Source organism: Falco rusticolus, chromosome 6 (genome assembly GCF_015220075.1).
Source record: "Falco rusticolus isolate bFalRus1 chromosome 6, bFalRus1.pri, whole genome shotgun sequence".
Lineage (NCBI taxonomy): Eukaryota > Metazoa > Chordata > Aves > Falconiformes > Falconidae > Falco > Falco rusticolus.
In genome coordinates this window covers 3100797-3244975 of record NC_051192.1, presented here as the reverse complement: position 1 = coordinate 3244975, position 144179 = coordinate 3100797, and the positions used below count along the sequence as shown (strand labels likewise).

General features: G+C 44.2%; 4 long non-coding RNA genes across 8 annotated transcripts; 3 read left to right on the top strand and 1 right to left on the bottom strand.

Annotated features, from left to right (window-relative positions):
- The first annotated feature begins 34439 nt into the window (after positions 1-34439).
- Positions 34440-43319, top strand: LOC119150513. Its single transcript, XR_005105089.1, has 6 exons — positions 34440-34568; positions 34687-34781; positions 35710-35752; positions 37227-37331; positions 41119-41181; positions 43159-43319. It is a non-coding gene; the product is annotated as an uncharacterized LOC119150513 (long non-coding RNA).
- Positions 43320-50195: 6876 nt separating this feature from the next.
- LOC119150326 lies at positions 50196-77357 on the top strand. Its single transcript, XR_005105020.1, has 6 exons — positions 50196-50397; positions 59755-59911; positions 71158-71305; positions 72650-72798; positions 76811-76949; positions 77124-77357. It is a non-coding gene; the product is annotated as an uncharacterized LOC119150326 (long non-coding RNA).
- A 1280-nt stretch (positions 77358-78637) lies between these two features.
- Positions 78638-124904, top strand: LOC119150325. Of its 4 annotated transcripts, XR_005105019.1 has the most exons (6): positions 78638-78757; positions 100951-101097; positions 101998-102166; positions 119280-119510; positions 121887-121976; positions 122797-124904. It is a non-coding gene; the product is annotated as an uncharacterized LOC119150325 (long non-coding RNA). The 4 variants fall into 4 exon arrangements; XR_005105017.1 differs by having other exon boundaries at positions 119280-121976; XR_005105018.1 differs by having other exon boundaries at positions 102014-102166; positions 119280-124904.
- A 5769-nt stretch (positions 124905-130673) lies between these two features.
- LOC119150539 lies at positions 130674-140284 on the bottom strand. 2 transcript variants are annotated; one of them, XR_005105110.1, is made up of 7 exons: positions 140142-140284; positions 138703-138874; positions 138210-138285; positions 136428-136543; positions 133662-133782; positions 132882-133005; positions 130674-132016 (listed from the first exon to the last, which is right to left on the bottom strand). It is a non-coding gene; the product is annotated as an uncharacterized LOC119150539 (long non-coding RNA). The 2 variants fall into 2 exon arrangements; XR_005105111.1 differs by having other exon boundaries at positions 132882-132946.
- Positions 140285-144179: the final 3895 nt, after the last annotated feature.

Here is a 144179-nt window from a genome sequence, read left to right as displayed (position 1 = left end):
TTCTGTCCTATTAAACTGTCTTTATCTCAATGCATGAGTTTTACCTTTTTCCCCGATTCTCCCTCCCATCACCCTTGGGGGGGGGGGGGGGGGGCGGGGGGGTGAGGAGCAAAAGGGTTCAACCACAGCAGCAGGGAAAGCACGTGCATGTCAGCTCCACAAGCTCACCTCTTAAGTTTCGTCAGAAATGCTTGCAGTTCAAATAAATTTAATGGAAATAAAAGCTACATATACTCAAGAAACTTAAGCATTAAAGAAAAAAATTAATTCAAAACACCACCACCAAAATAGCCAAGGTTCACTATTGCTTTCAAACTTGGTTTTGTAATGACCAAACTATGGTTCTGTGGCAGCTGAGTGAGGGAAAAGCTACTGCACCAGTGTATATGGTGGCGGAAATATACATTTAATTTAAAAACCCACAGCCTTCCATAGCAATAACAACCTCCAGAACAACACACTTGGAGGGGAAAAGGAAGGAAGTCCAACCTTACTATATAAAAAATGAGAATGAATAAATAAAGAGCAAAGAGTGATTTCAGTCAATAAAACTGGCCAAAAATAATCTTGTATTTCAGGAGTGGATTAGAAGAACAAGGAGATTCTTTACCAAGTACCGGTGAATTTCTGTTTCAGATACATCTGTTTATTCTGCCTTTCGGGGCAGTAGGGCATCAGTTCAGTATTTTTAAAAAATAATGGGCTAGTTTTAGGGTCCCCTGTGCAAGGAAGACAGGGTTATACTGGAGCTAGTCCAGAGAAGGGCCACAAAGATGGTTGAGGGGACTCGAGCATCTCTCACCTGAGCAGAGGCTGAGAGGGCTGGGGCTGTTCATCCTAGAGAAGGCTCAGGGAGGGTCTTCGCTGTATCTATATGTGATGGAGGGGGTAAAAAGACCAGAGTCAGGCTCTTCTCAGTGGTGCCCAGTGATGGCGTAAGAGGCAATGCGCACAAACTGCAACACAGAAAGTTCTGTTGAACTGTTGGGAGAAGTTGGTTGGTTGGTTTCTTCCACCTGAGCTGGTAGCATCTCCATCCTTGGAGCTTTTCAAACCCTGAATGTTCGTGGTCCTGAGCAACCTACTACAGCTGCTTTGAGCAGGCGTGGTAGACTAGACCATCTCCAGGCGTGCCTTATGTTAATGTTGGCAGATTCTTTACCCTAGCAATGATGGGCTTCAGTGGAAATTCATTATAAGTATTCGCTTATTCTTTAGGGCAATGCTTTCTTTTTTTATTATTTGGAAAAAAAAAATAGTCTGAGAAGGCAGTTCCCATTGTTAGTCCTGTACTTAGGGCAACTGGACAGTCTTAAGTGGAGCATAAAACTGGTGATGTATTTACTGTGCATCCTTTGGGCTGGATGCCCAGGACCTTGCTTGCACCCCCCTTCATTGTCTCTGAAAATGGAGATATACGGTTACGCAGAGATATATTGGGTCTTCCGTGGATGTTAGCTCCTTACATAAAAAGTAGGCATTAATATATTATCATTAGGTACAAACCCCAGGCCTCCATATATTAAAAGAAGGATTTCTTACCTCATCAAGTTGTTCCGGGACCTTTCTACAAGGTGAGAGAGATCCTTGCCATAGATTACACAGATTACATAGAGAGAGATTTCTTACCATAACCTATGTCAGCTGTAGGCTTGGAGAAGTGTGGGACTACGCTGGGGCCACTGCTGCAGCATGTCCGGTGAGGGAGAGAGGGAAATTACAAATTTTTTTAAATATTTTTTTTTTGCACGCTGTTACACTGAACAGCCCAGCCATCCTGTGGAGAGGTCAGTGAGTAAAGCAGCGGGTGCACCTTCACTCGCAGCGCGGTGCCTTCAGCCATCTCTCCCCGCACATGTGCCCGCAGGAAGCAGGTGCCGCTTCCCCCCCAGCTGCAAGGCAGCACCTAAAGACCCATCTGAGCCCGAAGGAGAGAGGCCAGGGCTGAACACCATTCAAATAATTTCTATGCAAGTTTAACTAACTCTCGAAAGATGACAGCAGGGCTATCTAGATGTGGAAGGCCAGCTTATAGAAGTTGCATGTATTTGTGCTGGCTGCAATGACTCAAAGAAGCAAATTCAGACTGAAACCTGTATTCCAAAGCAGTCAGGATTTCCTCCTGTGTTTTGTGGAGGCTGTGTCTCCCTCCAGAGTTAACAGATAGGAAAGATGATGTTGATATTACATATGTTGAGCAGAACACACGGGCACTTGGAATACCCCATTGCAAATTCATGAACATTTTACTGTCGTCTTCGGGAAGAATCCATAAAAAGCCAGACCAACTTTTCCTGAGAGTTCTGTAAAAGTTATTAAAAAATGAAAATGTATGCTGTATGAATCTGTAAAGTGTCTTTTTGAGCGCACACATTCTATCAAAGGGAACAAATGCATTGAAACATAAGGCTATCACATCTGTGGATGAAAGCTCCACATACCTCTCAACCTTGCTTACCTTCGGTTTCAACCTCTGTCTTAATGGAAATTTTTTAAGGACATAATGGTTTGGCACAGTTGCAGAGCACAAGACAAAGAAACGGGAGATAAAACCTGATTTATTGTGTAATGCTGACCAAGACTTGCAACCCTGCTTTACCCACACAATCTTCTCCTATACTTTATTCACATTGTGTGGATTAATTACTACAATATACAGAGATAATAAACCACTCTTCTGTTTTCATTCATAAATTTAAAAGTTTCATAATTACTTTTGTTCTCTTTTATTCAAGATCCACAAATCTCTGATTTGCAGTCATTGAGGAAACCTGCCTCCTTCTAAATGGGCAGATGATCGTAAGCGGAATGCATTTAGGAGTGTCAGCTCCTTTCTCTTTTTTATTTTTCATCACCACTGTTGAAAGCTAACAAACTAATAAGGAGACTCATCTAGGAAAGCCATCCAAGCTGGAGTGCTCCAGCAGCCCAGTGCGTTTTACTGACTACATGCTGAAAGTCACAGCAAGCTTCATTCAGATCTTCTTGTTGCTAGAAGTTGAGAATAAATTAATTAGATGTGCAGCTTATGCTGATTAACTGTGAGGTGGCAAGAGAGTTGCCCTGATTTCCACTGTGTAATATAGATGTACAGTTCATTTGATGACCACTGAAGAGCATGTGTGTTTGACTCTTCCTTAAGGTCAGCTGAGTGCAGTTTCCAGGTTGGGCTGAGATGGCCTCCAGGTGACTTTTTTGGATCAGCAAGGAGCTCCGGTATGCCAGGAGCAGGGGAAGCAGTGAGGGGTGCATCCCTGGGTTGTAGGTTGTCGCTGCCTTCAATGCCAAGGATGCCCTCACTGTCAGCCTGGAGTGCTCGTTGCGGACCAGGTGACTGACCGCAGAAATATTTTTCCAGGATCCTTGTGTCCAAGTCGTGTGGTTGACAGACAGCTAGTTGTCTTTAACTGAGTTGCTTTCATTGAAAATAAGTTGTCAGACCACTGAATATCAGATTTGTAGCTATCCAGGGGGAAAAAAAAAAAGAAAACCCATAGTCTCGGAGTTAGTAAGGGTGATTGATCGTCTGTAATACCAGGTGTAGTGATGACGGGCACCACTCGCACTGCCCAGTTTCACTTGTTCAAAATATCATGAGACGGGCTTTGAAGGCATTCATTTATTAGTTTACAAGAGTAATTCACGTAACATTTTTTTCCTCAGTTTGTCTTTTCATGTGTGATGATGGCTAGGGGCTATCCTTTTTCAAGATGTACTTTTTTCCCCCAACCATCAGGGCTCTAACATATTTAAAATGAAGAAACAAAAAAGGAGCCTTAGGGGCTTTGGGGGGAGGGTTGCATTGGATTTTCAAGAAATACACATGGAGCCTTGAGTCTGATAATGAAAAATCTGGCAGCACGGCGATGATGCTAGGGACCGACCTGTGGATGCAGTGGGCTGTGTATGACGTCGCTGTGTAATGCCGTGTCCATCTCTTTTTCTAGGGGCTGTGCTGGGAGCCGGGGAGCTTGCTTCTGAAAGCCTGAGCAGATAAGTCCCATTTGAAACCTGACAGCGTTGCCACTCCCCATGGCAGACTGAATCCAGTTGCATTCCTAAGGCCACAGCTGTAAAGCAAGTTTGTGGTTTTATTTTTGTTCTTTTCAAGCCATATTTTTAGTGCTCCCTATAATAAATCTTCATGTTTTGATTATGTGCAAAAAGACAGTGACTAGAGACAGAACACAGCGCTACCAAAATAAACTTGCTTAACGCACGATGGTCCTGCCACAAGCACGGACTCCCCTCTTTGCCTAAACTTAATCTCATTTGAAGTGGTGCAGGGAGAAACATGGGCAGAAGGGAAGCATCCCGTCCCAATGAAAAGAAAATAAAATTAAAAAGAGAGAGCACAAATATGTACGCTGGCAAAACGTGCGCGACGGGTTGCCTAGCAATCCTGCAGGCTGTTTGTGCCCTTTGGGGAGTGCACTCGCAATTAGCACAAAGGAAAAGGCAAGGCCAGTGACACCAGGCCCTGCTCTTTAACGTGGCAACTTGGCCACCGTTTGCTGAGGCTGAAAGTAGCAATTTACTTTCATGGAAAATGAGTCACTGGGAGCAACCAGCACGGAGACGTGGCTGCCCCACGGGGGCCTGCGGTGCAATGGGGCCAGCTGGAGGGCCATCGTGGCTAATGCCACTGCTCAGTGCGGGCTGGCCAGCTCAGATTGTCCCAGCAGCAGTGCTGGGGCACGCAGAGGTGCTGGGTGCAGGCAGCCTGGGGACCCCAACCCATGTCTGTGAAGGGAGGGGGAGTGACATCCCAGCTCCCCCCGGCGCTGGGCAGCGGGGGGCAGGAGCCCCAGGGGTGTCAGTGTCCCCAGAGTGCAGCCAGGCTCCAGCCTGCCACTGCTTGCTCAGACAGGGCTTCATTACGTGCATCTGCGCGCTAAATGCTGGACAATACATATTTTTTCAGTGCATTTGGCGATGTCGGCAAGTGCTTTGGTTAAGGGAAAAGTGTTCTTGAATTCCAAGTATCTTTTAAGGCCGCATTTCTACAAGCACCTGGTAAGAACCTGCAGAAAGCAGCAGCTTTGGAAATCTGCAGTGCCAAAGTCAAGTCAACGTTTTTTGAGAGCGACGATTTAGGTGTTTTCTTTTAGACCTACTTTCTTGTATCAAGTAGATTTCACTTCACCTTTTTCAGTGAATGTAATTGTGTTTGTCAAGGTCAAGTCTTAGCTCAGGCCATATTTAATCCTAAAATTCTAATTTTACTTCTCCTTTCTGCATTAATTTAATTTCACTTCCAGTGTAAAGCTCAGGTTTATGGAATTCAGTTCAGTGATTTTTCATGTTTCACATCAAATGGTGGGGAGGAGGCAAAGGCCAGAGAAGGGTTCTTTCATTTTTGTCTTGGGAGGTGGAAAAGGTGTACTGGGAAGTTTCAGGCTTATTCTTTATTAACTTTGTCCTAATGAGCAAGTGAGCACATTTCTGCTTTGGATCACCAATTTTTTTCTACCCCTTGAAAAGCTGATGATTTTTTCCTCCCATGCCCGTCTGTAGCAAGTTTCTGTTTTTTCACAGGCTTAACTTCCCAGGAACTCCTAGAAATATATATCTAGTTCCTAATCTCTAAATTAACCAGAATTTCTATTAAACTGTAAGTAAGGTACTTACTTTAGAAATATGTGTTCAAAGAAATTGCTATACTTCATGGCTCTATCAATACCTACTTATCTCCTAATGGTATACGTGTTTAATATATATGTAAATAAGAGTTATTAGCAGAGATTGCGTGTTTGGCTGTAACTATGGGTGCCAGAAGATTACCCTGGGGATCTTTTAAACTCTTCTTTGTTTTATTCCACATGAGAATGATAAGATTTTTATTGAATTAAATTTAGTTTTATTTAAATTATCTTGATATGTACCCAGAAAGTGTCTATTTAAAAGAAAATGTGTATCTGATTTCAGACACTCAGAATAGATACTTCCATACTTCTCTTTGGCACAAGGGAATATGACAGGAACATTTTATTTCAATATTACTTTAATTAAGGAAGAGGTGATATGGAAAGTGTGTAGTGCCCTGTAATTTGATATGGACATTTTCTAACCTTTGAAACAGCCTGTGGAAAGCTCTCTTGTGTATATCAGTTCCTGGGATGAGCTAGAGCGGATACTTTTTGAGTTTGTCATCTATTTCTGGTGTCATGGCAGTATTTTTCCTTATCAAATCCATAAGTTATGTCACATCTATTTCTGTTCTTTCTTTGAATCAGTCAAGGTTGTGGGGTTTTTTCATTAACTGTTATACAATGTCACTTATATTCCTGGCATTTGTATTTCTAGAAGAATTTGTGTGTCATTTTTGCATGCTTAGCACCTGCAAAAAATGGAATTTATGAGTTCACTTTGCATACAGCATACCTGCATCCCTGGCTTTGCATTTGTTAATTGAGCTTGGGGCATGTAAGTAATCTCATCTCAGACTTACTCCAAAAGGGGATGTGCAAGTCAGGAAAGTATTGTAGGATTGTGTACAGAGAAGCATTTTATGGTCTGTTTTGGACATGCCGGTGCAAAGGCTGTTTTGGTATGGTGGTAAAGTACAACCAACTGCCTCATTCAGCTTTTGCATTATTCATGGATTCCCTTCAGAAACTGAGTGTGCATGAAAGCCAGTGTTCCAGGGCTAGCAGCTTGAGAGGGATCTTTCACACAAACCTTGTCTGAAGTTCTCTGCCACTCAGGGCAATAGGAGTATTTTCCAAAACCTTAAGAAAATTGAAAACTATGGGATTATATGGGGTAAAATGCCTGTTTTGACAGCACTGGAAGGGGTTTTTTTGGTTTGTTTTAGTTTTTATCATGTTTTCTAGGTCAGGTAGATGAGGCAAAACCACGCTGATGTTGCAGGGAGTGACAGTTCAGATACACCAGAGAAAAATGTGTAAGAAAAGCCTGTCATGGAAAGGATGCAGCGGGAACTGCATGCTGCCCAGATGTGGTGTAGGAACACCACGTCTTTCTTTATTTAAAAGAAAACCAAACCAAACAAGTAAAACACAGGAAATTGGGGCTTCATCTCCACTACCATCTTTATGCTCAGTCTGGAGGAGGCTGTCCTGCAATCCTCAGGCCACATGGGTCAGGCTGCCTGGGTGGAATCCTGCTGTCCCAGAGAACGGACGGGAGGAGATGAGAGCAAAGCAGTCATCTATATACCATGGGTGCTCTGTGCTGGTGCTCCCACCCGTGCACCACGAGCTAGCTGGTGCGTTGGTGTCCCCGGCACAGGTACTGCCTCACCCAGGGCAGGGGAGCTACGCACTGGGATCAGGCACAGAACAAAGGGCCGGGTTTGAGCTCTCGTGGCTTGATAGCTGCGGCGAAGGGTAGGTGAGCGCTGCCGGGATTGGTGTGTGTGGTGAGGGGGCAGGACAGAGCCAGCGGTGCTTCCCTACCTTGGTGTGCTGCTTATCCACGTGGCAAGAGCTTGTTTAAACTCAGCATTCCTTTATCAGCATCTACATTTCTGTTGTGTTAATGAAAAGAAGCTGGAAAATAATCTGTCTATATTGCTGCAGAGGCGCTGGCTCTCCTCCTGTAGAAAAAACTGCCTGGAAAAAACAAAAAACAAAAAACAAAAAACCCACCAAAATAAAAACTGAAAGGAGGAAAAAACCCCAAGTTTTATATACAACATTGTATCCATATCTTGAAACTCTACCAACAACACCACCTTCATGAGAAATTTTAGCTCTTCCCGTTGTCAAGTTCGCTAAATGCAAGCGGGGTGATTAGGTTCCTCTTCTTCATTCAAAGCTTTTGGACAGGAACTCCAAGCTAATGTAAATGTCCCTCAAAGGCCAGATTAGGTCTCAGTATCTAATCTCACTTGAACATTGAAGTGATTTGGATTTTTTCATGTCTTTATTTTCCTTGTAAATATTCTTTCAATTTTCTTTTCTTTCAAATCTGGAGTCTTTGGGAACTCCTCAGATGCAGAAAATGGTTTTATGCATAAAGAGATAATGGAAATTCTAAGAATTCAAAGTTTGTTTTCAGACTGAATTGAAAAGAAGAGTAGCTGTTTCAAAATGTACTCCAGAGTGCAAATCACAAAAGAACTCCTAGCAGTTGATACAGGAACATGGAAAAATTTCATTTTTCTTGGAACATTCTGAAATAAAGCAATATAATTGTTAATACAATTAAAATAAAATTAATATGAATTGAAAGCTGAATCAAATTAAACAAACTGATTATCAAAGTGAAATATTTTTACCTTAATGAAAAGCTTTTGATATTGGAAAAATAAGTATTTTTTATATTATTGGTGTAAGGTAGGAATTAGACCTTCTTTGTGAAGCTTTAAACTTTAGAAAATTTTAAAATACTGTTGAAATTACCATAGTGGATTTTTTTACTTTGTCTTTTTTTTTCCCCCAGAGTGGAACATTCTGATGGGAATCTGTTTTTCTTTCATGCACAAATTCAGCCCAGAAAATGTGTAATGCCAACGCATCGTTTTAGTGCTCGCTTCAGTCGCTTACTGCGTTCTGCTCACCTTATGGCATGCCCCTGCTGAGGTCAAGGCTTGGGTTTTAGCAGTCGAGCAAAGAGATTTTATCTATTTATTTGGTAGCTAAATCAGGAATCCCAAACTATCTGGATGTCAGGGACCCAGTAAGTCACAAGAAATGATGCCTCATTGCAAACGGCAGAGCATGACCCCTCCGGCTCCGTGTGCCTCTTGGTTCAGGTGCTGAGGTGGGACTCGTTCAAGTGAACCATTCGGTCTCTGGCTTATCCTAGCACAGTGAGCCAGTGGTGGTCTAGGATACCTCAATATTCCCTTAAAAATTAGTGCATGAATTTCTGGTTTTGTTGTATAGTGGGTGCAGACCTTAATTATTTCCAGTTGCTGATGTATCAAACCCATTGAGCTGAGAGCAGATTGTGGCTTTCTTTGTGGATGGTACGAAGTACCAACGCCTATGTGGATGTGCCTTTTCTGGTTTGGTATTACCAAACTGAGTGTCAGTTTGTGAAATATTTACTCTATCTGCAGAGCAGATGGAGTGGAAATGCTCATGTGAGTAAATATTTGCCATATATGGACTGCACAATCTGGCTGCATCCTTGCTTATACTCGATAATTTATGCTTTTTAAACAGCAATGAAGAAACCTCAAAAGATTCAGAGGTTCATTTGGATTCTCATAAACGCCAAGAGCTTGGATGCTTTCCTCTGCCTCTTGAGGCTTGACAATTTCTGTAAGAAATTTGGTGAAAGCACTCTGTGTAGCAATGCAGCTCATACTTTCAGTTCTCCTTCCATCTAGGTGCAGAAAAAGTGGGATAACTGCAAGGTAACAGGGAACGTTCACGGCATATGTTTAGACTCTAATACATAGTACCGTTTAGATTTGCATCAAGTGTGATGTTCCAGATAGGCAGTTCCATTTTTACCTAAAAAAAAATCTGTGCTATTTTGGGGGAGGTGGGGTGGTGGTGGTTTAGTTTTGCTTTTTTGAAACACCTAATTCTGTTCAAGACCCTATATAAAAGAAGTCACATTTGGCTACCGTCCATTGAATATGTTATATATAAACTCATTTGCTGCTTCTTCCACTAGATAAGGAAAATTTCAAACCACATTCACCAAGTGAAAGAAGAGGGAAAGTTGGGTTTCTTTAATTATACTTTTAAATTATTTTATTCTGAAGATTTATTAAAAGGAGAAGAAAACCCCCTAAAGTTCTGAAGGAATATTAACATAACATGCCTGTAACTCAAGCTGTGTTTAATGAGAGGTGCCGTTTTTTTCTGCCATGAGGGCTACAGTCCAATGAGTGATAGCTATGAAAGAGGTCACATACATATTCATCAAATTCGACATGCACATGTAAACTGGTTTTAATAGGCCATGACAGCAGAAGTTGTGTCAGGCAAATAGCTGCACATGTGCTCATTCCCTCGACTGGCATATTTAGCCATTATCACTCTGGTATCCATGGATGAAATATTAGCTTGTTAACTTAAGACCATCAGTTGTTGCCGATGCTTAGTGGCAACCAAAAAAGCACAGATTCCCTCTGCAACTTTATTATGTGCAGAGCTAGGATTGAATTATTACAATTTCATTGTAATATTTCCATTTCCTTCCCTTATTTATTACAGAGGATATTTGTAAGTGATAAATTGGAATGCAGCTACAATATAAATAAAGAGACTATTGATTTGAAAATACTCCAAGGATTGAATCCTGTTATTTCCATGAATTTCTTGCAGTGTGTTTCGGATTGTACATTCAGAAGGGACAATGTTGCCACAGCATTAATTTTTCCATGAGTACCTAGCAGCGTGTATATTGACATTACAAAAAAATAAACCAAAGGAAAATACAGTCCTTCAAAATCCTCAGCACAGCAGGGGGTAAACGACCGTGCTCTGCCACGTGTAAAGCTGCTACCTACTGGATCCTGCTGGTTTGTTTTGCCTAAGGTGTGACAGTTGGGTTAATACTTAACCTCTTTTTGTTCTTCTCTTCTAGGGCTAGGGAAAAGGGATGTTAGGCATTCCTTTTCCCTTCTTTTAGGGCAATAGCGTCTTCCTGCGTTAGGAAAAAAGCAAAGAACAGCAACTGTGTACAGAAATCCAGGCTTACTTAGCCAACAGCTTTGCATTTTAAGAAGGAAGCTGTACTGTATTGTGATTTTTTTCCTGAGACAGATTTTTTAAAGGCTACAGATTTTGGCTGGCGTGTGGGACTGGGCTATGATGTTGTGTTTGAGAAAGTGGCTCGGACTGCTGCAGCAGCAGATGTACCTTTGTGTGACAGAAGATGGGTGCAGTGCTTCATAGACCTAACTTACTGTTAGGTTTCTTTACACATGTTAAGAAACTTGAAGTGAAAGCTTGAACAGGGCAAAAAACTTTAAAAAGAGTTAAACCTTTTGCATTCTAATTATTTATGCTGAGGTGTGAACGCTTTGCTTTTCTGAAGTGGTTCCCTTGCATTTCTTGAAGAGCTTTTGCAAATATTGAGAGCTAGTGAAAGCAGATGTCAAGCTTCGCCGAATTATGGTATACTTGATTGTAATTTAAAAGTAATAAAACAAGTCAGCGCTGAGGCAGCTCATCTCTGTAAAGAAGGACATAATTCCCTCTGTAAACAAGTACCTCCCCTTCCATGTCGGATCAGAAGACTTAGCTGCCCAGGTCACAAGGACAAAATCTTTGGGTGCACAAACGAGATGTGGAAGGCAGGTTTTGGACTGTGTCCTCTCCCAGCCTGCTGGCTCTGGACCAGGTGGAGGAAGGCTGCCAGGAAGCTCAAAATAGTTTTTAGGTTTTCTTCTGCACAAGGACGGTAACCGTCTTCCTGGAGATGGTACTTGTGAACTCCTGGTGCGTGCTCTGATTTTGGTCACAGTCCCTCCTGTATGTGGCCCATCCTCTAGAAAGTTCTTTGTGCCAGGTCTGTTATGAAGCTGGCCAAGGTAGCTTTGTCCTGTTGGAGAGTTACTCCCCTCCCTGGAAGGAAAACTCATGTAGTGAACTACAGCTGCAGTGAGTAACACCAAAGAGTCTTCTCCGGAGTTGAAGCTGAGGTTTATTTTAGGAAAGCACACCTTGTCCTTGGGATTTCAGACTCCCACACAGCTAGGAATGCCACGGCCAGTTGAGAAATCTGCAAAAGTGGACTCTGGGGGCAGATAGCTTCATGAGTTACTGCGTGCTGCTTTGCGTGTCTTGTACTGCTGCTGTTCTGTGTAGGAGCAAGGTTGGAGACCAGCACGCCATTCACCACGGCAACTGCCAGGAGAGTCAGCTTCAAAGAGAAATACTTAGTGCAGTGTTTCAGTTTTGAGGCACTCATTTGAACGTTTTCTGTATTCACAAAAGGTAACAAGCTTTGAGAGTGTCTCTGTGCCAGTTTGTCTCTCTGCCTGGTGAACGTGGCAGTCCCTGGTTCAGAGGAAGGCAAGGCAGCAGGAGAATGGCCGCTCTTTGGGGGTTAGTCTTGCTCGAATCAGCTAGAGGTGAGGGTGGCCTTATAGCCTGAAATAGCAGGTGTCATGCCCTGACCAAAATGTTTCTTAGCATCAAGCATCACTACTCCAGGAAATTCTGATATCCAGATAAGCAGACAGTGATTCCCGCCAGTTGGCTTCATCTCTGAGCTGGAAGAGCCTCTTCCCCGCAGGGCTGGGGACGCAGGATCCCACCATACGGGTCACCAGGAGATCAGAGTTTCCGAGTCTGAAGTCTTCCAGGCAGAGTCTTCCTATGCAGCTCTGTCTGCTGCCAGGGGTTGTGTGGAAGGCTCTTAGGTGCTACTGTGCTATAAATGAAGATAATTTAAGAGCAGAGACATCGAGAGTTGACACGAGTTAATCTTTTACTGTTGCTCTATTTCATATTTGTTAATGCAGCAAGTCTGGTTTCAGATATTTTGAAAGAAGACCTGAGATTGCTGCAGTATTAACTGTGCGAGGAGGAGTCTATCCTATAAAAAGACTTTTATCTTTTATTAAAAAATGCACTAAGTCGTGGGAAAATGTTCAAAATGAGGAATGATCTGATAAAAAACATTAGAGGCTTGGCTTTGGCTTGTATGAACTTTTCTGAAAGAGAAGGGACGTGTTTGTATATTTCTTATCAAACAACCCCAGATTTATTTATATCAATCATTCCTGTAACATGACATGTGAAATTAGCATTATTATTTATCTTTACATTACAGCAGCAAGCTACATTGGTTGTGATCTTGCCTGGATGAAGGGGATGGTTTCCAAAAGTGCTTTGCGAGACATTGGAGGACTGGCTGCCCTTTGGTAACGCAGAGCGCAGGTTTGGGTTCATCTTGGGTTTAGGAACACAGTTTTTTATGAAAGCCATCAAAAGGTTTTTTCAAAATGTCCTAGTCATATTGAGAAACCTGTCCTCGGAGCAGGAGAATAATATATTGCAGCCTTTGTCACAGAGCAGCCTTTGAGGTTTTTCTTCACTTTTCTGACCTCAAATCAACTTTCTGTCTTGAACATACGGTAAACGCTTCAACTGCTTTTATTCTGAAAGGCAAATGCATCTGAGCTTGCAAGCAAAGCTATTTATTTGATTTTATTTAATTTTTTTTGCTTGTTTCTTTTCTGGCAAGCTGTTTAGCCTCTTTGATTTAGTGACGTGCTGAGTTAATTCATTATTTGTAAATGCAGGGGGCTAGGGGTGTGCTGGGGTGGATTTTTTGGCTGTGGCTCCAGCATTTGCAGCTGGAAGTCTAATTAGTGGATGAGGCAGCAGGAGCTGCTTGCATGGTCATTTTTGTGTGCGTTTTAATTGAAATCAAGAAATACAGCAAGTCCATGTTTATAAATATGTGTACAGTTAAACTTAGTGTGACTGTTGAACTGTTGTTCCATGAGCTTCCGAGTCCATGACCCGGTGCTCCTGTGGTGATGTCCACACAGCATTGCTGCATAATCCCACAGTATTGGTGGGATGAAGGGTCAGAAATGAAAGAAACGCGAAGTGTTAGAGCCTGCACGTTAAGTGCTGAATATACCAGGAAATCAGAACTTGTAAATTAGTTAGTTTTGAATGAAGTCCTCTGTTAGCCTGCCTGCAGGGAAGTTTTTATGCAGTAGCAGATGTGAAAGTCACGTGAAATAAAACCTGGTTATCTTGTTCTTTCTCCTTTCCTCTGAATCTCTACTCCTTTAATTTAAAAAAAAAAAAAAAAAAGAAAAGAAAAAAACCAAGAAAACCTTCATCCTAAAGTTTTACAAAAAAACTTTAAAGTAAGGCTGCCTTTCTGTAACCAACTGCAATACTCATGGCCACCAAATGCCAGCCCCACTGTCCCTAACAACCGACACAGCGTTCCCTAAGGAATAAGCAGGAACAGGGTTTTTCTCTTGCTACCCTGCCCAACGAGAAGAGCCCTGGACACCAGTTCTGACTACTGCTCCAAGCCAGTAACGTGCCATTTGGCACACAGTTTGCTAAAGTTTATGGGGAGGGTTTTCCGATGACATGGCACGTAAAAGGTGATGTCTTGCATGTGTTTCTCCTTCCTCCCCTTCCTCAATGAATGCTGGGTCACTGTTGTCTGGCTGAACATACGCAGCGTGTGCACTCTGTGAATTCACACTTCCTTGGCCAAGGCACCTCGTACAGAAAGCTCACTCCATAAATAACTTGGGCTGTGCGTTTATTCTGCTCTGAAACGCTGTAAAAAATAAAAGGCTACCTATCAAAGTTGTTTGTCTAATAATGGAGAAAGGGGACGATATTGTAAACACTGTCCAAATGAATTGTAGTAACCAGAATAAATGGTGGTGGCTGTTACTGAGCGCTGAGACTGAATTGAGGCCTTTCCAAATACATCACATGTGACTTTAATCCATTCCAGAGCCCAGGTCTCTTCCAGGCTCGGAAATTTGATGCTCCGAGGTGCTAAGCCCCCTCTATGGCTATAGAAATCAATAGGGCAGCAGCCTGCTCAGCACCCTGCAAAGGTGATCAATGTGTTGCGGGCCTGATCCTGCACAGTGCTTCTGTCCGCACTTAATTTTAGGCAGGGATATACCGCCTTTTGCAAGGACTGCTCACTTGCTTTAAGTCAACCTTTATTTAGGGTTTACAGCGTCAGGGCCGCAGTCTGCGTTTGGTATTTACGTTGCTGCTTCCTAGCGCGCCTTCCTTGTTCTGGGCTGCTGGAATACAGCCCCTTTCCTCTCTTTAAAATCAGCGGTTTATCTCCTTTTGGTGGACAAACCTTCTTGGCACTGAACTTGTTACTAATAAGCCGTGCCTAGGGTTTGAAGGAATGTGTTTACAATGTATCAAAAAGACTGTAGAGGATAAAGTTAAATGATATCCAGCCAAAACTGATTTTATGTGAAAGTTTAATCCAGCAGGTGCAGAAACAGTAGGGTGGGGAAGGGGTGGAGGAAATCATAAAACAAACCAGAAGTGTTCTCAGCCATCGATATTTGCTGCCTGTGAGGGTGATGAGTCCCTCTTTAAACAGCCCTTTAGATGCCACCACTTAAGGGTCAGAAAAGGAGCTCTTCTGAGGCAACATTCAAACCTTTAATAGCGGGCAGTCAGTCCTCTGTAAGCGTTTTCTCTCACGGCAGGGCAGTGACTTTGCTGCTCACATACCTGCCCCGGCTGCCGGGATGGAGCAGTAACCTAATCCGGTGCATTGTTGGGGTGGGGAGCAGAGGCAGTGCCTGCAGGCTTCCCCAGCCCATCCGTAATTATACGGCCGGCAGAGGAGTGCCTCATGTTGCACGTGGTGCCCTCACCGAGATTAGTAATTATAATATCGGTTTTCTCCAAATGGGTCTGACAGAACGGCAGTGGTAGCAGAGGTGACTCAAAGTTTAGTAAGTCTTAGGGAAAGTTTACTGTCTCCTGCTGCTTTCTGTCCCACAAATTTGGCCTCTCTAATAACCAGCACCGGCCACAAACAGTAGGAATCCTTTTCAATCACTATTAGCAACACTTCATTTCTGTCATATTTGACCCCTGGCAAGCTGCAGCCCAGCAAAGAGCATTCCCCACAGAAAGTAACCAGACATCCAGGATTTACTCTGTGACAAATGACATTTTTAAGGGCCCTTAAAAAACACTGAGACAAATTCACAGCAGGACTCTGAAAGCCCTTTACCAACCTCTGAAGGAGATAAGGGATCACATAGCCCTTACTCTGTAGCAACCCATCGAGCTATTTCTTCTGTGTGACTTCGTGTTTGCTGGTACCTCCAGTAGAAACTGCTGCTCCCCTTCAGTGTCTTAAAAGTGTGATGAGGTTGTTTGTGCGATATACTGAGAAGTTTCCTAACACAAAGATTTCTTTCTCCCACTTAGGTTCTTTCAATTGCAACTCTTTGAGTGTTCAGCAACCCTGTTTTTACTGGGGGAAAGGCCAGGCACAAGGAGGTGGCTCCTGCCACCAAGCCAAGTCCCAGCCTATGCCCTCATTTTAAAAGATATTTTTTAGTTCATCAGGAAACCAAGTCTTTATTAAAATTCTGTTGGGCCCAAGAAAAAAGTCGTAGTGGGGTCTTTTTTGCATGTTTAGTTTCTTGTAAAGCCGATGGTGCATTTGAGATGGGGTTGCAGACAGTGGTACAGAGGTAACTTGCTGTTGTAAGGGTCTAAAACGAGCGCAGTGGGAACCTGGAAAAGGTGACCAGAGGGAGAAGAGAGCAGAATAACTTGGTGGAGAGATAGGAGTGAAATAAGTAGGAGATGCACAGACTTGTCTTTAGACACTTCCAGCTTGGTAATTCTTGAGGTAGATCCTGGTTGCTCGGTGAGATCTGGAGGGTGAAGATGAGGCCGTCGTCTGGTCAGTGCAATGAATACATTAAAAGTCAGGAGAGCTGTAGCAAGACAGGAAAGCCGGGGCATTGGGTGCCACAGCTCCTTACCTGCTCTCCTCAGCTCTTCTTCCTTATTTCATTTCCTCACCCTGTGATTTAGAGGGGGGAAAACCAGACAAACATCTTGGCTGGTGTTTTATGGCCACTGGGGCTACACCAGCAGCGCACGGCATGGCGAGCCCCGAGCTGCGGCAGCGCTGCCCCGACCGGCGGAGCTGCATTGTTTGCCCTTTCACCATATTTTTCTGCAGCACTCATGGTTGGCATTTGAACATATTTCAGAGGGTGTGTTGTAGCCCACAGGCCTGTTGTCTCTCTGACCTGGGAGCCTCCCTGGGAGCCAGGCTGAGCTTTCATCCTCTGCTCAGTGAATACCTGCCCAGCGCATCCCTGCTTTAGTGATCTGTGAGGCTCTTTGCTTAGCGTGAGGATTCTCCTGAGCAAGCTGGGAAGCGTGTTGGTGACTGCAGGCAGAAGGGAGGGCTGTGAACCCGCTGCCCAGGTACTTTGCTTTTAGATCAAGAGCAAAACACTTGGCTCCAGAAGTCCTGCATGCCTGCTTTGCACAGTGCCTGCACGCTCTCACTTCTGAGTGCAAAATGAGAGTTTCACCATGGTTTGTAGGCTTCTGTCTTCTGGGCAGTTTACATTTTTCTTAGCAAACCAGTTGTTGGCACATTCGCCTTCTCAGCAGCCCAGCCAGACTCCACAGGTAGAGAGAACAGGCTGGGTACCCTTGCGGTGGTGACTGAGCACGAGCTACCCTCTCAGCTGCGTGCCAGAGCGTGCCAAAGGCTGGGACTGGATGGATGAATATCTGTGAGGTGTGACAGTTGTATTTTTCAGTCATTGATGCAATTCTAAGTTTATGTTAAAATATAGCAAAAATGATTACCACTTGCAATAGGTACCTGTGAGAGGATAGGAAAAAAAACAATCTACCCCACATCAAGAATTGCTGCACATCTGCGTGTATTTTGGGGACTGAAGGTGACTGCTCTCTGGTGTCTTTGATCCACATCTTGGCATTTTGCTGAAGAAGGCTGAGCTAGACTGATCAAAAAAGAGCAGTGTGAAGAAAGACCAATTACTACTTGCATTGTGCCTTGTGAGATTGTCTCCTGGACCTTGATATGCTCTTATATACTGAAAATAGCCCAAGAAGGGGCGGCTTTGTTGCTGGGGTTGTATACATTGAATGTAAAGTATTTCACAACCATCAAAATCTCCTTTAAAAGTACATTCAAGTTTTGGCTCATCTTCTCCTCTGTGCCCCCTGTTGAGTCATCCAGAGTGAGTAAACACAGCACAGAACAGCTGAAATCCTAGCAGATGCTGGTGGGGCCCATGGTTCGTGCTGGGGTGGACCAGTCAAGAGAGCCTGGGTCAAAGAAAGCATGTCAGCCTTGCTGTTCAGCGGGGGCAGAAATCAGGCAGCTGGGTCCTAGGGAAAATGTGTAACCTCCTGCTGCCCCCCCCTTCACACCCCGCTTTTCCCACCTCAGAGGCTGTAGGCTGATACACTTATTCAAACTCCGAAAGTTGTGCTCTTGGGCAAGCATCTCGGCTGAGGCAACCATCGCCCCGGCCCAGGGAGCCTGTTCTTGTGTTTTCTCAGGGTGGTTTTCATCTGGGTCAGGTTCCGCAGCCATGCAGCCGTACGAGCTCTCTGGCTGGGGCCAGGGGGGAGAGACCAGTGAGGTGTGGGGAGGCACCAGTACGCCCAGGTAAAACCACAGAAGCACCCCGCAAGTCCTCAGCGTCGTTGCTGTTGCAAAGCCCGGGATATACGTGCTCTTTTAGTGCTCAGGCAGCTGAAGTCCACCTGCAGGAAAAACAGGTTTCCCTTAATTCTTTCTGATTTTTTTCTCCTCCTTAATTTCATTAATTGATTTTCTTTCACTGCAGCTGAGGGCCTGGATTACCAAGTACCCTCTGAGCCTGAAGGTACAAGATACTTCTGAAGTCTCAAGGCAATGTAATTAGTGAGCTATGAGGGGAGACGGAGCCCAGTTAAAACTGTCAGCCACTACTGGAAGTTTTCCGTGAAGCCGTGCTGAACCTGCAGCATGCAAGGCAGAAAAGCCGTGAAAAGTCCAGTCCTGCTGAGGAGGAGAGGTATGTCTTGCGCTTGATGCCTTGAACAGAGATGGAGGAAACAGAAGCCAAATCCCTGCATTTCCGAATCCCTGCCTCAGCCTCGCTGCCTGCCCTTAGGGTGGCCACTTACTCTCGGAGTAAAGTGGCTGTGTGCCTGTGCAAAGCTGATTTTTCTTAGAAAGACAAGACGCCTGACACAGCCAAGCCCTGCTGCCGATAGCTGCTGTCAATACAAAGCGTCACGGTTAAAGTGGATGTCTGGGTATTTATTCTTGAGTAACAACTTTGTTTCTTGGGCTGACCCAGGGTGTGGAAGTGTTTGAGCTTGCTGACTCGCGGCTATGCTAACGCTCCTTCCCATGGTTCGTTTCTTTTTTGTGTCAACCCGTTTGTTTGAAAATCTGTAACTTTACATTTCCAGTGGTAGTCTGGTCCAGACTGAGTTAATATAAAGCTCCGCAGAGAAACAACGGGGCAGGCTAGTGTTAAAAGGAAGGGAAGAGAGGTGACTCAAAGTTTAGAGAGCGTTAAGAGAAAGTTTGCTGTCTCCTGTCGCTCTCCGTTCGACAGAGTTGGCCTATCTAAAACCAACATTGGCCAGCAGCAGTGGGAATCCTTTTCAATCACCATTAGCAACACTTTTATTTGCATCATACTTGACCACAGCAGGCTGCATCCCAGTGAAGAGCATTCCTTTCAGAAAGCCAGAAGACATTCAAGTGCAGCGGATTTACTGTGTGAAAACGGCATTTTTAGGGGCTTCTGAAAATGTTTAAATGAATGCTCTTTTTTTATTCTTTCTCACAGCTTGATTCTCAGCTTAGAAAGCCCTTCTTACTAAACAATTTTAGAGTTTCCTACAGGAGCTTAGAAGTTAGGTTAATGTTCACAATATAAATGTTCTGTTGCTGCTGTGAAATTACACATTTCTTAAGGCCCGTATATTGTTAAAATGAATGTTTGTAGCTATTTGGTTCAGGGTGAATGAATTGGGGTTAGTGATGCATATTTTTGAGTCAACAAAAGAATTCTGCACACTCTTTCAGTTTTGATGAAACTCCACAGTAACATTTGCAAGGTTTTCTTGCTCTGACTAGCAAGACAGCCTTCCATAATACAGCCCTGTGCAAGCTGAAAAGAGCCAAAAACCAAAATCTCCCCCCAGTTTGGCCCTATTCCGAAAACTTTCCATATCTCGTTAATCAGGAGAGTGGTTTCAGGTCAGGGGGAGGGAGCCAGTGAAGGGACATAAACTGAAAGCTTATTTGTTGGAGAGAACAGATAGGAATAAAGTCAGTCTCCGTTACAAATCATGGCTAAAGCCGAGTTACAAGAAGCCGGATAAATTGGCCCCTCGGTGTGGCGGGGTGGTAGGACGTCCCTTTGCTCCCCAGACCAGATTGAAGTGGCTGGGGTTGGGTTGCTTCCCCGCGCAGAAACCCCTGGGCTTACGCCAGTTCTGACTGGAATCAAAGGGAATCTCTCCTCTGCAGTGAATTATGTGACGGGCAATTATGTGCAAATAACTATAAAAGTATGGGTTTTGTCAAGTTCCCGTAAAGTCCCTGTTTATATTCACAAACTTTTACTGTCTTCTTCCCTGAGGCTGGAGATTTCAGGAGCAGCTCGTGAACTTTGTGCCCCTCATAATATGTTGGGGGTTTTTTTGGATCCTGGTTCTGGGGGTATTGCTGAAGTGATGGCAGCTCCCACAGTGGGATTTCCACACGCTGATTCCACATGCCTCTCCTGACAACTTGTAATTGTGTCCCAGGTTAATCCCACCTCAATAAATTAATAGCCCAGTCAACAAAGACAATATTTTATAGTTACCAGAGAGAAATGAGCATGTTTAGGCAGTTTTTCAGCCCGTCTGTGGGATGACTCATCTCCTAAAGAGGTTGCAGCCCGTTGTTAATTATGGAGCCTGGTGAGTCATCCCCTAACGGAGATGCCACCGGTGAGATCTGGTGCTCCTGCCCGGAGCCCTCCTGGGCGCGCAAAGCAGCGGGGGCAAATTTGGTTTGGGTTAGCGTGAAAACATAATGCAAAATGCAGTCCAAAAACCATGTGCGGTGGAAGTTTGACATACTTCTGTTATTCTCAGGGAAGGAGTGCGGCAACGCTTTGGGAGTCGAGCACATAATTTGAATATTGGGCCTTCTAATTGATCCCAGTCCTGACGAAGACAAACTTGACATTACATACTATATGATCACTGGCACAGCAGGGGCAGTTAGACAGAGGGGATTGAGTGGTGTGTTCATGAAAGACCTAATGGAAATCAAAGATAAAATGTTGCCTCCAGGAAATTATGCTCCCCCACACATGTGGTCTGCTCTTTCTTATACCAAGAATATAGGGAATATTTAATGAACTGGGTCTTAAGTGAGTATAGTGTGTTTCCCACTGCAACTATGTGGTCTCCGTTAAATGTGATGCTGTATTTTTGATGGGCAAGCAAATTGGTTTCTTTTGTTTTGTTTTGTTTTGCTGACATTAGCCAAGAGCTTACATTTTCAATTTCCTACAGTAAATTGTGCTTGTCCACTTTTGAAGAGTACAGAACAAAGGTGTATAAATGCGTGTGTTGGGGGCAGCAGTGTGGAAGATGAAGTTCAACAGTGCAGGTACTGCTGGTTTTAATCTATGTTGAGGTGAATATTTACCTGACTGTCAGATATTTCCTTTCCAGAAATCACTGCCCTGCTAGCACTTCTCATGTCCTTGTGCACTCCTAAATTATAATAATATTCAGTGAACAGGTATTTGGACTGCAATACTGCATTTAAATGGCTGACTCACTGAAGTGTGCTACAGTCTGTAAGTTAGACCTTCACTGTAGGTTCACTGATCCAGACTTAAGGTGAGACGTGCTCAACAGACACAGGGTTATCTTGTTTCTACCAAGTCAAATCATTCCTGTTTTGATTGTATTTTCCAGCATAATCTCTATTATTAGGATGCAGGTGGGAAAGTGTGTGGGTCTCCTCCTTTGGCAACAGAATCAGTAGCTGCTGGGTGCTGAGATGGGTTGAAAATGCAGCCAGTACAATGTTCACAGTGATCAAACTGTAGCTATTGCTGCTGTGTTGGCATGCGAAGATACATACTTAGAGACTTCATTTAGAGAGCATGAGGAGAATTCATAATCCCATGACATTAAATAAAGAGAACAGCCAAAGCCCTTATTATAGAGTTCCTTTTTTCCATTTCTTTGTATATGCATTTTCCTCCTCTTTTACATCTTTCTGTGTAAGAAAGATTCTTCTTTAAAAGTTTTTATAGGTGTTAGGAACAAAAGCAGCTGAACTTGCAGTCTGATCCATCCAACCAGCTCCTCCTGCCATAGACAGCTGTTCTTTCCTTGCAAACCCTCCAAAACCACTCTGAGCTAAATGTCTCATTTGTAAAAAATGAATCATCATCAATCATAACCCTTCTAGTAAGGAGAAGAAGATACTTCTGAACAACAGCTATAAAATTTCCTTGCATTCCTTTCAGGACGATGTCTGTTGCTCTTCCTGTAATAACTGTCCCTTCTCTGCACCTACCCATCCTTTTTACTGCGTGTTTCATCTTCTCCATCCTCTCTCAAAACGTGCTGTCCGCCTTCCCACTTGTATTGCGTTCCCTGACTTTTATCGTTTCCATCTTGTTTCCACGGGCCTAGTCTGGTACCGCTGAAATTAATGGACATTCTGGCAACGTCTCTGTCTATAACAAAGCTGGATGCTGTCGTCAGTGCTGCTGCACTTGGACCAGTAGCAACCGTATCAGGTTGCCTCTGAGACTCCATCGCGCTGGTGCTCCACAGGAAAACCAGCGCTGCTTTTGTCAGCCTGGTCGGGACGTACATCATTCCTAAAGACGCAGTCGGGCTGTATGAAAAATTAAATCGAACTCCCAGGATGAACTGGAGATTGGCTTCCTCCCAGTTCTGTTCCTGAGGCTGAGATCTTTAGCAGACATATGCTGGAGGAGGGATGAGGGAAGAAGGGAAAAGATGGAGCAGGAGAAAGGGAAGTTTTCAATGCCCTGAGGCAAAATCTTAGCACGTCCTTCTCTGCAGTGGTTTCTAGCTCTAGGAAAAGCTCTTGCCCTCAGCTACTGGATGAGTACTCGAGGTTCCAGTTTCTGTTTTTTCTCCTTCATTCCACAGAAGTATAAATATCAGTCTGTACTAGTAGGGTAGTTTGGCTTTTGGAACAGTCAAAGGTTAAAAAGTTGTTTGGAAAACTATACAATAATACATAAGGAGCATGTCACCTGCCTTCTCTCCACGCCTGAGAGCTGTGTTACAAAAAAACTGTTCTTGGACCGGTGGCTCAAGCTTCCTTTTTAGGTAAAATGAGATCATCCGTGTAAACCAGACAAGGCAAAGCAACCTGAAAAAAGAAACAGAGGTTGAGAGGGAAAAATACCACAAACCAGGGACTGGAAAAATGCCTGTACTTTGTCCTGGGTCCATCCCCTGTAAGCACTTTAGTGATGCATTAGAAAGCCAGTAACCCTCAGCTTTCTCTTGTCAGTAGAAACCAGGAGGTATCTCCAAAGAGCAATTCTGCTCAGCTAAAACCCGAGTCCGCCTGTCAACATGCTGTCTCTCTTCATGGATGATAAAGGCAGCAGGAAGCAAAGGGCAACTCATTTTCTATTTCAGGCACCTAAAGCAAATGCTCGAATTTGAAAAGGATGAAATTGGTCCTTTGTACATACTTAAGGGATACGGTGTGTATGGATCTGCAGGGACACCAGGGAGGAAAAAGGACATTCGAACCAGTGACACAGGGGAAGGACCACCAGATGTATGAGCCTGTATGTATAGGGCAAAGGAAAGAGAAACATAAATGATGTCCAGGACTAGATGAGACCAAGTAGACAGAGAGGAGGGAATGTGGAACAAGCGTCCCTGATTTTAGCCACGTTTGGTACACAGTGGTGACAAGACAGTCACAAGAAGGTGTTAGAGGCTGAGAGACAGAAGGAAACAGCCAGGCCATCTCTGGGTGTACTGGAGGTTGCGGTAGATAGACTGCATGCAGACCTCTGTTTCTGATAAGCCAAACATATCTGGGATTTTATGTTTAAATGGCCTCACTGACTGCCATTAATAATTCGCAGCAAAACTAAACAAAAACTAAAATAACTTTTCCATGTTAAAAAACCCACCCCAAATAACTTGGTATTTTCTCACAGATGCATGTGTGGGACCAGCAGGGTCACAGCGATCCTTGAAAGGTTAGAGAATTTGTTTTCTGGGAGCCCATTGCTCTCCCATTTGTTTATTGCTTCATCTGACACCTTAAGCACTTCTCATGTCGCTGAGGGCTGTCTATAAATCTTGTACCTTGTACCAAATTAAGAAGACCATCTGCTGAAGAGGGGCTGTGTAAGGAGGTTTCTTGGAACACAGCATTGATGAAACTGCACCTATGGCATCATTCGAAGCCCTGCTTTCCCTGCAGAGGAGGGGGCAGGACGGGGGTTCTGTTGAGCAACACGCAGCTCCAGCGAATCTGTAATTTCCAAATGTCTGTTGATTGAATTTGTGTATTAATGGTTATAAGGATCTTCCTACTTAAGCTATAAATCACATTTTATGGTATTAATTCATAGGAAATGATTAAAGCATCCTAAATAGGTAAAGATTTACCGGTTTAATATTAGCTGCTTGACTGGCATCTCCCCTTGATGTTGTAGTGCCAGAAGACTGATTGGAGTGAGTTCATTTTTATGGAGTGATTCTTTGTTAATAACCTGTTTCTGACTCCATCAAACATGCGCAAGGGACACAGAGACAGTTATTTGTTCTGAATATGAGGGACCGTAGGTTAAATGTTGTCCTTCATTTCAGATTAGTTACAGTACCGTGTTCCCTGCCTGAAGCAGCGACTCACTGCGGGGAGGTGTGGGAAAGAGGGAAGCAGTCAGGTTACGTTCTTCATGACAAGGGTTTCTGAAAAGTCAAGGAGATCTGTTGTCAAGAGTCCACTGACTTTTGGCCTTTTTTTTTAATTTGAGCATGCAAATGTTTTCCGTTTCAAAGAATGCACAATGTTTTAAAAAAATAATCTCTCTGGGGATTTGAAGATGTGACAGAATAGACACCTGGGAGATCAGAAAATGTTTCTCTAGGTACGGTGCAGCAAAGAAGAAAAAAAAAATTGTGAGCAATAATTTGTGAGTTAGTACTTGTGTAGCGGAAAGGGTAGAGGGCAATGTAGAGAGGATCAGAGACGTAGTGATGGGGTCTGAGAAGGTCCTGGATGGTCAGGAAAATATGATTGCCTTGTGCTGGTATGAAATAGGGAGGTCTTTGTTGAATGGCAGGGTGAATTTCAGCCTCGTGGTGCCTGGGTGTGTGGAACTTGTATAGCTCTAAGTTGCCACACATCTATAGCAAACAAGGCTGTGTTGGTACCAAAACTTTAAAGTTCCTGTTAAAAATAAACATTAATGCAGAAGTATCTCCATGTTTAATCAGACTCTTCAGGCTAGTAACAGACAGAAACTTGAGGATGCTTCCTTTTATTTTGATGTAACTAGTTTTCTTTTCTGGAAGGAACTGTGACTTTTGATCTTCTTAAAATGATGCACTTTTTTGATGTCATCTAAGGCATATGCATCACATTGCTATTCAGTAAACAGTAAGATCTCGATACTACTCACCTCTCACATTGCCCAAACTGAGTTTGTTAGGCCATTTAGGGACGTGGTACGAACAGTTGTTAGCCATCATGATGGGAGGTGGATTAAATCAGTAGTTTCCAAACTGTGATCCACACACCTGAAGGTCTGCTGAGGTTTAGCTGATCTTGAGAATTTTTCGTGCTTTGACTCAGCTATTAAACCATGCTCAAAGTTCACCAGTCAGAAACAAACCATCAGCTGATGATGTGACTGGCAAACTGTGACAGTAGTCAGTGCAGTCACGCAGCCCCACTCTGCCTGAAGAACTGTTCCTTTTCCACAGACTTTGTTGGAAATCCCTTTCTGTGAAAGCCAGCAGCAGTGTTGTTGCCACTGCAACATAGCCAGTGGGAGGGGAAAGAGTCTTTGTGATCGCCTTTATTTAAGAGATGTATACAGTATAAAAAGTGGTGGACACTTCTGGCTTTTCCTTCCAAGAAGTTGATGTGAAAGTGAATTATTACTACCACAGAGAAACAGAAGTATAATATTAGGATGTTTATGTTTTAAAGGTGATCCATGCACAGTGCCTGGAGGATCTTGTGATGAGATGTCACATCAAATAAGAAATCCAATACTCAAATTCAGTTGTCATAAAAAGAAGGTTTTACTTTGACTCTGTTCCAGCACTGTGACTCCATTCCAGAAAAATACTCAGTTTCAGAATTATTTTTATTTTGCTTTGAATGCTGTTCATATACGCTAAATGAAAAAGAACTTTCATATTCTGGTTAGAGAAATTAGCTCAAAGAACATTTTAATGCTACTTGCTCTTATTTTTTATTTCATGTTCCAGAAATGTCTGTGGTGCTTGCATAAAGCACCATCAGCCTCTCCTTTGCCACGTATAATGAAAGCCAGCATTTCAACAGTGCTGGGAAGAAGCTTTATTTACATAGCATAAAGGAAAACAATTTTTTTGAAAGACCAACATTAATCATAGACAAGACAGCAAATCACAATGTTTTCACAGCAAAACACAATCAAATGTTTTGATTCTAGCCAAAGAACAGGTTTCTGATTCTGGGAATAATGCTGTGCTCTGCACCAAAGAGACACAAAAGGGCTTCTCCAGCACTGTGCCATCAAACCTCCTTTGCCTCTACGGGAAGAGCTCGGTTCTGACAACGCTGGCTGTGTGTGATGAACCTTGAAGGCAGTGGGACTCCCTCCGTGATAGCTACTCGTGTCCCCCAGGTCCCTGTCCATGGGCCGCAGGGAAGAACGTTTTCTGTACCCTACTGAGCACTCGGTTCCTGCTGGGGCACATCTGAGGCTGAGCAGGTCGCTGGGGCGCTTACGGAGATGCTGCTGGTGTCTGTGTTCTACCTCATGGACCCAGCAGAGCCCCTGCCCCTTTGGGACAGGGTTCTGGAAGGAAATCACAGAAATCCTCCTCTTCTAGTGAATGTAAACATAGGGTTGGGATTTGGGTGGCTTTTGTGTTTGTTTTGGGGAGGGCAGAGTGTCATCTTTCTCTTGTAGATTAGAAGAGACATGGATTTGCTTCGGGTATTTTTTGTGTTAGCTCACTGAAGGCAGTAGTGAGTGCACTAGATTCCTCAGAAATCCTAATGCTGTTGTGTGGTTTTCCCTTGGGTTTTTCTATGATACTGTTCAATGCCACCTAGATTCTTACTTCTTGTCTTTGCTTCTTTGAGAAATGCATTTTTCTTACAGTTTGAATGCAGTTTGCAAAGGTGTCTGAGATTGCCAAGGAGTTCTCCTGAGACAAGTCAAATACTCGCAGCCTTTTTCTTATCAATTGATTCCAGTTTTTAATCCATCAAAAGCAGTTTGATGCGCAAGTTGCATCTTCATGCCTTGAAACCCTACATTTCCTTCTCAAGCTGCTTCCTTCACTGTGCCAAAGAGAACACCGCTCCCATGGTGCTAACAAGAGTAATATAAATCCTTAAATACATTAGTTCTAACAACAGCTCCTGGGACACCTTCCTGGTGATTCCCTTCTGATGTGATCTGCAGGTATTTACATTAAGAACCTGTGACTGCTTGAAAAAAATGGATCAGTATCGCAGCATTTCTGTATCCTGGCCTGTGGTTTTTCATATTCCTGGGGAAATCCCATCCAGCCTAACACTGATCTTTTTGGCACTGCCCTTTAATAGCTGCCACCCATCCAATCAAAGCAGGACGGGAGCTGCCAAACTCTAGTATTTCCTTTCTTTATTCCTCGAAGAATGTCCTTGCCTCGGATGTTTTCAATACATACGTTTGCGACTCTGTTCCCCAAGATAGTGTTTGCATGCAGTTAGTAAAGCTTTTGAGCAGATATAGGCCACTGGTACACAGCTCAGTAATCACCACTTCTCCACTCTTTTTCAGTCATTCTTTTGTGATAGGCAAATATATTTCACGACATAATAATGTCCCTTGCCAGATTTGATCTCATTCTCGTAATGCAAATGTTTATAGACAATGGGCTAAATATGCCAGTTAAAACAGATTTTGATTTTGCTTGTCTACAGCCAAAGTTCTTGGCCCCTGGTGCACAACCAAACCATGTGTAAAAAGGTATTCAGCTCTGAATGAGATCACTAACATCTGTTGTTGCACATAACATTTAATCTTCAAACACCATCAACAACAACAAAAATCAGGCAGTTGCAAATGCAGAAGTGGAGGAACATGGGCACTGTGAGAGCCAGCTTCAAGCTCCTCGTAACTGCTGCCATGCCTTGTGCGTGCGCTGGTGCTCCCCTCGCAGCTCCAGCAGCCTGCCCACGGGAGTCCCTGCATCCCTGAGGGTTGTACCAGCAGGGTAAAAAAGAACCCCTGCTTTCTGAGCAGAGCAGCCCAAAATTGCAGCCATTCCACACCCATCCCATCCCATCCCATCCCCTGGGCAGTTGGGTTCTCTCTCAAACCAGGTGCTGAAGGGTGATCAATGAGAGACGTGCTGAAGTGGTCAAGAGTGTTTATTAATACAGTCTCTGATATGCAGGGATTAGCCTGACCTATATGGTAAAATTAGCTCATAATTATTCTGGTTGCTCCTGACAGTCTCCAAATGCAATTTTGGATCTCCTCTTCTTTGTGGTATTCCTGAGAGATGAAATATGATCACAGTTTTCCAGCAACCCTGAACAACAGGAAGAATCAGCCACCCCTTCAGGTGTTCTTTGCATTTGTCATCGAGACACCTTCTGATAAATTTGTAGTTCTCCCTCCTGTGTTCCTTAGAACTATGGTTCTTCTGGATCAGGAGCTAAATAAGGTACCTGTGCTTTACACAACCTTTCAAAATGTTAGGATGCCACTGTGGAGCTTTTTCAGAAAGCTTGTAAAGAGCCCTGCTTCTCGATGGATTTATTTTTTCTCTTTGGGGATGGCAGATGGTCTTGGCTTATTCACAGGCACTGTCCAATGCGCCTGGAGTCTGATAACCTCAGCCATCTGAATCACACCCGTGTGTACTCATGAATGTTTGATAACGCTGCTGAAGCCTCACATACTCGCTTTGCTGCTTTTCTTAATCGTAAGGATTCTCCCATCATTCACTGAGTGCTCTCTCAGACATACATTTGTTGTGCTTCGCTGATATGTGTCTTGAAGTTACGCTGGTTTTTAAATACGGGGGGGGAAATACCATGGCAATGATAATGGGAATAATATAAGAGGCTGATCAAATAAAGTAAATTAAAGTTTAATGCTAACAGCGGAAGTTAGTTATGACATTTTAGTTACATTGTTCTGTCGTCTAGAGCTACAGTTTGGAGTCCTTGAGGAAGGAAAAGCTTACTGAATTTGGTTGTGTAACATTGTCGTTGCAAACGTACCTGCTGGTCTGGTGCTAGTGTGTTCCCCATCTCCTTGACTGCTCTGAATTTTCGTTGACTCAGAGATTTTGCAGAAAGTTCATCATAGGCTTGCACGGGCTACAAGTCTGTTCCATTACATGGAAATTTGGGTCTCACGTCCTTTCCAGGAGTTGTGGTTAATGAACCTGCACCAAGATTTCCTACGTGATTTGCGTTCGGTACCTGTGGTTATACCCTAGCATTCCTTGCAGTGAAACAGATGTTTGTCATATGGTCCTAAACATATAAATCAGCCCAGTCTTTCCAAGCGATTTGTGTGCCAAAGAATTCAATTATGGCTCTGAATGGGCCTGGGCCATAACACTGTGAGACGAGCTTATTTAACAGAAATTCTAGAGTGTTTGGCACGTTGTGTTTACCAGGGTGAAGCGAGCAGGAATGAAATGCAGTCCTGGAAAGGGGACTGTCATGCAGATGACTTGCTGCAATCAAACACTTTGAGAAAATATGGTCTCTAAATGTTATGTCTATAACTAATTAACTGTATTTCTTGTAGGACCTATAGAAATACAGAAACTGTGAAGTTTAGGGAAAATTAAATTAGGTTTTCAAACAAATGCCAGGCTGCCCAGCATTCTTTTTTTGGAAAAAAGACAGCACTCTCTTTGCCAAGGAAACTGAAATATGCTAAAATGCAAATGTTGGTATGTTTCAGCAAGGAAATTCAATCGCTGAATGCAAACTTTGTTTTCAAAAATTGAAATGTTGAAATCATCCAGGTTTCCAACTGAAAAGTAGGATCATGTATACACAGTCTTTATTTAATCAGCAGTTTTGACATTTTTACATTAATTCTTTTCTCCAGATATTGTATTTTCCCCCCTTGAAATATGTCGTTTGCGCACAGTATACTCACACTCAAGTAGACACCCTTGCAGTAGAGCTGACATTTACTTCCAGATGTGACTGTGTATGTATGTATATGTGCCATATAGTAAATATTGATTGTTCTTTCCCTTTTCCGTTACCCATGCCTCGACGTTGTTTGAGTATACTTGCCTAAGAATTGGTATCAGTGGAGATGTGGTGGTAAATGCTCTTCGTTTTAAGGGAGGGCAGGGCAAGGTTCAGTAATCACATTCCCAAAGGAAAATATTGTGATCTTCAGTGCAGTGCGCACACGGTCAACAGAGAAAATCAAGTTGTGCCTCACGCTGGTAGAACAGAACGTGTTCTTTGCGTGAGTATTTTTATGGTTTGTTAATGGTATGGAAAGACAAAAGAGAGTAGAGGAGATACTCTGTAAGGGGATTGGGCATCTGAAGGGGCAGATCCTCTCCCGGACAGCAAAAATAATGCCTTTCCAAGCAGGTCTTAGGAAAGCATTTTTCTTTGGAAAAGCTACCATTCCTCGTACGGTGCTGAGGAGAAAATAAAGTATCCAGGAGATCAGTGACCTTAGGCAAATCAACTACATATCGCAGTCCATTCAGACTTCAGGTGTTGGAAAAGCTGTTTGAAGACTGGCTCCATGCGGCAGCAGTGGGCTGGCAATCTTGGTTTTCTCATCGGGATCGGGGTCCCTCCTCCTGGCAAGTGACAGCCATCTCCGTGAGACCCCGCGTCGGTTGGAGAGCAGCCCAGGGAGGCATGGCGCGGCTGGCCAGCCAGCGCGACGGCGTGGATGTATGAAGAGCAAGAACATCTTTCTTCAGCTTGGTCAGGAGGGTGTTAGCACAGCACTGAGTCTAAGTTCACAGGGAGCCCCGCCAAGCACCTTCTGGCTCCGTACTAGAGGAATGGTGAGCAGGAGCCAAGACAGGGAAGCCCTGAGGAAGGGCTGTGGCCAAAACTGTAGAAATCAAATCTAGTCTGAATAGAGCACTTCGCTGACCGAATTTGGATTGTCACCAATTGCTTCTATTTAATGAGACCCTGTGGAAAGCAGGACCTTCCTCTATAAACTTCCGAAAGGGGGAGCAGAGTGTCTAGGTCCGTGAGTAACAACTAGTCTGATTAGACGTGTGTGAGACGCTTTGGGGGATAGCTGTGATGCTGTTCATGGAAAGAACGAGGTGTCATTTCAGTTTTTTAGGGATGTAAGTTTGTAACTAATTTTTGTCTCTCCTTGCCAGCGTAACGGTTTGAATGTTAATTTAATTTTGCAGAATATCATTTATGTAAATGTAATTAGAAGGGAAACATGATCGGGAGATGCACAGCACCAAAGAAAATTTATTACTCCAAGGGGTATTGCTCTAATCATTCAACTGCAATATTGAGTTTCCCCAGATTTAATCTAAAAGCAATAAATTACAAAAGGCTAATGTCCTGCCCAACAAAAAGCTGTCATGAACCCAAGTTTCTGTGGGGAAAAAAATTCAACTTCATTTCAGCAACAGGCTCTCCTCGTTTACACATTCCTTTTATGATTCCAGTCAAGTCAGAGTAAAATGAATACAAATGTGAGAGTTCGAACACTTTCCCTGAATATGTATGTGTGTCTGTTGGTGATTGTAATAATCAGCAATCCAAGGCACCGGGGCTCCGTTATCTCAGGCAGAATTAAGAATGCAGTCCTGCAAAGATACAACTGCACATTCTTCTCCCCACCTTCACATGACCCGGTGATTTAAGGGAAGGCAAACTTGACTCTGATTAATTCCAGTATCCGTATGAAAGTCTGTTGCTAATGTGCCATCGTTTTTGTTCTGCCGACAAAATGAATGAGAAGAAACGAGCTGTCCTTTTGCCTGTGTTAGTCACTGTAACCTGTGTCCTCCATGGGAGACACTGTCTGCATGGGGAAGTTGCCCTGTGGATGCTGCTGGTCTGCATTTACTGAAGGGCCACTTTCGGCAAGTGGCATGAAAAACAAATGGCTAATCAAATAATATTGCGTGGTTACTTTTCAGAGCCCTTGAGCAGCAGTTCTGCCGTTCAAGGAGCATCTCTCCGCTTGATAAAACCTGCCGTGAAAATAAACAGCAGCTCGGCGAAATAGGGAATGGTAAATGCCTGCCTAATGTGTAGGCTAAAGGACTGTCAAGTGTTGGGGTTTTGTGGTGCAATTTAGTATGAAGGCTGATGCCGACATTACACTTTTCTAAGAAGCAGAGTAATTAGTACAGGAAATAGGTTTCTTATGTTTTATTTAGCCAAATTCATCTCTGGTTTAACTCCGCTGTAGCCTGTATTACATTTATTCTTATTTCCCAGTGTTCCTCTGCACAGCTCTTTATACCATGACCTTTAATTCACTGTTATTGTCTTTTATTTTAGGTAGGGACCATAGTTCCTCTCTCAATTTGTTAGTATCAATTATGTTGTAAGCCTAGGTTTCTTGGCTCACAGAATGAAACCCATCAGGTCTGCAACAAGTTTTTACAAAGCGCACGTTGGCAGGTTTACAGATTCCCACAGCTGTACATGGGACACTGGGGGAAGCACAGGGCTGCAGCCTCCAAGGCACAGCGAAACACAACTGTGAGAGGGTGGGGGAAATGCAAGGACCAGGGAGAAAGGGTGTTGTGAGAAGCAGGGGAGGGGGGGCTTCACGTATGAGTTACTTGGTGTCCTTGTGGAGGAAAAACAAGTCTCAGGAGGATGGCTGAAAACGGTAACAGGCAGTCTGGAGAATGAAAGTGACTGGGCTTGTTGGGACATAGAAACAAGCTTCTGAGGCTCAGGACCTGCTGCTGGCCAGAAGAGTAAAGCCAGTTGTGAGAACAATCACTGGATTCAATTCTCTATCTTCCTCCTCATCCCAGCCAAGCTCTGGCAATAAGGTCCAAGGGCTCCATGTGAATGACACTGTCTGAGAGCAGGGGACGTGTGTGTGCAGGTCTGAGCCGGGTTCCCGTGTGGCGATGGCACTGATGAGGCAGGGAGGCAGATGCCGCCTCCTCCTCCTTCTCCTCCTCCTCCTTCCTCTCTGTGTTGCAGAGATGAGTTCCTGCACTGGGACCTTTTCTTATAGGGCCGCTTCCACATGGCACCCCAAATTCTGTTCCATTTCGGCCAACCCAAAGTTCAGCTGCAAGGAGGGAGAGATGTTTGAACAGATTTGGCATCAGCCCTTGGTCTGCAGGGTGCTGGTGCGAAGCTGTTGAGTTGTAACTCTCCACCCACGGGTGTTCAGGGAGGTACAAATGTGTGCAGCAGAACATGGGACAAACTGCTGTGGGTACACTTAATTAACAGCGAACATGCACAGTCCTAATCATCTCGTCCTTGGCTGTATACAAGTACAGACCAGCTCGTGACAACCTCAGCAGTAAGCTGCAGCCCCTGCTCTATGATTGCACAGAAGATCTTCTGCAGACGGGGCTGGTTCCATGGCTTTTTGCAGGCAGGGGAGTAGAGAATGACGTAACGGCAGAGTAAGAGTGGAAAAGGTCTTACCTGAGTGATCCATGCTGCACATAGCTTGCAAGATGTAGTGCTAAGAGAGCTGAGCTGTATTTTTCATTTCAAAAGGTGTAAGTGCTCTAGTTGTGAAATAACATTGAAGATACCTTTTTTTTGTTTGTTTTTGCATAATGCAAGAAGGGGAATCTTGCATCATGGAAAACATTTTCTGCCCCATGTGAAGACTACTGTTCTAAAATTCCATAAGATGCATACATGAAGATTTTATTAGTCAAAGAAGCCTTCCCAGATCATCATCATTTATTACAGTTCCTGTGTTTTTCATTCCAATGAGATTTATAATTATAAACTGGTAATTAAAGATCCTCCACTCTGTAATTCCATAGGAATTCCACTGTGATCTGACATTAATTAACAACCAATTATAAATTACGATATAACTTTTAAAAAAACCCACCAGTGTCTGGATGTCTTCTTTCAGCTACAATGAAATGTTGGAAGGAATTTGGCTTTTGTGAGCTGGCGCCCTGTTGCAGATCGATCGGTACTGCTGCGCGCTACGGGCGTGTTCCCGCGGTGCAGCAGCTATGCTGATGGGCAGGTTGGACCTACTAAGGTTTTGAAAGAATTTTCATCCTCATTTTCTTGTAAGAGGCATCTGTCTCACAGGATTTCAACCTTCTGTCACATCAACAGGTGTGCACACTTGAATGCTTAGATTTTATCTGACTTGTTCTGTAAATTAGAGTGGTCTGATGCATCGCTTGTATGCGTGATGTGAGCTCTCTCTGGCTTGAAAGTGTATTTTAAATAATTATAGCCAATCAGGAAAGAGAGAAAAATAGTTACTGGCTCCAAGGAGAATGTCTTAGGGGTGGAGAAGATGTGATAGCGGGTTAGGGGGATAAACTTACAAAATTCTGACTTTATGTGGCCATCTGCATTAAAGATCTAATATATAATGGAAGTTGTGTGTCCCCAGAATCTGTCAGGTAGCATGCTACCTAGAGATATGTGGGTAATAAAACCTGGTACATGTGGATAATCAATACGTAATATCTCTCTTTCCTTCTTTTCTCCTTTTTTTTATTTCTTTTGTGTGTGTGTATGTGTGAACTCAGGTCAGTAATCATCATTAAGCTTGTCGGAAAGGTGGGGGGAGTGGGATAATACTGAAATCCATTACTTGCAAAACCATGTAGAGAACAAGAGACTTAAAAGGAGGCAACAGATTCTTTTTGCGTGGATGCAATCGTGAGGTAAGTTTTCAAAGCCTTGACCTGCAGATTAATTTCCACCATCTCCATTAAGCCTAATGAAAATCACATGTGTGTTTCTGAGTATTTCTTAGCACGCTTCTCCCTTGCCTCTTTGCAGCTCCTCCCTGGGACTTTGTGTAACTCCCTTGATCAAACCTCCAAGACCTCTCCCATGAAATGTGGCTTCTGACCTGATCATCAAAGCTACCGCAGGTAAAGAGTGGAGTGTGGCCCTTTTAGTCATCTCCACATCCAGCTTTTATTACAAAGCAACACTGGTCCGAGCACTAAGTTGTTCAGGAAAATAATAAGGTGGCTTATTGAGCAGCCAACTTTTGTCGGCTTCGGAATCCTCACTGTTTCTCAGGGTCGGTGTGGTTGTGTGGATGTACATCATTTATGTTTCCATTGTAATTTTTTGACATTTTGCAATAGGGGAAATCTGTGGGAGCAATCCCCTTATTTACAGTCAGGCAAATCCGACAGTCTTGCCCAAAAGATAGTCCTGCCTGTTGCTTTCTCCCTCGTTACTGTGAATGTACCTGTTCTCCTATAAAACAGGTAAGATTTCAGTTGGGAAATTCCCATACAAATCTCATCCTGTTATGTTGCATCTGACTTGTTATCAGGGCATCTCTGAATAGCTTTGCCAGTTAGCCAGAGATGTGTCACTGGCAGCAAGGAACAAAGTGCAGCTTTGACGCAGGGAAATGTTATAAACGTGCTTGATCAGATTGGCATCAGTGGTGAATCAGCCTACCCCTGTTGGGCCCAGAGAGTACACATGAGCTAAACTTGCTGGTTTTACTTGTAACTATCCCTAGAAGGGATTAAGTTTTTAAGATCTGGCTACATGCATTTCAGATATTAATATGTTCTTTTGGTTCTGTGCCTGAATAAGATTTAGAGCAATTTCGAGAGCAGCTGGACGCTAAAGCTTTAGGAGATCCAGCGTCAAAGCAGGGCTCGTAGAAACCAACATCCTGTCAGCAAATCCTAATGTTCTATATTTAACCGACTATTAAAATTATGTTTTGTTATTTTTGTCTACCTTCAACTCAAAAGTTTGGTTTCTGTAAGATCGCAGAACAAGGCAAGCTCAGTTAAGGCTATAAAATGTATCTCACTGCTTTCTTTTCAGCTCACTGTTGGTCTGATGGCAGCTGAAAGGGCAAATGAGAAAGGTAGGTATTATGTTTCAAGGGGAGAGTTATAAAAGTCTAAACTGCATCCAAAGTATATTTTACTCCTAATAATGAGAACTGGATGAACAGCGTTTAAAAAAATATGAACCTGCCCCAACTACATTGGTTCAGAACTAACTGATCTAGTGCAGTTTTCCAAAGAATAATTGATATTATATAATCATAACTGGCAGTTTATGTCATGAAAGGGACACTTGACACTTTCCTGCTAACCAGTTTAACATCATCAATTAAAACATCGCTTGTGTAATGACATTTTAGTAACAAGTTTAATACCATAAATTATGACATCACCTTCTTTTATGGCATCAGGGTTGAATAAAAGGTTTTCTTCAGAAAAGAGAAAAAGGAAAAAAAAGGAGGAAACCTTGACATTGCCTTTCAGTTTGTCCTTATAAAAGGTACATATGTTCTAGCCCTCTGGTCACTGCCCACATTAGGCAGGATCTGAAAACTGAAAAGCTATAAACAAGGGTGAAATAAACAATTGAAAAGGTTGTGCTTCAGGTTAGCACAGACAAGCTCCCAGTAGACAGTCGTGTCCTTTGCATAACACCAATGGAAATCATCCAGAAATGGAGAAGAAAGTATGGGCATGCTCATGGAACCTGGTGAACTCAATTATAGTACAGTAATATTTACCAAGAGGTGGTGTGAAAGTTCAAGATTGTGTCATTACCCTCCCGTTGGTGTTCTTTTTCTTCAGGGCCAGTGGCTTTAAAGTAATCCTTTATACCTTATTCTTCACTGAATGGTCAAATTTGGGTGTTGGAGTCCGGTATTCTACATCTCAGACTCTTGCAGGCACTGTATTTTATGATGATTGCTGGTGATTTGAGTCCTGAGCTGGCAAATGGCTCCTTTTATTTGTATCTATTTAGCCTCATGGAAGCAGACAGGAGCCAGACACGGGTTCAGAGGATTCTCAGTTAAACAAAGGTCTCTGTGGATGTGTGTCTTTGTAGGACTAACTGCAAGGAGTCAGATATTTTAAGTATATTGTGTGTTTTCAGAGCTGGTTTTCTAAAGGTGCATAGCATCGACTTCCCTCTCTTCCTACCCAGGTCAGTAAAAGTGTTATCAGTGGCCACAGCCACAAGTGGAATAAGTCACAATCAAGCATTTTCAAAATTTGTCCTGCAATTTTTTGTCTTGAAGCCGACTCATTACCGTACCAAGTTGTGCTGAACTTCACTGGGGCCCTACCCCGAGATAACACCCAGTGTGTCTTCTAGACCTTATGCAGAAACTTAACCTAGTACATGCAGATGATCCCTGTGAATTCATGTGCTTTTCCCATGGCTTGCCTTCACGTCCTGGGTTTGTAAAGTGGGGAAAGAATCCTAGATAGGAACTCAAATTCACATTCTAAAACTGAACAACTGCTGTATATTGACTGGGGCATAAGCATTTCCCTGAATAATCCAGAATAATTTCCCTTGCTAATTCCCAGGCTGTAAATCAAGGATATGACAAATGGGTGCTGCAACTGTTCTGTCCTTGATCGGGTGTCTGGTGCTCAATAGATGCCCAAATACCGCAAGAAGGTGGTAAGTTGGTAAGTATGGCAACACTTCTTAAATTACAGGCAAAATTTTAAGTAAATCTATGTAAATTGTCAGTGCATATCTTAGTGGTCTCCTGAGGATGCCATGATTTACCTTCTCTCTTTTCTCAACATTTTTCCAAAAGTTTTTTTCCCCCATGAATATTTATGTCGATGCCTCATTTGCTGACTGAATTTCCACTCTGCTGGAATTATGCTTCCCCATAGTGCACCCAGAAAAGGTGAGCCGTTAGAGGTGAGAAAAAGAGATTCCATGACCTTTAGGAAATAGCAAGTGGCACTAGATAAAACCTATTCTTTGAGGGGTTACTTATGGATTGGTTGGACATAATTACCAAAAAATTATTATCTCTCTGAAACAATTAACTTCTGGTAGATCAGAGTCCAAATCTCCAGAAGGTCTGAACTTTTGCAAATTGGCTTTGCCCATTGCCACTCTTAGGCAATGAGTAATTCTTAACACAGGCATGAGTGATAGATACCACATATTTCTAGTTATGAGTATGGACTTATTTACAGCTGGCATTTTTTTTAAAGTGAGTTGTAAATGTTAAGGTGCTAGATTCAATGCTTATGAATGTGTTTCCTTGGTGATAAAGCTTTCACTAAGCATGTTATCTATCTGTGCTATCCTATATGCAGACAAGAGACGATTCACGCTGTATGTTATAGGTCTTGTGCTTTAAAATTGAATCCTCTATTGACTTATGGCTGAGAAACATAGAAATCAAATCCACAGCTGCTTCTTCTTAAAAGTGAAGTTTTGGCAAAAGCAAGAAGGCCTTAATGCATTACGAAACTGTGCATTTTTTAAAGTTGTTTCACTTCCTATTTTCTCTCTACAAAACTCCCTGAAGTTAGGAGTGCTCTTGTGTTTCATCTTGCAGTTTCAGCAGAACATAGCTTTGAGTTTGCATGCCCCACTACTGCCTATTAAATGCAAAGAAGATGTTAGTTCATGGGGGTACACAGATTAAATAAGCAAATACATAGAATGAAATCTTTCTGGCACAAAGCAGAGACCTATATGATGATGAAGCAGTTGTGGTTGGAAATCTCTTCTGTGGAGAAATAGAAATGGCTTTGGAAAAGGTGAGGTGGGGCAGAAAGACTGAGCAAAACCCTCCTTGTACTGACAAACCGTGTCACGTTAGAGTGAGAAGTGCTGGCCCAGCACAGGTCAGTGGGAGCTTTGCCATTATTGCCGCTTAACCTTCCTTTGTAAGTAAAACGAGGGAGAGTTGGCCTATTGGATGGCTGTGAGTAGTCGCCTAGTACATCTCTGCTTTACTCTGCCCTCCTGGAAAAGGATGCTCTTGCTTTTCATCAGCCCCAGCACTCAAGAGCTGACAGGGCTTATAACACACAAGAACAGGTAGGTGCCAAAGATGCGAAGCAAAAGGAGGCCGGCTGCCGGTGGGATGCTGCTGATCACATCATCCCGCCACACGTCACGCGGTAGGGTTTGAGAACTGTAAATGGCATAGGGTTATGTGCATTAATTGCATTGTAAAGTAGAGGGGCCCCAAAGGAGGTCTGGTCTCAGCTGTGCTATGACTGGGACAAACAATTAATGAGAGATCTTACAATCTCATTAGGCAGAACACAAGTAGAGAGTATTAATCTCCCATTCTCTTGTGTTTGAGACTTGAGTTTAAACAGGCCCGTCGTTTACACAGTCTGTGGAGTAGGGGGGAATGGACCCGCCTGTTCCTGAGTCCTACTCCCAGGTTCAGGGACTGGCTTTTCTTTCCTTCCTGTTCACACTAGCATGATCTCTGCAACCCCCTTTATTGTGCAGAAGTCATCAAAGATGTTTAAATTTGCTTTTTGTCTCTAATTTCAACTTTTGTTTCTATGGTTTATGTTTTTGACAACTGCGGTGTCATACAGTAAACTGCAAACTGTTCTATTCCCAATGATCGTCTCATAATTTTTTAAGTAACTCACTGCTGTCTCTGCACGTGAAAAACTGTCCTGCACCTTTTTTTTTGAGAATGTTGTTTTGGGGGCTTCAGATACAGCAAAAGTAAATCAAGAATCAGGTCAAGTGGCACTGCATTTCTGAAGCACAGTGGAGAGAGAGAGACTTTCTGACCCTGCAGGTTTTAAAACCATTTAAGAGAAATGAGCCAGATGTTGACCCCCTTTGCTACCCATTTAGCAAGCTGTAGGCCCAGGCTGTAGCAACTCTGTGGAAAAACAAGTTCCCTGGTATGTGTTAATGCCCCCCCACCATGTCCAAGCTCTGCTGTCAGAACAGGTACAGGCTTTCTGGCATCCCTAGATAAACTTTTTTGTCATTTACAACATCTGTCAAGGGCTGGCATTGGCTCTGGAGAAACCATAGAGATGGAACATAGGGCTACCACACCACAGGCCAGCCCCGTAGGAGCCCACATGGAGACCACCAAGTTTACAGGCTGTAGGAATGGTTTTATGTGCTCCACCTCATAGGCGTGAGTCGTGTAGGACTGACTGTGAGTCTCTGACCCGGAGAAATCTATTCGTTGCTGGGTAGGCATGTCAGCCTTCATGTCAGCCTCCAAGTGGACTAACACCCTGCAGATGGCTCTAATTAGAGGCCAGAAGAAAGGGAGAAGGTGCAGTGCCTCCTAGAGCCCGTATTGCTGCTTTTGGATTTGCTGCCATTATTGACTTGGCTTTGGAACAGCTGGAGCTGTTGCCTAGATCCTAATTTTGGCATTGGTTTATCTTTTCTTATACCATTTTGTCCCAATTTCTCTTTGGAAGGGTCCAGAAATGGAAGAGGCACCACTTTGTCAGTAGTGTGGGGGACAGAGGGTTTGTCTCCTTCACTCCTGGTTGGCCTGAAATTCCCCTTAATTAGTATTATCATTAGATTCTCACTCATATCACCCACTTTGTCTATTCTACTTGAATATACTACCTCCAAACATAATAAATCTGAAAAAAATGTGCCTGTTATTTTTCTTGCTAAATCAAGTCCAAAAAAAAATGAACCAGCAGTATATTTCTGCTATAGTAACTGCTGATCTTGCCGCTTAATTTCCGCCCCCTCCACCACCTTCTTTCCTATTTCCCTTTGGTTTTCTCCGTATCTCCAGGATACATAAACTGCCTGTCACTCTCACAGCTCTGCTCAGCTATGCAGCTGCCTGTCAAGGAATACAGGGTAAAATTCTGACCATTGCCCGTTCCTTACACTCAGGCAAGTGTTAGGCCAAGATCCACAAATGCGATTTGCTTGCCTAGATTTTACTCATTCCATGAAGAAGTTTGCAGTTTAACAGGAAACAACACAAAGCAAACAACCTACCCTCTAACTTAGGAAATTCCTCTAGAACATCTCTCCTGGAAAACTCCTGCATCAGGGCAATCAAATGCAAGGATATTTGGAAAAACTTGTTTTCACCTAAACTTTGGCTGGATAATACATTTCCTAGAGAGCAGTTTCCTTTGTGAAAACTGGAAGTGGAGTGAGAGGAAAATGAGTATTTCTCCTATCCCATCCTTGTCCTAGGTATATTACTGAATAACATGGCTAAAAGAAAAGGAGAAAAGGACTTTGTAGGTTCCTGAAAGCTCTTCGAGATGGACCCTTGTGTGAGCAGGAAAGTTAGCATGAAGAAGGCAGGTTGCATGTCTTTTTCCTTTGCCACATTTGAAGAAATGCAGGAACTAAACCATACATTATTGTATTTACTGTTGATATTATCACATTTATCCCCAATTACAAAACTGGCACATTTTTCAGGTAATATGTATTTTCATTAGTGTTGTTTCCTTCCTCCAGGTTGAAGCATTTTAGGAAAAGTTACGGATCTGACAAACAAAACAATAAACTAAATCAAACCAGGTAATGTTTGCTTTTCTAGCAGTATGCTTTCATAGTCACTGTTGACATTTTTAGTTTTCTGGCAATGGAGCTGTTCAGTAACTCAGTTTAAATTCTTGCCCAGCCAGAGCCAAAGTCATCTCCCAAGCAAATTCCTCCTTGCAATGGCAATGTGATATTTCATACCTGGTATATCGGTTTCTCAGCACCTGATTATGAGCTAGGGATTATGAACTAGTTATATTTAAGACTCTAATTTGTTTTTTAAAAGTTCTTCCAGGTCATTCCCCATTTTTCAGTCTCCCTACAAATATCTTTTAAGAGCACCTGAAGTCCCAACAGAGCCCAGAGGACAGAGGCATTTGCACAGGTGTTGTAAATACCCAGCCATTCCACTAACCCGAAACATTGCAGGGAGCTCCGAGAACATCAGCTTTGATTTTAGAGTATGCTGGTGCTCCAGCACTGCTGGAGGGGGTAAACAAGTGAATGTTGTGTCATTTTTTATGAATATCCATTGGACTTGCATGGATTCTCCTTAGTTGATGTATCAAGCCTTCACTAACTGCAAGATAGATAAGCTAATAGGTACATCAGTTAAACCAAGTTGAGCTTAAGTGTCTTAGATAATAAAGCTTTGCATAAATTCTAATTCAAGCAATTTCAGCAAAAAGCATAACAAGTAGCCAATCTGGGATAAAAATGTTTTTATTTCAGTACCTTGTTCTTAATAACATCCTTCACAGACACTATAACATTATTTTAGTCTTTAGAAAAATATCTAACAACATGATTGTCTCACACCAGGCATAATCCCAGTGGAAATTAAAATTGCATGCATTTTCTCATCACTCTTTATTTAACAACTGGGAGAGTGTTAATATTTGAAACTCAGCAAGAAAATTGTCTTGAAACACAGAGATTCCTTTGGGGTAATTTCATTTTTGTTTTGTGTGAACTTTAGCTGAGCAATTTTTTTTACAGCAGTGTGGTCTGTATGTGCTTCTCACCTAACAGCCAAGGAAAAATAGCAAAGAACATTCTAATAAAATCATTTGAGTCAGCTAGCCTTAGTAATGAAGATGCCCTGTTGCAGATTTTAACAGTTTCTTTTAAACCCAGTGATATGGGTTTGAAAGTGAACCTGAAAGTCACTGTATTCCTGCATGAAAGGCAATACGATTGTGACACTTCTTCAGTTTTCACAACAATAACATCAGACAAAAGAGGGTGAAAGAATAAACAGAACTCTGCTATAAATATTCATTGCCAGGAAAAAAATGACTGCAGGAAAATCACTTTAGAGTCTAATAGCCACTAAAATTACAGCATCTTATCCAGAGCTGCATTTGATGAAAAGAACAAAAGTTGGTTCTAGGAAGAAAGAACATCAGAGAAAAATATACAGAGACCTCTGCTTTGTTTACATGGAGTGTCTTTGAAAAGCTTTAGCACTATTACTTCCCCAGCTCACCCTAGGGTAAGACAGCAGGGTAGGCTGGGCCGGGACAGAAAATTGCATTTTTGCATTGTTAAAATGGGGTGCTATCCCTGCTGTAAAGTCACTAAGAAGGGGATTTTGTTCCAACTCCTAAGTATATGCTTGGCCCCAGTGCAAGTCAGTTAGCATTTTTCTTGGTGCTTTTGAGGACGCTAAATTTTTTTTTTATTTTTATTATTTTTCTGTACATTAGAGGACATCTGGCATGCCCAAGAAATCTAGCATTGATGGGACTTGGTAATGTAGTTTGCTTGACTCAGAGCAGCAGTATCCAGAAACTGATGGCTCATCTACAAAATGAGCTGGTTGTTTCCCTTCAGCAACTAAAGGACAAACGTTTGCAAACGTTCAAACCCAAGTTGCTTGTCAGCTGGGAGGATTGCACACGAAACACATGCTCAGATACGTATTTATTTGGATTTCGCTCTTACTGTAATATTTTAATCCTTTCCTGTGAACCTTAATCACATCTTTTTCTCCCATTAAATGTCTCACAGGAATTCTGTTTACTGATTCTTTGGCTAACAAAGGCATACCTCCAGGCCTCCAAGCTGTTTCAGAACAGGCATCAGATCTACCCCTCCGATGCAGCATCAGCAAGACCAAACAGAAACAGAGAGAGCTTTGAGTGCTCTTCTTCACCTTAGTCCTCTGCAGGATCCAGGTGAGTATTTGCCAGGCCAGAACTGGTAGGTAAGTCTGTAAGAGAAATCACAGAAGATGTTCATTCTCAGACAGTTCTGCCACTCACGCGCAGCGTAAGACCTCAGGAACCTTAGTAGCACGGTCCAAACGGGCTTCAGATGCTTGTGGAGTGGGGGCAGCGAACAGCAATTCAGTGTTGCAGGGAGTCCACTGTAAGTGTTGTGCCAAAGCTTTTCACCAGAATGTCAGATCACTATCAGAACCCCTAAAAAACCAGAAGGTTGTTCCGCTGTTTTTATTTTTCTCTTCACCTAATCTGCATGCTAAGAATTCAGTAGCCTGGTAGTAGATGGAAAGACCATGTTTGTGAAAAAAGAAGGCTACAGGTAGACTCAGGGTAGGTTCTCACTGCCCTTGCGATCTTTATGCCAAGAACAGGGGCACTAAGGTGGTGTCAGTTACCTGTGTGCAAGCCAAGAGCATCAGGAGGGCCACTTCAAGCCAGTTAGCATCCAAGGTGCCTGTCACCTCTCCTACGGTTCAGCCCACACAGTCGCATGTGCAAGATGAGCCTTTGGAGCAAAGTTACTGCTGCGTTCTGCCCAGACAACAGGCTGTCCTAAGCCAGGGGCTGGTTTTGCATTCTGAACCGTGGAAATTGAGTTTAGGTTGGCTGAGGCCAGGGTTATCTTTGTGCTGTTTGCGCAGAGCCTAGCACAGCAAACAGTAGCCTGTGATCTGGTTCTTATGTGCCACAGTGCTGTGGAAGGCCACATATCCATGTCAAAAATTAACTTTATTTCCCACTGAAAAGCCCTGTCATCGCCTTGTCTGTGCTCAGGCAGTGAGAAAATTTTGTTTTGTGTCAGTCATGGGCGACTCTTTCGAGTATACACAACTCTCACCAGATCATTCACTGAGGCTGCCAGTTATTTCTGTTTGCCACCTTACTTACCCTTTTAAATATCGCACCTCTCGATATCACAGCCTTTCAACCCTATCAAAGTCATCGTGCTTTATTTCCTAGTCTGTTTCTCCTGTATTAGCAGGACTGATACAAGTATATTGAAGAATTTCCCTTTCATGTTCCACCCTGAATATCAGTATTTGAGAAACAAATGGGTCAGCTTACTGATGCAAGCTGTTTGTGCGCAGAAGGCATTTTATTTCTTCTTCTCTTTGGTATTTTAACAAGGGCAATCAACTTAATTCCACATTCTCTTGTGAGATTTTGCCTTCTGGGTAAAGAACATCCTTTACCTCCCCTTCTCCCCCTTTTCCTAAACAATCTTCTGCTGTGCTGGGAAGATGGAATGTATAGGTGATATCCCTTTCAGAAAATATATCCATCATATATCACAAGTATTGTCATTGTGATGTATTAATGTAATGCATCATCAGAGAGCTGTCAGGGTGAAGATTTATTACTCTAAAATAAGTTATGGTGAGACACTGGGGAGTGGTGGACAGAATTTTTGTTTATTTTTCTAAATTAAGGACTTTTAAAGTAAGTTTAAAAATCTCTTACCTTCATGAAGTAGTAGGGGTCGGAGGGTCACAGAAAAGAGGACTTGAATCAAAAACACCAGAAGGACTCAGGAGGCCTCATAGAATAAGAATGTAATATTTTTCCCCCAGGTAGTTTCCAGCGAAGTTTAAGTTTCCAGCTTGAATGAGAGCTACAGTGGGCAGTCAAAGTCATTTTAATCAACCTGAACTGGAATTTATTTTTACTTCTTTAAAGGAAAACGGAGTCACCAAAACACAAAGACTCGGGCTAAAAAAGGGAAACAGGGTTAAAAATGGTCTAAAAATAATTGCACTTCCATATGAATGGCTATTCCCTTTTCCAAGTGTGTCCAGTGGCCTTATCACAAATCTGATACAAATGCATTGAAATCAGTGAGAGCTTTTCAGCAGGTTTACACAGACTTTGGATCAAGCCCCTTCCCTGCATCATGTGGTGAAGCCATGAAACTTGGCACATTTATAGCATTGTAACATAAAGCCATCTGTGTACAAGTACAAACTTTTCCTTATTGCCAAAGTGCTTAATGTAATTACAATCAGGCTTGCTTCCCCTCTGCTCAGTTCATCCATATGCTGAGATGGATGAAAACTTGCACTGATAAAGAATCCCACAGCATCTGAGTTTGCGTGCTGCATACAGCAGCGTACATTGCTAACCTTGTAAATCTTAGTCACTTTTGCATTTTAGGGAACACACATAAGGTTACAGACTGTCTTATGGGGAAAGCGGTAACAGAAATATGTCAGAAAGTTCAGCCTGGATTCTTTTCTTGCTAACTACACAAGACACCTGACTTGGGAGCTCAGCTGCCCTCGCTTCCCTGTACAGTCGATGATGAGTCACAGAATTTGGATCCCTAAGATGGGAATTGCCTTCAGGAGGTGACTTTTACTCTTCGCTGGCTAGAAAACGAATGCAGAGCTCCTACTCACCTTGCTCACTGCCTAAAGAAGGTTGTATTAATCCTGAGCGTTGGTTCCCCAGGCTGCCCTGCTCGTAAGCAGCTCCAAAGTAGTTGTTTCATCTTACGATTCACTCTTTATGTTGACTCAACTGCTTCCAAATATGACGTTATCCCATGGCATTTATTGTGTCCTTGCATTTTTTATATCATGGCATTTGCGTGCAGTTTCTCTAATCCTGCATACAACACTGGTCAGTGTAAGTTAAATACCAAGGTTGCTTATAGGTTAATGAATGCACTGTGCTTGCTGCTGACTGACGTAATTACCGATAGGTGGGACACTGAACTTGACCCTAAGGCCCATAGACATGTGCTTGACTTTATCAGTGGGGATGGTATATTCGAAAGGAATATTAACATTAAAAAGAAACATATGCAGTGGATGCATTTGCAGGCACAGGGAATAAGTTTTCAGGAAAAAAAGAAATATTGCTGAAGGCAAAAGGCGGTTATGCCAGGAAAGCCTACAAATTTCTCTTCCTGAAGGAAAATAATGATAAGCTGCTTAATTTTGGCCGATTTTAGGAAGGCAGTTTAATTCCCTAAAATTCAAGTGTGAAATGAATGCCGAAGTTATGCAGATTACCTCTACCCAAAGTCCTTCATAAACACTGCTGCTATCAGTATAGGAAAAGCCTGTCCTCCTCCATAAACTTTGGAGTGGTTTAATCATGTATAGTGACACAGATACATTGGCTCAAGCCGAATTTATTTTGAGATTGCACTTTGCAGGTGCCAGATAACCTATTTCTGCACGTACCGAAAGCCTTAGTGGATCTCCATTAGGTTGTGTAGATACGTGCTTATGGTTAAAAATGTACTACTCTCTCCGGACAGTATATATTCATCCCAAATACAGCAGGGATTGAGTTTTCTAAACTGAGATGTAAGAATGGCATGATTTTTTTAAATTGTTTTAACCAGTAAAAAATTTTCTTAGCGTGTACTGCTCGTGGTCAACTAATCTGCTTAATGGAAGAAGGTGGACCTGGTCCTCTGCAGTGTCAGGGGGGTGAGCTTGTAGGATCACCTGGTGAGGCATGGTAACTGGGGGAAGATTTGTGCTGGGATCTATAGTCTGCTGACAATACTTTTCTTTCCTGATTTTGTGATGCCAAAAGAAAAGACTTCTGACCCATGCTGCAAGTGTTAAGGGGCAAACAAGTCTGTCATTTGAAGCTTTCTATGGGAGGTTGTCACACGTGCTACACATCAGAAGTGTAAGTGTTTGTGTTGCCTAGAGGTTGGAGTTATAAGGGGGTTGCCCAAACTCCTGTCTGGGTTTCACTCAGATTTAGTGTCTGTGGCGCTTGCTGCTCAGATCACACGATCTTGGGTCAGTCAGTTTTAAAGAAGGTAAAACATCTTGGAGAGACCATATGAAATCTATCATGGCAAACCACTGATAACTCCACATCTTATTAGCTTCAATTAAGTATTTCCATGGGGAACTGTGGAACTGTTTAAAGTCATGATGACACATACACACACTTTGTTCCATCCAAAGAAATAATCTGTTTTCCAGATTTCCAAATAGCCAAGCTATTTTGTTATTGTTTTTTTTCTTTTCCTCCTTTTAAAAGAAATAATTTATAAGAATTTATCTTGGGCTTGCTACAGATTTAAAAGGAGAAAAAAGGTTTCTTCTGTCCGACTTTTAAATTATATGCATGACCAAAGATAAATATGTTTTTTATTTATAACTGTGGATAGATGCCAAACAAAGCCTTTCATATGACGCACCGCTGCTGTAGTAGAGAAGTACTTAAAACAGTTCCAGTCAAGTTAGGCCCCAAGACTTTTCATGCAACTTCATGCAAAATGCTTAAGACCTTTTGGGTTTTTTGGTTTGGTTTTTTTTTCCTTTTCTTTTGAACATCTTCAAAGGTTACAAGTGCAACATGCTCAGAGGATGCCAGGCTTCTTCCTGTCAAGCTGAGATGGTCTGAAAACCACATTGAAACATGGGAAACTGCGGCTACCCCAGATTGCAGCTGAGGGGTTTCTTTGCAGGCTGTAGATCTCTCCTGCCCCCCGCCATGTGGTTGGTAACAGTTGGATGAAGGTTATGGATGGAAGCTGGCAAAGCAAAGGATTGGTGTGCTGTTAGGAGACTGGGATGAATGGACTTTGACAATACCGCTGAATAGGAATACTTGTGGAGCTAATGCAAACAATTTGTAATTGTCAGAGCTGAAAAGGAAAAACATGATTATAACCTGTGCCTAGGATCAGCTTATGTCAGCTTTAAATGATTTAAAAGTCTAGTGTCTGGAGCTGTGTCTTACTTGCCTGTAAGGCTCCTTAAAGAAGACTTACATAACCGTGTAAGCATGTCTGTCTCTTCTTCTGTATTTACTGTGAAAAGTAACCCTTTGTCTAGCTGACAGGAGACAGGTTTTTAGGACAGATGTGAAACAAAGCCTTCTAGAGAAATCAGAAAATAAGGAATTTCTTGGTTTAAATAGAATGAGATGACTGCCTGGTAACAGTAGCTTCTTTAGAAACTACTGGTTGTCCTTGGTTTGTGCAATAGGTGAATAGGTGGGTGCTAACGTACCTTGGTCACGTGGTGGCTTTGTGCTGTGCCAGGCTTGGAAACTCTTTCTGCGTGGATGTGAAGAAAGTCTGTACAGGATGCAGACTTCCCTGGGAGAAGGAAGGAGCATAAGAAAGCATCCTCTGTTACCTAGAGCCTACCATCATTACGCCTGACCCTAGCTCATTATCCCTCGGTATCTGCAGCAGACGCTGACCTTTGATGACACTGCACAACAGAATGCAATGGAGATGTCTGCCTTTCCTTTGGCTCCCGAATGCCAGACGTGGTAGCTTCTTTCCCCCACGCTGTGTCCAGCTTTCCTTTACTCATGTACTTGTACAAAAGTCAAAATGCTACTAAATACTATTAAGCAACACTGCTAGGGCACTAGGTTACATTTCTAATTTTGCTAGAAGTACGTCTGTCTTCCCATCACCTAGGAGTCAGGAGTAGGCTGGAAGCAACTAATTTACCACATAATAAGATAGGCTTCTGTTGACATAAATCAAGGGCAAAACTATTAAGTCATTAGGGCTAATGTTGTAACATTCTGATACAAAGGCCTGGCCTGGGCCTTTCAGATGTACATCTGACCTTTGAGGATTAAGTTTCTTCGCAGCTTATTTTTGGTACTCAAGGTCTCTCTTTTTTTTTCCCTTTTGCTTCATGTGCACTGAGCTGTGGCTCTGGGCTGGGCACAGCTTGGACAGCAGCTTCTGCAGTCCTGGTTCGCCCCAGTTTTATTGGTGGAAGTAAGGATAGAAAAGACGTCACATTCTTAATCCCACAATACTACGAGTACATCGTGGATTCCTTTGCTTAGCACTGCCCGTGGTGCGGCTTGGCCCAAGGGCTGGTAGAAGGGATTGGGGAAATAAAAGGTGGCTCTCGGTGTTCTTCCACAAAGTAGAGGAAGTCAGGATTGCTTAAACCAATCTATCTATCTGTCTGTAAATCTACTACCTACCTACCTATCTATAAATGTGTCTTGCTATGGCCCTGTGATATTTTGGGAAAGTACCTTTGCTCCAGTCTAACGGTTTTGCAGATGCCTGGCTGGTTGTTCAGCCGCGGTACCTTCCAGCCCAGCAGCAGGGCTGTGCTTGTTCCACATCCATCGCCTGGCCAAGGGAAGTGCAGTGGGTCTCCAAAACGTGTCTTGCTGTCAGACTTACCGTCTCTTGGGATTGGTTTGCTTGATGACAAATTCATAGACTTGTTTAGCTCTGACATTTTTGGCTTAATGCTTTTCCTTTCACGAGTCACTCTCTGAAAGAAGGAGCCAAGCAGTGTCCTCACTGGGACCTGCGCTGGGTTGTGCCTCCCTTTGCCGTCACTCTGCAGGCCAGCTGTCCTCCAGGTGAAACCAGCCTTACCCACCGGTAAGCCTCGTGGCCTTCATACGTAACGAACCATTTATCCTTTTCAACGTGCTTGAAGAAATCAAATCAAAGGACACCCCAACCTGTTGTGTCAGTCCTGTGGCTGAAACTTTTGACCAAAATGCTTTGGAGCATATAGACCAGCTGAGATGTACATCAAAGCCTGAGTGACGCTGCCAAAGCTACTCGCCCTAAGTCAGTATTTAACAAAGAAGGCTCCTTTTATGTGATGCTTTTGATAGTTATGTAGGAATGTATTCAGTAATGTGGAGCATTCACAAAAAAAAAAATATCTGAGAATGTTTTAAGTTTCATTTGTAAGCGTTTTTTTTAATCTGTCTTGCTTATGCATTTAGCTTGTCCTTTTGATGGGTCCTCTCTCTTGAGGAAGAATTAGCAGACCGTTCTTTGAAAAGGACATTTAAGTAGCCAGGCATCCAGTGAGCTTATGGCAGTAAGTCATGGAATGCTATATTTCGTTACTTTCTGGTTTATTTTATTTTTGCATTCAGTGTTTTTCAAATATGATGGTGGTGTGGAAATACTGTATTTCATGAATTTCTGGGTTTGTTTTTTTTTATTTTTTCATTCAGCGACTTTAAATACAGTGGTGATGGGGAAAGGAAAGTTGCAATAAAAGAAGATTTTGCTCTTAAGACTGCACATGCCAAGGTAAGTCTGGAATGGGTGCTCGTGGCTGAATTAATAAACTCTGACTGTGGAGGTTTCGAACATGAATTCTGACAGACCCTTCACTATGACAATACTAGTGGGAGTCACAATAATATCATCTGCTGCTGAACATCGCTACTATGTGAGCACTGTTGTGCCAAAGGTTAATATGCCAGTTTTATTTCCTTCTCTCTACAGCTATAATTTAAACGAGTTGCACACATAAGTGATGTTATATGCATAGGGTTTTGCATTAAGTTTGCTATGTCAGATTTGTTTATAAAAATCATATTTTGAACCACTTGCCCGGGGGCTCCGTTCTGGGGAGCTGCAAGCTGATTTCTTTTAAAGAGGCGGTTTTCATTTTCCATGAACTTTCAGTAGAGATTTTGGAGCTCTGAACAGGGAGCTCAGTCTTAAAATTAGCACTTGCACAGGTTTACAATTAGGTTTAATTACTTAGCAACAGAGAGTTTAATCTAGTTTTAGATGTGTGCCCCATGACCTTTTCCCTACCTTACCGGGATTGGAAGGGCCCCTTGCCTCTCTTGGGGAAAATTGCTTCCCAACATTTTGGAGACCATTTACAATGTTTTTGTTCCTATGCTGCAACATTAACGTTGCCCATAAACCTAATAGTCACACAGTAGTTAATAAGGGGCAGAAAGTTTTACAGTCTTTTCCGCAGTTCTTAAAAATCCTGCTACTGTAATTTAGTCCCAGCCGCCCAAAACCTATCAGTTGTGAAAAATAAGACGTTCTATATTGGTGTATTCCTGGAAACCAGTGGAAGAGAGGACCTCTCCTGAGCATCTAGCTGGACGTAATGAACTTGGGGATTATTTAAATTGCTTGGCTTGTAATATAAACACTCGAGGGCTTGCCAGCAGTGTACCTTCAGGATTTGTGGCTTTTCTGAAAAAATTCATTTGGGATGTTTTTTCAGAATCCATTGCAATTAGTGGCACTATGGCAAAGGATGATTTATCAAATTGCCTTTCAGTTGCAGGAAATAGAATACATTAATGATGTTGCAAACATATTTTTACTCAGGTTCGGCAAGAATTATTTTCCAGCTGTCTTTCTATTATGTAAACCAAGAACATTTCCAGGGTACCAGCTTAATCATCCTTTGTGCCATTGCAGACCTTCGGAACGGTTCTGGCCTTCTCCTGCTAGAACAGATGCTGATATTCATGATGGCACCAGTGGAAACAAGGCACTTCTTAAGTTCCATAAGGTTTCTAGAATCAAACCTGAACTGAAATGGGCTCAGATGTAATTAAGCATTGACTGCTGGTGCCTATTGGGTACACACTCCAGTTCGTTTACCGCATCAAATAGGGAGCAGGAAAGGCTGGAGCTGGGATGGAGAGTCATTGGGGGGAGTGGCAGACTGGAACAACTCTGAAAAGGAATAGCTCACAAATTTCTCTAAAACAGACTTTTCCATTAATCAGCCACTGCTAATAGCTAAACAGTTACATTAAAAAAAAATAAAACTGCAGCCATCTTTAATTCAGAATATTTTTCTCAGAAGGTACCTGTTCTACTAGCACATGGAAAACTAGTATCCAGATTATTACACAGTAGTGAAGAGTGGGGGGGGAGAGGAATAAGCAAAAGCTTATTTATATCAAAATTGGAATACTGTGGACACCATGAGCTCTTAAGCACAGTGATGCTGTGTGCTGTCCGAAAGGGCAGGGTTCTAATTACTTGGCTGCCATAACCATATTTCAGTGCCTAAGATGTCATCATTTCCTTTAGATTTCATCTTCCGCCTGTGTTGCCTGGGATTGCAATAATATGTTCTGAGCTTTCTGTAGCATTTCTAAAATGCATTTTCCTACAGATTAACAGTTCGTACTTTGCTACTTACTTATGAACATTGTTTTCCTCAGCATCCCTGAGAAGAGGGTTATGGGCTATCTTGGATGAGCTTGGCACTACCGACACGTTGGGTTGTGCATCCTCTGAAAGCTGGTCGCAGTTCATGGAGTAGATTTCTGTGGGCTTGGTGTTGAATTTAGTGGGACTTTGGAATGCAGGGAACAGATAGTTTAACGGTGATAACAATGAAGGCTGTGTCATGTCTGTGGTGGGCAGATGCTTCAACAAGAAGTGTCCGTGAACAGGGACAGAGCTCCACACCGACTCCCCTGTGCACTGTGCTGAAGCATTACCCAAATACAGCACAACTACGCTGCTACCATGCTGTAATAGAAGTCTAAAAAGGAAATGTAACTATTCACTCGGTAATGCCTGACCCATTGCAAAATTACACTACTGGGTTCATTGTGAAGCACATACATGGGAGCACCCTTGTAATTATCTGTCTAAAAACACAGCACTGCCATTTCTGGGTTGATTTTTGAAGAGTGGTTGCATAAACCTTTACCAAGATGCTTAATACACTGTGCCGTGCTCTTAGGCTGGTTGGTTACTGGGAAAATGAACTCAGCACTGCCATGGTTGCAATGCCTTCCAGCTCTGGCATGCTCAGTGCTCTGTGTGTGATTCTGCATGACGTGCCTGAAATCCCCGTAGCCAGCAGGCTTGGTGCTGGTGGAGTGGGAAGGGGGAGGAAGCAGAATCAGGTCCCTGTGCCTGCCCCTTCCCACACAGCCTGGCTTCCTTGCTCCTCAGGGGTCTGCACACCTGGTCTGGTGCACAATATTTTCTGCTTAATCACAAGGGTAAACCACAACATCCTCCTTGTTGTCTTGAACAAGCTATGGGGAGAGCAGAGGGGGATCTCCTTCCCTGAAATGCACCTGGACACCTACAACTATGTACAACCCTACAACCCTTCAGTCTAGGTTTGCCCTAGAGGTCCAGTCTGCTGCTCTTCGACAGGCTGCTCCTGTCAAGAAGTCAAGCACTGCTTTTGGAAAACAGACTTGCCTTCGTGTGGTAAGTTTGTTCTCCTAAACCTTGATCCCCAAACCACTGAGATCAACAGTTTTTAAGTCAATTTCCACTGATTTCCATGGTCTGGAGGTTAGATTTCACTGCCTTTTCAACCCTGGATCTCAGCAATTCCTGACCGCCTCACTCTGGCTCTTTTCTTTGCTACTGTGGGAAAAAAAGATGCTGTTCAACACGATGAGATCTAAATGACTGGGCACTGCGCATGGAAACTACAGCTCTGTTGTTAGCCTGTTTCAAGAGAAGGAAGCTGTATCTGAAATGATACCTCCAAACTGCAGCAAAGCCGAGAACAGGTCTCCTTGTACAAGGGAATATTTCAGCCTCATTTTCATTTGGAAATATTTCCAAACATCTTGCCTTATCCTTGGTCTCGCAAACACAGCTGTGAACTGGAAATGCCTCATGTTCATTTTCCTATTGCATCACTTCTCTTTCATTTTCTTTCTTTTTTTTTTTTTTTTTTTGTTAGTTGCAGTCATTAACAGTGTATGAAGAAATCAATTATAGGTAAAAATAGACCAATAGGTAATTGAGCCTTTTTATTCTCATGCTGATCAAAGTAGAGTACTACAGACAACATGCACTGATATTTTCAAATGGAAATGAAGTATTCTTTTTCCAAAACTGAACCAACTTACAAGCCTCAACACTCTTGACTTTGACTAAGGATTAGGATCCTTAAAAAAGAGACTGAGACCCTTCTCGGATTTTCCATTACTGAGGAGGTGTCCTTGGTTCAGCAGCCGGCTGGGGAAGGCAGCTGGAGAGCTACATTGCGGGTGACACTTCGGAATCATGGCGTTTCAGTATTTATCCAGCAATGTATTTTCAGCTTGAAGGTACCAATGTTTTTGTGTCACACAATAAATTACAGGATGTTTACATGCAATTAGGTATGTGCCTACGGAGGAGAAGACACTGGGAAACAGGATTTTCCAGAGGCAGTAGCTAGTTCAGAGGCCGAGCCAGTGCAGTAGCTGTTGTCAGGGAGGACTGAGTGGCAGTTCTAATTACCAGTGTCTACACAGGTTTCTCATAGGAAGATACAAGCTGTCACGATCCCTTGCCAATCACATGAGAACTGACCTAGGGAGAACATCAGCTGAAGGTGAGCATACACGTCCAATAAATTCAGTCCCCACTGCATTAGCTTATTTTTAGGATTGTCCTGAAAAGACATTCAGCCTGTATCATAAAACCTTCAACCAAGCAGAAAATATACAGAATGATGATGACTTGAAATTTGGGTTCATGCCCTCTGGGGCATGAATTCATAGTGCTTTGGATATGATTTGATAATGTACTGAATGCTGAAGGAACGCAGAATCTCTAGATGAGTTCATAAAGATAGAGCATTTATGCAATGTCAGTGCTCTCCTAATCAAGGGAGGCAAAAGAAATCGTATTCTTAATTTTACTGCAAATTTTATTCTTAATTTGCAACAAAATCAGGCTTTCCGGATAAGATATTTCTCAGAAATAGGGCATTTAAAGTTAGCGCGTGGATTTATGCATGCAACTGATGCGCCGTTCTCAGATTTTTCACCTCCTTCCATTGAATGTATTAGAGACTTGTTCACGAACATAGTTTAGACAATACATGTGTCACAAGCAATGGTGAATCAAAGAAGGAAAGCATCCAGAAAGGGAAGCTAACGAGACAGGTAGGCCCTCATCAGCATCACATTCTGTTCCATAGCTACAATAACAATAATTGAGTCAGACACATGGATTTTAAGTGCCTCTTAAAGAGGAAAGTTAGGGAGAGACACTGCGGAAAGAAAATTATATACTGAAATGTGGCGTCTCAGTTTTACAGCTGCCAGCCTTGTTCTGTCAGTAGCCACAGCTGTTGCCTTTTCTTCTAAACTTAGCAGGGGATGGGTGAAGCAGAAGAGGAGCAGTGCAGGCGCTCCGGCTGATAGGGAGATGTGGGTCCAATCCCGCTGTGTAATCAGAAGCAACCTTTTATTAGTTTTAACTCTTGAGAGAGAGGTGTTTTATTTGTGCAGACAGAAGCTGACACCACGGGGATGGGTGCCTGCCTCATGCCGATGGACGGATGTGCTCTCAGGATGCTCCTCGGCCGCCCTTCTTGCACCACTTGGGTTTTTTCCAGTTTTGCTGCTTTGCCACTTCTGTTTTGTCCATCTTGGGCAGCAGGCTTCCTCAGTGCCAGCTTTCCCAATGAATGAAGGAGAATATTTGTCCAAAAGAGGAGGAAATCAAGTCTCTGGATCTCCTGCCGATTGTATGTGGTCTTTTAGCATGTGGTCCTCAACCCCAGAGTCAGACCTGGTGGATTTCAAATCTGGAGTGGTGAAAAGTGCGGGCTTCTTATGGTAGAACTTGGTGTCACTGGTACCAGTTTTCAGTAACAGTCTTGCAATTCCTTCACTGAATTTGTGTGTGGTTTTTTTCTTTTGAAAGTTTCAGCTTTGGATGGCATGAGACTAAGTATGAATATTAACTTCCTTTTTTTTTTCCTGCCCTTGGGGTTGCAGAAGAAAATGTGAAGACATGACCCGACATTCAAAACAAAACGCAAAGACTGAAACAAATCATCCACCATTTGTGATTTTCAGCATCTTTTTTTTTTAAATGCAGTCTTACGCTTAAAAGCCAGTTCTCTGCTTTTTGATGTGCTGCCTTGGGATTTTTGAGTGCTTTGTCTTTCCGTGTGACAGTCACCTGCCAGTTACCCAAATGATTTGGGGAGGTGAAAAAAACACAGATATAGATAACAGAGAAGACACGCATCCCCCTGAGTCACGTACTGGGAAATCATCTGGGCCTTGGCATAAGGGCATGAAAGGTGTTTATGGTGCAAAGGCCAGCTGAGGTAGTGTTGGAGGACTCTCTAAGATCACCACCTGGTGTGGTTTTCACCTGTAAGAAATAGTCCTGGGGCAGAGATAGGTGCTGGATGTCTCTCAGCTGGGAGGGATGCTGTTGGCTCCTTCCGACACAGAAGCTGGGAGTGATTTAACGTGAGCTGTGGGTGATCAGGAGAGGAGTGGCACTATAACTTAGCTGACAATATAGATACAGCCTGTACTTACCTTATGGGTGAGCTTCACTGGGGGATAAAATATTCTCTGCACCAAGCAGGATAATGCTTATTGATGCTGAACTGTTGTATGAGCCACTGGCTGTGAAGGAAAGAAGGTCCTGAGGAAACAGAGGAAAAGTGGATGTTTGTGTCATACGCAGAAAATTTGGCCTGGCCTGCATGCCAGATGATATCCTTCCATTTGACGAAGCTGAAGATGCTGAGGACAAGGCAAGAAGGAAGGGGACCATACCCCAGTTAGATCTAGGCACAGTATGTAGTTGAATGAAATAAAATATTTCTTGAAAAATGATTGATTAAGACTAGAGCTCGTAACTCCTGGGGTAATTTTGTCACTTTTATCTTCAGGGTGGAGATCACTACATGCCAGGCTGCATTCCTTCATAGCATCTGAATCATTCTTATTGTCTCCACAAGCTGAAAATGAGAAACAGACTGGCAGGAAAGTTGAAATTTTCAAGGTGGAAAGAGCAGGGAATGGCCTGATTTTTTTGTTGTTTTTTTTTTTCTTTTTTTTTTCTAGATTAAAAGTTCCTGTTGCATTTTTGCAGATAATAATACACTGGATTTTATGACTCCTGTATTTAAAACAAGACTAGGGTTTCCTATGTTTTTAAGAGGAGTAAGAGCACCTGAAAAAAGGGCTTGCTCCAGTGCCATTTATATTCAGCATGACTTTCTGTGAGCCGCACGGGGAAGAAATATTTCCAAGGCACCAGTGGTTGCCATATCCTGTATGCAAAAAGATTCCATAAATGTCTGAAAACAGATGGAATGCAACTTTGGAGGAATAAATGGATTTTTAATTTTCTGAACATTTTGGATTCCATCTGGTTGAAGTAACTAAGTGACCTAGTAGAATACTTTTACCTTTCTTGTATAATAGCTAGAAACACAGCTTGCACTGCTATTGACTGACACATTCCCTGTCAACACACGGGTTTGACTTGCTCGTACATTTACTTACTTTTACCTCTTTTGACTGCATGACAAGGGATACTTGATGCACCTTTTCCTGCGTGTCAGATCTCGGTGTTAGCCCTCTCTCAATTCATGGTCTGGCCTTGCAGCAAGGAAGGAGGAGCTCTAAACCACCTGCCTAAGCCCACCTGACAGTAGTGGAAACCTAAAGAGATAACATACCTTAGAATTATCTTGGGGGTTTGTGGTTTTTTTCTGCAAGCATTGGCATGTTTAAAAGAAAAAGAAAAAAAAAAAAAAAACAACCAACCAACCAATTTTCCATTTGCTTAAAGGTAAAGAATAAGAAGGAGCAGAGGCTTTGTGTACAAGTACCAAAAAGGCAGATTATTTCTGTTTACTGCTCTTTTTGTAACTGCCATTTAGAATGTTGTTAAACAAATAAGAGTAAATACGTGTGTGTTTTTAAACAGGAAATGAGCATTTCTCTATGAATAGCAAATAAAATACAGGCAACTTGAACTCACAAGAAAGAAGTCATAAAGTATACTGCTCTATATAAAAAATGGGAGACCTAGGTTTATGGAAAAGACATGATTATTGAAAGCTAAAAACCAAATTTGTTCACCTTCTTTGTCGGAGCAAGTGGGTTTTTTAAATCACTAATATTAAGCCTGTATTTACTAGTTGGACTATTTATGAAGCTGATTATTTATGTTTGCCATTCAGAAAGTTCTACTGAGAATAACTATTTCCGTGCTGATAAGTTCATAAGCAACAGTGAGTAGGATATTGACAATGTGTTTGGTATTAGTTTTCATACTTCTTGGCACTTTGGAACATTTCTCAGGGTTCTTGCTATGAATATGGATGAAACATTCCAAAGAATGGGGAATAGCAGCCTTTTTTTTTTTTTTTTTTTTTTTTTTTATTTAAGGGACAGCAGTGAGAATGTTTTCCAGTTCTGGAAGCAAGTATATTTGCATTTCATTAAAAGCCATTGCATTTTAGGATCACCAGTTTCAGTCTAGCACAAAGCCTGAAATCTTTGAAAGATTTCACTTTTGCCTGACACATTAATGCTACGTAAGAAGTGTATTTGCTCAATCCTTAATAGGACAAAATATAGCATTTCCACTGCAAATAACTTTTATATAAATCTCTGGTCACTGTAACCCCGTAATTCAAAGTAGGCTTCTTTCTTCTCCCTGAAATTTGTGATTATGAACTTCTGACAGCTGGCAGGAACACGCGCTGCTGCTGCCAGCAAAACTCTGGACGCAGTGCAGTCGTGTTTTGAGCGTCTTTTGCTCGGATCCTGTAATAAGCTTGCCTTGTATGGCATTGAGACAATTTAATTCACTTTTGCGTTACACACATATATAATTGCATTACTGTCTCTGAAGCATTTTTTCCCCCATAAATGATTAAAACTTGTTACACAAATTTGGACTTGGGAGATGTATTTAAAGCTCCTTATGCAGGACGTAAGTGGCTGAAAGATTCACTGGCTGCAAGCATGAAGGATTTGCTGTTTTTTAATTTTCTGAGAGTTTAGAATTTTGTAAAAGGTAAGTCTGTACCTACTAATAGTACTGATCACGTGTTGTCTCATTTGTATAACTGAGAAAATTACCAATATAATGAAAAAAGCTCCCTCTAAACAAGTTCTCTACCCACAGTTAATAAAATAGTATCTACCCTGAGAGAGTTGGAATTTCTCTGCAAATGCTTTTAGTTAAACAAAGCATTTTGTGTACCTACAGTAAATGTGATATTTATTTTTTCATTATTCATGAAACAACTTTAATGTCACTGCTGATTTTCTTGGTAGGATGTTCAGCTCCAGCATACCGGAGCTCATGCTGAGTTGTAGCTGAAGATGTCATTCACAATAAACATGAGCTGCTGTGACAATACGATGGCAGAAGGTGAAGAATCTCTTTTCTCGTGCAAGGGCGTGCATGTGTCTCTCTCTCTGTGTGAGAGGGAGAGAAAGGGAGAGATTTGATTGTGTTTACAAGATTCATTCGCAGCACAGCAGGCAGTAGTCACATTGTAATATTCACCTTAACACGGATAATTTGATTTTCAACCTGGTTATCATGCATTTAGACATAACGATACATGAAAATATATGCTTTAGCAGTGCATTTTAAACAAGGCTGCACACTTTAAGTCGGAATATATTAGAGGTGAGCGTTGATTTTTGCAATTGCAGAAGTGCTGGGAAGCACCTTTCAGTGTTTAGCGTATGTTACAAAATCACTAAGAGGAGAGTGAATTCTCATAGGTAAGTCTCAGGGACTGCTGCCATTTCTGGGCTGAACTCAGCAGGATGAGCTTACCCAAATTTGACATCCCTAAAGCTGGATGTTTTCACATTTAGGATCCTCAGGTACTAATGGAGTCTCCTTTCTGAGTTTCAGATTGTCTCCTGACTGGAAAATGAAGAGTTCAAAAGTCCTGTGGCCTTTCTGCCCTTTACACTGAAAGGAAAATGAGCTGCCTGGTCATAGGACGAATGTTGTCTTGGGTCACCATCAAGATCCTGACCTACCTGACTGATGTGACACAGGGAAAGAGGTATGTTGATGCTCATCAAGAGCAGAGCCTCATTACTGCATCCTGGAGCAGCCTGAGAGATAAGGGGGTCTATTGGCAATTTAATTATGGTCGTAACACGCCAGCCTTCTTGCCAGACAAAAAGGAATCCGCTGTTTGCGCTGTGCGATTTCAAGCTCGACTTCAGCCTAAAGAGCGTGGATGTGGTTGGGCGTGATTTTGTGAATCACCTACAGCACATCTGCAACGAACAAAAGCAGGCGCAATTCTCCCCGAGTCAGTGGAGTTGAGCCTGTTTATAGGAACGGGGCGTTTGGCTCCAATCCAGTTAAGTCTCTGCAGTATCCACGCTCTGAATCTGCAGAGCTTTTCTTGGAGTCATTAATATCGAGGCTGTACATTACCCAAGGTAATTAGCCATCACTACTTGAGCCTGGCCCAGGAGTTATTCCACAACATGTTATGTCATTAGTATAATATAACGGAAATAAATGGACACAAACTAGAAACTAGGAAAGTAAGGGTGCTAAAAGGGGAAGAGTGTGAAGAAAACAAAAACAGCCGGGTGGGGTCCCGTGATGGTGTAAATCAGAATCACCTTCTGTGAGGCTCTGCCAGTTTACACCCTGTGATGCTCTGGCCCATGATTATTAGGAAAGTATGTTGTTGATATGCTCTATAATGGCTTCCATTACCAGCCCATGCTAAAAGCAGCAGCTGGTGAAAGTTATGTTTATGTTCCACAGATGGATCGGCAACAGCAGACACATAGCTCTGTGTCTGGTAAACAGGTGTTTGACTTTATATTTGCTAGCTAGCCAGAAGAAGTCAGATTCTTGAAGGAGATCAATTTAGTTGTTGAAAAGGAAGAAATGATTATTTTTGGTTGCACTTTATCTTCTTTTTAAATGGCAAGTAGTGTCCTGAAACACATCCTGCCTTTTATCAGCGTAGTCTAAATGGCTGGGAAGAAAAATCAGCAGAGGGGCAAAAATCCCCAAACTGATGGGGATATTCACATGATACCATCTCACCTCCTTCCTTCCTTGCCCATGTTCAGTGGGAGAAGGAAGCGCTTTGGCTTCAGACAAAGTGAAAGGTGCCCGTAACAGAGTCAAAACTTCCCATGCCAGAGGGGAAACTTCACCCATTGCTGCAGTGCAGAACGGGACTAGTTGAAATTACAGCAGAGTTTAGCTGTGCCTTTGCTGGAGGTGGAAATATAATCCTCCTTTTAATAAGAAATGTTTTGTAAACCAGTTCCGACACCTGTAAATTTAATACATACGAGTGCACAGCCAGTGCAGGTGGAGAACAATTGCTTTTCAGCTTACTCAAAATAAACCATTTATTTTGACTGTTTGTTCATTTCTGATTGCTCAGAAAACCAAAAAGCGGCTGGGATTATTTCTGGTCTCTGGATGACAAATACTTCTAGATGGAAGACTGACAACATGTAAATTCCTGGCTGAATACACTGAGCCTAAAATTCCTTAAACTCTGAGGGTTTGGGAGCATTTTCACAGATACCCAGCAGTAGGCTGAATACTCATTAATAACTAATATTTTGACTCTGTGAATCATAGCAATCCAGGTTCAGCACTTCTAGTTGCAAATCAGATTATTATTTTATTCTTTGACCAGCTCTAGGGAAAGCTCCTTAGTATGTAATGCGAAGAAGTAGCCTAAGGGAAGAGAGCAGGCTGGCATCATTTGCCTAAAACTTTCCCACACTGCTATCAGGTGTTGATCCTCCTGGCAGAAGGTTAGATGTATCCTGCTGATCCCTTGAAACCAGCGGCCAAGGCAGGCACAAGGGGTTCTCCAAGACAAGAGATGGCCCAGGAGCAGGAAGGGTGGCCGGGGCAGCAGAAGAGCCCAGGCTAGGTCTGAAGACATGTTCACCCTCAGTGTTGTTAACTTGTTATCACGCCTGTTTTATTGAAACCAAACCGCTGGAAGGGGCAGCTTGGGAATCATCACGTTATGTCAGGAAGGTAGCTGTTTAAATGAAGTGTGAGCAGCGCGTGTTTTCGAGCTTCTGTTGTAGATGTAATATATGAAGGAATGGCAAGAGCAGCAGGTGGTGTCGAAATTTATGGAGGAGCAGCAAGCCCAGGCGGCAGCCCCACAGGAAGAGCAGTGACAGTTACCACAGCAGATGGTCTGGAGGATGACGAACGTGGGACCTGTCCCCAGCTGCCCCCATCACCCAGCCCTTCTTGAGCCGGAACCAACAACACGTTGACTCCAAGCTGACACAGCCAACCAGAGCAGCAATGCTGGTGGTGGTGGTCAGGGCATGGAGATCCAGACTGAACAAGCCTGACCCAAGCTGTGCGTATTGATCCCCGAGCAGTGGTGCTGCTGCCGACGAGGAGAGGTACATCTTGAACCAGTTGGGAATCCCAGAATAGAAGTACTGATAAAGGCTCATGGAGGAATTTAACTACCCAGACATCTGTTGAGTAACAAATACAGCTGAACATGCATCATCGCAGAGGTTCCTAAATTATAGTGAAGACAACTTTATGATCCAGAAAGTAGAGACTCCTGAGGAGAAGCCATCCTGGATCTACAGGAGTATATTAATGAAATTTGCAGATGAAACTTTGCAAATGCATTAAAAATACAGCAGCACTGTGCTTCAGGATTGACTTTAGCAGAGTATCGTATGTCTTTCGAATGGACTGTCTTCCTCATTCACTTCTTCGTTTTTACTGTTTCACAAGTAAACGAAAGCGCAAGCCTGTGTTCTCCTGTTTCTAAACCGGTTTGCATCATTCGTGCCTGCCAGACATTTGAGATCTGCAGACTCTTAACTAATATACTTCGCAAACATGTCTCTTGGACAACATACAGCTCATGACAGAGACCAAGAGAATCAGAAAAATGGGTAGATCGCAGCGCCGTGCCAGTTCCCTTCAAAAAGGCAAGTGCATACCTTTGCAGAACAAAATCATTTGAAACAAATGTTGAAGAGGAGGAGGAATCTTAAGAAGCAGAAATATTGAAAAGACAATAATGGTAAATAAGGCATGAGTTTTCAATAAGGCACAATAGCAAAGCAGGCCTATAAAATTTTGGAATACAAACAAAGAGATATTACATCACAGGGTAAAGTTCAAATAGGGCTTTTTCCTCCCCTTGATGGTTTCAGGAGATATCAAATAGGCACTGAAACAAGCAGCAAAAAGGTTACGCTGATTGTAGTGAGGAACCAACAGTAAAACAACGCATTTTTGGAAAATATTTTAGAAGTTTGATTTACAGTGACACTTCCTGGAAAAAAAAAAAGAGAACCAAACAGAAAGCCCACAAAACTTTATTTTTATCCTGAAACAAGGGAATCCATGAAATCTTAGGGGAAAAAAATTCTCTTAAAATTTCTCACATAAATCGTCTAATGTTTGCCATCCTCAAAGAAAAAGCAGCCCTGAGTGAGCTTCATTCCTCAGATTCAGTACAGGGATAATGCCAGGTTTACTCTCTAATGATTCATTTCCTTACATCTGGAGAATGTGTCTTCTAAAAATTTAGGGGGAAAAAACCCCAAGGTTTTTTATTTTGCCTCTCTTGCCAAGTTTTAATTTGATGCATTCATTTCTCCATTACCGTTCTGTCCCAGAGTTTATTGTCTCAACCACTACGTACCCAAATCTTTCTCATCTCTTCAGGAAGGTAACGTTTCAAGTTACGTTTGTAATAGCGAGGTATGATCATCTCGGCGGCATGGCAACCTTAGTAATCTTCCTGCTAAAAACCTTTTCATTAGCTTTATGATAAAATATGCCTGTGTTATAAATATTTGCAGAAAATAACAAAACTTTTCACTTGTCTACATTAATCCTGACATCTGCTATAGGTCACAGAGAAAGAAATCTACCTCCAAAAGTGATTCCAATTCAGCATTGTACTAAGACTATTATCAAATAATTCCACTCCACCCGATCAAAGGCTTTCTCAGCATCTAATGCTAATAACATTCATGGGTTTGAGCCTTTGCTTTTTCGAAGTTTTTAGACTCCCCAAAGTATCACCTAAAGGTCGGTGAGGGGTCAAGGGGTGCTCAGTTCTTTGATGAGAAAGAACCAAGAGCTCCTTTTAATCTTAATATTCAACTTCAGTACAGACACACACACAAAAGAGTAACTAATCTCAGGAAGACTGATCTCAGTCCAGGCATAAGCAATAGTGCAAGACTTTTTTTGTAGAAGGTGCAATCTAAGAACTAACTTTGCCAGCAGGGAATTTGGAAGGAGATGAAAAAATGAATGAGAATCCCTCTCTGGTTATTACTTCTGTCTGAATTCCAGTTCGCGTTAGACTGGGACAAAGAAGGCTGGAGACAAGGATGCTATCAACAAGATAGCAGCGGTGATATACAGGCCACTGCTAACGAACTGCCTTTCTGTGTCCAGGGAGCCCTTCTAAGGGCAGTCTACAAACACCCTCCTGAAGGCTCTTCTTGCTTCAGGCTGGGTGGCTGTGCTTGCTGGTCTTGCTCAAAGTTAATTTGTAATCTACAAAAACAGTCTTCTATTAAGGGACAGAAACAAACCTAAAGGTTAAAAAAAAAAAAAAGGTGACGGAATCTCTTATCAACCTGAAGCTTCACTTTGCCTGTCTGCTGCACCTGAACTGGCGTACCCAGTCACTGAACTGAGTCTCATGAAGGTTTCAGCACTGCAGTGGAAGCAAGGGACAGTAAGAAAAATCACTTGTGGATCCCAGTTTCTGTGAGGGAAAGTATAAAAGGCTCTGAACTGTCCCTGAGCAAGGTTATTAACTTGAAAAGTACTTAGCTAAAACTCTTTCCTGGTGCATTGACTCATGCCCTCCACTTCAGCAAAGCCAGATTACAGAGATTTGCCAATGATTTTGTGGCTGCAAAATGCAGGAAGGTATTTTAATTGCATTTTCCCCTGTGATCAGTTCTCTTGCCATACTCCGTGGTTGAAGTCTTATTGGAATGCTTTAAATAGAACAAAGACTTGGTCGGCTATTCTGCCCCGTCGCCCTTCCCCACCTAAGCTGGTCCAGGTTGTTTGGATGGAAACGCTACTTTATCTAAAAGGTTTTTTGCCTGGAAAGTGACTGCAGATTAACAATGCCAACAGGAACACTTCATAATCACTGGCTGGGCTTTTCTCACTCAGTGTCCATTTCCCAAAGGACGTACACTGAAAAAATGGCATCAAGTTTTGAAATGGAGTGGTGTGAGCTGACTCGGAGCCATCAATATGCTGATTTACCCCAGCTGAAGTTCCTGAGCTGCACAAAATAACCCCTTACATTATATGTGAATCAGCTGTTTAGTAATCAGCGGAATCCAGATTCCGGTGGTTTTACTTCCACAGAAGGCAGGAAAAAGGTTTTTATCACATTTTGCCTCGTGATCAGTTCTGAAGCCTTACCGGCGGATGAAATTCCAGCTCGGTCTTACTTACATTAATACAAAGATGGTTAAACTATTCGCTCTCTTCTTTCTCTTCACCCATACATACTCACCCTGAGTAGTAAGAGTGTCTGTAATTTGCCCCGTTCACCTGAATGGCCCCTCTGGTGGGGATGCAGAGATGATGGTCCTCAGGTCTCTGAACAGCCTCTGGAGAGACGTGGCCTCTTCACTTACATCTCCTGAGTTGCCTGGTGGAGCAGCTTACCTCTTTCTGTCGAGTAAGACCAGCACTTCTGTTACCTGCCCGAGGTCGACACCCTCCTGCAAAGTCACAAACAGGTATTTAATATCAGGTACCAGTTCTCATGAAATGTTTGGATGGAAGCTGAGGAGGAGGAGCAGGGGTGGAAGCACGGGTTGATTAGGTCCCCTTTGGATCTAGTTCCTATCTTGTGCTAATCCACCCCAGACTCCTGGCGGTAAGATCCAAAGCAGCATAAAGCAGATAACAGGAGGAGGTGGAGGGGGCTGGTCAGGGCTGTTTGTAAATAAATCTGGAACCTGGGATCTGCAGCCTGCTTGGTTATGGTTTTGTGAAAATACAATTACAGCATAAAATGAAAGCAGGCTGTGCAATGAAAACAAGAGGAATGCCATCACCCAGGTTGGTTTGTACTGCAAACCACCCTGGTCAATCATCCGAGATGAATGGAGGTATCCGCTGAATAACCTCACTTTGCAACTTTTATGTGAAGGCTTGATAAATGAAGTCAGGGAGAGGTACAAGAAAGTGATTAAAACCAGCCTGCGCAAAAGGCAATGATAACCTCCCTGAGCTTGAAACTTTTTTCCCCTTCTGCCTGAGTTTGTTAGATAATTAACCCTTTCGTCTTTCCATCTCTGTACACAAACATTTGTATATTCAGACAAAGCACTGCCTCTTGACAGGCAATTTGTCACTGGTAATAAATTGGACCCAGTGGCAAGGCCAGCAACTTCCAACAGGGATGCTTACGGCTGGGTGCCGTGATCTGGAGGTTCGTGGTGGCCTCGTTGTAGCCCAAGACCTTTTCCAGAGTTTGGCTCACTCATTCCTTGTCTCTGGGCTCTCTCCATTGCCCAGTAGCTCACTTAGGCACCTCCTTTTAGGCACCCTCCTGGAAAAACATTGCCCCACGCTGCACTGGGCTAATAGTTCTAGGGGATGCCAGTCTGTTGTAGTGAGCTTGAATGGGATATTCTTGTCACTAAAGCAAGAGGCAATTCCGGCATTATTGCCAGGCAGGGGCCAGGATTTCTCTTTCTGGACCTGGAACTCATCTCTCATCTCTTGCGGTTAAATAGTTGCTGACTTGGAGGATGACTTGAGCATGCAGAAAAGCATGTTACCCGCATACGGCATAGCCGGAGATCAGTGGATTTCCCATTCCTTGGTGTAGCCCGTTGTGCTCCTAGATGCTTGCTGGGGTTAAAAGGGGCGAGCAAAAGGGTCTCACGAGCAGACCCTTGCCCAAATGTGGTGAGAGGCAGCTGCTAATAGTTGGGTTGCTTCAGTTTTGGTCTGCCCAACTGCATTAGGGTACCCAATAATGCACTTACGGTAAAACAGCTGTTGAGAATCCGAGGTGGGCTCTCAGGTGAAGATCTAGAAGTCAGCATTAACAAAATATACCAAAGATTTCTTGCGATCTTATTTCAGAGAAATAAGCTTTTCTCGGGGGACCCACCCCCTAGACTTAGCCCCAAAAACAGCAGCAGCAGCACTGCCTGTATTGAACAAAGCTCTTTAAACTCTTACTGAGAAGCAAAATCTCAGCTGAGAAATGTCAACAGAGCTTTTACGACAGCCTGAAAATTAATTGTCCTCTGAAATGGCAGTCCTCAATTTAGGCTTAATCTCTCTTGCATTACTCAGGTAGCTATTGTGAAGTATCACCCCGCTTGCTGCTGTCGCTGACAGTTTCTATATCCCTCCACCACGCCCACTGGAAGGAAAACAATCACATAAATCCCTCTTGCAGGGCATGCTCAAACTCGTTTCTTATTGTGGGGCAAATTTATGGTTGCATTTACTATGTAATCTTTAAAGGGGACTGGCTGGTTGAAGGTCTAAAATTACAGATGACCTGGGTGTAAGCAAAAGTGGATTTGTTAAAAAATTCTGGGTTTAAGGGAGGAGGAAAGGGGGTGAGAGAAGAGAGGTAGATGTTCCCTGGGTAGTTTATGACCTTTCCTAAAAAAAAAAAAAAAAAAAAAAAAAAAAAGGCAAACAAACAAAAAAACCAATTTAAAAAAACCCAAAAACAAAGAACCAACAAACCTTCAAGAAAGGTAGAAACGCAGTTTTCATCCTGTGGCTCTAAATATCTGTTTATTCCACTGCCATGATACGAGCATGCCCGGTTGGGATGATTTAGCACTCTGCTGATGACTACCAACGGAAGGACTTCATGTGAAAAGGTAGTCTGCCACAGCTAATGGGCTCTTGTTTCAAAGGGATGCTGTGTGTACATTACTAGTGTATGGAGAAGGTGCAGAAAGGCCTCAGCAGACATTAGGAATGGAGTGTTGTTGATGATGAAAAGGCACTTTGCTGTTGAGGGAATGGTGGGAGAGAAAAGGCGTATCTGTCTTTTTGATTAGAAATGCATGCTTCCTTTCATCATCTGAGCTGAAAAATTGGCTTCTGCTCTTGGTTTATGAAACCATTTTTCTTTTCCCTTCCTTCCCAGGTTTGCAAACTCTTTAATAAATTAGTTACTGTGAGGTGCATAGGTGCAACAATCACCTTAGAGGCTTTTCCCAAATGCATCTTTAATATTTTATAAGTATTTAAATAGATTTATTCAATGTGAACAGCCTGATTTATTAACACTGGCACTCTGGCATGGAAAGAGGGTTCAATACAAATTATGTTGTGTCAGAAATTTTTAGCAGCTAGATCTCAATTTACCAGTGGATTCTTGGAAGTCAGGAAATAATAAGACCCACCCCATATTAATATTTAATCGGGCTTTGGTGCCAGATAGGAGAAGCTGTCGAATGAATGAGATGCAACGAGGGGAGCCCTGTATTACATTAAAACATACATCATGTGTGTTCGCTTCTTAGATGGGGGGCTGGGGGGAGAGAGGTGGGTCCATTATTGTGGCAGGTGAGGGGCTCAGACCTGCTGCTGAATAAAGATGCTCTGCCGGGCTCTGAGAGCTGACCAGATGAAGTTAAAGACTCACCGCAGACATTTGTGGGAAACCTGAGCGACCAGGTGTGAAACTTGTTTCCATTTTGATGTCCCAGGTCCAAGAGATGCCTTTTCTTGTGCGTATTCATAGAATCATAGAATCATTTAGGTTGGAAAAGACCTGTGAGATCATCAGGTCCAACCGTTAACCCAGGACTGCCAAGCCCACCACTAAACCATGTCCTAAGTACCACGTCTAGGTGTTTTTAGACACCTCCAGGGATGGTGACTCCACCACCTCCCTGGGCAGCCTGTTCCAACGCTTGACCACCCTTTCAGTGAAGAATTTTTTCCTAATATCCAACCTAAACCTCCCCTGGTGCAACTTGAGGCCAATTCCTTGTGTCCTGGCGCTTGTTACCTATTCAGAAAATAATGCATGACAACAGAAGCACTGAACTCGTCGTGATAGCAGAGCTGCTTTGTAAAGCCCTTTGTAATGATGCAATGAGAAGGGTGCTTCCAGACCTAATACTGTCCTGCATAAGTGTACCAAGGAGCAGTGCAAGGACGGGTTTACTTGTCCTCTGTAGGTCAGTACTCAGTAGGTTACTGTTTGGAATTACCCCAAATTCATTTTCACTCTGAAGTGCTGTGGAAGATTATTTTTATTTAGCCTGGTACATTACCCTCATAAAAACAAATTGCGTTTATTTCTGTATGGAAACACCAAACCATTTTCTCATGCAGATTTTGGGTATAAATTTCAAACATGAGGAAGCTCGGAAGCAGAGTTTTTTGCTCACTTGAACATAAAGGCATGATTGCAAAATAGCTCTGCACATTGGCACGGCTTTCCTAAATCACTGCACCCGGTGTGGAGCAATTCAGATGAGTTCAGAGTCTGTTCAAAAACTGGCAACATCTCATTTATGCTGAGCACCGCTGACACAGCCTCCCCAATCCACCCTACAAGGCAGGGGCTAGGTGGGTGAACGAAGAGCAAAGAAAGCTTCAGCCAGCCACAGCGGGACTGGGACTGGATGAAGAGGAGAAAAGGGGACAACTCAGATGCCACAGATCTTTTCCTGGCATATTTCAGGATGACCCAGCAATGAAGAAACCCTCCAGTGGTCAAGGCTGCCTAGCCATAATTGCATGCTCATGGGCAAGGGCTGAGCTCTTCTGAGGGTGTGAACTAGAGAAGTGTGGTTGAAGTGCCTGGAATAACACTGCTGGGCACTGGCTGAAAATCTGGCCTGTAGCTGAAGTCCTGGTGAAGCTAGTCTTCTGGTAGGAACTTTATTAATTTCCTTTTCTCACTTAATTATGTTTATTTCTATCCTTTAAAACCCGTAGTGTGTTTGCTTTACTTAAAGAAAGAAGAGTTGAACTGCTGGTCCTTTGTAATGTTAATAAACTAGGTGATGCTACAGTAAGATGCTAAGAGTCAAGATAAGAGCCTACTCCACACATCTGATTCTGCCAAATTTTGGTCAGAATAGTTTGTTGTAAGGTTAGATTTCCAGGGCAGAACCCTTCAGTTTGTGCTGTGGTAGTTGCCTGTTCCTACTGGTATTGGGATCTCAGTTCTTTAAACTGAATATTTGGAGGGGGAAGACAAATGGAGGAGCGGAGCAGAGCGCTCTGTGTGATTTCTTTATGCTGCTTATGGTTAAGTTAAATTTGGGGTTGTGGAGTGTGTACCTGACAATGTTTTGAGGAAATGGTGGTAGGTCCGGAGCAAGGTCAGCTCTCTCTGTGTCACTGCTTACAGGTCTCCACCTAATCCGCCACAAGGCAGGCTGGCTGCCCGGGGTGGGACCGTTAGTCTCTTCCATGGGGCAGCAGTTCTAGCTGTTATAAATATGCAGATATACAGTTCCTTAAGAGCAAACGGAGATATTATGACCTACTTCACATAAAAGAGTAACATACAGTTGCACCTATATCAACGGTGGGAACAATGGTAGTTCAGAAGGGAATGAGCTTGTTCCCATTCCAGGGAGAGTGTGTGTCCCTTGTCGTGCAGGGTTGGATGGTTACAGGTTTGGGGAACAACAGGGCCAGATTTCTGCTGAAGCCGTGCTTTCCTGCCTCTACAGGGCAGCAACTGTAGGAGTTACCTGTGCTTCGGTGGGTAAGGATGGGCATGTCTTTCTGCTTTATCCTGTTAAGCCAATCCACAGTTGAGATTATTGTTTGCTTCTTACGTGGTGCAAAAAAAATGCAGGCCACAAAGTTAACTTCAAAATTCACTGATCTGCTGTTTTAAACCACTGCAATTCTTAGCATCTAATCTCAGTGTTCGTAGTCGTGGCATATTAAGTCTTCATGTGGCACGTGATGTCCGAGCAAGGTGAACTCTTTGGCAGGCATTTTGAGAGTCATAAGCAAGGAAGATTCTATTACTTTTATCTCAGGAAAAGAATACCATTGTCTACTCTGAACTCAAATATGTATAAATCGATTTTCCCTCAAGATTTTTCAAGTTTGAGCTAGACGGGAAAGAAGTAGAGGAGAGACTATCAGAGGGCAAGTTTCACAGTTCAAATATACGAAGCTCAACTATATTGGTATTAGGAAAAATGTTATATTTTGTTAGGAAAACATTGTAGAAAGTTAAAGTGCTATAAGTTTTTTGGCTAAGTCTGACTGTTCAAAAGGTCATCTGGACTTCTACAGGATATGACCAGCTAGTAATATGCCTGAAAACACCAAAATTTCAGCCCCCTCCTTCCCAAAGGAGAAGAGGACCAGCTTCTGCAGTCTTCCACGGATGGGGGCGTTCTTGGAGCAATGGTCTCGCTCTGGTCTTCAGGACAGTTCCAAGGTACTGCTTTCTGTGCGAGTGAGGCCAGAGTGGTTATCTCAGAAAGCCGAATGTGATTTTAATTATAGCTTTTGTTATTGGAACAGCTGTAACCGAGATTGTAACAGTCAATTATATATGGAGCTTTATTGGCAAAGGGTGTTTAATATTAAACAATCATTGCTAACTGTGAACATACCTGATATAATAATGAACTTTATTTGAAAGATCAGCATGAGATAAAGGAGTTAAATTTAGCTGTACAGTCTGTAACAATAACACGAGGGGATATCGTGAATTCATTTTATTTGGAAACAGAAAACTCTGGATGTTGTTAGATTATCTTTTTGAAAGCATAAAGTAAATGTTTGGTAACCAGAGATTTGTATTGCTAGAGAGAATCACTTTCACTAAAGCTACAGTAACCGAATGTTTAAATGTGCAGGGCTGAACTGTCAAAGCACGTAACAACATCTTTAAATAAAATGGAAGCGGCTAGAGCTGCCTTTATCAGTGTCCTCCTTGACAACTGCTTAAGGTTCAGTTCTGTTCCCATTGAAGTCAGCGGAGGATCTCCTGGTAACCTGAAATGATTCATGACACGCACCTTACCAGGGAAAAAAGAAGTCTCAAAGCAGCGGGAGCATGCGCGGCTGCCCCATAGCACATGAGTTATTCATTCCCACGCAGCGATCGTGCCGGCCCACAGCATGCGTAGCTGGAGCTCAAGCCCCTTGCAAGAGCCACATCGAAGACAACGGCCCTGCCCCCCCTGCCCACGGAGGGGTTTTTTCAGTCTTCCAGGTCTAAGTCACTCGACATCGTTGGCAGTTGCAACACCTAGGTTTTCAGCTTAATGAAAGGCTCAGAAAACCTCTTGCAGTATTTTTAGTTTATTTTCATTAAAGCTGACGGTCCCTGATAACCAATGGTAGGCTCAAATCCGAAAGGCTCACATGGCAAAATCCGCCCCAGCCCCGAGCTGGGAAGTGCTGAGGGAGTAAGCGCTGGCTGGGCCAGATGCCTGGTACAGCAGGGTTGGTTTGTGAGGGCTGGGGTTGGATTTTAACTTGGTATTTGTGTCGCTGGCTACGTGGGCTGTTTGGCCAAAGGCGTGAGTCCCAGTGCAAGCGAGGAGGCAGGATGTGAAGCGGCTGTGGGATGCAGGGACAAGGCGGGCTGCCCTGGGCATGCCCAGCGCCCCTGTGGTTGCTTCTCCCTGCACCCATCCTGCAGGCTGCTCTTCTGCACTGGCAGGAGGACAAGCCACATCGCCTCTTTTCAGTCTCATTTTTCCAGTTCTCAGAGGCTGACCTAGGAGCCAGCATTTTGGCTTTATATTTGGGCTTGGAGTTTTCTCTTCAGTCCCTCTCTCCTGATTGCCGCTGTTTGGACCCGGTGGATCAACACTCTGTAGACAGACGGTGTCTTTATCAGCGTGCAAAGTGAAATACTCCATCCAGAGCTCCCTCCTGCTTCTTGGTTTCCAACATGCAGCTCAAATTCTTAATTGGGTAACCTGAACTTCTCTGTAATCTACGTATCAGTGTGTGTGGATGTAATGGACATGTCAGGGCTGTGTACACTAGCACTTTTAAGTCATATAATGGGCCTGTTCACTAGAAGAATAAACACACCATGCAATTCAACTGCAAACTGGGGGGGTGCAGAGCAGAATGTTGGCCGGAGGGTTATCCCGTTATCCCCAGTGGAGAAGCAGTTGTTTTTCATTTGCAGATTTTGGGAGTGATCTGCAGCAGTGATGTTCTCCCTAATTTGGAGGATCGTCTAATCGTGTCATTGGAATGGTGGGGGGAGAGGAAAGGGAATGGAGAGGATTTCTTCTTGCAAGCATTTTTCAGCTCTTGAGAGGCTTTTGTGTTGCCTGTGCAAGCCTACAATTGGATATTGCAGGATACTGTACTTTCATGTGGAGAAAAGGATTAGGAAAAAACCCCAAAGGTGGGAAGTATAGCAAAAGGCAATATTTGGAATTGCACTGTTAGGAGACACAGCTGAAGTCAATGGGAGTTTGATCCATGAAAGCACAGCAGGACCACGCCATATATAGGAAAGCACAATCTGTCAAAATTAAGTGCGTAGTTTATGGTATGCTTTTTGTTTGAAATAACATATTACCTCCTATTTATAGTAAAGCAGACTAAACAGTTCTTATATGTCTGCATTTAAGATTTTCAGACAGAGAGTAAGGACACCTTTTACCTGGAAATTGTGGAGTCAGAGCTCAAAATTGTTAGCAGTGATATAAATGAATACCTGTGATTTTACAGGCGTATAAATCTCAAGCTTCTGCTTACATAGCCCTGCTCCGTCTGCAGTGCTGGCTGGGTCCGAAGATCACTGCTGGAGGACTACTAGGAAACAAATGAACTTGCAATGCATAGTATCTTAAAGGAAACTATAAATGGGATAGGTCAAGGACTAGGCATGTAAGCGACAGGAAAAAAATCTTCCTTTTAGTTTATACAACTCCTGCTTCCATGTCTGTGCAGATTCCTAATAAGGAATAGTAACTTTTCGAGGCACTAGGCCTGTACATATTTCCTGACTTTATAATTCTCACAGTTCTAGACATTCCAAGGTAGGGGGTCATTCAGACGGAGTTGTAATTTCTTGTGCATATTTATTTCCAAAGTATCTTTTGCATAGTTTCCCAGTGAAATCATGTGCTGGGGCTGGGGAATGCTAAATAGGTTATTTTTCAAGCTTGCATATAAAGGGGCTGTCAAAGCGGGCTGTTTTGGACTTATCAAGTACAAGTGCCGGAGCCAAACCATGATGTTTGCGGCGTGTCCTTCCCAACCCTGTTACGAGCTGGGCTCCCGACCTTCCAGCGGGAGGTGACGTAAGAAGGTTAAGGAGCTCTGGTTTTGTTATCAGTGAGGATTTTAATGATGATAAAAGTCTTGAAAGCGTACCTTGGCTCAAGAGTGGCGTGACCTGAGCCTTCCCCCAAAAAAGTACATTTGGTTAACCCTTTGGTGTTTAGATCTGTGCTCCTTTCCCTTCCCTTCTGTAAATAAACACACGACAGATTTTACGGGGAAAAAGGTTGTAGAAGCCCAGCCTCTCTGTAAATAACCTTAACTGATTCTGAAAGCACATTTTGAATTCATTTTCCCAGTCCTTCAAGACACTTTTTTTTTTTTTTGAAGCAATTACATTTATCTGATCAAAGAATTAAAATACATCAGGGATCAGCCAAGATGCCATGAATTTCGAATATTCATTTCTCAAAATCCATCAGCCGAGCAGCAGCTATAAGTTATCTGCTGTCTGAAAGAGGTTTACACAAAGTATTTGTCCGGCCATTTTCAACCCCCCCCAAAAAAAAATCTCTGCTAAAAATCCTGCAGATAATGTATTCATCAAGGAGAAGCTAAACTGGAGAGGAAGGAGTTTGCCCTTAATGCTGCGTATGCCCTGCTCAAAGCGGCACTGAGGAAGGTTAGTCAGACCTCAGCTTTTATCAAGATGTGTCTAACTAATCTAAATTGAAATGTGGGCGCTTTCTTTCTGAACTCCAAAAGCATGTAATGCATTTGGGACTGAGGTTTTCCAGCTCTTGCTGAAAAGTAAGCGTAGACTTTCTGCTTGCAGAAATTCCTGTGAAAAGAATCTAACTTATTTCTAAGGTTTTGAAAAGAGTAGCAAGGGGAAGATCCCGTGGAAATCAGGAGTGTTTTCACAGATTGCTGGTGACAGTAAGTATCATTTTATAAAACACCAGTTAGGCTGCGTGTGACATATGGAGACAATTTCTCCCTCAGCTATATTTACCTTTCCCTTTGATCTAATGGGAGCAGTGCATGTATACGGAGGCAGCCCTTGGTCCGCAGCATCCCATCCCGTTGGGCTGGCGTACTGGGAGAGGTTTGGAATAGCCAAGCTGACACGTGCCGTTGTAACTAAGAGGGCAAGATGGTGCAAGGAGTCTGATTTAGCCGTGTGGAGGGACAGTTATGAGGTGGTACGAGTGAAATGCATTAAGTGCGGCCTTTTTCCTTTATCATTAGAGAATCATTGAAATGTAAGACTGGAAGGAAATCCATAGGCCATGTATTCTGTTCTCCTGCTCAAAGGCAGGATCAATTATACAGCCATCCCTGGCAGCCATTTAAGTAAAATATTACTGGAATGAAAAGATATTCTTTATATTTAGAAGAGGGAATACTGCCAGCACAGTTAGTTACTTACCTTCCGAAAAAAAACAGAAGGAAAAAAAAAAAAAAAAGAAGAAAAACATAAAAGAGGTTATTCCAGCTCTCTAAGAGTTATCATTCAAATTAGTTTGAAGATTTGCTTGGGATCATTGGAGAAGCCTGACTAGAAGATGTAAGTGGAACATAAGACAGGGTATGTGGAAGTGAAAAATGAGGAGATACGATCATAGAAAGGCCAGGGAACAGGTTGAACAGGCTTCCAGTTGGGGTGGCGAGTTCCAAAGGCAATTGTCTCATTTAGGCAACAACTGAATGAGCACGTGGAATTCAAAAAGACAAAGAGCTGCGGGTTTTATTTTTGAGCTTTGAGTTACCTGGTGACTCTGTCAAAGGTTAAAAGTGATACTTTGCATGGCTTGCCCCCCCTTAATTAGTATCAGATATTTGCATGTGTACGTGTGCTTGCTTACATGGCACTGGTTTTATTCCTCTTGAACAAAAAGGCACCATAATTTTAAGAGAGTTTTTTTTAAAAAAAAAAAAGTTTAGAAGTTTCTTAAAGTAAGGCAGGGGAGAGAGAACAGCAAACAGCATTGCACTTCAGATCCATGTGGATCCTGCTGCTGTGATATCACTGTAAGGCTCACTGCCTGGTGGTTGCAAGTTGTTTTTCTAAAGCCAGACCATTTCATCTGACTTTCGTCAGAGCTGCGGTTTGCTCTGCTCTACTTTTAAGTGCAAACACTGCAATTATTTGCAGAGCGTTATTGGTCATTTATTTTATCAGTCTAATATTCTTATATTGCGCATCTTAATACCGCTATTAACTGTTTTGGGTCATTTCTTATTTGTATACCAGAAAACTGCTTCCAGTGTTATTACTTATTGGTCATAATCAATTAGGGAAGTTTTTAGACTATGGCAGCCTTATATAAATACACTGGCAAAGTTCACCTCCTATGATTTCTGACAATTAAATTGTTCTGTCACTTTGGGACCTTCATTAATCTCAACTTGTCATCCTTGTTTATGCAGGTTATAATGGCCTGTGTGTGTAAGTGAAATGAGATGCTAAAAGCCCTTGGCTGTTTAACTCTTTGATGAAAGTCAAGCAGGAGTATGTTGTTGAAGGGAAAAGTTGATTATTTTTTTTCATCCCCCAAAACAGCACCATGGAAATTATTGCACTGTTTAACGACTAGCTATGAAATAAGGCAAGGAAAAGTTTTACAGAGGGGTGAAGAAAACAGAGTTGACGGTACTGTTATCACAGTCCTTTGTGTGTCTGCATGAGTGCACATAGAAATGAAGATGTGGCAACATATATTACTTTCTCTTCCAGGAAAGTGGTATGAAGACATCATGTTCCGGCAGAGGAATCTTAACGGCCAGAGATTTTCAGATAACATTGCGGGATTGGTGTAACATCAGTGAAGGACATGGCTAAAGTCTCTTGGAACTCTGAGATGCACGTGTTATTAGTAAGCCCTTAGTATTATTGGTAGTTTGGGTAATTGGGACAGACTGATTGCTTGGCACCACCACAGGTGCGCTTCCAAGGACTTTGGGCAGTGAAAGTCCATTTATGGAATGTATTTAATATTTCAGTTCCTGGGGGAGTTTATCATTTTCTTCTTTCTTGAATTATCTCCTAGAATTTGAAGACCTGCTTTCTGATGTCTCCGAAGAAGGTGGTTTATTACTGAAGAAGGTGGTTTATTACCGCCTGCCATTTTAGAAGGCTTTTTAGAGCGGCGACTCTGTGGCACCAGCCCCGTTCCTGTGCCAGCCTCCGGCAGAGCTTCTCACTGATCCTTCCTCCTCGAGTGGCCTCGCACAGCCCTCAGAAGGACCATCGGGTCCCACCCGGCACTGCGCACAGACGATGCAGGTACCTTTTATTCCATGCCATTCATCAAACCTGGTGTTTCCTCTGGGGCAGATGCCTGCTGAAGTTGAAACCCAGTCCAAGAGATCTTTGCTCTCCTTTGCAGCTGGAAGCGAGGGGCCGGGTCAGCGCAAGCAGCCCGCTGTCCCCCACGGTGGAGGTGGGGCGCAGGTCCCCGACCTGCTCAAAGCCTCTGTCCAGGCGCAGCTGGCCAAGGTTAAAAAATAGGAACAGCCCTAGAGCGATCCATCTCAAATCTAAAAGGAGTGTAATGATATGCTATTCTCTGCACCCTGAGAAACATACGAGTGACATCCTCTCTCTGAGCACTAATTACCATAATTCTTAGACCAGAGAGAGATCCAGAACACTGCACAAATTATCACCCAATATCTTTAATAAATGTGGATGGTAAGTTACTTGCAAAGGTGCTGGTTAATAATCTGGAACGCATATTCCCAGACCTAATTCATTTCAGTCAGGTGGGATTTATTAGGAATTGGGCTGTCATGCGGTAGTACAAGGCAACTCTTCAGTACGGTAAGTTCACACAGAAGCAAAGGAGAAGCTGGTGCATCTCATGATAATATAAATGACTTAGACCATACAGAGACAGACAGTTATGGACTTTTCTGAATGTTCGGCTGCAGACAGCTCTTTGACACTGTACAGTAAAAGGTAGTGGCGCCCGTCGATCTGTTGTAGAAGCGCTTATGCCAGTGGGTTAATGGCTATGCTTCCCAAGGTACAACAAGGAGAAGTGGCAGAGCTGCTCTCCCATTTCTATTCAGTCCAGCGTTCACATCGTAACTGCGTTTCTTCTTTCTTTTATGGGATTAATTTAGAAAGAAAACTAAGTCACGTGTGCCTCGGGGGTGCCCGTTTTGGATGTGTCTGCCTTTCTTTCTTGCCTAGAGAGGAAACAAAGTGATGGGCTCCCACCAAAGATGCCTCAGTGTGTGTGCCTCAAGTTTGGTAGGATAAATTCAAGTCTTGGAGGCAAACTGCCAGATGTTATTTTTCGAAGCTGCCTCTAGGCTGCTCTGAAGCATACCAACACATGTGTCAGGGCACAATGAGAGTCAGGGCAACTTTCCAATTTTTCTTGCTCCCAGAGGCTCTCCAGGGGAGGCTGACTTGAGGAGTAGGGAAACAAAGACCATGAAAATGAGAGATCTGTGGATTTTAGGTTCTAATGCTGTGGCAACTGTAAAGTATCATATATGTAATTTCACCTTAAATTTTGAACACAAAACAATATCCATGTCTTTCTAGGTACTTCAGCATGTGGTGAGGTGCATAAATCAGATGCAAATGCTGGTGCTAGCTCCCGAAGCTGTGGGGACAGCATTACTACCTCTGCTTTGACAGTGCCAGCAGATCATATACTTCGGGAATGAGGTAAAGCTTTAATGGGCCTTTTGAAATAGACTTTGAAAAAGCCACTCTGGATTTTACTCAAGATCATGCTAAGAAAATCTTGACTTTAGCCAGTTCATTTCCACCCACTGCCTTCGTACGTACATATAAAATAAACAGACCAAAACGTTTGTAGTATTGGTTGCAAAATAAGTGATTCATCCTACAAAAGAGAAAAATGCTTGCCCAAATAAACATAACATAGTGCTGAAGCACTATTCTTGAAGTAACAATGCCACAAAGATGCAGTTGCTTATATTCTTCTTACATTATCATCTTTCCATGAACAGGCAGTTTACTTAGACTGATATCTATGGGGAAAGTCTATTTTTAGCCTGCATTTGTACATTGGCCAGGGTAGCCAGATGCTGATGTCTCATACTTGCCTATTGAAAGTGAAAAGACAGAACTGAATGTCGTTTAAGAAGGGAGCTCTCAAAAAAAGTTTACTGTTCAATGCAAAGGGTGGATATTTAGTTCTTAACCTCCGTTTCTTTGCAATAAGTTACAGCATTAAAGAGATGACATTAATGTATTTGTTATCCTACCTGATAGATAGTTCTCCTTATTTTTTTACCCCCTCTTGCGGCTTTACCTTAGCGCCATTCTCCATCTTAATGTTTGCACCAGACACTTTTGGTACGATGTAAATTACATTTAGCACATAATTATGCACAGCCGCTAGGTTGCATAAATAAATTCTCATCAGTTTTGCACATGAACCCTGAAATGAGTACACCTGTACTAGCTCAGGACCTGTAAACTGATTAATTTCACCAGGACCATGTAGCTCGGGTGGGATTCTGCACTGAGCTCTTCCGCTTCCAGGATCTGGTCTCTCGTGTCTGCACGAAGCTGTGTCGTCTTATAGACATATATAGGGATATATCAGAAAACAATTGCCACCCCTCCACAAGTGGTTGCAGAGCATGGAGCACAGCGGTGGTGCTCTCAGGGGGTGAGGTGGGGTCAGCCAAAGATGGATAGTTGAGACTTTCACTTAATTCACGGTTCCTTATGAGACTTGGAAATTCACTTCACAAGGTTATTTTTAAAATCTTGTTCGGTGCAGTGCTCAAAATTGTAGTTGTATGAACAACGGCTTTGATGAAAAATGGAAATTTTCATCTTTAGTTTTCTGAGAAGCAGTTTTTCAATTTTCATTCAGCACTTTGAGTGAAAATTCCCATGTTTTTAATGAATTTCTGGGACGTTTTGAAGATTAACTTGGAGAAAAGAAGGGTAAAATGTAGCTCACAAGTCATTTATTTCTCGATTAGAGCCATCTAATATCCTCAGTGTGTATAAATCGGTTCAGTTTAGCAACACCAATTAAACAAAACGTGGCTTTAAAATCTCACAGTATATTTAAATGAAATGAAATATTTAAATTTTTTAAAATGAGCAGGCTCACATAATTAATTCATTTTGCGTTTTCTGTAATCACTGAATTACAGGGACATACAGAGACTAGCTAATATGGACATAAAAATGTGTTTGTGTGTGTATGGGCACTCACACGTCTATGTATACACAACACGCACTTTTGTACCCCCACATCCGAAAACACACGTGCACACATATATATGTATACAGACATGCGTAAAATCACTGATGAAACTACTGGTGGCTACCTCTCCAGGCAAATAAGGCTCATAAATTGACACATTTTGCTTAATCTGTATGTAAAGCATGTTACACATCACTGTTATAATGCAGACATCTTAACTTTAAATGAGACGAAAACAAACATAAAATTAGCACTTTAGGGAACCCCCTGCCACTCAATTTGTGTTGGGTTTAACACCTTCTTATTTTATATATCCTTCTACATAAACAGTTTTATATCAGCCCTTGATATGGTGCCTTCAAAGAATTAAATGTTGAGCTGTTTAAAAGCACTAATTAGCAGCTTTAATACAAAGGGGAGCATAGTTATTAGTAAAATCTTGTAAACCTAGAATACCCTTCGGGCCCAGTCATTTGTGTGTGAAATAACTCAATAAAAATATTATATTGTTAATCACAAAAACCTTCAAGGGAAATGCTAAATCTGGGAAGAAATAGAAACTGTACCTTTCCAAACAAAGGAGGGAAAGTGACCGTCCACATTAAAGCAGAACCATAAAATCCCAAGAAGAATATATGCATTGATAAAATGCAGCTTGTTTCCTAGTAAGGGGGTTTGCAATCTGTAAACTTATGCACATACAACAACAAACATACATTAAGGGTGTTTAGTTTGAACACAGCTAGCGACATATTTATTAAATTAGCACTTCATTCCTTGCAGTAATGTGCAACAATGGCAAGGCCTTTTCAGAAGGTAGCTTTTGGTAGTGGAATGATAATATTTGAATCTAAACAGTTACTTTTGTACAATGTAAATTTTATATATATATATTTATATATTTATATACATGTGTATGTAACATTACAGATGTTTATAAAGGCATCGGGATCAATCTCACCTAGATTTTCTTTCTAGACAACTATATATGTATGCTTAATTTTGTTTGCTAAATTTAAATTTAAGCTTGACAGCACCCATTTCTACTTCCTTACATCACACACGTTTTTTGTTAATAGTTAATAATTATATTCTTAAATGTTTCAAAATTGCACTAATTCCCACATTATTAAGGAGGTAGTGTTTCTAATTTATTAAATGTGGTATGGCTGAGTGGCACTAGATAACAGAAGAAACATGCCTAAGTACGCAGGAGATCTTTTGACTGGCAACTAATGCTTAAAATACAAAATACTGAAAATCTCAGAATTTATAGATGCTAAAAAAAGACATTATACATTGCTTTTGTAGTTCGTGAATGAGAGAGATGAGATAGCCGTGAAGACTTCCACCTTAAATAACCAACTTCCTGCTAGTGTTTCAGCAGAAGGTGTTTGAACAGTACTTTTAATTTTAGATTGCAGGGGGAAAATTCCGAGGTATGTTACCCTTCCAAAACGACGATGATGTAGGTTTTATATGCTATCATGCAGAATCAGTATTTCCATCTGGTATCACCCTTCTCCTCATCCTTCCTGGGAAAAAGATTGAGGGGAAAAAAGCTGGGCATACATATTTTAACCAGTGTCATCGTAATGATCATTTGCTGGTCTTAGCGATAGCAGATTTATTTATTTTTTTTTTAAGGAAAAGTAAATAAGGGTAGTTTCTAATATCTGAGGACAACGTTAAGTAGAAACTTCTCGGTAATGAGCAATATCTGTACTTTCCAGCTATGGGCTACTCTAAGGAACAGATTTATTCAAAGCCCCAGTATATTTGCTGTGAATATATTTTTAATGTATTTCTCTAACATGAAAGAGCTGGCCAGAGCTTAAACATTTTTTTTTCTATGTCATGCTTTGCTTTTTACGGTGTTTTATGTTACAACCTAATTAGTATCTTACAGTGCCCTTACATGTACTTAGGGTGTAGAGTTTCACTAAATACACTGAACGTTTTATTTTGGGGGACCTCCGTGACACACGTTAAGCAGTTTTAAGCAGGCTAAGAATATGTTTCCAGTCAATCAAGCCTCTAGAGATAGGTTATCCACCTCTGGCTAATGCACTGCTATAAAACCTTCGCCGTTTCTGACTGCGCGATACAGTCTGTTATTAAACCCCTAACCGTGCACGGCCACGGGATTCAGAAGGGGGGAGGGAGACAATTATTTCCAGTACTTCATAAAGCCTACTTTAACAAATTATATGAAGATTAACTAATAGCAGCCTCAGCGTTGGATGGCTGGCCAAATTAGGTATGACTTATCAGACTGTTGCCTCGTCGGCTGCTCTTTCAAGCCTGCCCTCGCCAAGGAGGTCTTTGCCAGCAGCTGGCTCAGTAGGTGACGGACCAGGCTTGATGTCTGGTCTGCACCCCAACAATAGAGAGATGAAGCAAGCGGTGCTTTGAGTGCCTCTGAAAACCGGTTGGGAAAGCCAGTGAAGTCTCTGAGCATCAGCGGTTTTCCTGCTGAGGATTAAATGCTCCTGCACAAAGCCAGCGTATCCCACAAATCAAAAGCAGCGTGCATGGAGAAGGGGCAAGTGATGGGGAGCGCTTGCTGGAGCACCGTGATGGATTAGGGAGAAGGCCTTGTGAATGCCTCCTTTTCTGAAGGGGAGATAATCCGTCAATCTCACCGGGGCGATCCTGTCAGGGTACACCACCTCGGGGTCCCCGCGTCCTCCTCAGGTTTTTATCTGCCCTGTGGAGGGCACCAGCATTTAATGGCTGTGGCTACCCTGGGCGTTCGGTGAGACGCTGAGGAGAGGTATTTCAGCACATTTGGGAACGGGGCTGTCTTTTGCCCTCTCTGCAAAATGGCTGTGTTATCTTCCAGCTTTGGAGAGCTGGGGAGAGGATGGCCTGGGATGTTTTGGAAAGGCTAAGACCACCCTAGCCTTCCAGTAATGAAATGCAAGATAAATTGTTCGGGTTTAAAACAAGATAATTCAGATAAGGTTCAAACGGGGCAAGCTTGCTCCAGTACCATGCAGGTAGAGCGCTTGCTGGGGTAGGAGGGCTTCCCAGGAGGAAAGCCAAGGAGAAACCTGGGCTTAAACAGAGTTTATGTTTAACCATGAACGGATCGCCCTGCTCTCCCTACAAAGACCTTTCATTTCCATCTGGAATGAGTATACGATAACCTAGTCAGACCAGCCTCTCAGTCACCAATCAAAACACTGACTCTTGACATTTGCCTAATTATCTTTTCTCATCATCAGTCATCTCTTGAAGTCTTTGCTTCATTCAGATGCCAGGTATTTCCGAAATTAATCATGTCATTGAAAGCGGCATCTTTTCATGTAAATGGACTTTATTATCTGGATCGAAAAGCTCCCCCCCACCACCTCCTTTGAGCTGCAAAAGCCCATTTGTAGGGAAAGTGTCTGAAATCTGACATGCTGCCTTCTCAAGAAAGATTCCTAGTGGTGACCTCCCAGCAAGAGCTAAGCATCCGTCACCGGGAGTGCGTGTGTGCGCCGCTTGCACCCTTGGGCTGGATGCATGCTAATTTGCCCCATTGTTTCGGGGTGAGTGGCTTTCCAGCACTTCCGAACAAAGCCTTTTTGCATAAGCTTCTGTGTGTACAATTATTTTATGTTCACATCATTCCATCATCCCATTTCTATTCCTGATATAAGAGGGGATGGAAACGTCTTTGTTTTCTTGTTATACTGGGGATTACAGGCTGGATTTAGCATGTTAGCGAGGACACTCCTCTTTCATTAAATCCCATTTGACAAATGTTTGGGACCAAAGGATTGATCAGCCCCTTGCACTGCTCATCCTAGCTTTAACTTTCAAAGGGGCACTATCTTCGAACCGTGTGGATTCGACAAGAAACCAGTCCGCAGTAATTGTGCGTGCGAAGCATTGCAGGGATGGATGGAGAGGTAAAAATGAAAGGCATACTCTCAGGAATGTTATCAAAGCCTTGGTAGAAGAATGCATTCATTTTGCTCGTTAGACTCGTATTTTAATGAATTTATGGAGAGCAGGTTTGAGAGTAGGTCAGCACTGATCACACAGTTATGCATGTTGGAGAGTTCGCTTTTTAAGTTTGCAATGGCACATTTGCAAACTCTGTTCAAAAACACCCTGTTTCTTTATACCCACTGGGCTTTCCTGCAGGACCCTCTGAGGACAGCAGGATTAATTGCTGACAAGCTCTATGCTCAGATTAAAAAAGTGAAATTTGGGCATCATCATCCTTCTAAAAGGGAGAGGTGGAACGAGTTGCTGGACTTCTGTGCTTGCACTGTAAAGTTCTAAAAAATTCAGGTCATTGTGTTTGGCATTGTCAAACCAGGCTTGATCTGAAAGAAACAAGTGTATTAAAAAGTTTTGAGCATCACGTGTATCGTCTGAGTGCCGTGTTCCGTATTCCCTGCTAACAGTTTAAGAGTATGAACAGACCAAAAGTGGGGGGGGGTGGGGGTGGGGGTGGTTCAATAGCAGGCACACCGTTACACATCAGTGAAGACAGCTATGAATGTTTAGACATAACGCATAGATTATAAATTGTTGGATGCTAAAGGCAGAAAGAAGCAGTGCCATTATCTAATTTGCCTTTCTGCCTAGGAAAGACCACAGGACTCCTTGAAGGTTGTCGCTATGTCTTTCAGCAGACCTTCCAAAGCTGCTGTTAAAATACCATGACAGCAAAGCCATCCCAGTCTTCAGCAAACTGCTCCCATTGCTGAGTGCTCTCACCGTTAAAAAATTCCCCTTAATTTCTGGTGTGAATTTGTCTAGCTTCGACCTCCAGGCGTTAGATCTTGTTTTACGTATGTCTTTGTTCAACTGAAGAGCTCTCCATCAAATTTCTGTTTCCTGTGAAGGTTCTTGTATACTGTGGTCAAGTCACTCCTTAACCTTTTCTTTATTAAGCTAAACAGTCTGAGCTTCTTGAGCCTCTCACAATTGTTTTCTAATCCTCCCAGTGTTTTCTAGTCCTTTAGCCATTCCCTTGGCTCTTCTCTCTAATTTATCAACAGCCTCTTGAAACATAGGCATCAGGACCGCATTCGCTCTTCCATTAGTGGTCACACCAGTGCCACGGACAAAGATAATATTACCTCAGGCTTCTAGGCTATATCCCCCTGTTTACATATCCCAAGGACTGAAGTTACCCTTACCAGCTACAGAGCTAATGTGTAGCTGAGCAGCCACCATCCTGCCATGTTCCTTCTGGAGCCATTTCTTTCCGGGAGGGAGTCCTCCCCCTCTGTCACTCTTCCCTACTTCTGTTTACCCAAATTTATCCTTTTGGGCTTCCCCTGGCTTCCTGTTTCCTTTGTGCATCCCTGCCTTGCCGCTATTGACCGCCTTCCCAACCTGTGTCAGCAGCGACTTGGTGCTTTCTAACAAGCGTTGCAGACACTGAACGGCACCCGTCCATCCATCCAGCAAATAGTGCCGTGCTCCCAAACCCTTGGTAAGCGCTCCCCGAGGGGAGTGAAAGATTCCCGGCTGCCCTCCTCGCTCCCTTGCTAGGCAAATGGTGCACCATAAAGCACGGAGGGGAGGCGATACCCCTGCCACCTCACATCCGTCGTGCCCACCGCAGTGGGGCATTTTTCATCCGTGTTTTTCTTCCTACCCTGGCCTAAGAAATAGCTGGGTGGAGAGGAGAGGTACTGGGAAACCATCACCTCCTCCAGGGAAGAGTTAAACCTCTGGTCTCCCTGTGCTAACCCTGAGATGTATTTTACCAGGTGAAGGCTGTTGGTAGGAAGAGCCACGCTTGTTTCTTCACACTGGGCTTTGTTGGGTGCCGTGGGGTTGCTGCAGCCTTCTGAGATTGACAGGTTGCGTGGTGCTTATTATATATCGTTAATTGTTATTGTCATTAGTGCTGTGGTACTACTTTGCTACTACAGTGATGGGCAGAACCCATTTGTACGAGTCGCGGTATAGGCTTCTCCTAAGGAACCGTAGGAGGGGTTTTTCCAAAAAGTAAAAAATAATCAAAAACCCTCATCAGTTTTACATTATTTATCTCTCGGAATGCATCTAAATGGATTTCCCTGTAGTACCCATTACATTTATTTTTCTCAATAGTTTTTATTAGTTCTGGGAACTGTTTTTCACAGAAATGTCTAATTATTATCACTAGCAATTAAATTTATTTATTATGTTTTGCTGTTGCTGAAGGAGCTTCTCATGCCACTGACGTGCTCTCTCGTACACACTCACCAAAGACAAATGGAGGTATAATTAAATTGCAAAATAAAATTGTCAATGTTGACATTGTTTCTCTTTCATAGGGCAATTTCTAACCATGTATACTTTTTTCCCAGTTTGAAATTGTTTGGTTTCTATTTTGTAGTTTTTGAACATACACTTTTTTAGCCTTGATCTCTTGTAAACACCTCCCCCCCCCCCCCCCCCTTTTTTTTTTTTTCATTCCTTTCCATCCACAAAATGTCGTTTGTATTCTGGTAACTTTTCCAGAAAGCTTGCAGAGCATCAGCTACAGGCTTGGTCTTAGCCTCTTTAGCCAAAATTTGTCCTTTCCACGTGGCAATCTGGAAAAATTGGTGCAGTGGAAAAAGAAAGAAAAGTGAACAAGTGGAAAAGAATTCTCCACCCCAGAGAAAACATTAAACTTCATCCCTTTTGGTAGCAAAATATAAAGAATTTGGTTTTTTTAAGAAAAATAAAAATAAAAAAGAAGAGACAGAGGGAAAGGGAATTTTACAATTTTCAGTCCTGATGGAAAAAAAGAAGTTTTGAACAATCAGAAGCATCTTGACAGAAAAATGGGATTCTGAGATGGGTAGAAAAAGCAAAAGCACGGGGGGGTTGGAGGAAAAAGAAAGGCTTTAAATAGCAATTCTTTTTTTCTGGCGCTTGCTTTCTGCCCTTCTTTCATAGAGCATTAGGACACACAAGGGGTTAAAGGTCCAGGAAGAGAGCTAGGGGAAGAAAAATCCCTCTGTTAATTGATCTGCCTGTCCGGTGACGAGGGCCAGCTGAAGCTTGTCAGAAACTGTATGAGCTGAATCAAGCTTGGGGCCCTAAGTAAAATACAGACACCTGGAGCGAGGAGGGGCTGGCTCGCTCTGTGTGCAGCGATTTAGTTGTTCTTTTAATGTAGGCAGGGAAGGGAAAGGGTCAAGCAGCGCTGAGCCTGGGCTTGAGGGATGTCAAATAGTTTTCCCACTGAAAAGAAACAAGGCTAAAGCCTGTTAATGGCATCTAATGCTATTATGGTGCAAGTCTGTGTGTACGTGGGGGCTCGCTGGTGTACGCTGGAGGCACGTTTTGCTGATTGGGGAGGCATTGTTGTTTGATGCTCTTACCCATCGGTGTGTCGTTGGGCGAGAAGTGGTGGGAATCTCGGTGAAATCAGCACAACTCCGTTTCAGTGCATGCCAGGTAGGGCAACGTGCTCAGGGGGGATCCTTTACCTCCTGCCCTTTTCCCCTTGCTGAAGTGATCCAGGGTGCATCCTAAAAAACGTTTTTCTTTCTCCTTACTCTTTGGCTTTTCGTTCAGACCCCTCCACTGATGCGATCTGGCTATGATTCTGCATGCCACTTTGTTTGACCCTGATGACATAAGTTGACGCATGTACTTTTGAACCTTCCCAAGAATGAATGATATCCCCGCAATAAAATGAAATCCTAGCATTTTTCATCCGCCAAGCCCCTGTGATTGTTGGGGCCAGGCATGTCAAATGGTGGCTCAGCCGATGGACGCCTGAAATGGCAGTGGATAGATTTCAGCCCCAAAACAAACAGGCCATTGATAGCAGGCGCTGGTCCGCTTTTCTCATGATACCTGTGATGAGTATGTCTGAAACACTGAAAGCTTTTTTCATGGGTCGCGGGAGAGAGGACCAAAGAAGGTGCAAAAGAAGGAGACTTGCAGCTTCTGATTTTCAAGGTAGCAAGTAGGCTCGGCAAGCTGAGGGGCTGGGGGGCTCGCTGGCGCTCGAGCTGCCAGCTGTTGGGGTTGCTTGATCCTCATGGCTTAGGTATAACCTGAAATAGGTCTTCCCCTCCCCTTCTCCCTGCGTTCCCAAAATACTGCACTTCAATTAAAGATGGGCCTCAAGGTTACACCAAGTTCAAACTTCCCTCAAATTGAGAGAGGTCAAAGCCAGAACTTTATTTGGGGGTTTCTATGCTTTTTGAAGACTTCCATACACCTGGCTGAGCCCAGACCCTATAAACGAGGACCGAGACACAAAGGAACCGCATTGGCATGAATTATGTTAGACCTTAAGCCTTGGCGATGCCATCCCGGCAGCTCTCCCGTTTGGTGCCCAGACATGCCAGGAGCAGACCAGAAGCGTGACACGAGCAGAGCCATCTTCTCCAAGAGAAGCTGCCAAGCTTCTCCCTAAAGTCTTTAAATCCTGACCAGGCACTGTGAAATACTGAAATGGGCTGTGCTTAAATCAGGTTGCAGGAGTTGGTGTTTGGCTGAATTAGTGTGGTAACTGCATGACTGAAATAGAAACTGCCAGTGTTTATTTGTGCGTATTATTTGTCGGATGCCATGAATCCTTTTTCCACTGGACTTCTGGTGTTATGTCACATCTATCAGTGGAGCAGAGGGTTTGCCTGACCACAATGAATTTACATATATATGTATATAATTGTTGGGTTGAAAACGGCAGAAACATATAAACACATGCATTGGAAGGAAATTAGGTCTCTGTTTGATTAGGTCATTGTCTTAATATCTTAATATAAAAAACCTTTTTCGTTCGCTTAAAACAGTAGGACTCATTTGAATCTGTCCTTCACTCTTCAATTTTGTTTTGTTTCTTCAAGAGAGGCGCTGAGAAGAACTGATTGCAGTTATTCTTGACATTTTAAATGGCCATCCTTTTCCTCTTGGATATGGTACCCAGATGTATAGTTAGAAAGTTAAAGTGGCTCAGCTAAAGATAAGGATGCTGTGAACTTCGGTTTTACAACTCCTGCCTTGGCCTTCCAGCCCAGCTGATTTAGTAGGAATGAGCTTACCCCGCTCACAGAACTTCAGCCAGGGGAAAGGGGGAGAAAAATAACAGTACTCTGCAGACCTCTACTCCAAAGGCACATAGAAAGCTGCTGGACCAGGATGTCGGGAGCAATCCTGGCTCGGCAGCCTGCCCTGAGGTGGGGGCCCGGGGGAGCTGCCATGGCGGGGAAGCTGGGCTCAGCCCGGGCAGTGGCGCGGGCAGGAGCTGGGGTTGCCTGGTTTGAGAAATGCAGGGGATGGAAAGGTAATAAAAGGCAAGTGTGGTGAACAGATTGCTTGAGCAGAATATTTTAGCTTAATAAAAAAAAAAATAAATCCACGGACAACCCCCTCCCCTAAGCCTACAGTATGAGGCTGATGAAATTTATACGAGAGAGAGAGACATAACGAAAGAAATTGTTTATTTGTTTGTTTGCCTTTATAAAACCCATTTGGGAGGAACATCAACAAATATACCATACATCAGTTATCTGCCTTATACCAGTTACACTGATGCTGGAGACGTCCTTTGTTAGAAATTAATGTATGCAATAAAGTTTTACATTTTTCATATGTTTTGAAGTATGCAGGCCATAATTCTTTTGACTGCATAATTACTTTTTGTACACAAGAAAAATGAGGTGCTTAGTCCTAAGTAAATAACCTCAAAACAAACCAAGAAAAACAGTTGCATCCTTTTTATCTTCTGGGTCTTGCACAATAAATATTTTGTTAGAAACTAAAAAAAAAAAAAAAAAAAGTTATATATCCTCATTATAATTTCACTTAAAAAAACCCCAACAACAAACAAGCCCCTCTAGGATCATATTGAAAAACACACTGAAGTTAGTGTGGGAAAGAAATGTATTATTTCATGACATTTTTAGGTGCAGATGAAACTAATAGTTTGTGGAAGGGTTTGCCTGGTTAATCCTTTTAGCTGAGTTTTTCCCTCTTCACTTCTGGACCATCAAAAAGCTCTAGTAAATGGATTTCATTAGATCCAAGATCATTTAGGCATGGCGGCAGAGCTGGCACGAAGTGCGGCCACGCGAGAAGGGCAGGGTGGCTGAGCCAGCCGGTCATGGAGATGCTGTTGCTACAAGTTGAGCTGGCTTCGTTCTGATGGCCGAGGGCAGGTGTTGGAAAATGGTGAGATAACCTCCCCAGAGCCAGGAGGCTGGCTTATCTACCATGTCACTGTGAGAGAAGGGGTTGTGTTGTGGGTTTTTCCATAACTCCGGACTCGCTGTTTGCTGGTGTGGTTGGCTGAGCTTTCTGGATGATGTTGGTTTGGGTTCATGAGGTGTGCTCTTTGGGGTTTTTTTGTTCCAGAGGAGCAGAAGCTTTGTAGAAGACTTTTAAAGAAAAGAAAATAGGATTTTCAGGGCTGGCAGCAGCAGCTTAAGTTCCCCAACCTGTAGGCAGTTGTGTTTCGGGGGTGCCAGTGGTTGCTCCAGCCATGTACCACTGGCAGCGGTTCAGTCCCTCAAGGAGAGGAGCCCTGGAAAAGGTCACAGCCGGTTTACCTCTTTTAATCCTTAAGCACTGAACTAATGTCAAGTCAGGGTCACGTAAATACAGAGATAGGAAAAGGGGAGGAAGGAATGTTTGGGGGGGGGGGGGGCAGGGGGAGTCAAGATACACTTTTTAAAACTAAACTGAAATAAACTACTCTTCGGCAGAAATCAGGGAGTCACACCGGGTTTGGCACTGGCTTAAATAAATCAATTAAAGTACTGATTTAAGTTAAACCAATATGCTAGCAAGGCCTTAGGTTTTCATCTTCCAAAGACTTATGTGCATGCTTGGCTGAACAGTGGGAGTGATTATCTGTATAATTCATGTTAGGAATACGGCCTTATTATTTAAGGATTCAGCTTTATAATACATACGGTATTTGCAGACCGTTGCCTCTGTACAGGGTTTCTGTGGATTCGGAGCCACTTGCTGTGGGTAAAACATATCTCCAGCTCCTCCGCCCACCCCGTACCCGCTGGCAGTCCCTCCTTGTCCCCACGAGTTGTGCTGGTGGTGCTGGTGAGGGACACGCTGCTTCTGCGGAGCCGGAACATTTTTTATAAATATGTAAATAAAATTTACCTCCTTTTGCTGACCCCTCGAAGGGCCATTTTTGGCCTGCAGCAAATATTTATGTGTGAGCTGTAAACCCCTGAAACTGAGGGGTTATAGTGGAAATGCTGACAGAGTATTAAGAGACCTTTAACCCCTGGTTTAGCTGGCCCTGCTATAATTACAGGTCTGTCTGTTATTTTCAATAGCACTCGTCATGACCTTGCCTCTATTTTTTAATTATAGTAGAACTTGTGAAGGGAATTATTACTAAGTTGGGGGTTCCCTGTCTCTCTAAATTCAATCTTTATTAAATATGTAAACCGCTGAAGAGGCAGGATTGGTCTAATAGCCTTTTCCCTCCCTTCCCCTCCCTCCTCTCTGGACCGTGGTTCAAGTTGTGCCGAAGCCCTGAGTGAAATGGATGCTGTGATCTGAGCCTCCCGTGTCCCCCGTGAGCACTGAAACTGGCTGTACAATAAGCATCAAAGGTTAATGAACACAGGGAAAAAAAGTTGACATTTTATTTGGTAATGGTCCTAATGGTTGAAATCTGGATGGAAAAGATGAGATCCAGGAGGAGGTCGCCCTTCCTTTTCTCCTTCCCTCCCTTATTTTTCTGAAACGTCCACGTCTGGAGGAGGCAGGTCCTATCGGACCCCAGAAATGCCTCTTCAAAAACGTTTGTGATTTCAAACAACTGGGCCGTGGCTTGCAGCTTAAGGAGAGCAGCTGGGATACATTTTTCAAGCCGCACACTCAATCCCCACGCTGGCTTCTCTGTGCTCCCCCCACTTCAGGGAGCTCGCCCGCTCGCCGGGGCGATGATGTCCAGCCGCGTTTGCTGCTGACCCGTAGCAGTTCGGCAAGCTGCCGGTGCTCCAAGTGGAGAAATGCCCCATTCTCACTGGCTGTGCAATGTCCTGCAGGGCTTTCCCGGCTGGCCGCAGTGGAGGCTCCTTCGGCCCCGGCTGTCCAAGCTCAGTGGAGCTGGAGTCACCCACTGAGCCTGCAGCACGCAGGGAATCCTCCAGGTATAGGGGTGTTTCACAGCTTGGTGTACCATTGCTAAAGGGGTGGTAGAGGGATGTACGCTTGCCCAGCTGGGGAGCATCTCCCTGCAGCCCAGCGGTGACCTGGATGTCTCCATCTGCCGATGGAGGAGGCAGCAGCACCCACCTCCAGTACCACCCTGGGGCTTTGCTGTGGCGGGCGGGTCAGCAGGGTCAGGGCAGCGAAGGGGCCATGCGTGGCCTGGAGAAAGGGGGGATCATCCATCCTTGAGTTACCGGGTGGGGGAGAGTCTTTTGGGATGAGCATTGGCTTTTCCTATCGTGGGACACAGGCAAACTCCAGATTTTGCATAGATGAGCCCCCCCAGTGCTGAGGGGAGGCAGAGAGCCAAGCCCCGGTGTGGAAGAGCGCGGCGGCTCCTTACGCTGTTGCACTGGCCTGTTAAAAAGAGGAGGCTTACAAAAGATGTGCTTCGAGGCAGGAATTTTCCTGGGACCCTCTGGCTTCCCACTGGGATCCTCGAGACGAGCCCCAGGAAGGGTCTGGGCTTTGTGTTGGTCCCCCTGGGGAAGGGGACCTTGGCTGTTCTTTCAGTATCTCCCCACCAGATCCACAAATTGAACCTTTGGAGCAGTTTAGGTATTTTCTTTTTTAAGGGGAGTGATGGATTGGCCTTCAGTGGCTGAATGACCTTTCTGTTCCAGTCTAGACAGCTGCGGAGGGTTTGAGAAGCATGACTGGATCAGGCCCTTAGGAAATGCTTTCACTAAAGCACTTTATGTACATTCAGAGAGCTCATGAATCACTGGGCTTTGCAGATAACTTTACCCTGAAAATATAGTAGATGATATTCATTTTAATATTTACCCAGGTAGGATGCAAAGCACGCGGCCGTGAGGCGTAGTGCGGTGCTGAGCGATGACTTGTCGGCATTGCTTATAGATGGGTAATTAGAGCTGCCGCACGGAGGCTGGGGTTGGGGACCAAACCGGCTGGATGTTTGTTTACATGACTCAGTGAATGACACTGAGTTGGAAGCGTAACTTACAGGTGTTACTCTTTCTCCCCCCTCTCCTCCCCCTGCCCCCAAAATGCAGTTTTGGAGTATCCGTAGCTTCTTTACTCTCTATCTTGATGCCGCTTGTTTAGAATACCATCTTCCTTTACTGAGGTGTAAGGAAAATGAATTAGCACAAGCTGGCACAGGTAATTAATATCGTGTGGGCGAGAGAGGGAGAAGACTTTTTAAATGGCTTGCAGTACATTTAGAAATCTGTCCTGTGGTGTTCACCGCTTGTAGTTACGGCTAAGGATGCTCACCTGCCCCTCATCTGCCACCTGCTACCACTGCCTGCGCTCTCCCGTTTGCTGATGCCATCACTGTGGAGTGTTTTACTGGCTTTAAATAATTTTAGAAGTTAAATTATGTATTTACACTTAAATATTGCTGATATGCAATTATTAATAAAAGCAACAGCTGCATGTTGATCAAATATGTGAGTTTTTGTCTGGGCAAGTTTGACAGATTTTTGTCTGGGTGTTTTGATAGACCGAATTTTACAGCGGAGTCATCTCTGTAGGTTGAACCAATCTTACCAGTGTTTTCCCCAGAATATTGCCTCCTGTTTTAAAGTATACATTGTTATGGACATTATTATCGAAAGCAGGACTGAAAGTAAGGCATTATTCTAAGAAAAAGAAAATAACACTTTTTTTCCATAGACCTTTAGGTTTTGAATACTGAAAAATGTATAAAGCATATGAAAAAGTAAACCCTTTGCTCCAAAATGAAAATAAAATTTCTATTCCCAAATTGATTACGAGAGTGGGTTTCTGCTTTTCCACCTGCTTCAGTTGTATCAATAACTAGACTGGACCTAATCATTGCTGTTTATAAGCTTGGGTAGCATTCTGAGGGAAGCGTGGCACAGAAAGGTTAAGCCACATACACAAGGTGGCACAAAATGAAAAAGCTAAACTGGGGCCAGAGTCTTGCCAAGCATCAGTTTGTTTTTGTTTATGTTCCTCTACATACCTAGCTCTTCTTCTGAAGAACTAAAATGCTGACTAGCATTTTCATATGCTATTTTCATATACCTGTCCAAAACTCATGGACTTACGTCTGCAAGTTAATTACAGGTATGGCTACGCGATAAGTCAACGTCTATTTCCTTGTTTTCTGGGCATCTTGATAGTTGTGTGGGTAGACTCCATTGCTGTACACTATGAATATTATTTTTTAAAGGTGTATTGGCTTTATTTTAAGGATTATCACAAAGCTGGAGAACTAAGGTGGGGGAAAGAATGAGATGGCCAGGAGAAGTCTTTCCTGTGCATCCCTTAGGTAGCTGCCCTGTGCCAGGGTGACCACGGGATGACTTAGCCAGGTCACTTACCCTCTGTGTCCTACTGTTTTTTTCATCTAAGCAATTCTTCTGCCCTTTCCACTTTCCATAACGTACCAGGACTGGCATGGATAGATTTTGATTGTCATGTGTATGTGCACAGAAGCAGTACTGGGCTGGATTGTCCAACCTACTCCTCCTTTGTAAATCTACCAATACCCAAACCAAGACCAGTTGTACTGGCACGTGGGGTCTGCCCTTCCTTCTTTCCTTCCTGTGGTATCTGTAGTTGCTAAACATGGCAGTTATTGTTGTTGAAGGCAGCTTTTTTTTTTTTTTTTTTAGTATGCTCAGAAGCAGTTATTTCCTTTCTGGAGGCAGTTATTTGCTCTTCTGTAATAATTTGTATATTCCCTAAATGCTGAAGGGATATTCTCCTTGCTAACTCTGGCTAAAATAAAATAGAACAGAGGAAACCACTGGCTGTATGTTCGGGCAGGTCAGGAAAGGGGCAAGTTGATTTATGCTTCCAAATGACCCAATGCCATGAAGCGTTTAAAGGCACGCTCGCTAGCAAGGCTGTGAGGAGTCCCCGGTTGCCACCGCCACGCACGGCAGAGCAGCAGCCCCCGTGCCGGCCCCAGGAGGAGGGTACCAGCCGCTGCCCACACCACGCTGCTCGGAGGGATGCTGCTGCTCCCGCCTCTGCCCAGGGCAAAAGCCAAGGTTTGGGGAATCTACGCTCTCCGGTAATTTAGGTGCTTCCCCTGAATCCTACATGATCTACCAAAATGCCAAAGTAAATGAACAAATCACATTTTTAATGTTTTGCTCGTTTTGTTTGATAGATTGCCAAGTGAGAAATTTCAAGGGGTCTACAAGTCACTCAGGTAAAAGAGCGACTTTCTGCTGTATTTTTCATGTGAGTAAAACGCCAATCTATAAAGGATTAGGAGCCTTTATTCAGAGTTTGAACTTTAACATTCCTCAAGCCTCGAATTTTTAATCTTCAAAAGAAAGTAGTCATTTCATGGTGAGTTATGAAACGTGAATTATTTATTCCGCCAGTAAATATGTAATTAGGCATATTTTGAAAATCTGTAATTAATCCCTCACCCCTTAAACCCATAAGAAATGCTAATATGCCTCTGAGGTAAGGCAGGTTTCTATAAAGGGCATTATGTAAGCTGTTCTGATCTGTTGTATAATTATGTTTGCTGCCTGTAGTGGAAAAAAAAATCCTAGTGAGAATTTGTTGTGGAGGAGAGGGAAGAAAGGGAAGAAAAAGCTTCACTCCTCACCGAGCAGGAGGCAGTTATTGGATGGCAATATATCCAAAGCTTTTCACTTGTTGGGGTGGGTTTCAAGGGGTGCAGTACGGCCATGAAAAGCAAAGCTGGTTATTTTATTCCTACCTCACGCAGCAAACTACCAGCCCTGCCCGAGTACCCCCATAGCCAAGGGGCTGTGTGGACCTGGCTCGGACACTCCCAGCTCAGCACAACTGTTGTTCCCCCTTAGCCTCTCGCTTCAGCAGGTCCCCCGGTGGATTTTTCTTGATAAAACAGGGAAATCTTGAATCCAAGCGGTACCTTTTGAACCATTTCGTGTTCACTTTGGCATCCTGCATCCTGACAACACAGCATAAAGAAATACAACCAAAAAAAAAAAAAAAAAGCATTGCCCAAGAAGACTTTCCAGCTTGGTTTTGGAGCAAGGAAATCTGTTGAGGCAAAAAAATCTGATTGATCTGACTAATACTAACATTGTGGAAAGCCCAGGAGCAGATTGCTAAGCTCGAACGTGGCTTCACTTTGGAATGACTGGACATATTTTAAGAGGCTTTCACTAACAATAACTGCCAGAGTTCTGTCACTTTGCTGTAAGAGTCTCTTGTTGTCATTTTAACTTCATTAAGAGGACAAGTGCACCCTACTACTTGAGCTGGTGAAAGCAAGGAGAGATTTAGAGGTCATTGAATGCACTCTTGGTCAAAATAGGGCACTTTGGATGGGACTTACGGAGCTCCATAAGGGGCCAGCAATGTTGTACGCATTGGAAGAGATGATACAAATTGGCTTAGAAAGCAAGCGGACAAGGTCATGCAGATATGTTCACTGGTGATTAGTAAGTACGGCCACCTGACTATAACCTCAGAAGCAGTAGGTTGCTGTTTTTCAAAATAGAATACCAGGGGAAAGATTTTTCTGTATGAGTATGATGTGCCCTGTTTCCTATACTCAGCCACTGTCAGCGTCATAATTATTGAGCTTAGTTCATTGTTTCCTTGGTTCCCCCCGATGGAGGTAGGTGGGAACCATATCCACTTTTTCTCCGTGCAGCTTTTTACCTTTGTCCCAAGGCAAGGACCTTGGGTCAGACCTGTGGCCTCAAAATTATCTGGCCTCAAAAGCCCGCTGAAAGAGATACCTTTAAATGTCTGCCAAGCTTGCCCACCGCACTCGGGAGCAGGCGGCGTACACTAACTCAGTGCTTCATGGAAAAAGGCTCGGTCCCAGAAGTCACCCGAAAGGTTGGGCATCAATCAAGCAGATGTACAGCCTGTTCTCTTCTGAAACGTAGGCAGCTACAGGTTAGAAAAGTTGCAGCTTCTAAAACTCCGCAGCAAGCAGAAGGTGCCTGCAGAAGCCGAAAAATACCTGTCAGGCTGCTCCTCAGCAGGAGCATTGCCCTGAGTTGATGACATCTGTGAGGTGCTTACAGCACCATTGCAGTGAACGTGGCGGGTTTGGGGTTTTTTTTGCCCGAATTACTCTAAAGCAATCAGACATACAGCTTCCTGTAGAAGTTGTTAACCTGCCGGTGAATTCATCGTGGGTGTTTTGATGTTTGTCGCCTTTATTAAAGGCCTTGGAGATGTGAGATGATGTGAGAATCTCAGCTTTTGTCTGAGCTGAGCAAGCATACCGACGGAGAGGAGGCTGCTTCGCTGGGGAGAAAGTCTATGAAAATATAAGCTGCTCCAGTATGATTTATTGTTCTGAAAGCCTTTAATGCCTAGGCACCCTCTTAGGAGAAAGACAGACATTTCCAGGGAGTCATTTATGCCACCTTAAATAGATGTGTCGGCTTTTCTGTAGCCATTAGCCCACAGCAGATGGACAAGACATCTAATTTTCTGGTGCATGAATAGTTGACTGAGGTGAGTAGAAGCCCAGCTCAAGCTCTTGGAGAACCTAGCCCAGATGGCAGTTATGAAGAGCTTCACATGCATCGCTGAAATGTTATTATTTTTAAGCCCAGATGATAATTTCAGGGGTCCTGAATGATGAGTATTCAGCACTGGCACTTGGCAAAGCTATGTCTTCTTATTTTCATTTCAATTACACCTAAGTCAAAAACAGTCTTGTTTGTATTTTAAGGGACAGTAAAAAGGGAATATAAATTCCCATAATGTGAGCTTTTCAGTGAGGTTTCATTTCAGTTTTCCGTTCATTTTGCAAAGTGAATTTACAATAGAAACACCGCTGGTGGACATTATAGCTGCCAGTATGCTGGTTTCAGTGATGGGGAGATAAACCTCTTCTCAGACAGTGCTTTTGGTGCAGAGAAGTGTCTCAGCAAACAAAACAATCCTCAGAAACGTGAAGGACTGCTGCAAAAAAGGAAAGGAATAATCGGTTCTCCACGCCTCTTGCAGATAGGGCAAGAAGTAATGGGCCTAAATTGCAGTAAGGAAGATTCAGGTTAAAACCTTGTGATAAGGACGGTGATGTACTGCGAGACTGCCTGGGGAGGTGGCATCTCTCCAGCACTGAAGGACTTAAAACCCCACAGATAAGCATCTGTCAGGAATGACACAGGTGCCGTGGGCCAGGGAAGGGACTGGTGACCCCTGGAAATCCCCTCCAGCCCTTTGAGGTGATGACTCTGAGGGCGGGGGGGGGCTGCGCTTTGGGGAGGTCTGCGATGTGAAGCAGCTGGAGAGGTATGCCTGTTGCTGGTTGTCATCAGCGGTGGGGACTCCATGTTGTTAGGTCTGGGAGCAGCAGCAGCAGGACTGGAGCTCTGCAGGCTGATAAATGTGTTTGGAAGAAATGGGAAGGAGCACAAATATGAGCTGGAGCATCTCATTTCAGAAAAAAATAATGTAGGCCGATCGGGCGGGCGGAAGTCCAAGTCTTTCCATGGAGACCCTCTTGTTGTTTTGCTGATGAACGCTCAGGCACCTCGCTGCCCAGCTTTCTGGGTGGCCGCAGACATCACTGAGGGAAAAAGTGGGAGAGGTTGGAGTGTTTCGTTGCACTGCTCAGCAGACCAGGAGATTGCCAAAACCCAGAGGGGTAAAAAGGGATGAGCACGGGAGGGGGGGGGGGGGGGGGCGGGGGGCGGGGAGGGAGACGCAGTGGAGAGAGAAAGGACACTGGAGTATGAGGAGCCTTTAGAGGGCAGTAAGTACCCTCGGAGGGGAAAAAAAAGAATAAAAAGAAGGCTGTGGTAGATGAGAGATGGGACAGGGTGTTCAAGGGGGAGCCAGAAGCAAATGCTCCAGGATTTTGGTTGACAAACCTGCAGACCATACCGAACTTGTCAGGCTTGTTTATACCTGAACAGTTTCTAATAATGCCCACGTTACAGAGCTTTTGCTAATCCACATAGGTGAATAGTAGGGGTGTAATAAATCTGCTTCTGCTTGGCCCTGCCCAGATAGTAGTGGAAATCGGGTGCTACCTGGCTTTTACACTCAGGATGGCATGATCCACAGTTTGGTATAAAAGTCAGGAATCACTAAAACAAAACCCAAAAGCCTTGAAATGCTACCATGTGCTTTACGTGCTTTCATGCGCCATTAAACGGCCCCTCCCCGGGAAAGAAACAGATTCTTGGTCCCAATGTAGGTACGTCTGTGTGTGCATGTGCTGTTCGTGTGTCGTGCAGGCAGTGTGCCTGGGGTGCAGCTGCCCCCAAGGGAGAGGTGGAAGCGATGGGATGTGCACGCTTATGTCACTGCAGCCCCGCTCTCAGGTATAGCCCTCGTCAGAAAACCTTGGCTCCTGGGCAAGCCAGCCAGGCATTTACTCCAGATGAGCAAATTGCATCTGAATTTTGGCTCTCAGCACCACAAAGAAAATTCTGCATTTGATCTACCAGGTGTTTCTCAAGGAAATAGGTGTCTGTGCACCTTGTGTGTTACCTGTAACGCACAGCAGGTCAACGACCCTTACTGCCCTCTGCTTCATGCATGCAGAGTTATGATTTCATCAGTGACATTAGGTATTTTGCGTGATACTGGATATTTAATTAAAATGTTCCCTATCCTATCAGAAGATGCTCTTATACTGTTGTTCCCTAAACATTTGCGATATGGTAACTACAATATGCTGTGCATCCCAGGCTTCTGGCTTTAGTTGCTCATAGTAAAATTGCTCTTACACTACAATGTAGTGTATTCTGCCCAGCGCAGAGTGATGTGCTGCTGCACATAAATGCTTGCCTTGCCAACTGGTCCTTGTTAGCTGGTTTGAGCAGAAAACCGTGGGAGAAATGTGAAGTGAGAAGGCATACAAATCTAAAACCAGGATCTAACGCACCGTAGCTGCTTTGCTAGCTTATCCGTGGGTCTCCGCTTCCCAAGTATGTTTCATATAATTACTACATTACATTTTTAATTATGTTTGTTTTCCTCCTTGCAGTGCCCATTTCTTACGTTTCCTCTTCAATGTATATAGTACCCCAGCAACATCCACATTTATAATTACGGAAGATAAAGTTATAATATTCCTGAGGCAAAACTGCATTTTAACAACTGTGCTAATGTGGAAAACAACTTGTGCAGAATAAATATGCCCTACAATTAGTGGTACGCCGACATTTTTCATGGTTACCTTACATATAAATAAACTCAAGCCACTGACATTTTTCCCGAGGGCTTTTATCTCTGCAGCCCCGAAACTGCAGACAGATTTGTTGTAAGTAACACTATCACCATAATAAGTTTGAAAACCATTTTATTTAAAATAAAATAAAATAAAATAAAATAAAAAAAATCATCTGCTTTTGCATCTGCATAGCTCGGGGCTGGGCCCGTGGGTCTGATATTGTCTGTCTGCTGACCCGTCGCTGCGTCCTGGGCTTCCCGAAGCCTATCATTTGGCTGAGGCTAACAGGAGGCGACTGGGCAAAGCCGTTTCACCTGAGGGTGGGCCAGGTCACAGGTCACTTGTAATAGCTTCTCCCTGCATCTCCAGACCTGTAAATGAGACCAGAGCCTGACTCACTCCACTACACTTTCTTTGTCTCAGACGGATGCTCTAATCAAACAAATTACCTAGCCCGTGATCACAGGCGCTGAGCCAGAGACAGTTCTGCAGATGCTTGTCTGGAGCCCTCCAAGACCCTTCGACCGTGCAGCGCTGCTTAAAAGAAAGGGCTCGTGTTTTCCACCAAAGGTAATAAAAAGATGTGCCGTCACTTGGCTAAGCTGGCCTCAGGGAAAAAATCCCCAAGGGCACCATGGGACACATTTTGGCACGCGTGGCATAGCTCCCTTGGGCGAAGAGCGTGCGTAGGGAATAACGAGGCAGCTGGCTGCCCTCGGCGCAGGGTTGCACGGGCTTTGGCTCTACCGACCAGCACGTCTTGGTAAAGCCCAGGTGCCACGTCAGCAAGAGAGTAGGTGTACCTTACCTCTGGGCAGCGTTACACTCTGCTTGCGTTTTGATTGTGGGGTTGGTTTTTTTTTAAAAAAGGGGGGAGAAATCTGAGATGGGCAAAAAGTGCGTGTGTGGGGAAGAAGGTGAGCCCAACCGTAAATAAATGGGCTCACCCAGCGTAGATAGAGAAAAGCATCAAGGCGTGGTTTGTTTATTGTAAAAGTCAGCCTTAGGCAGAGGATTTAAGACTGATCAGCCCTCTACAAACATGTTATATTAGCCTCGTATTTATTTATTGCACAGTCCTTTAGTTTTATTTGTTGACTGTCATTCCCCACTGTACTGCAGGCAATGCTGTCACTGTATTTTCTTAAAAAATTCACAATAAATTTGTAAACAGAAAAAAAATTCTAGCCATTCCATATTTTTCTCCTGCATTTTCTGGACACTTTGGGTTTTGTAGATGTAATGTTGGTTGTTTACTTGATTCTGACTCTGAAAAAAAAACCCAAAAAACTAGGTACTTTCTAGTTTCAGATGTTTTGTGTGATTGTAAAAGAGAAAGAAACCAGTTTTGACTTAGAGAATGAGCTACTGCAAACAATCTGTTGCTAATATAGTCTAATTGCTAGTGATATTTTGAGAAAACAATTAAATTGGAAGTGGGGTTACTTTGGTGTTTATTGTCTGTGACAGCTTCTTTTGGAAACAGGCTCGAAGAGCTGCCGAACTGAGGCTGCGATGATGTGCGAATAATACTTATCATCAATATGGAGCCAGCCAGCGAAGGAGGGGATTGCAAAACTGGGGCAGACTCACCTGTTGGATGTGCCAGGATGGGCAGCCAGGAGTTTCGCAGTCAGAGGTGGGTCCTTGGTGTACCTGTGGTTACACCCTGCAGCGCCGCTGTCTGGTTCTTGCACTGGGACCGGGAAGATGCTTAGGTGCCTGCTGGGTGTGAGCTAAAAAACGGGCATGAATTTTGTTGTTGGAGGGAAAGGTACCACGTACTGGAAGAAACGCCAGTTCAGTGTTCAAACCACAAGTGTAACAGCTCAAGGGAAAAGTCTGGGCAAAATTCCCATGTATTTCCCCGCATCCAGGTTTTCGCTGCTGGTTGTCACTGTGATTAGTTCAAGGTGTAAACAGACATGCCCTCTGCAAGCAGCTGTGCTGAAAGAAGAGGTTGCCACCTACCACCAGACCTCCCACTAGTTCTTTCACACCCTCTGGTGGAAAGCACAGCCTCCTCCCAGCCCCCAGCACGGGCGCTCACCTGGGTCCAGCCAGCCCCCTTCCGAGCCCCTCCGACCTGACAGTGCTCCAGAAACTTCCCACTGAGATGGGGCCGTGGCTGTGCAAACCTCCGCCTGGTGCCGCGGCCATCAGGTGGGGAGCAGGGATGTGAGGGTCAGCCTGAGGCTACCAAAAAGGCTGTGAGGGCTTTGTGTAAACCTGAGGGCTTTGTGTAAACCAGCCATATGGCTGAGTGAGGAGTAGTGCGTTGGGTGGGGAGTATTTCGTTGAGTTCTGGTCAAGCTATGGCAGAAATGGCACCGAAGAGGCAGCAGTAGTTAGAGAAACAAGAATTTTCTGTACAAAAAGGCCAGATTTTTGGAAATATATAACGTGCCAGACCTGAACTAGCCCCAGGGGCTACTGTAAGGGAGTAGATGCAGACCTAATGCCAGTTAGTGAACTTGGTACCACTGGGAGGGGTCGGCGCTGGCCCCAGCCCAAACCCTTCTGTCCTTCAGCGAGAGCTGAGCGCCCCTTTCTCATCCTCAGTGTGGAGAATTCCAAGTGTGGCAGAGAAAACTATTTAACCCCATCTGTAGGTTGGTCATTGAGTTGCAGAGTTTGCATTTGGAAGCTCTTCTATTGTGGGAGAAAGTTTAGAAAATACTCCTTTATATCTCCTGTGAGGACACTGATGCTCACAATATCTTCTGGCTCCAGAAGCTGGAGATTTAGGAAAAGCATCAACTGCTGTCTAAGTAGGAACAAAATGGGGTGGAGAGTTTTGACAGTGAGAGACAGTGTCTCAGGAGCTCTCTCGGTTTTGCCCTCTATGCAGAACTGCTTGCATCAAGACCTTAAACCCCCTCTGTAAAAGCTGTTTGCGTGCGAGCAGATGGTATTTCATTGTCTTTTGCTACTGATCTTGAATTATCAGCCTTCATAATGAAAATGCCAATTCAGCCTTGACTGTTCTGCTATAACTCTACCAGGACCACTATAATGCACACACCATATATACTGAATATTTATTATGGTACTGTGCATATTATTTATTGTATATGCAACATATTTTGTAGGTGAAAAATGATACCTTATCTAAGTCAATGAGCATAACCAGGAAAAATATGGCAGAGTAATCATGTGATTCATAATTGACATCTGCTCTCCAAAGACTTGGACAGAATCTGAATTTTCAGCGTACGCTGGAAACGCTCTTCTGTTTGCTGGCCTGGGCATAACCGTGCCACCGCTCTCCCCTGCAGCTCCATCAGTCTTCGGCATTTCCATAATTCCCAAGGTGCACGGGAAAGCTGGGCCAGCAAAGCTGGCCCAACACATGCTGAAAATATTTCAAGAAGCTGCAAAAAAACGCTATTGTTTTTCAGTGTCCAGAAACAAGAGAAGGAAGTGGGGGGGGTCTGTGCAAATGCTAATGAAGATCAGCCCGTGGGCATCCTTGGGGTTTTGTGGATTCACAGTGGGGTTTTATATGTGCGTGTGTGTCCATGTATATATGAATAGATGAGTGACTTTTGGGGGGAAGCATCTGCTGCTCCTGTCTCACCACTCTGTTGATCACCACCATGCAGCCCAACACGGCCAGACCAGCAAGATCAGCAGCCCCACCCCCCCTCCAGCACTGACACTTCGCTTCAATCCTGTCCTAAACCCCCACTTCATAAATGTGCCTTTTTCTGACACGGGTTCCTTGCTTCTATTTGGAGCAACATATGCTCAGATTGCCATGAAAAGAGGATTTGGGGGCTGGGGGTCATTGACTTTTATCACTTCATCTGGTCAGAAGTTCGTGGTGGAGTGGGTGACCTGGCTGCACTTAGGTCCTTTTAATAGGTTATCTCATCAGCCTAATTATTGACCAGATTTCCAGCAGAATTAATGTACTAAGAGGGTACACAGGCACCAGTGAGCAGCTCGCTAGAAAGGAGGAGGGCTGCAGAAAAATTCACAGAAATTTCCTCGTAAGGTAGAGTTGTAGCTGGTCTACAGAGCCTTGTCTGTAGAGGTGAAGGTGGAACTGGGAGTTGAGTGCAGCTGCTCAGTTCAACAAGCAACATGGGCTGGGAAGATTTTCCTTTCGCCAACTTCATTTTTCTTGCTTTTGTAGATTCTTTAGTATCTGCTACTGTGGCTGGGAGAAATACGGAGCCATCTCAGCCCCTCGCACCCTGGCAGTGATATGGCGTCCTTGCACGCGTAGGAGGGGGCGCGAGGGTGGAGAGGAGGGGATGATGAAGGGTTTATTACTGTAAACAACAACAGGGACGTAGCGAGAGTTTTCGAACAACCGTCCAAATTGCATTATCGACAGCATCTAGAGACCAGCCCACATCTTTATTGGCGTTGCTTTCACTGCAGGAACGTGGCCAAGTTTGTCTCAGCATCTGAGCTGGTCTTCCTTGTCAAAGCCTTTTCGTTTTTTCTGGAGAGATAAGGCTCTCTGTATAGCACATTTTAAAGCAATAGCTGAAGAGAGCAGAGGCTTCACCACTTTGATATGCAAAAGACAACAAATTTTATGTATATATGGGGGGAGTTAGTCCTGCTCTCACTGAAGGCTTTTGGAAGATTCCCAGTGACTTTGCAGAGACTTTGAATTACAGCCAGCTTTTGCTTTTTTTTTTTTTTTTTTACCTTCCCCTCTCGCAAAATGTCAGGAATAAATATTTTAATTCAAAATGGCACTGCAGTGCCTTGCAGCGCCGCAGCCCGGGCCCCTTTCCCCACCAGCTGCCGGCACTTTCCCCAGCAGTGAGGCAGGCAGCCGGAGCACAGCCCGCGCCGGGAAGGTGCCAAAGCGCTGCAGAGCAAGGCCCTCAGCAGCTAGCAGACAAGCTGGTTTAGACATGGAAAACTCACAAAAAATACAGAGTTTAGCCGGCCGGGTGGAACTGGGGGAGCCTGCGTGCTGTCTGCAATGTGCCTGCTAGAGAATAAGGCATAAAAAGTCGTTTTAGAGATAATTTTAAAAACATTTCAGGTCTTCTGGGGATGCCAGCTCAATGCAATAAAGCCAGCCATCAGTGCTGGGTACCAATAACCAAACCCAGTCTGGTTACGCTGCCCTTGCCCCAGGTAGAGTGTTGCTTTCTTGAAAGCAGGAGGGAAACCGGGCTTGTGAGTAGTGTCTGCAAGAAAAGCTTCTTAAAATAAGTGTTGAATTTTAATGAAAGCAGCTCATAATGTGTAGGAGGGGGAATGCTGTTGTGCCTAAGTGGACTTGCTTACAGGTCCAGCCTGGGAGCTGTTGGGAAGCCTTATAGTCTGTATCGTGGGACTCGGCGTGCTGTGGAAAAGTGTTCTGGTAGTCAGTCGTCTTTATAAACCCAGCATGTGCCCATGCATATAGATAGATACACATACATACATACATATACATGTGTATGCGTGTGTGTAAATCTGTGTGTATATATATGCCTGTATGTGTACATGTGTACATATTTATAGGCACACTGCATATTGTTGAATATACATGTTATACCTCTGTATGCATGCATACATATGCATATATGCTTAGGCTTCTGACCATTTTTATGAGATAAACATAAAAAACATAAAAAAGAAAAATCTATATAATGTAGGTACATAACAAAATATAATAAATATACATATTTAAGTACATTCTGAGGTTCTGCATGTATACACATGTATATATGAAACTGCTTTATAGGTATTGTATCTTTGCAGGTAATATAGAATGAGCCAGATTAGATATCGTTTGTAGTGGATAATTGCTACAAAGCAAATCAGAGCAACCACGTTATCCATACATACATGTATGGTGAATTCAAAGAGACTGCCTCAGTGATGTCGTGACCAGAGGATTTCTGCAAGTAGTGCTTGGAAAAGCCCTTGGAGTAATGATCTTTGGCTTTAAAAAGTGGCCAGGCTGCCTCGGTGGGGTGGATGGGGTTGTCGGGAGCAGCCCCGGGGATGCAGCCAGCACCCCACACCCATGGCATCGCTCACCCTCCAGCTCTCTGACAGCGAGGGGGCTTTCAGCATGTGAACATCAGCTTTAGGTACATCTGAAAGTTTAAAAATGAATCATTGAATCATCATTTGCTAATACTCCTATCTCCTAAATGCTTCTATCACATCATTTAAGCATTCAGATAGATCCTAAGAAACCTTCTTAGGTTCTAAGTCTTCTGAATCAGTCTCCTGCCAAAAAAACCCTGAAGTGTGTTTTCTGGCTGTAGTTAGTGTTAAGTTGCTTCCCGGGGCTGCTAAGCCTTGATGACTGTCTTCCAGGTAAAGCAGAAAGAGATTGCCTTCTCCTGCCAAAAGGGGTAGAACATGTTTGTCCTGATTTCTGCTGGTGATTGTTAGTGTGCTGCCTGGAGCAGCTGGTACCTTGCTCTGGAGAATTTGCTTCAAGAAAAGAAGCAGGACAATGGGGGTGGGAGGGGGGGGAAATAATGAGAAAAATGAAAAATGAGATGAATGAAAACCAGTACTTCTGAAAACTGGATGGGCATCTCTGGCTTCACTGTGTCACCTACCTAACACTGAGCTTGGTTTTCGCAGGGATAAATCCAAACCACCAAACAAGGCTGATACAAGCAAGTTGCAGCGACAGCAAGCAAGTTGCAGCGACAGCGGGGGTGAGCCCTCCAAGGCACCAGCTTTTGCCAAAGCCCAGCTCAGGCAGATGCTCCATGCTCTCTCTGCCCCAAAAAACAAAAAGAAGAGGTCACTTAAAATGTCTTTAAAAAAGAAAATGGAGAGGGGAAGCTTGTTAATTAGGGACCAAAGTTATCTGGGCGTCTCAGGGAACAGTGCGATGCTCTGTCCCTGGCTCCTCTGGTGCATGCCCACGGGTGCGGTGAGCTGCGGCATCTCCGCTGCGATTCTTCCTTCACCAGGGCAGCTCTCCTGGGCTCCTGCGGTGCAGGAAACTTTCCTTTTCCCCTCGATTCCTGGTATTTGAGGGCTTAATTTGTCAAGCCCTTGCTTTGGGGCAGGAGGAGAGTGCAGCCCTGTGAGAGTGATGTGGGATGCCTGCCCCTGCGGACAGGACCAGGGACGGAGCAGCGGGCAGTGTCCCAATGCTTTTCAGATGCCCTCATTGAATGAGAGAGGGGGGGGGAAAAACCCAAAACGGGAGATGTCAGAAATGCCAACACTGAAGGAAAGAAAGAATGAAGGAAAAAGCACACACACATCTGCAGCTGATTTAACTGTATAAATAAATGGTAGGTTCCTTTGGCACTCCCAGCACAAATAACTGAAGTGTTGCATTTGGGTCCTAGGACACCAGTGAGCAAAAAATAAGAGATATGAGAGAGAGAAAGAGTGCGTGTGTATATACATATATATTCATGACATGCATATATTTGTCCCAAATCATGTGTTTATCTTTCCCTCCCCCCATGCAATTACAAATTTGTTAATGACCCTGTGACTGAAAGGAAAGCAGGGCAGGGAGGCCGGCCGGGGCCGTGCCTCAGACCGCGTGCGCGGGGAGCTGGGGGCTGCTGGGCTTGGAGTGGGGCCGGGGGTCTGGTTTTATTTAGGGCCACGCCTCGGCAGTTTTAAGACAACACAATGCAATTACCCCGACCACAAAATGTTCTGCGAGAGCCTGATGGTCCCCGATGCCACCAGGAAGCGGGGAGCTGCGCGTGGGCCAGCCCTGGCTGAAGCCCTCCCCGGTGGGGCTGTCAGCAGCCATCCCCTTCCCCACAGCCCCTAGGTGCTAAGGTGAGCTTAACCCTGTGTATATCTGCCAGACCCGGGGATCCATCTCCCGTAACTACCTGTTTCTTGCCACTGGAGGTGTACAGCTGCGGATGGGCAAGATGGATACTGGCATCCGGAGCTTGAAAAATGTCCTTTCCTCCTCCTAAAAAAACCCTTGCCGACGCTGGGAACCTGCTGCCCGTATTCAGGCGAAGCTCCCTTGGCACTTTTTCGAAGGAGCAATGAAGACATCAAGCCTTATATGGATTCCATTATTACTTTGTTTTATTATGTTGTGTTTTATGAGGGACTCGAGGCCCCCAGGGAGCAGGAAGGCGCTACCATCTAAACCGGGGTGGGGAGCGGAGGAGGCACGTCGAGGCTGCCTGGTATCGGGGAATGATTTCATCCCGAGCCTTATTGTGGCAGGGAAACAATTCCTGTTTACCAACAGGCCTGCTATTGTGCTGCTGGTGCCAGAGGAAATCTGCGGCCGAGCAGGCTTGCACAATTGCCGGTGTGGTCCCCGCCAGAGTCCTTGGCTCGGCGAAGCTGGGACAGCAGGCAGGACTCAGCACGGCGCGCAGGGCTCAGCGAGGCAGCCCGAACCCGGCCACGCAGCCCCAGGCTGTTATTATTTTGTTGTTAGCATCGGGGAACTGGTCCAGGCTGAAATACCCCCTCCCCTAGTTGCTTCCCAACCCTGCTGCCTCATTTTGAGGGTCCCTGGGCATGGACGTGTGGCCAGCCCAGCCGTGGCACGGGCACTTGTGGGGCACAAGCAAGAGGAGCGTGAGCCATCATGTACCACCCTTCTCGTAACATTTTAAGCTGGACGCCATGTAGGTAACGTTAATACCAAACCAGAGAGGGATTTCTGGTTTAAGGTGGTAAGTGGTGGTAAAGGGTTTCAGTCTCCTCACCTCTTTTCACAGATTGTTTCATCCAGAATTTAGATCATCTGAATGCAAACCCCAGCATCTCGGGCTTCCTCTTCTTCCCTCTTCTTCTCATTTCACCCCATTCACTTTTAAAGTGGACATTCGATTCTAACCTGGGCACTAGGGATGGAGCCGCCTTGCGGGGATGTAAAGCAAGATGATGCTAATCCTGCCGGTGCTAATCCAGGCGAGGTGGCTCAGCAGTACCTGATCTGCCATTTGCACACCCAAGCTCTGCTGCCAGCATCGCTGAACTGCACCCCCAAACCCTCCAAGCCAGGTACGCCGTGTGTCCGCACAAGAAGCCTGCAGCTGGAGCCTCTCCACACAAGGGCACAGGGCCCAGGTCATCAGAGAAGGTCGGAGAGTCAATAAACTCCTGGGTGGCTTCACAGACCCCTTGCAGCCTAGCTACACGTTGGCTGTGGGGCCGTGGCAGCTCCTGAGCACTCCAGGCTGGGTTTTAAGAGGGCTGTAGGCCTAACGTTTAATATTGCAGATGTGTCCATGCTCAGGTGGCTGGAGCTCATGCAGCTACACGTGAGCTAACTTTAACTGAAGTGCTTTGGGTGCTGCCAGCAATGCAGATCCTGCCTAGAGCAAACTGTGGCAGTGATCTAGGACTGACCTGCATCTCAAGAGGGTTGCATTGCCCACCCTGAGCTCCCACAGCTGTATCTACCCATGCTAGAAGTTAGTGCAGATATGTCCCCGTTGTCCAGCAACATCCTCCAGCTCCTCCAGCACACAGAGCTGTTTGTTTTGCATCCGTCACCTTCCTCAGCCATCCCATCTCCCTCCCGTGGGGTGCAGCCCTTAGCGTTATCGTTACTGGTCCTGCCCCAGACATCAGCGCTGGAAGATGTCAAATGACCTGCTCTTCCACCTCTCCTTTGGAAACTTGGAAACAGGGCTACAGACAAGTTCATCTGGGCTGTGGCAATACTAACCAACGCATCTCTCCCCAACCCCTGAGGGCTTCTCTGCATGCAAAGAGAATGGGACAACGCTGAGAGGATGAAACAGGCAAGAAGGCTTTTTGTTTACTTGCCGGTATGGTGTACGGTCACCAAGCAGGGACCGGGAGGAACCTCCAAGCCTTGTCACTGTCTCTCCCTAAGGGCATTGAGCAGGGCAACACATGCTCCTGCAGCGTCCTGCCAGAACTTCTGCAAATGCTATGCCATGTGTGCACATGTGCAAGCTTGTGCTTTGTTTTGGGGTTGGGTTTTTGTCGGGGTTTTTTTCTGTCATAGGCTGCTGGCAGCTCTGGTACTATTCCCTCAGCCTGTTACGAGTGTACACTGAGCCATTCCCAGCCAGTTGGAGCTTTTCCACAAGATGGTACTCAGCCCAGTCTGTAATTGAAACAGGGCACGGATGCTCCTGGGGAAGGCAGACATCAGCCAAAAACCCAGGCCGTGATAGTCAGAGATATTTAATATACAAATAAGAAGTTGTTTCATAAATATCTTATAAAAACTGTAATTTACTTCCCAATATTTTAGCAGATTATCTTAATGCAAACAGCAGATGTATTTCAGAACAACGAGACAAATGTTTAGCAAAATTAAAGTTATTCATGTGCAGTCACACAGGGAATATTTGCATGATATTTTACTAATTGCTCCGAAATCTGACTTGTAGCAAATAAACAAACAGGGGGAAAAAATAAACCAGCAGGAAGATTAGCCCCAGGCCTCTCTTTTTAAGTTCTCCGAGTCTTTCTTCAACCACTCAACTTTTTTCTCTGGCAGCCTGGGGTTCTTCCCCAGTCCCCTCATTGCACTTCTCAGGCCCCTTACCCTTTCGCGGACTCTGGGATTTCCCCTGGTAAGCGGATTGCATCTGAAAGGGGTTTGATCTTCTTCTTCCCTTGGAGCCCAGGTGCCCTTCCTCAGTCTGCGATTCTGCCTGCTCCCCTTCCCTGTTGCCTGGCTGTGGCCAATGAGGCCAGTTGCCAATTGTCACATTTTCTGGAGCATTTGGGGGCCATATTTTGCTCTTTTACCTAGCTTAGAGGTTGCCCCAGGTAGGATGTAGCCATACAGAAAAGCCCAGCAGAAATGGAGTGGATGGCTTTTTAGTGGCCGGGCATTCAGACGTGGGTTCCTTTAACCTTCTCTTACGAGTTTCAAGTTACAGCAGTGAGAATCGAGTTGTAGTTGCTGATTGTTATGACATTATTTTATGTCAGGTCTATTTATTTGCCCTCCTGGAAAAGAGAATGTATTCTGAGACGTCAAAATATTTTGTTCGCCTTCATTTGATTGCAAGAGGAGCCTTAGGTGAGGTAAGAAAAATGTATGTTTATCAAAATTTTGGTGCGCAGTAGGTGGTTACATGTTTGTATATATTTCATTCTCCTAAATTGAAGGAACACAGAGGGTGCAAAAAAAATCAAGCAGTGGGAAGTTAGCAAAGGTCAGAATTAAAATTGGTATACTTGTATGGAAATCCCATTGACTGCAGGAGCAAGTGAGCTGCCGCACTGGGAAGAGAAGTCCCTGGCTTCCCACGACAGCTGCTTTTTGCCCAAGGTACTGGAGTATCTGGCAGCAGTGAGTGTCTCCTGTCATCATTCTGTCGGTCGCTGTAGGTGGGTAGGAAATGCATTTTTTTTACCTGCCTTCTACAAGCAAAGGGGAAATTTTTAAGCATCTGAGCCTTTAAGATCCCAAATCCCATTGTAAGTCACGTCCCTAGCACTGGAAATAGTCCCCGTTCCATGGTGGGTTCTGGAGTAGAGCCTGGGAGGTTTGGAGGGAATGTGTGCAGCCGCTCTTTGGGCATTCATAGCTTAGGCAGGTCAGTGGGGGCCACCAGAACTCAGGTGCTTGCTCGCTGGCGGTGCAGGTGCTGCGTTCTTCCAGTGCACACCAGGGCAGAGGGTTTCAGCCTGCAAAGTACATTGCTGGGCTTTGCTCAAGAGTCGCTGTCCCTAGGGGTGGGGGGAGCTATGGCTGCCATTCCCTGCAGTTTGTGCTGGGACAGCATCCCAGTTTGGTTGGGGCACCCATGGAGTCCTGGTTTTCAGCCTGACGTGGGCTGCACACCTCCTCTTAGCTCACACAACGTGCATTTGCAGGGTCCTGCTCTTCAGGCTGGCCAGCGTTTGCCTTTTGACTGGCATTTTCCTGGTGGTTGTAAAGTGCAGGGGGATGGGGATGCTGAACTAAATGCACAGGTAGGTGCTGAGAAGTCCCTAAACAGTAAGATCAGCCATAAATCCCGAATGGTCCTCTGAACTTTTGCTACAGTACTTCTGTCAGGCCAATTCTCCTCTAACCTGGTATGTTGGGGCTTTTTCACTTGGAACAACCAAGGTAATGCAACAGGCGATGGGTACTGTTATCTGACTACATAGGAAAAGCGGAGGGAAGAACAGGGCATCATTGTTATTCTTTTCTCTTTAAAAGAGGGGTTTCCATTTCTTAAGTTTACATTTTGAACTCACTGAAGTCTTTCCTTGGCCTCTCCCATCCGCAGGTCACCGCAGGAATATGTAAAAAGGAAATGTTTTATTTTAACAGTGTCGAACAAAGTACATGAAACACACCCTTGCCACTGCATAACATTCCTTAAGTTAAATCGCAGAACCAAGCATAACCTTTTTTTTTCCCCCCTTCGGTCTTTTATTTCATTGAAAAGAGCCTGAAGTATAATATTCTTTCAGGAAGCATAAATTGTATTGCTGGAAGTAATAGCGATCTCCTAAGCAAAATCCCGTAGGACTCATGCCACTCTGCTTTCTGAAAAGCTGCATTCAAGTACATCCAGCGTTGCCTCTTTCCCGGCGGGAATCCTGACCCCTGTGCTTGTGGTCCTGCCTGGGGAACCGTGGACGATGCCAGAGCAACTGGGTATTTTTTTGATTTAGGGTTTGCCTGGTGTTTTGCCCTTTACAGGCAGTCCTGGGTCTCGGGAGAAGCTGTCAGACCCCTCCCCAACTGTCCTCATTTGGGTCCCTCTTCTTGCCTTTCCATTCGCATGTGTAACTCCCGCAAATGTAAATAAAAGTTATGTACACGCACAGAGAGGTAAATAGATGCGTTTATCTTGGCTCAAGACAAGCAGCATCTCCCCAAGGAGCTACTTAGGAGGTTATGGAGAAGCCCACAGCAAAGTGCGGTGGGCTGTACCTTCCTGCATGTGTGTTGCAGAAATTATTGGCGTGTTGCTGATGTTTATGGTGAACAAATAGTTTATTTCTGGGCTCAGAAAGATTCCAGTGTAAATACTCAACTGGCAGCTAGCTGGATGTTTGCCACGTGAAGTTAAAAGGCCCGTGACCAATGGTGTCAGATTAACATTTCCAAGTTGGACAATGTACAAATGGTGTTCTTGGACTGGAATAGAAATAGATGAAAGTGGTCTACTGCAGTGCAAATAACAAACTGGCAACCAGCTGGTCATTGGAAAGAGAACATGCTATGGGAATATGTTTTGTGCAGAAATACTTTATTTTGGAGATAAGCATTAACAATAGGAAGATGAGGCTCGTTTAACAAGAACCATATGGTCTCATCCTGCTTTTATTTCACTCAATGGCAAAGACCTGATTGCCTTTTGTGGGTGCGGGATGGGGATTACCGATAGTAAATAAGGAGTACAATGAGTTGCCTGATCCACTGTTGCCTTTCCAAAGGTGTAAACACATTATTTTTAACTGATGTGTTGATATTTCAGGAGACAATAACTGAAAGGAAACAGAATTAGAGGTGCTTGTTGAAAAACAACTGCTTCCGACAAAATAAGCCAAGACAAAGATCTATTCAAGACAAAGTTATCAAACTGTGTGAAACCAAACCAGAAACATTTCCAAGCTGATAAGCAGAGAAGTAGTGGATGGGTTCATTTTAAAAAAAAAAACAAAAAAAAACAAAACAAAACTTCAGATTTTTGTGAGGAGGAAACAATAGCCTGTAAAAAGTATCTTACATGCAGATGGGGCAATAAGGCAGGGACTTTGCTGAGGTTTAAGTTGCTACACAATTTATTCTGTTAGCAATATAGTTAAAGATAATAGAATTTAGCATCATGGTTTCGGTATAGTCACAAAATTGATTTGTGCTACACTCACAAAAAAAAAAAAAAAAAAGCGCAAGCCAAGGGAGTTGCAGCCTCAGTGGAAAATCCAGTTTTGGGAACTTTTCAAGGATGTAAAACATCGTCTTGAATTGTTTACTTTTATGGGTAGGAAGTAAAAAAGTGAAGTAAGGGTGGAATTGGCATACTTACCACAGTTGGAAGGTCGCAGTAAAACCAGTACAACTCAGCACTTCAAACTCATTTTTAAAAATTATTTTGGTTGTCTTTCTTTTTTTTACAAGTGGCTAAGGTTTGTTATTTTGGTCACAAAAAGGCAGCAAGATGGAAACTCTGTTCCTTATCAAGGAAAATCAAGGTCTGAACATGAAAAAATATGCCGTATGCCGAGGCTTGCGGCTGCCTTTGGGTGTAAGTACTGGGTCCCATTGATTTCCCATGGCTGAAGACAGTTTACAACAGCCAAGGTTATCAGAATTACGTTACGTTACATATGTAGGTACATCCTTTTACTGACTGCTGGGTTTTCTCCAGAGTTTATTTTTCCTCTCTTTTTGCTTTAAAATGTAACTAATAGGGGAAGCGGTGCAGGTTGGGGTGCATGGAGACTCAGGCGGTCAGGTTGCGTGTCTTGGTTCATCGCTGCTGCCAACTCAGAACAGCCCTTCCCCAGGACTCGCTTCTCCCTTGCCTCTGCACAGATGGAAAAACAGACTTACACCACTTTTGTGGATTTTGGGGGGCCTCCAGTGCCCACCTCAACCTCTCCATCTGAGAAATGCTGAGTGCCCAACCCAGGCGTCTGTAATTTGGGGAACTGAGAGCGACCCCACGCTAGCTGGTTGTGCTTGTGATGGAAATACATGCCAAGTGTGGTCCTCGTCCAAAGCTCCTGGAAATGTCTGGAGGTTTCTGCCACATGACTCAGGTCAGGTTGTACACAGGTGAGCCCTGGTGGAACAGCACTTTGGATGCCAACACTTTCAGGAATCCGTTTTTCCAGGTTTCCAGCAATTCTCTAATAAAAAGGAATGAGAGGGGACTTAGGCTTGGCATCCGTTTATAGGAGCAGGATTAATTTGGCAATATTACCAATAAAGAAACAGCCATGCTCCCCTAAAGAGCGGGACTGTGCTGCCCCACCGTCCAGCTCCCCCAAAGCTGGGGAGAACCCTCTGGTTTCATCCTGCTTACTCCCTCACTTTGCTTCTCCCCAAGCAGCGGGGATAGCTGAAGGAGCCTGTCATCATTTTATTGCTGTTTCTAATAAACACATATGGTGATGCATATACCAAGAACAACAGCGAGTCGCTATTGTTCAGTGCACGGCCATATGTGGGCTGTCCAGCGGCTCGGCAGCTGCGTCGTGAGCGCTCAGGAATGTCGATAGCCCAGAGAGAAAGGAATGATTTTTAAGGGCTCTGAGCCTCACAAATAGTGCGTCTGCTTTACATACCACTGTTGCTAAAACAACTTCTGACCGTGGTGTGCCAAAAGCATAGATCAGGCGTTAGTCACCGCAGAAGTTTATAAGGTGATTAAATTTTTAGCAATTGCAATGCAGAAGCTGAGAAATTAGCCGAAACATGTTGAAGGGAGCTTTGCAAAACGAAAAAAAAAACCCCAAATATATATATATATAAATGTTTTGTATGTGTGTACATACAGATGCATCTGTATGTGTGTATTTATACAGCTAGTATTTCTCTTTTTTTTTTAACACCAGAAACTCAGGCACTTGTACATCTAGTACTTCACATCATAAAAACTTTGACCCCAGCACTAATCCATATTTATTTTATCCCATTGTACAAGGGTGAAAGGCATGCGATTTACCAATAGTTTGTTCCCCATTAGCTACATTTCCCTCTGGTCTCATACGGCTCAGCTTGGGTTGGATGATGCATGCTTGAGCGATGCAGAGGCAGCCCAAACGCGGTGGTTGGGTTGCCTTGCGTACATATGTGTTCCTAGCACTCGTCTTTTCCTGATGCCGTATTTACACAGCAACCTGACTGAAAATGAACAGCCCATCTGCACATATTCCTTTTTCCATCAGCGTGTTTGGGGGGGAGAGAGAGAGACTGTGCTTGAGGGAAAAGAGAAATTAAACTTAAAAGCAGGCAATGTTTTTTCAATTTTGGACAAACACAAGCAGGCAACTGTATCTTTATTTAAGCACTTGAATAATTTGACTGACTTGTGTGTGTGTGAGATGCTGAGTACCTACTGTAAATAAGGGGAGAGAGAGAAAATTGTAAGGGATCAAAAAATCAACTACTTGCATATGTCTCCAAGCGTGGATATTAGAAGCCTGATTTAAATATCAAAGTGCAAATGGTTTTGGTCAGTGTTTCTAACACATGGCGGGAAGTCCTTGGGCTTGTACTCCTTTTGTACACAGACCCCTCGCACGCACCATCTTCACGGCACACAAATTACCTGTATAATGGGATGTGATGTGCGTAACCCGTAAAGCCCCAGGACGAACCGCATTCAGGCATTCTCAGAAACCATAGCCCAGCTCAGACTGCCAAAATCCACAACCATTTTTGCCTGGTAAACGAAACCACAAACATTTGCACTCTCAGATATCCCAGCAAAAAGTAAATATTCTATATGACGTACTTTTCAATATCGTAGCGCGCGCACACACACACAAAAAAAAGAGGGGAGGGAAAAGTTATTTTACTTCTATTTACTCCATCTTGGGCAGTTCTTTCCAATGAGTAAAGCCGAAATGCCCACGCCATCTTTCCTTGGAGTAACGAAGGGCCATATTTTCATGGATGTACATGGCACTCGGTTCCTCCAGGGAGCTGTGGCAGGACCTCAAAAAACCCTGGGCTGAGGCCTGATTTTCAGAGGTCCCCAGCATCCCCCGGATCCTCTTAACTTGTATGCAACATGCAGCTTGAGATTGCGCTCATCCCTCAGCTGAATCTTTGAAAACCTCATGATTTCTCAGCATGAGTCAGTGTTTTATGTAAGCCCAGCTCTCATTCCTCCGGAACGCTCCTGAGCTCGTAGCGCTTCGACACCCAAGCTCAGCTTCTTCATCCTTGCAGCTGACCACTCGGGTCTTCAACGGCAGCACAGCAGGCTCCCCGCGCTGCTCCAGGGGGCCGGCACCCTGGCACTGTGGGAACCGAGGCTGGAACAAAGTTGGGCTGGAGAAGGGACCTCCACTCCCAACGGGTGAGACCTTGGGCTTTCCTGTGACAGAAATGCCCATTGCCCATTCTGTCCGGCTGTTTCTTTGGGTTTTTTCCTGTTCCCTCCAGCAGCATCAGTGTTATCCATGCCCCTGCCAGAAAAAAAAAACATTTTTCCATTAAGAATGGTAATAAAGGAGGACGCTAATGTGATGGGTCCCACTTGCTGTTGGTCCTCTGCAGGCACCTGGGGTGGCAGCTTCAGTTCACACCCCTGGCGCCCTGCTGCACCCTGAAGTTGGGTGCCAAAACAGATTTGAGAGGTGGATTATTACACCATAATTATTTTTTTAACCATTCATAATTATTTTTTAACCATTACTTGCGAATGAACTGATGTATATAAAAGCAGATAAAGACAGTGAGAGAAAGTGAGAAGCTAAACCTCATTTTTAATTCCATTTCAGATGATTTTCCCTTGAGAGGTGGAAAATCTCAACCCATGATGCTTACTCTGACTGTTTCCCATGCCCATTTTTGGGAGGGAACTCCTTGCTGGAGGGATAAGCCCTTCACAACCTCTCGGCATCAGCACAGTTCTCCCATTCCCCCTGGAGCAGCCAGGAACCCTCCAGCCCCTCGCCAGCGGGATACCCATGTCGCTCACCCAGTCCCCACCACAGCCAGATAGGAGTCAGCAAGGTGCACTTACGTTCCTGATGCACAGATCCTTTATCGAAAATGCTTGATGATGTAGGAGAGTAAAGCGTGAGGAAACATTGTGGTGCTCGTTGCTGTGCAGTGGGAAGCGGGTGGGAGGGATGGAGAAGCTATGGAGAGGGCTGAGGCATCCCCAGTATTTTGTATGCAGCTAGTCGTACCCCAGCCCGGCTCTGCCTGCGGCTTGGAACATAGCCAAGGCATCCAAGACAATGAAACGGGTGGCCCAGAAGCACATTTTGGAGTATTTTTCAGGTACTGCTGGGTTTTCTTGTACAATTGGCTAGCCATTGGTCATGTGAGATCTGTAACTTAAATTTAGGCCCTAGGAAGAAAGATAGAAAAAAAAGATTTTTTAAAAAATATTGAACAATTTTCTAGAATGAATGTGATTTTTTTGTCCTACTGTCTTTAATCCCGTGGTTGTAAGTGTGTACAAATATATTTGCACTCCCCGTGTATCTAAGTGTGTACAAATACACTTGCACTCAAAGGCAGAAATGCCTCCTGGTGAGGTGATGAAGTAGTCTCTCACAAGAAATGTTTACAATATTTAGAAAAACCATGCAGGAACGTGAAGATCAAGCAAGGGGGAACACGTGCCAGTCCGTTCCACTACCCGACTTAGGTGCAGCTTGGTAACAGCAAAACAGCCTGCCATCTGATGCTGCGGGTGCTACGACCATGTGCTGGCACCGTGCAGACCTCAGGTATGGAAACTTTCTGACAGCAAAATGATGGGGTGTTTCTTATCCTCATTAGTGCATAAATTTTAAATATGTGTATGTAGGGTCACAGCCAAGTTTCATAATGGTCATGACTGTAGAATGCAAGGAACGTGCGCAACAGCATCGGGATTAATCTCTTCTTCCTTGGCCACCCAAGGAACAACCAGCACCTTTCCCAGGCTGAGGATGCTGGCACCTTCATTCCTCCAGGAAAGGGCTCTGTTTAAACGTTTCTTTTCCCCCAGCTGTATCAGTCGGCCTCATAAAAGATGTAAACTCTCCATCCATGTGTGGCTGGCCCGTGCTGGTAGGTAACACTGAAGTGCTGACAGCCTACCTTTTGCTTGCACGTTGGCCATGGTCTTTCCTGATGAATTTGGGTAAAATCCTTTGGCAGCTTGCTTTGCCTATGACCTTCTTTTGCTCTTCTTTCACTGCAGACCTCAAAAGCAATCCTCTCAGACGTCACTCTATATATTTCACTGGAAGTGAAAGAGAACAAAACAAATAAAGACACAACTAGGCTCTTCCTCCATGTTGGTACTTTCTTCAACCTTTCTACTGAGGATTTCCAACTGCATTTGTTGTCGTACAGTAAGGGCCCTGAATGAATTTATTGATGGTAGCTGGAAAAAAGGGGAAGAAAGGAATGAAATCCCTTGAGACAGAAGGTATGTCATGAACTTCCCCAAGTTATTTGCAAATGTTTCTGCCAGTATCAATAAATCCCTCAAATTTCAGGATAGGCTCCATTAATTACAGGATGGCATTATGTATTTAAAGGTTGTTGAAAGTTATATCTGCGATCAGTTATGTTTGAACTGCACGTTCACGTAAAATATTTGTTGTTTTAATACGTAGGCATGCACATGAGCAGCAATAGCATCCGTGGTGTTTTAATAGGCTTTTATTAGTTCGTACTCTCCTTGTAATCTTGTTTTACAGTATGTGCATTCAATGTGTTTGTGTCTATGCTCTTCATGCACACATCGCAGGATGCCAAAACATCCTTCTGCTTCCTTTTTTCCAACCACTTAGTCAGGCACTTGAACGCTTTCCAAATCTTGTTAAAAAACAGAAATAGTGCTATCACTTCTTTTTGTTGGAGTGCATGGAAAGGGATGGATGGAGAGGGCGATGGAAGGGTAGAGGAGGAAGCTGGATGGCTGGGAGGTGGGGGATCTTCATGGGTGAGCTCGGAAGAGCCTCGGTGCTGTGATGCCCTGACCTGATCTGGGCTTACTGCTCGCTGTGAAATGCAGGGCTTTTGGGTCACTTGCTGGATGGAAAAGCACTGCAAAGATGCTCCTTGTACATTATCTCCAATTTAAAATGGTTATGAAGCAAAAATTCCCTGCCTCAAAATCACAAGCCATTTGTCTGAGCTGACATGGATTAGTTGTGTTTATATTTTAAACTATCCCCTGCTCTTTTTTTTTTCCCCCAGGAAAATGTCATGTAACGTTTAAATGGGGTTCTTTTCCCAAGTAAAATAGATTTAAAAAATCAACTTTATTTTATTCCCTATTTTTTCCGGAAGCTAAACTAACTAGACAGGCTCAACCTAGATTCAAGAAATGCTTCGAATGTGTGTTTCTGGTGAGTTAAAAATTGCTCCAGAGACTGTTCGAAGTGTTTCAGTCAGGTGCAGACCTGCTGGGTACCACTGGCATCATGTCGTGCTGGTGGTCCTGGGACACCCTGGTAGACGCAGTGGTTTACCTCTGTTTTCTGATTCAAATAAATGTTTACTGGTGTGCATCTCTTAGACAAGGAAGCATCAATTTTGGCTGGAGCCTGGAAGCTGTGCTGTAAAGGGGGAAAAAAAAAAAAGAGCAGTATTAATGAGTATTAATTAACTAGATGCTATGACCACAGGGAGTGGGAAAGGGTGTTTTCCCTTTGATTGCTCTTGTAGATGTGGCTTCTCTAATGTCTACAGGCAGTTGAGTTCATCCCATTGCCGTGGCAGGAGGTGGCCGTGGCTGCCTTGGTTCCCTGCCTCCATGAGGAGGTGACGTCCGTCCGGTCTGACCGCAGTCACCCAGTGGGTTTCAAAGCGTGCATTGATGCAGGCATGCGCCCACGTGCCCATACATACACGCAGAGCCTGGTGAGAAGCCAGCCCCTATAGCCTTCAGAAACACAGATACAAATAGTGTCGCCTCACTGCTGCGTGTGAGGAAGATGAGTGCAAGGCTCCCGCTGCCTCCCAAGGGGGGCTGGGATTTCAGATTCAGTCGAGGAGCTCACTAAGGTGTCATGACGCAGCCGTCGCTGGCTGTCTATGCTGCATCCCACACTGGTTCATGGTCAGCAGAAAAGCTGGTCAGATAGCATTTATCAGATTTTTTTCTTGGCGAGTGCCCCACAATCTGAGTAATGTATTTTACAGGGTTTTTTGCCCAGATGACAGGCTTAATAGTGTAATTATCAAAAGCAGTCCTTTGATGGGTCTCAGGAGAAAGTTTGAAGGCAAATGCCAGGTTTCTCAGCGGAGCAGCAGCACCAGCCACGTCCTGAGGAGCAGCCAGCCACGTGCCGAGACTTCTGCTCATAGCATCTCCTCGCAGCCATGGCCTCCATGAAACATCACAGCAGGGAAGAGCTGTCCAAACCCAGATAGGTAGCAGGAGTGTGTCTCCTCGGGGGGGGGGGGGGGGGGAAGTTGGTGGTGTGTCAGCCCACGAAGCCTTCTGCCCTGTTACTGGAGCGGGGTAAAAGAGCCACTCCACAGGAAGAAAGAAGCAGGTGAGGAGCTCCTATGGGATGCTCTGCCCTCCTGGGGACGGCAAGCCTCAGCTCTAGCCCTCGGGATGCAGAGGTGGTAAGAAACGGTGGCGTATTTTTCACTTTGTTGAGGGTATGGCTGGTTTGAGGTCATGGGTTGGGTCTTCTTGCTCCTCCGAAAGCAAAGGACATGGGTGAGCCTCCTGCTATCGGTCTGTGCTTGGTCAGCAAGGATGGAGGACAGGTTGTGCAGGCTCACATTAAACTACATTTTTCAAATAAGTGGTGTCTTTGTTTGTTTGTGGGTTTTATTTCAGGAGAATGACCCTGTTTACTTCAAGGCTGATGCACTCTTGGAAGTAATAACGATGGTGGTGGGGAAAATACCTCTTTCATAAGAAAACATGGTATGTAAACACACAGCACAGCTCAGGCCACGTCTTCATTTCACCCATGAGAAGTTTGTGCAAGTGCAGAAAAGTCTGGGTTTTTCTCCTGCCCCCCAAAGAAACATAATCCAGAGTTTATATCGGATGGTTTATGGGAGTTTATTGGAATATCCAACAGGGTTCATGTAGTGTGTCATAAGGTAAAGCCTGTTCATTGGTGATTTACAAGCAGTGTGTGCCGGTGTTACTGTAATTTATAGACCACAGATGGTCAGGGGGTGCCCCTGCTGACTTGTAGCTGAATAAGAAGCTGAGCCCTGCATGTCATCTGCTGCGGGTACCTCCGGCTCACTTCCCCAAATTAGTGCTGATCAAGACCTACCTTCCCACCCGGAGGGTCCCGAGACCTCTGCCTTACAAGCGGGGGCTGTTTCAGTAGGGGAGAGGCTACAGATGATTAAGGCTGGGGGGGGAGGAAAAGCCAAGCCTATCGGAATGGCACCCAAGGAAAATTGCTTTTTACGATAATAACTTCCCTTCTCAAGGCTGGTACTTCACTTGATGGGTTTTTGTCACCTGTTAAATGGAGAAGGAAGAATGTCAATCCCTCCTTTCATACACGGGTCTAAGACAAACATCTCCTCTACAAAAATTTATATATATTCATAAATCTCCCTTGTAAAGACCTCTAGCATAGATCCTGTCTTTGTTCTCATCATTTTACCCTTTTAGGTAATTACTCTTTAACTGTATTTTACTACGACTTCCTTTCCGGCATCAAGTTTACCAATGTCTTTGCTTCTTTAAACCTTATTAAATAATTGTCTCTTTATTCCAGCAGCTCTTTCTGATCCCCCAGGAATGTGCTCCTGGTGGATGCACAAGGCAGAGGGAGGACAGGGATAGCAGCACGTCTCACCCAAATTTTGGGGAGATTTTTTTAAATTTTTTTTTGGCCAGGGGATCGGGCCCCTTTTGGCTTTGAATTTCTCTGGTTGACAAGGTTCGTCACACCGCCTCATCTTTCTCCCGGGCGTGTTTTTGTCTTGCTGCGTGTGGCCTTGTCCTGCCCACGGAAATCTCACGGTGGCCCCTGGCAGGATCTGCAGCCTTTGCAGGGACATGCTGGATCCAGGGACGCCTGGCGCTCTGCTCGCCCACTGCAGCAAGGTCATGCATTTTAACAAGGCACTGCCGATCCCCTTTTTAAAGGGCATTGGTTATGTTCTGTTAAAATGGGCTTTGAACTCAGCTGACCCTTCACCAGTAGGACATTTCAGGACTTTTTTCTGCCTGGACCACACTTGACACCTGTTGGCAAACACAGCTGTAAATGCTGCTGCGAGAAACCTGCGTCCAAGCTCAGAACTTGACTTTTCCCCCCCGCCCCCCCGCCCCCCAAGAGTAAAGATGTAAGAGAATTTGGTGGCTTCTTTAGTTAATAAAAAGAAAAAAAAAAACAACTTTGTTTTTCCTTATCAAGATGGGTGGAAAAAAAAACACCCTATAGACAAAAGAAGCAGAAGGAGAGCTGTAATGGAAATAAAATTGACAGCCTCTCAAAACTCAGGTGGCACTTTCCTTTTCCAGTTAATTACAGTTTTAATTACATGGCTTCTTGTGACTCCTTGATACCTAATAAACTAGACTCTGTGGGGCGGCAAAGTTGAGTTTTGCTTGAACTGCAGGTGTAAGGCTCAGCATGAAACATAAATCAACTTCTTAAACATGTTCCCAGGGTGTGTTCAGGCTTTTTCTTCCTATTCGCTTGTAAAAATCACATCTTTTCACCATTGTTGGGTAGGGGAGAAAAAAAAAAGGTCTGAAGCTACAATGCAGTGAGTATTACATTTGTGTCTTTGGATATAAAAACCCCCTTTTAGAAGGGGGGGGGGGCGGGAAAGGCACTTTTTAAACCTCAGATTGGATGAATTTTAAAGCAGTGTTGCATTATCCATATAGACCCTCTGTCATTATCATTTTTTTGGTGGGGGTCACATAACGTAGAAGAGGAAAGTACATTGGCAGCGTGAAAACAAGGGGAGATGGGTATGTGGAAAATAAAGGGACATTCAGCCCACAGGAGCTGCCTCTTTCGAACGTTTTCAAAACAGAGCATGCCTGTTCGTTCTTTGTGTGTTGTGCGATGGAGATGTGGGCTCCAGTCAGGTTCAAGCATAGTGCTATGTGTTACCGATGAGTGGGGAAACACGCTGATGAGCTGTTGCAGGGAAAAGCTGGAGGAAAATATGGTCGAGAAGTTCCCGTTGGTTTCAAGCCCAGGACATGTGATGGGGCCACGAGCCAGCAGCAGGGAGCTCTGTCACGACCAAACATTGTGACGGTCAGAGGGGATTTCACTGGAAGATCCCCCTTCTTCCCTCTTCCTGAAACCAAAAAAAATTGGAGGGGGAAAAAAAAAAAAAAAAGGAAGGAGAAAAGAGGAGACCTTCACACATGGCATTTGGATGTTGGTGCAAAACATGAGTAACAAGGTCCATGTGTGGGACATGAGTGTATCAACAAGTTCTTCTCAACCTGTGAGACACAACCTTGGAAGGACTTTTTTTTTATTGTCTTCTTATTAGTTTTATCTTCAGCTTGTGATTTGTAAGCTGAAGTACTGGTTTTATACAAGTGCAAAAAAAGGGTATTCATCATGAGTGGAAGGGACATAGCTGCCTGGTGAGCAGCTTTCCATGCCCAGTAGGGGCAAAGTGGAAGAAATTGCAGTGTCCTGCTTGCCTTTCAACATGAAAGGCCTTTCAACATGCAGAAGGTGCAGAGAGAAGGCTCCGCTTGGGCTGGACCACACGGCTAGATGGTCTTTCCTTCAAGCACTTCTGCAGCCCTTGAGCAAAACCCATCGCTGCTGCCCTCCTGCAAAGAGCCGGCTGGATCCATGAAACTATTGCTCTTCTCCTCCTTAACCCCCCCCCCCCAAAAAAAAAACCAACTTCCCCCTGCTTTGACACCTGTAGCAGATGGAATACAGCAATTGAGGGCAGGTGGCAAGATCTAACACGCAGTTTGTCGACGTGTACCTGTGCTATATACCATATACTGGCACTTCCACACTGCCTGGTCCACACAGGTGGCATTGTGACAGGGGCTTTGTGCCCTGGTCCTGGAGGACATCAGTGCCGTGGAGCCCTGGTGTAGCCTACATCACGAAAGCAGAGCAGGCACACCTTGGACAGACAGCTCAGTGTCCTGAAACACCAGCATTAACTCTGAGAATTAACTGGGGATGCAAAACCAAACCCAACCCTGCAGCCAAGTGAGAAACTGCAAGAAGAGAAAAGAGTTCCTCCTGCCTTCGTCCTGAATAAAGTGTTTCATCAGCTTTTTCAATTAGTCTTGATTTTTGAAACCCTGCAGAAAGGCAACTAAAGAGTTTTATATAGTTTCGTATATGGTTTTTCCAGAGTGGGAAAGGCAAGGTAAAATCAAGGAAGATAGGGAAAGGAAGGAGAGGAACAGGAGTTTAAAAGATCAAAGGCATTTCAAAAAGCCCAAAAATTAATGTCTCTTGTTCTAGCACTCCAATTGGTGTTGAGAGCAAGAAGAAAGGAGGAAAAAAAAATCCAATATCCAAAACGTTTTGGTTCACAGCAAAGAAACGAAGCAAAACTTCCCAGCTGAAACAGAGTACGCCTTTTGTTTGCTTCAAAATGCTTCCTGGGGAGCTTTTTGGACAAGATGAAAAAACCAAACGTGCGTGTTAGGGTGGGGGCAGGACACGTGTTTCTGTGTGTATGGAACTGTCTGTACCTGTAGAGGAATGAAGGCAGTGGGTTGATTAACGCTGATAACATGCAGCTGTGGCCTTGCTACGAAGGCAGCGGGTTGATTGACATGGATGATGCGCAGCTGCAGCTCGTTCCCACCAAGGGTTAAATAGCACCGAGGATGGTGGGAGAGGGGGCTGGATGGAGGAGGAGTGGTGTGGTCTGGTCTTGCCTCTGGAGGAAGGAGAAACAGCAGGGACAGTAGAATCTGACTGATGGTAAAAGCCTTGTTGCAGCCTTGCTAGTGACAATTGGTGCCCCATGTGAGACGAACTGGTTTGGTCTCCAACTACAACATGTACCCAGAGGTGTGGGCAGCGTTCACCAGCTTGTTGGGAGCATAACCATGGCCAATGACTGGAGTAAGCTGCAGCATTGAGCTGCACAAAGTGTGAGATGTTAAGGAGCACCCTATATCGCATACATCCCTGCAGCGCTGCTGGTCTCGTTGTGGAAGTGGAGGGTTGCAGCGGTGTGGCGTGCGTTAAACCATATGCCTCCGACCCATATGGCAACGTGGTCTGAAGACTTTCAAGGCAGTTCCAACTTGGAAAAGGCTTGAAAAGTTTTCAAATGGGGTTTTTATGGTCTGCTGAAACACAAATGACCATTTTTCATTCTACGGGGGGAAAGTTTATCTGGAGGAAGGCGGGTGAGAGGCAGCCACCCTCCACCCCAGCCGCCTGGTTCCTGCTCCTGAGCCGGAGGGAGGAAGCATCGCAGTGTGGGGAGCGTATTTCTTCCCCAGTTGTCGGCAAGCTGTGCTTTAATAACGGCATAACAGATAGTGCATGAAGGAACATTAGCCGCAGGAATGATCCCATTGGGAAGGAAGCTTGGAAGAGGTTTTTCTTTCTACACTTGACACCAGGGCTGGGAACCTGGCACACATCTGTGCAAACCTGCCCGAGGACAGAAGGGACCAGGCATTGGAGATCTCACCCTTGCTCAAGGCAACCTCACCAAGGTGGGGTGGACTTAGCTGGACCTTGGTTTTTTTCAGAGCCAGGCACTGTACATCATGCGGGGGTAGGGTGCGTGGGGCATCTGAGCAGCAGCGAGTGGTGGGGGTCTTATGGCAGAGAGAAATCGTGCATGGCTGTGGCTCTGCCAGGGGTGGGGTGGGTGAAGGAACGGTGGTGGAGGAAGTAGTGGCACCATCCTCCTGGCTGCAGGAGCTGCTGGCAGTGCCTTGGCAAGAGCAGTGTCACCAGCACCCCCAACACATGGCTGCTGCCCTGGGCTCCCAGGCGTATTCCTTGTGTCCTTCCAGCAGACACGGGGGTGGTGGGGTATGGTGTGGGGTGGCCTTCATCCCCACAGTCCTGCTTGGGACACTGGTTGTTCAGTGTATAACATGAAGAAGTGACTGTGGCTTGCAACAAAAGCTGGTAAGAACCAAAAGGCATTGAATAAAATGGCTGGGGGAAGGGGGGGGGGAGGGGGCGGGAAATAAATCTGCTTGTTCAATGTGTTTTACTTACCTGTAAAATTTTATGGCTAACTGCAAGGTGAAATGTCCAGCTACACGGCAGGCATCAGTGGCTTTCTCATGAACCACATGTTTGTTGGGTTTTTTTCTTCTAACCTCAGCTCCTGGCATCTTGTAACTAAAGGAAAAAAGCAGTTTCCAGGAAAATGTAAAATAATCCCTCATTTGTTGGTTAAAAAAAATAATTCTACAAATTGAAAAAACGAAGAGGAATAGCATATCCCCAAGCTGCCCCAAATCTTGCTGCCCTTTAATCTCGTGGATTTGGAGAGGGCTTTGTGAATCTCGATGATCCCACCTCATGGCCTGTTTAAAGCTGGGCTGGAAGAGGCATCACAGCAATGGAAAAATGCTCTAAACGATGGTCACGTACCCACCTCGGGGTGAGCGCAGAGCGTGGGGAGAACTGCAGACCAGCCCCCAGCCTCCCTACCCCTGGTGAGCGCTGCAGACCTCGTCCCTCAGAGGATCTGTCGTTTTCTGGGTGAAGAAGTCTTATCATTTTAACCAGCTTAGGGGGTTTTTTGAGCTGGTCCCTCACAAACTCTGTCCAAGCTCACCCGAATGATGTTGGGTTTTAACTTTTAGGAGGAAAGTGACTTATGATTTTCTGAATAGCTACGGCGAGCCTAATGTAATAAAAGCCTGACCTATGTGATGTTTAGGGGCTACTGTACTATAAAGATTTAATAAGTTATATGGCAAAAAAGAAAGTATGGGGGTTACAGAAATCATATTAAAGCAACTAAGTAAATACAAAGAAGGTTAAAGTGTCTAACTCTATATGTTCTAAAGGCTAAAGCAAACCAGATCTCTTTTCTAGATACTTTTTCCATGTACAGTGGTAACTGGGCTGCATAAAAATAAGGCAAGTATTTAAAGACAGGCAAAAAAAAAAAAAAGATCTAAAGCATTTGGTTGGCATTGATAGCAATCATTTCAAAAAGCCCTGGAACATTTAAAGAGAATTAGAAAGGATTTTGCTGGAATCAAAGGGAGAGCACTTTCCATGGCTGGACATGTATTTAGGTATCTGCAAACTGATTACATCAGAGTGAGCAGAACAGCCTTGATCATTGAGGACTTTAAAACCAGAAGAAAGGGGTTTTCCTGTTTGGACTCTTTTTTTCTCACTCACACATCTTACAGCTTTCATTCTTCTGCCTGCTTGATGGTAACGTAACATTTATTTTGGCACGGAGGCTGGTGGAGTGCTTTGAAAGGCCCTGTGGCTCGAGCAGCTACAGCGTGCACCGAACCCATGGGGGTGAGCAAACCTGGAAATATTTAGGTTTAGGGAGTCTCTTTTTTATTTTTTCTTTTTTCTCTCCCCCCTTTCATCCTAACCTAAGGTTTTATTTTTACAAAGAAGTGGATACCTTCATGCTTCACCACAATATCCACTGCGGTGCAGACGGGCTCACCACCTGCCAGCCCGCCGCCCCTTCGGCAATGCCAGTTCCATCACCAGCTCCCCTGCCAGCGTGCCAGAACGTGCCAGAAAGGGGTTTGCTGGGATTTGCCCTTGCAAGGTGATTTACCCTTGGTGTCACCTGGCAGAGAGAGGGTCATCATGGGCCCCTGCACCCTGGTTTGCCCTTGCCTCCTTCACACTGGTGGGTTTGGTGGTCTTTGCTCCGGTCTCCTAGGGCTGGCTGGGAAGGAGCAGGGATGGTGCTCAATCATCCCCTGCCGAGGGTGTAGTTCTGTTTTTGAAAAAAAAAAAAAAACCTACAGAGGGGAGTGAGGCAAAATGTTGGAGTAACCTTAAGCCTCACCGATGCCAAGAGGGGCATCTCCTCCTTCCGTGGGAGGGCACCCACCAGACCCCCAGGAGCCAGTGTGGCTTGTGAAGCCTGCTGAGAACAATTCCCATTTCACTTTTTTTTTTTTTGCTTTTTTTTTAATTTTTATTTTAATTTTAGCTTTCTTCTGGCCTAAGCAAGGGATTTGGCCAGCGGGAGGTGTGGGAGCAGGGGAGAGGGGACTGTGGCAGAGGGGAGCAGGCAGGAGACCCTCCCCTCGTACAAGGGCTCGCATTGGCGGGGCTCTCCCCGGCCACCCTGCTCCTCGCTCCTCCCAGCCGGCAATGGACAGAGGACGGCAACGCCAGGAATGGGATGAGATCAACCGAATGGGGAAAACTGGGGGTGGGGAGAGTTGGGGCGGATGGGGAGTTCTTTTTTCCCTTAAGTCCCAACATATGTTCAATAGAAATTGTAAAGCTGGCAGTCTGGGGTGAGGACGGGACTGACGTACAGCAAATCCAGTGCACACAGGCGAAAATGAAAATGAAATTACATTCATCCCCCTCCCTTTCTACCATCTTTATGTTGTCAAATTCAGTAAAGAAGCGTTCAAAGTAACCCAGCTCCCAGCTTTCCTTTCCATTTGATGGAAAGCCTAAGCTGGTTTTAGGTCAGGGAATGTATTTTCCCGTGATTTCCCCTAATGATGTTTGTAAGTCACATGCGGGATCTCCAGCACGCAGGAACTGTCATATTTTTAAACTCTTCCATGGATTCCCACTGAGATCCGTGGAAGAGGTGGCATCCCTGCGTGGGCTGCAGCGGGATGCTGTGTTCCTGGGGTGGCACTGTGCCCAGGGCACCGCGGGCACATGGCAGCTCCAGCCTGCAGCCCAGGAGCCTGATTTTATGGAAAAGAAGTGGGGGAGAACTCACTTCCCACTGCCCATGGACAGGAACTGCTGCGAAGAGGGCTGAGTCACGTATTACAATACTTTTTTTTTTTTTTTTTTGAGGTGACCTTTTTTCCTTTTTGCAGTATTTTCCCTGCCACAGTTGTAATCCTAAATGCTAACGCACCGCACGGCTACCAACAGAGAGGCTTTACAGCACTGCGGAGAACTGGTGTGAAGGTAGAAATCACTTGACCTAAAGACTCTCCCCGGAGTGTCAGTGCTGCACGCTACATTTTCGCTCTGCCAAACCCTTTACTTAGCACATGCTAAAGAACATTTAACATTTAAAGATCTCCTCTGTACATCCTCTAAATGTCTCCACCCTCTGCTTTTAGATTAATACGTCTTCTGTGAAAATTAGATAATTGATTACAGAGCTGTATTATTTACAAATGAAGTGTTGTTCATGTATTGACCTTTCATTTCTATAGCTCGATACTGGTCCTTGTACAGCATTTTTAATTAGGGAAATGGTAACAGAATCAGAAGAAAAGAGGGAATAAAAGAGCTTCTGTGGATGCTTTTAATAAAAGGAAACTTTCAGATGACTTGCACATTTAAAACTGCAAAAAAAATAATGTTTGGTCAGATTCTACAATCCAAGTCGCTGTTTGGTATGAGAAAGACATCTTCTGCTTCCAAAGGCACCACAAGTGGAGATGCAGGGGGAAGGGGCTGATCAATAGACACGAGTGAGCATGTGCCCTTCACCCTGCTCTGGTAGCTCTTCTGCACCACGGGGTTCATTTCAGCCCAAGCTCCCTGATGAGCAACCAGCAAAGGCCACCTTCACATTTCAAGAGGAATGGCACTGATAAAACTGGAGGACTTGGGCATGTACAGAAAAGCAAAGCTCCCAGACCTGGTGGCTATGGGGCACTGAATGCTGCTGCCAAAGATGCCAGGAATGCCAAAGGGGCAAAACATAGTGAATTCACCCTCCTGAAGCAGGTCAGGCTCCTGTGGAGCCTGGCTGGATTAACAGTGCATCCCAGAAGCGGGGTGGGCTGGGCAGTGGCCGGTCCAGGCAGCCTGAGCCCCCGCCGCAGCCACGCTGCCACGCTCGGCAGCCAGGAGCTCAGGAAGACTCAAAGCCAGCTGAAAGAGGGATAAAGTGGGGGGAAACAGGAAGAAAAGATGAAATATGGCATAAACATAGTCCACAGGAGTTTGAGGTTTAAAAAGAAATATGTTCTGCTTGGGAAGGGGAAGGATACCTCATGAGAGCCACTAACAGGCTTGGGAAAGCTTTGGATTTCAAGAACAACCAGGAAAAACCTCTCCTGCCGTGAGTCTGACATAGTCCTCGTGTAAATGCTTCCGTCTGTTGGCGTCTGGTTTAGTTTGACCTCTTAAATGAGTAACTGTTTCTGATGAACCCGGGGATTTGGTGGGGAGAAGGCGTGCTGGCAGCAGGCAGCTATCTGTGGCGTGCAAGCCCAGCCGCGCGCGATGCTTGCCGAAGGTGGCTGCTCAAAAGCAGAGATGCTCGCCAACACACGGGAAGTATAAACCCTTCCAATCCCTTAATTTCCACTAATACAAGCAGACAAACAACAAAGAAATCACAAAAGTCATCTGAATTTAGCTGGACGATGTGCTTCTAATAAAACTCCAAACAGACAGAGCTGACCTCGGGTTGATTCCGCTCTCCTTCCCCAGGAGGGTGAAGGAGGATTTTCCACTTGGACTTCAATGGATTCAGACCCATGAATTTAAATATGTGAAATATAAAGCAAATAATTTTGTTTCTGGGTAACAAAGATGTTATTTAATATCCTTGCAGCTATAAAGGAACTCTTGTAACTGCAGAAGGAGGGGGGGGATAATCTTTTTATTAATGCAACAGAAGCATATTAAAAATGTCTGTCATTGGAAGTCTGGAGAAAAATATTAGGTTCGAATAAGGTCATCGAGGAAGGATAGAGGAAAGTAACGGAGGGAAGGCGTTAAGTACGTTTTCAGCATCCTATGGACGCAGACCAATAATAGCACGTCACTCTTCAGAGGGTCTGTTTGGAGGCACTTTTTGTCCCAGTACACATGGTCTCATGTGCAGCATCCACTGAACCTATGAAAAAGTAAAAAACCAACACATCAGCGTCCTTCAGTGCTCTTTGGGGAGCGGGAACGTGCTGCTTTGCAGGCTGAATTGCTTGCAGTGTGTACTTTGTCTGAGGCATCTCAGTTACCATTTTCTTGCTAAGGGGCTGGTCCTGTCCTCCTCCAAGTACCACCCAGCAGTGATGCCCTGTTCTTACCGAACAGTCACTCCTATTCAGTGAGGGTGCAAGGAACAAAATCAAATGTATCGCCAAGGCAGCTGAACCAGTTCTGCTGTTTATGGTCAGGGCTGCCACGCAAGCTAAATCGTACATCCAGGACACGACCCACAGTGTAGTTTTGCACGGGGCAGCAGCAGGCTCCTGGCATCCCCAGCTTGTGCCTGTCACCCCATGTCTGCACAGAGGAGTCCCTAAACAGGACCCAGCCACCCCAAATGACCAGATTTTAGCCCTCACCACAGCTGAAAATAGGAGATGGGGGGAGCTGCTGCCTGAGCACAATATATCCCATACATCCAGCTCGCGGGGCTAAGCAGGACGCGGGGACGCCTCAGATGTGGAGCCAATAGGGAGCACTCCGGCTACCTGGGATTTTATAAATCTTTCAGCTATCAGTCTTTCTGAGCTCCAAATGCAAAATCCAGCAGCCCAGGATATCATGTGGATTTATGACTTGGAATTTATGAACTGGTCTGGATAAAATAAGAACTGCCTTGACTTTTTTTTTTCTTTTTTTTTTTTTTTGTGTGTGTGTGAGGAAAAGAAATAATGAAAAATGAAGACTGATTTTTTTCCCCCTTTTCAAAGCTTGCTGTTTATACAAACATAGATGTTTTGTATATATTAAATTATTTTGATTTTTCTTCTTACCTGTGTGCTTCCTGGGGCTGGAAGCGGAACAGCACAAGCAGCGCGGCTCTCGCAGGGTTTCCTGCCTGGCAGGAATCACACAAGAAAACATGGTCTTGAGGCATTCCCAGCCCTGCTCCTGGAGCTGGGAAAGGTGCCGGGAAGAGTTCAGGGAGGTTTTGGATGTTTCCGAGCAGTAGGATAGCTCCCCACTATGCCACTGCCCCTCACCTTTTTTCAACACTTTTTTCCTGAAATAATTTTTCAGCCCTTGTTATGTTTCATTTGTGGCAAGCTGGGGTTTCAGGTGTGCATACAACGTGTACAAGTATGTGTGGGTGTACATCTGTGTATGTGTGTGTACATGTGTGCATATTAATGTGTGTACCTTTGTACAGCTATAAGTAGGCAACAACTATAGATACACAACTACATATACATAAGTACGCATGTACTTATGTACACACATACATATGTATGTCTGTATGCACACAGACATGTACATATAATGACATATATTACATATATTATTATGTATTATACATATAATTATATATAATTACATATATTACAGCTGTGTAAATATACACATGGATATATACATTTATGAGAGGGTTTTATGGAACATTTGTATATTTCTTGATAAGAAACCAACACAAACTATCACTTTTTCTATAATACTATTGAACTGCATATATTTTGCAGGAAAACCCACCCCAAAGGACTTTCTATCCTTATCTGGAACTTACGGCCTTCCTTTCAGTTTTTCTCATCTTCTAAAAAAGAAAAGATGGTATTTACCTTGGTCAGGAGGAAAAACTGGCAGATGTATTTTTGCCATCTCTTCTGATCGACCCTTCCATACCGTTGCCCACAGTTTCTGGGTGGTTCTCTTTCTGCGATCCTGGAGTTCTGTTCTTTCCTTTATGGATCAAGGTATTAGGAAAAAAACAACCAAATATACAGCCCCAGCCTTTCAGCCTACCACTGTCCCCATCCCCTTGGGCACAGGCACTGCCAGGCTGTGCCAGCCCCTCCCCCCCCAGGCTGCTGAACCCTTCACACACAGCTTTCACCTCCTCCCATCTCAAGCTGGCACCACGTAGATGCTGATAACGCTGGTTTTAACCTCCACGTGAGACCTGCACACACCAGGGAGTCTCTCCTAGGGCTTCTGCCAGCCCCCTACGAAGTACAGGGGCAGTACAGGGAGAAAATGCCAGGAGGAGTGGCGTGATGCAGGATGCTGGCACCCCTTTCTCCTGGTGGTACCCCAGCCACACAGATGATGCTGCACCAGCACTGGGGGATGGGGACGATGCTCCTGGAGCAGCTCAGTTGTGCCCTGTGCAGGCAGAGCAAACCTTTACATCACCTGCGGTGCCTGGATAACCTGAGGTGGAGGTGCTAGTCCCAGCCAAGGAATTCCAACCGACCAACCAAACCCTCCCAGCCCCTCTCCCGTTGGCCATGGACTGGAAACACAACAGACTTGGCCTACGAAACATCAGCAGGTTGCTCTTTGTGGGCCCGAAGCAAAATGTTTTGCTTTGTTTTTAATTACCACACATTCAGAGCGGTTTTCAGCATGACTCATGTCCCAGGAATAATTTGATTTGGGGGTTTTGTTTTAAATAAAATTAAGAAGCCCAAACCATGTCTTAGAGCTAGATAAAACTGCTAATTAAAAAAGAAATCCACAATTTCATTGTTTTTTAATTATTCAAGTGTGAATTTCCTGATTGCCACCTCTTTTGAAGCTCAGAAATGATGCAGTGAGCCACCAGGTTTGGGGTGAGAAGGCCAGCAGACTTCTCCCGGCCTCAGCACCTCCCCAACCTCAGCTTTGGTTAAGAAAGTTTGCTGGGAATTTCATGAGAATTAATGAGATTTAATGAACAGCAAGGGCAGTGGTGGCAGGGAATACGTCCTTCCAGGTTTCGCCACACCAGGCATCTGTACCCCTGCCACCGCAGGTATTCACTGTGGTTCCATTCAGGCAGCGGGGATTTTTGGGAACAGAGTGGGGGCAATATGAAAACAAATTTTTCTCCTCCACAAGCCTTTCTCTGCCCACTTTGCTCGTCGCCTGCAGCCGGAGGAGGGTAGGTGATCTCGCTGTGACACAGGGGACGTGGTACCCTGTGGCAGAGTGGTTGTGCCAGCGCTGGCCAGGGCTGGGGAGGGCAGGGGGCAGCTGCAGTGCCGCAAGGGCACCCCAACCCTCTCACCCCTCTGCCTGCAGCACCCAGCACCAACACCACCCACCAAACCAGAATGCCAAAAGCATCCTCACTGGGCTGCTGGGTGCCGGTATGCGGCTCCTGCTTTCCCCCGTCCTGTGGTCCTGCCATTGAAAATTCTCTCTCCATCCAAGGGCAAGGGAGGGGGCTGGGGGCAGGCTCTGGTGCGAGGCACAAAGTGTCTGGACCCCGCTAAGTTCAAAGGCACCCTCCCTCTGCCCCAAGGAGGGATGTAGCCGGCCGGAGGATGGCTGGAGGCCACACAGACGGGAAGGTATGTAACAATCCATTTATCACTTTGCAAATATTAGTGCTGCTCGCATTTGCTGCAGCAATATTTCTTCTTGGAAATTGGTGAAGTGAGTAATAACAATGTTATTTATTCTAAGACCTTGGAACTGAGAAGCAATAACAGGGGGGACTGTTCCCTTGAAAGCTTCGGAGGTGCTGGAAATAAAAGGCGGGGGGGGGGGGGGGGAGAAAATAGACCAACAAAGGTCTGGAGGAGAGAAAGCCATTGAAATCTCTTGTTTAATTTCGTTGCCCCAAAGGTAATAAAATGCATTTTGCAATGATTTATATATAAACAAGGCGGGGTGTGAGAAGGGCAAACATTTTTCAGATTCATCTCTGGCTGGCACATCCTGCGTGGCAGCAGGCGCTTTTCCCCCTCTGCCCTGCCGGCACCGTAGGGTTTGTCCCCAGCAAAGCGCCTCCTCTGCCACCGAGCCCGCCTGTCCCCTTCTCCCATTTTTGTTGCTCCCCCCAGCATCCCTTATCTGAATATATAAGGCTGCCCTTTGCTCAGATTTATGGGCCAGGGCAGCGCGGTGTGTATTTACAGTCTCCTGACCTGCAGACCTCCAGCTGAAGGCGAGCAGGAGGAAACCAGGGCCCGTTCCATAAACAGAGACAGATACGAGGGGGAGGCGGCAGGAACCACGAGCAGCACTTCACATTTTTAACTATTTGGCCGAGCCAAGGAATTAGCGATTAGATTAGGGGCAAAGAAAAATGAGAAGCGGGGTTAAAGATTTGGGGAGGGGAGGGGCGGGGGAGAGAGCGGCAACCGGGTTTGGCGGGGGCGAGAAATCCAAAGTTAGAGGGATTTTAGACAAGGTTTTCTGGGGCAAAAGGGAATAGGGATGAATCTCCAAAGCTTTTTGATCAGAGATGTGCTTTGCTTGGGTACAGCCAAGCAGCGCTTTTCAAGTCTAATTACCTTTCGAGGAGGTAGATGACTTGGCCTGTGTTTATTCAGGTACTAATTGCCTCAGATTAAGTAAAAAGAAAACCTTACTCGACAATAATAAATACTCCTTACGTCTGAATCTACTGGTTGGTTGGTCAGCAGAAATTCGGGGCATAAGAGATGTATTTCTGAGGGGCTGCAACATTACTCGCCTCCTCCGAGGCGAAGGCAGCAAAAGTGGCAACAACCTGGAAAATAAATAAATGAAATGCAACGTATGTAGGGGTCACGATATAGCATAAGTATATCAACATGATGAACAGCTTTGATGAAAATGGTAAACAAAACCACCCTCTCTTCCTGTGGCTTGTTTTACATTGCAATAAACCACTGACTCTATAACCTATCAGAACATGCTGAGATTTTATGCATCATTTCCAACTACTATTTGAACATTTGGTTTAGAGTAGTCATGAACTATAATTAATGGGAATTTTTTTTTCCTGATAAAAAGCACACTTTATTGTATTATATTACCTGTTGGTCCAAAGCTCCATATAGATGACGTAAATTCATTGTAGATTTTAGGATGGGGCTAAAGGAGGGGGGGGCGTTGCGTGTGATTATGATGAATTAACGTTTACCATCTGTAATCAAACCCAAAAGTTTAGCTTGCCATGTCCCATCCAAATTTTTTTTTTCTTTTTTTTGCTCCTACGAGCAAGGTGGTAGCGCCAGGACGCCGAGAATTCGGCCCAGCTCAGCCTGCCAGGAGGAGAAGGGGGAAAAAAAAAAAGGAAAAAAAAAAAAAAAAACCACAACACAACCCAGGCACCACAAAGACCATTGAGATGAATGGCTCTATTTTATGAGCCATAAAAGTTTTATTCATCTTGACACCGAAACAGGTTTAGGCAGCGAGTTGACACGCCTTAAATAAATAAGTGGAATTAATTCCCTGGCTCTTGAAACAATAGCGGCGTGCCCGTAACGCCGAGAGCTGCCCCGTTGTTTCCCGTTACTGCTCGATATTGATATTATTTGTGGTGGGGGATTTCTTTTTTTTTTTTTTTTTTTTTTCCTCTGGGGCCTGGTTACTCCACTTCAGATTCTTCCCCTGTTTTATTAGAGGTTGAAAAAGGTTCAAGACCTGGTTGTACCGCTGCTCCCACCGACAGCTAAGGAACCAGTTTGGCGTCTGGTTTGTCTGTTGTTTTACTGCTGACCTTCAAATCAACTTTCCCCCCTGACCCCAGGAGGCATCTATCATGACAAGAGGCTGTTTAACACAAATGGTGCCCATTTATAGGGGAAGAGAGTCAGAAGATTTCCTTGGTTGTTGGTTTTTTTTTTGTTGGGTGTTTTTTTGTTGGTTGTTGGTGGTTTTTTTTTTATGAAGAATTTGGTTTTTTCACCCCTCTTTTCTCAGTCACCACAGGTGAAATCCCTCCTAGCAGCTGGCTTATGAAATAATGCGAGGGGAGGCCTTAATGAGCTGAAAGCACCCTCAGCTGGAGATAAATATATGCAAATGAGATGCACAAACAAAGGAGCCCGGACAGAGAAATATCTGCAATTCCAGCAAAATGCTGCCTGCAGCTAGAAGATGAACAGCTTTGATAAAATGGTAACAAAAAGCACCTTTTTCTCCTCCAGCTTGTTTTACATTGCAATAGAGCATTGTTATTGTAACCCATTGGAGCATGCAGAGGTTTTCTGCCGCAGCTTCAAAAAAAAAAAAAAAAAACAACTGTTTAAACATTTGTTTTTAAGGCATTCATGGGCTATGAGCAATGTGATGGCTTGGGGTTTTTTTGGGTGGCTTGGGGTGGGGTTTTTGGGGGGGTTGGTTTGGTCAGCGGGGTGTCTTTTGGTATATTTTTTTTAGCGATTTTTTAATTATTTTTTTTTTACCTGTTGGTCTCTCTCCGGCTCGGGTTGCTGACGGTTTTTGTTGTGATGCTTTGCAAGGGGGGTGGCTGTTGCTTCTCTAAAAAAAAAAAAAATAATTGGAGTTTTGCTTTCAAATTTGGAGGGAAAATCCAAGTTGACAAGTAGCAAGGAGCAGCTCGGGGCGGGGGGGAGAAGGGGGGAGAAAAACAGACTTGAACATTCACCAAGCAACACCCAAACAGGCAGCTTTAATGAAAGCAATCAAGCCTCTGAGCTAATTCAAAGACAGACATCTAACATGCTGATTTTAATAAGCTTTTAAAAGGCAATCTCTAACTTTTAAAAGTCGCTCTTTTTAATTTAATTGAGGTTTTTTGGTTCATATATTGCCAAAACAAACACAGCCACTAAAATATGTTTTCAATATGTATAAGTAGCATATCTAGGCGATGTTTTAAATTAGCCCCCTAATATTTTTTAATTTTTTTTTTGGGGGGGGGGGGGAGAGGCTTACTTCAGATGAGTTAAAGACATTTTCCAAGCAGAGCTCGTCACGTCAAAATAATACCTTTATATTCTCGTCTCTGCCTTATGCATCCTCCTGTGCGAATACCGGGATGTCTCTTACCTACAGGCTTCTTCAGAACACAACCCCGACCCTCTCTCGGAAAGACACAGGTTACTTTCTAAGAGGCAGAGGAGAAAAAGGGAGAGAAAATACAGTACTGTTTAACTTCTAACCTTATGATATCATTAAATAGATCGTTATGGATTTATAAACGGAGGATAAACACCATAAAGTTTAGAGGGCCCTTTACTCAAGGCAGTAATTGCAATTTTTGCATCTGGCAAGAAGAAAAATAGACTTACCTTTTTAAAAAAGAAAAATCCCCCTCTTACTAGGTTATACGGCTTTGGCACTTACAGATGTTAGAGCAGACAAGTGTCGGATTTCCCGATGTCAAGAAGATTTCCTAATTTTTCATAGGCTTCTCCTGTTGCTTTTTTGGCCCGATGTGAGAGCCATCAATTTAATTTGTGGGGCTACGTGCTGGAAACCGGGCTGTAGGCATATGTGTGCTTTAATGAACCCTAAAACCTGCCAGCCAGCTCTCTGCCTGCAGTTGCCCCAAGCTCAGGATTTCAAGAGTTAATAAAAACTTGGTTATATTAGGAAGGCTTGCTTTTTGCAGCCCAGGTTTGTAGCAGCATAATTATGTTCAACTGCTGTTGTTTGAAAAGGGCAAACAGCATCTTAGGCACAGAACAATGAAATTACAGCTGAGATTTAGGTTAGCAAAAGCCGTCTTCTGCAGGCTTTTATGATTCATTATTTCCCATTAAATACAGTATTAGAAGTGTACACCAGATAGCTCATGGTTGCTGCGCTCAGAGCACATTATCTATATTACACAGGTCTGGGGAGCAGAATTAGAAAACTTTGGGGGAATGAGCAATATGTGTTTGCTGATAGAAGTACCATATGGCTCATCTTCCTCAATTGCTTTCATTGCGACTCTGATGCTGGAGAAATTAAAGTTTTATTTGATGTGGCACAGCTTAATGAACTGTCTTCTGTTAGGAAAATTGAATATGTTTCCTGTTATTTGAGCACAGAGCCCTCATGGTTTTGGCTGATGAGGGATGCATTATGTATTGTTTATTTAGCATTTTGAAAACAAAAGCAGATATTGGAGGTAAAATTGATTACTGCAGGATGTGTTATATAATCACATTTTTCTTTCTTTCTGTCTTTAAATTACAGCCTTGCCTATTATTTTTATGACGGCATTTTTCTGATGTCCCCTCCCCCACACACCAAAAAAAACCCCAAAACCCAAAACCGAGGGGGGTATTGAGGCAAAGTATATAATCTCTGCTTTGTTTAAAAGCAGCACTATGATTTTTAAAGCTTAGGGAAGGACATGGGAAAAAAAAAAAAAGCGCACTTACATGTGTATTGACCTGCAGGCCCAGCGGCCGCCGTGCAGTCGGTCTGGGGATGCTCGAGGACCGCGTGTCTCGTTAGAGGGAGGCTCGTTTCTCCATTCCAGCTGGAGGACACAAAGAGGGGAACATCCAGACTTCAGTCACCAAATACCCCAAACCTCACATTTCTAAATATGCCAGAGAGAGTTAATTGCGAAATGTTAATGCCCGGAGGGGAGGGGGTGGATGTGAAGGGGGAGGATGTAGGGCAGGATCGGGTGGAGCAGGGCCCGCGTTACCTGGCGCTGCAACACCAGGCATCTATCTGTGGCGAGAAAGAAGTTATTGATGGAAAGATGGCTCAGATCAAAGGCAACGTGTGTTTTTTGGCTTTGTTTTATAGCACATGCAGCCGCGCACCCGAGCTGTAAGTGCCCTGCGCGTATCACCGGTGTGGTTAGCGGCGGTGAGCCCTGCGACAGGGCTGCGTGCACTAGCCCCCCTTCTCCCCAAGCCTCTGTGCAGGCAACTGTATGTAAACTCTGAAACTTAAGGCAAAATATATATGCGTGTATATATACATATATATATGTATCTTTGAAGTATGTTATCCTTATTAATTCCACTTCTACTTGTTGGAAATCCTGCCCCACAACACCCTCTGGCTTTTGCTGTTATTGATCTCCCAGAAAAAGGGGTGGAGGGGGATGGCGGGGGGGGAGCAGGGAGGTAAAACCGAGCTGGGATAGCTCAGTGCTTTTTTCCTGCCCTCCACGCTGCTCTGACAAAAAGGCAATTTGTCTTGTGTGCCCCGTGATGTTTGAGGACTCTGGCAAACGTGCATGTTAAACAAGCCCCGTGCAGAATCTAAATACCATCCATTAAAAGAGAAAGTCCCAACGTGTTTATAGCAGCGGGCCAAGGCGCGCAGCCCTCGCTCCGGCAAAACTCCCATTGACGTCAGTGGGGCTTGTGCTTATGCAAAGAGTGCGGGATGCTGCCCTGTACCTTAAGGAAAAAGAAAAAAAGAAAGAAGGAAAAAAAAAAAAAGAAATGAGTGGTATTGGAAGGAGGATGTTGCTCTTGAAAATGTCTCGGAGCAAAGTGGTTAAGCAAAGCCTGTACAAACAGTCACTATAAATATTTTCCATTCTGTATAGCTCTTCAAACAGTTCCCTGCCATAATTTCAGATGAGCTCAAAAATAAATAAATTGCTGCGTGAGGGGGAGAAGGAGAAAGGGAAAAAAAAAAAAAAAAGACAAAAAAATTACATTGCAACCAATGTCGAAACCACAAAAACTTCATTCTTTTTCAGCCAGATCTATTTCCCGGAGAAGAACCCGGCCGGTTTTTATGAAAGGCTGCTCCATGACAGGAGCCTCCTTTGAGGAAGACCATTATGCATTGTTATCAGCATGGCGTAATTTGACTGTTGACAAAGTATCTGTGGCAGTGAGAATGAAAGCAGTTAGAAGTGTGGCGGGTTGTAATCAAGAAGATGCTTAGCTGTGCAACGCTGCATCTTGAGCAGATTTGAATCAACATTGCCTTGAGGGGACACACACACACACACACACACACACACACACATACCAAAAAAAAAAGTCCATTAATTTTTAGTGGGAAAATTAGAGTGGCACTTGATGAAGTGAAATTTGACATGTGTTAATTGCTCCGCAGCTCTCCTAATTAGAGATTTTCAAATTCTTTTACTGCTGTCAGCCTGATGCCACATTGTCTTGCTGGACAAATAGTAAAATTGCAAATTGAGTTGATCAAGAAGTTGGACTTGGAGATATTGGACTCCAGCTCGTTTGCTGCAGATTGTCATTTTCATAGGAGGGCTGGGGGTGTTGTGGCCTATGAAGGGCATTTGGGGAGAGAAGAAAGTACAATAAAATCCTTCTTCTTGATAAATAGAGAATCAATGATTTAACAGAGCTTGTTTAAAAAAGATTAAAGGAATGCAAGAAGTGGACAATAAAGCGATGGAGTTGCAAATAAACCTTTAACCTTTGTTAAATCCATGCCTTGCATAACATTTCAGGTACGATTCTGTTTATAATAAAGCCATTAAATTCGGCTTGGTTTTTCCATGCACGTTGTTCGCAGCGTGGTACGTGGGGGCATGGAGTGGGACTGAGGTTCCTGTGTGCGCTTTGCCCTGACCTGAAAGGCAACATAGCAAGGCCAGGTTTTATATCAAAAACTAGTTACAAGGTTGTATGAACGCAAGTATTGTGCCGGTTCGGAAAGCGTGATTTTGTTTCTTTTGCTTTTGGTTTGCGGGTCTTTTTAATCTCCCCACTCCGCGTCACTCCTCCCCTCCCTTAGCCTTTGCACCCCTCTTAATTCATTAACATATTGAATTTTTTCAATTTTCCATTTTCTTGCAATAACAATATTAATGCCAGGGCCAAGGCCTGATTGGAGCTAAATTACTTGTTACCTGCTGGCATTTATTTATATGGCATTGAATTATAAAGCTTTGCTATTGTCATGCCTTGGGCGAATTGTTTATGACACCAGTAATAGGAGTAATTGTTATTGTTGAAATTACCTGTCAGCTACCCATAGCAGTGGCCCTTGTCCCACTGACAAATAGTGACAGGGGAGAGGGATCCTCCGCACGTCCTCCTGATGACTTCTCCTCTGATAATAAGGAGTGCAGGGCCTCTGATAATTTGCCTGTCACTGTTGAGTGCAGCTCAGAGAGAGTTGGCCAAATTGTTGTCATTCACTTTGACAAAGACAGCAAAACGCTCTGGAGCAGGAGGAGGATTATCAAAATAAATGAAAGCGCTAGCATGTCCTTTGTTTTGGGGTTTTTTGGGTTTTCTTTTTTCCCCCCCTCCCCATCCCCGCTTGCCTGCCTTGATGCCAGAGTTGTGAAAATGGGAATACCTTTCTCAGCGGTGCGGCTTCGGAGGCAGCACGGGGAGGGGATGGTGGGGACGGACACGACAACACCGGGGCTTTTGCAATTTGCTTTCTGTTTGCCTGGAATGTTTTCGTTTCTAAATATATATATACATTAAATTCTTTATTATTTTTTTTTCCCCCTAAGGCTGTCCGTGTTTCAGCAATTACCGACTGTCATTGCAAGAGAAAGGGTGGTGTTTCTGTTGGGTGGATTTTATTTGCTTTTTGATTTTTTTTATTTCTCCTAGTCAGCATTTCTTTCAGCTCTTCTGCTCTTGCTTTGGTGCCCAGCACCACGAACGCCCACCCCGGCACAGCAGCCGGTGATGCCCCATGCACAGGAGGCATGCCTCTGCGCCTGCTACAGAACCTGCAGCTCTTTGTCCACCCTGAGCTGTTGCAATATCAGCCAAATTATCTTCACCAAAAATATTATTTCCTCTAGGAAAGGAGGTTCTGCCACTGATAAACCAAGCGGAGGTTTGTTTGTTGCGGCAAAGGACCGCTGCTAACGAGGCTTTGGAAAGAGGCAGTGCTATTTGTCAGAGCCTATCTATTTTTTAAAAAATAAATAATTTTTTTAAAAATTACAAAAACTCCCCCTTCATGTCCTGCAACTGGTGTACACAGAAGGATGCCCATGCTCAGCGGAGACTTGCTGCCCCTCACACCTTGACACAGCTGAGAAATACCCCATTTTACACCACGGCAGCAGCTGAGGGATGCCTGAAGCATGTGTTTAGGGTGAGCACGTTACACTCTGCCCAACCTGGCCTCCTCCACCCCGCATCCCTCACAGCCGCCTTCTAATCGCAAGCATGTCCCCTTCATTGGTCTTTACGCTCAGGTAGTGACTACCTGGGGCACACAGCACCTTGGGGGCTGCTCCAGGCCCTTCACCCCCCGTAGCCGGTCCCCATCTGACTGGCAAAACCTCCCACCAAGTCACCTATGCATCACTTTATCAGCCGTAAGGATGCGGTTTGGTCCACGTCAATACCTGCGGGCACCACCTCGCCCCTCAGTTTGCTCCCTGAAGGAATCGGTCCCAATAGTTGCCACCGAGAAATTTCAGCAGCAGCGAATAAATCTGCCGAATCCAAGTCTTTCATTTGTAACCATTGGGCTCAAACGCATAA